This window comes from Bufo gargarizans, chromosome 7 (assembly GCF_014858855.1).
Source record: "Bufo gargarizans isolate SCDJY-AF-19 chromosome 7, ASM1485885v1, whole genome shotgun sequence".
Lineage (NCBI taxonomy): Eukaryota > Metazoa > Chordata > Amphibia > Anura > Bufonidae > Bufo > Bufo gargarizans.
In genome coordinates this window covers 2,544,844-2,689,022 of record NC_058086.1, presented here as the reverse complement: position 1 = coordinate 2,689,022, position 144,179 = coordinate 2,544,844, and the positions used below count along the sequence as shown (strand labels likewise).

Below are 144,179 nucleotides of genomic sequence, written 5' to 3'. Positions count from 1 at the left end.
AGAAACAGATAATCCCCCTGAAAATACTAGTACCATGCACATAGTGCCCCTTCAATAATTATTGGCACACAGTGTCCTAAAAACATAACTGTGCCCAGCAATAGTGTCCCTCAAATTTATAGTACTGTAAACATTGTGTCCTCCAAAAATAATTGTGCTAAGCTGATACTGTGCCAGGGTGCCTACCATTGTAATAGTCCTCCCAAAAGTCCTACTAATAGTAATAATTCTCTGCGAGAGTGCACTACGTGGTAACAGTGCACCCAATAGTAATAATGTCCCTCATTTTGCCCCAGAAGTAATAATGCCCCCATTGTACCCCAAGTAGTAATAATTATGTATGCCAGTACAAAACATGACTCCTTATAGTGTTTGCCAGTAAAATAAATCCCCTTGCAATGTGTGGTAGTACAAAAATGCTCCCTTATAATGTGTGCCAGTAAAAAAAAAAAAAACCTTTTAGTGCCCCATGTAGAACAAATGTACCCATAGTCGCCACCTTAGAATATATGTTAGTACAAAAATACTCCCTTACAATGTGCACTGAGTACCAAAAATGGCCCCTTATGTGCCAGTAGAAAAAATTCTCCCTTATAACGTGTGTCAGTACAGAAAACGATCCCCTTTTAGTGCCACCAGTACAACAAATGTCCACATAGTGCCCCCCTTATAATGTGTGCCAGTACAAAAATGCTCCTTTTTACAGCTGCAATGTCCCCATAGTGCTTCTCCAGTTACAAAATAACCCCCCACCCCATTGCGGTGCAACAGCATGCTGCCATATAAAAATAATAAACTCAAATACTTACCCCCATTCTGCTGTCAGTGAATCAGTGCAAGACATGGAACTCTTCTGGTCTGTGCCCTGAGCTCTATGCAGCCCGGCTAAGGCAGTGTGGTAATGAGGACACAGGTCTCTGATAGGCTACAGGAACTAGGACTAAAGCCTATTAGAGGAAACGGTAAGCCAGGGAGACAATCGTTCCTGTGCCCCGTTGCTGCATTCAACTGTATTGCAGTTGAATATGTAGAGATGAGCGTTTCCACAATGGAAGCGCCCATGGCCCTTGCACTGCCACCCTCTTGCCCCTACCTGGTGCTGCCTGAGGCAAGCGCCCCATCTTGCCTCATTGGCCCCCCTGGCCATATCTGTGGAAAACAATTTTCATTTTGCACAGTCCCCTATTCACTAATTTCTGAAAAACACACGTGGGGTCAAAATGCTCACCCCACCCTTTAATATCTTGGGGGTGTAGTTTCCAAAATGGAGTCAGTTATAGGAGGTTTCCACTGTATGGGTACTTTAGGGGCTGTGCAAATCTGATGTAGCACACAAAAACCATTCCAGCAATGTCCATGCTCCAAAAGCCAAATGGCACTGCTTCCCTTCTGATCCCTGCCGTGTGCCCAGCAGCTTACATCCACATTTATGGCATTTCTGCACCCAGGAGAATCCACCTATCAGCGTGAGTCCCAGATGGTGCCCGCTGAGCACAGCATACTGGGCACTGAAATGCAATATCTCTGGAAAACCTGCAATTGTCACAGTCCGCAGCGTATTAATTTCTGCAAAATGTCTATAGCATGAAAATGCTAACTCCACCCATAATAAATAGCTTGATGGGTGGAGTTTTCCAAAATATTTTCACTTCTCAGGGTTCCATTTATTATTTCACCCCAGAGCCACAATATGGGCCTCAATACACATGGTGCTCTTTTACTCCTGAGTCCTGTTGTGTCCAGGCAGAAGATTAGGGCCATATGTAGGGCATTTATAAAGCCAGCATCTTTTGCGGCCCTATTGAAATGAATGGGTCTGTACCCGTTCCGCAATATCGAGGAACTGATGCGGATACATTCCTACGGTCTTCTGAATGAGCCCTTAGTCTGAATTCACATCTCCGTTAGGAGATCCGGCACAGAGCAGCCTGACAGATCCTCTACTTCACCGCCAGATCCCCATTGACTGCAATGAGGTTGGGTGGGGATCTGTCCGTTTCCAGCATAAATGCTGGGTTATGGCCAGACAACGATTCTTTGTCTGGCCAACAGCCGCCATGTGCTCCTGATCAGACTGCTGGACATTGGTAGACAGGGCCAAAGCAATAGTACTATAGATGATACAAACATGCCAGTAAGGCCATATGCACACGACAGTTCCGTTTTTTGCGGTTCGCAAATTGCGGCTCCACAAAACACGGAAGCTGCCTGTGTGCCTTCCGCAATTTGCGGAACGGAACAGGCGGCCCATTGTAGAAATGCCTATTAGAACATGTTATTTTTTTTTTTGCCGAGCCACGGAACAGAGCAACGGATGCGGACAGCACACAGAGTTTTGTCTGCATCTTTTGCGGCCCCATTGAAGTGAATGGGTCCTCACCCAAACCGCAAAAACTGCGTCTCGGATGCGGACCAGAACAACGATCGTGTGCATGAGGCCTAAGTCAGCACTAGTTTTTAATGCACCATTTTGGGGTACATGTAACTAATTGATCAACTTCTTGGCGACCTCGGCTGTACATGTATGGCGGAAGTCGCCTCTATAACCCTTTCAGCCCCGGAGGGTTTAAATTTTTTTTTTCATTTTAGTTTTTCTGTCCCTGCCTTTCTGGGGCGATAATTTTTTTATTTTGCTGTTTACATAGATGAATATGGGCTGTTTTTTTTTTGAGGGACAAGTTGCACTTTTTAATTCCACCCTTTTATATTGCATATGATGTAGTGGGGGGCTGGGAAAAAATTAGAATGGGGTGAAAACTGGAAAACAAAAACGCAATTCTACAACAGTCTTATGGGTTTTGTTTTTACTGCTTTCCCTATACGGTATAACTGACCTGCTATTTTCATTCTCCAGGTCGGTACAATTATGGCAATACCACATATGTGTAGTTTTTCTTGCATTTTAATACATTTTTTTCTTTTCAGCGACATATTCTGGCCCCCTATAACTTTTTTTGTAGTTATGTATACAGAACTGTGTGCGGGCTCATTTTTGCAGTTCCCATAGGGAATCATAACAACAATCATCAGATTGCTTCTGTCATACACTCCAGTGCATAAGCTGGAGTGTATGAGAGTTACAATGCCACACAATGCATCCAGTTCCCCAGATCCTCTCTGGGGGAACCCTGAGCACACCTGGACGCGCATGCTTCTGGGTTTCAGCACATTCAGATACCTCAGTTACTTTTGACCGCGGCATCTGAAGGCATTACTGTGGGTGTCTGCTGCATGAAACTGCAGGCACCTGACAGCTATGGCACCAGCTGGGTGCCATGTTTAAAATCCTGGCAGTGCCATACTGTACATGTACAGCGCAGATGGGGAGGGAGTTAAATACGGTGCCCTCTTGCACTGTTACAATATAGTAATAGCCCGAGGCCTCAAATAGGCTTTGGTAGCATTTACTAGAATATATCAATACAGGCCATTTAATGATTGCCAGTTTTAGTCACCCAGTGTGATTTCAAAAAAGTAAAAAAAAAAAGTTTTTAAAAATATATAAAAAAAAAAAGTTCAAATCACCCCCCCTTTCCCCAAAATCTGAAATACATAACCAATAAAAAAAAAAAAAAACACATCATGAGCATTGCCGAGTGCAAAAACACCTGTACTATTAGAATATTAGGACATTTATCCCATACGGTAAATGGCATAATGGAAGAAAAATAAAAAAATTGCTAATTCGACTTTTTTTGTCACTTCACCTCCCCCAAAAATGTAATAAAAAGTGATTTAAAAAAAATCACACACACTTCAAATGGTCTCACTGAAAAGTACCGTACAGATCGCCCCACAAAATATGAGCCCTCATACAGCTCTGTACACAAAACTACAAAAAAAAGTTTAAGGGGTCAAAAAATGTCGATGAAAAGAAAAAATACATTTTTTTCAAGGTTTTTATATATATATTCAGTATTGAAACACAGGAAAAACAATACAAGTGTGTTTTCATTGTAATTATACTGACTTGGAGAATAATGGTAAGAGGTTAAATTTACTGCATAGGGAACGCCATAAAAAAAAAAACGATTCCACCCCATTTGGATTTTTTTCCAGCTCCCACTACATCATATGCAGTATTAAATAGTGCCATTAGAAAGTACAACTTGTCTCACAAAAAATAAGCCCTTGCAAGGCTATGTGAATAGAAAAAAAAAAAGTTATGGCTCTGGGAAGGTGGGGAGCGGAAAAAATGGAAAATCGCAAGGTTCACTAAGGATTAACCTTTATTGTGTGGGATACATTACCTGATACAGTGCTTCATACCCCTTAAAGTTTTCCCACATTTTTTCCTGTTACACCCACAAACTTAAAGGGATTCTGTCACCTCCCCTCAGCCAAAAAACGATTTAAAAGCAGCCATGCAGCACAGCTTACCTGGATTAAGCTGTGCTGTTTAATCTTGAAATCCGTCCAGCAGTTACTTTAAAAAACGACTTTGATCAATAAGGAAATGCGTCCTGAAGGTGCCCAGAGGGGCGTTTTTTTCTTCCTAGTGAGCCCAGTACCGCCCCTCTTTCAGTGCCCAGCCCGCCTTCCTTGTATTTTCTAACTGCCGCCCCCAGCCTGCCACAGCCTCTCCTGCCTCTCCTCCCCCTCCCTCACGCCGAACGAAGTCTCGCACAGGCGCAGTACCCACTGAGGGCTGCGCCTGTGCGATCATCAGGAGACTGAGGGCGGCAGCTTCATCTTCGTCACTGGGCATGCGCCGAGCCCAGTGACGTCCGATGCTTGCTCTTCCCTGCTGACTGAGGGAAGAGCGAGCATCGGACGTCACTGGGCTCGGCGCATGCCCAGTGACGAAGATGAAGCTGCCGCCCTCAGTCTCCTGATGATCGCACAGGCGCAGCCCTCAGTGGGTACTGCGCCTGTGCGAGACTTCGTTCGGCGTGAGGGAGGGGGAGGAGAGGCAGGAGAGGCTGTGGCAGGCTGGGGGCGGCAGTTAGAAAATACAAGGAAGGCGGGCTGGGCACTGAAAGAGGGGCGGTACTGGGCTCACTAGGAAGAAAAAAACGCCCCTCTGGGCACCTTCAGGACGCATTTCCTTATTGATCAAAGTCGTTTTTTAAAGTAACTGCTGGACGGATTTCAAGATTAAACAGCACAGCTTAATCCAGGTAAGCTGTGCTGCATGGCTGCTTTTAAATCGTTTTTTGGCTGAGGGGAGGTGACAGAATCCCTTTAAATGTGTTTTATTGGAATTTTATGTGATAGACCAACGCAAAGTAGCAGTGTGAAGTGAAAAGAAAACAGGGTTTTCTAAATGTTTAATAAATATAAATCTGGAAAGTCTGGCCTGCATTTGTATTCCTGTGTCAATACTTTGTATGATTCGAGCAGACGTGGTTGGTCGGCACTCCTATTCGTTATTGATGGTGCTCAGTGGCAGATACGTTTTACGAAATCAGACAGAGTAAACCACGGCACTCAATTGAAAGATACAAAAGTGAGAATTTTTATTCCATCCAAAGATTAACATGGAGCCATTGGCCAACGTTTCGATCTATCCTAGACCTTGTTTACGGCCATGTTGTCAGGCTGCCGAAAATTGCATGGAAGATGGTGTGTCAGACAATGGGGGCATATCCTAGCGATATGCCCCATTGTATGTGATGGGAATACCACTTTAAGTCTTTTGCAGCCTCTAACAGGTTTTCCTCCAGGATAGCCCTGTATTTAGCTTCATACATCTTCTCATGCACTCTGACCATTTTCCCTGTCCCTTCTGAAGAAAATCCCCACAGCATCATACTGCCACCACCATGTTTCACAGTGGGGATGGTGTGTTCAGGGTGATGTGCAGTGTTCGTTTTCCACCAAACATAGCGTTTTGTATTTATGTCAAAAAGTTTAACTTTGATCTTATCTGCCCAGAGCACCTTCTTTCACATGGTTGTGTTGGGCCCATCTACCGACGTTCTATTGTTATGTAGTGCAGTGTATTGTGTTGTCAGTAGTAAACTGCCAGGCAATCTGGCATGCACTGACGGCAGACCTTGGGGCCTTCATCAGGTCCCTGTCTGCCATGATAAAACATTGGCACTGAGCAATTGCATTCACAGCAGTTCCCATAGGTAACAGAGGTAGCCTACTCCCTCTGAAATTACTTAGATCCCACAGTCTCTATTGACCGGGGCATCTGAGGGGTAAAACAGATGGGGTAGGTGCGTCTGCCAGACCGTTAAGGTGATGCCACACTGGGAGCCCAGCAGAACTACACAGGAAGCATGTGCAGCGCTTAGACTAGGTGAGCGATGGTGAACCTTTAACAGACCGAGTGCTCAAACTGCAACCCATACCCACTTATTTAATGTGCCAACACAGCAATTTAACCTGAATACTACAGTCCAGTATAGTATATATTGCATGTACTTTATCATTTAGCTATAATAGCCTGTCTGTATTCAGTGCGCTGCCTGTGCCGTTCATAGTGCGCTGCCTGTGCTGATGAATGGCAGGAAAAGTATAAGGCATATTAGTATGCCATAGACTTTCTCCAGGATGCAGGTGCCCACAGAGAGGGTTCTGAGTGCCGCCTCTGGCACCCGTGTCATAGGTTCGCCACCACTGGACTAGGCCATCGTAAAAAAAGGTAGCATGGCCTATATTATATATATATATTATATATCCCTCTTTGCAAGACCCTGCTGTACTGTCGTTATAATGCCACGCCTGGTAATACAGCACATCATGGCTGCTGTTGGCCTGCTGTGTGTATAATACCGCCTGGCCCCCCCTAACTTTTTCTATGACCATTCTGGCTGACATACCAGCGCACAGGGGCCTTTTTGCATTAACATGGCAGGCCGCTGGCAGCACTCCTAAGCTGTCATTATCATACACAGTGTCCAAAAAAGCCTAAAGATACAGCATGCTATATTTGAAAAATGGCCACCTAAGTAACAAAAACGACAGTAGCAAAAAACAAACATAACCTTCAGCTAACATCTGGAGCAGGTGCAAAAAATGCCACTAAAAAGCAAAAATGCAGAAAAACTCCAGGAAAAAATTCTGTGTGAACCCATTTATACAGCCCCCATAAAGGCCAGAAAAGAATGTGCGTATGTATTGCAGGGTCCCTCCCTCAGAAACTACAGGACAGGTCCAAATTCCAGTAATGAAATGCTTTTTTCTCACACGTACAGGATTCTAAGATTCACTAAACACAACTGACAATAGAAGATCATGTAGAATAAAGCAAAGATATAAACGTGACAGAATTCCAGGAGGTCAGGCCATCAATGGCCCCCATTCTCCTCGCAGTGCTTTAGCTAGGCATTCACTGCAGCCTGGCACATTGTTATTCAGGCTGTGACTTTAATGGGGCAGCCCTGTGGAACTCCACCTCCCTCTCGTCCTCCTGTCACAGACGTCACCGCTGAGGGGTGTGCAGGAGAATTTAGATGCAAAATAACAAGGAAGATTTGGATCTAGGAGAACGGTGCCCTTTAAGTGTCTCTGGAAGGTGAGGACTAGGGCGGACATACATACAGTGCTCATATCTGTTTTGGGAGGAGGAGACCTGAATGAGCTGAGCCTGTCATCTGGAAGTGGGGGAAGACAAGGTAAGAAGGACCCTTTAAAGCCATCATATGTTCTTATCATCCCAGTTAGCAGTGGTATGCAAAGGGTGTCAAGATATGTAGCAATGGAGGGATCATTCATTCCTGTGCCGTTTTCTCCCATGTAGCGTGCATGCAGGGTTATTGTATTTACACTGCCAGTGCTATTTCATGTAAATCTCTTTTTCCAACCACTGAATTATCATAAACATTTTTGCAATCATGTCAAAGATATATTTTGCTGATATTTGTGCATGTCGTATGTATCGGAATCCCATCTGTATGACACCCACTGCCCGCAATGAAACATCCTCCGACATGATCACATATGTCCAAAAATGGAATATTTGGAAAACATGGCCATTCCCAAATGCCCCCGTCTTATACTGTGGTCTTTACATTTGCAGTGCAGTGTATGGTTAGCTACACACAGGAGCTAGTCATAAAATAGCAGGACTCCTGGAGATAAATGAAGATCCACCACAGCAATATGACAAGACTGTAACATGTTGTTTATCAGGCTAAACACACCCTAAAATAAAGGGCTTTAGCAAATATACGTCAATCATTCTAAAAAAAATAGTAATTGCTCAGTCCATAGACCCATGGAGACTGGGACAGGTTTGTTCTGCCTTCTGAAAGAAGATTTTGTTTCTTCCTGCAGGCCACATAAGGGTGGATGTCTTCATGTGTCTCAATCCCAGCAGATCAGAGGCTCCTTGCAGCCGTGTTGCCTTTTTAGCTGCCTTGTGTGGCTCTGGAAAATACTGTTGGTTCACTATAGCTCTTGTATACCTCCTATATAAAATATATATTCTTCATTGAAATGTAGCATGCACCTGCTGAAATGAGGCACAAAGAAGATCTAGACATCTGTACAATAGGGCGTTAAATACAGTATAATCTGGTGACAAATCCTTACAATAAAACCCCCAGGGACAGTCCTAATAATCAAAGCAGGCAGCCTGTTCCAGAGCGGCTCTTAACAATACTTATTAAATGGCTGGCAGTTTATCCGGTGCCCAGCACAGATAATGGCTTGGTCCTGCCGAATGGAGAGGTGTAAACAGAACTCAGAGGGAACAAGTGACTCATTTCTAAAATGAACCAAATCACAGGCCTAAGCAATAATATAGGGCAAATATTGTAATCCAGGTCTAAGCAATACTGTAGGGTCTATGCTGTAATCCAGACCTAAGAAATAATATAGGCTCTATGCAGTAATCCAGGGCTAAGCAATAATATAGGGCAGTGGTGCCCAACCATTTTTCGTCTGAGGGCCGGATTAGACTTGGTATAACTTTTGTGGGCCGGATCCAGGTAGCTTTGCCAGAAAGAAATGCAAACGCTGTGAGGGGGCACGTGTGAGCATTACTACTGTAAAGAGGGCACTTATCTGGCATAACTACTGTGAGGGGGCACATATCAGGGCATAACTACTGTCAGGGGGCACATATCAGGGCATAACTACTGTGAGCAGGACACATATCAGGGCATAACTACTGTGAAGAGGGCACATATCTGGGCATAACTACTGTGAGGGGGCACATATCTGGGCATAACTACTGTGAGGGGGCACATATCAGGGCATAACTACTGTAAGGGGGCACATATCAGGGTATAACTACTGCGAGGAGGGCACATATCAGGGCATAACCACTGTGAAGAGGGCACATATCAGGGCATAACTACTGTGAGGGGGCACGAGTGAACATTACTACTGTGAAGAGGGCACATATCTTGGCATTATTACTGTGAGGGGACATGTGTGAGCATTATGTCTGTGAAGAGGGCACATATCTTGGCATTATTACTGTGAGGGGGCATGTGATGTATACATGTGTGTAATCTATGTAGTGCAGTATCACTGATCACACACTGCACTACATACATTACACACATGTATACATCACATACTGCGCTGTCACCTTCTTCAGCAGGTCTACCTTGATGTCTGGTCTTTAGGCTTCAGTCAGATCCTCCACCGCCATGCTTGCGCCATGTGCCCAACACCACCAGGAGCTGGCCCCTCCTCCTTTCATCTCCCGCCGGCTTCTCCTACAGCAGGGTGCTCTATCGCTCCAGTGCCTGCCCAATCTTACCAATCAGGGGCGTAGCTAGAAATGACTGGGCCCCATAGCAAAAAAATGTATGGGCCCCCCCTCCCGGATCTCCCAACCCCACATCGGACCTCCTACCCTTCCAGAGCTCCTACCCCAACATCCCCACACCCCTCCCTAGATCTCCCTCAGTGTCATCCACAGATCTCCCCTCAGTGTCATCCACAGATCCCCACTCAGTGTCATCCACAGATCCCCACTCAGTGTCATCCACAGATCCCCCTCAGTGTCATCCACAGATCCCCTTCAGTGTCATCCTCAGATCCCCCCTCAGTGTCATCCACAGATCCTCCCCCTCAGCGTCATCCACAGATCCCCCTCAGTGTCATCCACAAACCCCCCTCAGTGTAATCCACAGACCCCCCCCTCAGTGTCATCCACAGATTCCCCCCTCAGTGTCATCCACAGATCCCCCCCTCAGTGTCATCCACAGATCCCCCCCTCAGTGTCATCCACAGATCCTCCCCTCAGTGCCATCCACAGATCCCCCCTCGGTGTCATCCACAGACCCCCCCCCCCTCGGTGTCATCCACAGACCCCCCCCCCCCTCGGTGTCATCCACAGGTAACCCCCTCAGTGTCATCCACAGATCCCCCCCTCAGTGTCATCCACAGATCCCCCCCCTCAGTGTCATCCACAGATCCCCCCCTCAGTGTCATCCACAGATAACCCCCCCTCAGTGTCATCCACAGATAACCCCCCTCAGTGTCATCCACAGATAACCCCCCCTCAGTGTCATCCACAGATAACCCCCCCTCAGTGTCATCCACAGATAACCCCCCCTCAGTGTCATCCACAGATAACCCCCCCTCAGTGTCATCCACAGATACACCCCCCTCAGTGTCATCCACAGATACACCCCCTCTCAGTGTCATCAACAGATATCCCCCCTCAGTGTCATCCACAGATATCCCCCCCTCAGTTTCATTCACAGATATCCCCCCCTCAGTGTCATCCACAGATATCCCCCTTCAGTGTCATCCACAGATATCCCCCCTCAGTGTCATCCACAGATACACCCCCCCCTCAGTGTCATCCAAAGATACACCCCCTTCAGTGTCATCCACAGATATCCCCCCCTCAGTGTCATCCACAGATATCCCCCCTCAGTGTCATCCACAGATATCCCCCCTCAGTGTCATCCACAGATATCCCCCCCTCAGTGTCATCCACAGATATCCCCCCCTCAGTGTCATCCACAGATATCCCCCCCTCAGTGTCATCCACAGATATCCCCCCTCAGTGTCACCCAGAGATATCCCCCCTCAGTGTCATCCACAGATATCCCCCCTCAGTGTCATCCACAGATATCCCCCCCACCCAGAGCCGCTTCCTAGCTAATTTATTCACTGCACTTGCCTCTGTGAAATTGAAGAGAAGCGCCGTAATTTCGCACAGGCGCACTGGCAGAGGCCAGGAAGACGGTGCATGCGCACTTCGATGCCTCTGCCAGTGCGCCCGTACGAGATTACGGCGCTTCTCTTCAATTTCACAAAGGCAAGTGCAGTGAATAAATTAGCTAGGAGGCGGCGCTGGGCGGGGAGGTTGCAGGCACAGGCAGCATCGCTTTGCTGCCAGTGCCGTTCGCAGCGCACCCTGCACTGATAAAGTACATTCACTGTGCGGGCCGCATGACACGGCTTCGCTGGCCGCATTTAGCCTGCGGGCCGTAGGTTGGGCATCACTGATATAGGGTATATGCTGTAATCCAGGCCTAAACAATAATATAGAGTATATGCAGTAATCTAAACCTAAACAATGATGTAGAGTCTTTGATGTAATCCAGGCCAAAGCAATAATATAGGGTCTATAGAGTAATCCAGGTGTAATCAATAATATAGGGTCTATGCTGTAATCCAGTCCTAAGCAATAATATAGGGTCTAGGATGTAAACCAGTCCTAAGCAATAACAGGGTCTATGCAGTAACCCAAGCCTAAGCAATAATATAGGGTCTATGTAGTTATCACGCCTAAGCAATAATATAGGGTCTATGGAGCAATCCAGGCCTAAAGAATAATATAGGGTTAATGCAGTAACACAGACCTAAGCAATATTATGTAGTCTGTGCTGTAATCCAGGGCTAATAAATAATATAGGATCAATGCAGTAATCCAGGCCTAAGCAATAATATAGGGTATATGCTGTAATCCAGGCCTAAGCATTAATATAGGGTATATGCAGTAATTCAGGCCTAAGCAATAATATAAGGTCTATGCTGTAATCCGCGCCTAATCAATAATATAGGGCAGTGATGGCGAACCTGTTCGAGACCGGGTGCCCAAACTGCAGCCCAAAACCCACTTATTTATCGCAAAGTGCCAACACGGCAATTTATCCTGAATACTCCAGTCCAGTATAGTATATTTTCCTTGTACTTTATCATTTAAGTATAATGACCTGCCTACATTCAAGGTGCTGTCCGTGCTGTTCATAGCGCGCCCAGCGCTGATGAATGGCTGGTAAAGTCTAGGGCATATTGGTACACCACAGACTTTTTCCAGGGTGCAGGTGCCCACAGAGAGGGCTCTGAGTGCCGCCTCTAGCACACGTGCCATAGGTTCGCCATCACTGATATAGGGTCTGATATGTAATCCATGCCTAAACAATAATATAGGGTCTATGTTGTCATCCAGGCCTAAGAATAATACAGGGTCTATGTTGTCATCCAGACCTATGCAATACTATAGGGTCTATGTAATGTAGGAAGGTACAAAGGGTCGTCATTGATGGTAGGTATGTGTCACCGAGGTTTCTGGCCTCGGTGAAGTAAGAGTCGGCATTTTCATGTGTCAGCGACAGCTAATGCTGATTGACACTTTGCTATTTAGTATGGTTGTACTGTAAATAGCTGATCCGGGATGGCTTTTACTGGGAGCAGTCAAAGTGCTGGGTGGGTGACTACTCCCCACGTTCCAGGCCGGGTCTTGTCAGGCTTATAAAAAACAGCCAGCACTGTCAGGTGGGGTGTATTTCCTCCCTCTGACAGTGGAGCTCTGGAGATCTCTGTGCTGAGGTCTGAAGACCGTGTGTCAGGCGAACAGACCGCCTTAAAACCTGCAAGTGGACTTTCTGAGGCTGTGCATTTAGCCGGGTGTGAACTGACACCCAGGATACCAGGTGAACTTTATTTAGTTTTTCTGTGTGTGAACAAGCACCAAGCCTGAAAAGTGACTGTTGTGTTATAAGTGTGAATAAACACTGAAGAGTGATTTACAACCTAGTCCTCTATACTGCGTCCGCTAACCTGCCGACCAGAGCGAATCCCCACAGTAGTAATCTATTCCTAAACAATAATATAGGGTCCAATGCTGACATCCAAGCCTACAAAATAACATGGGGTCTATGCTTTAACCCCACATGACGTACTATTACGTTATGGAAGCCACTGCATTCCCGCAATTTGGCGTAATAGTCTGTCATGGTGATCAGGCGGGCACCGGAGCGGTGCATGCCCGATCACTGCAGAGGCCTGGCAGTCCCTGGTAGACGAGCCTCTGCTGTTTCCGCCTGCATCGCTGTGAAAGCCAATGTCAGCGGATTAACCCCTTCTATGCTGTGGTCTGCGCTGACCGTGACATAGAAGTAGTTTGTGTCGGGTGAGGGAGTGCATCGAGTCCCCATGCTGCTGTGGTGGGGACTCGATGTGTCAGAATGCAGCTCGATGCTGTGCAGAGGATGCCCAATTCCTTGCACGGCATCGGGACCTGCTTTCTACGGGTGCCTAGGAGATCCAGCCTAAGGCTGGGTCTCCTAGGCAACCGGTTAGTGTACTACTCACTGTAGTACACAAACAGGCAATGCATTACAATACAGATATATTGTAATGCATTACAGAGGGGATCAGACCCCCAAAAGTGAACATCAGAAATAAAGTAAAGAAAATAAAGTAAAAAAAAATGTTCTTAATAAAATTTATAAAGTTTTTAAGTAAAAAAAGAAAAAAATGCCCCTTTCCCCTTATTTTATAATAAAAAACTGAAAACCCCCCCACACATATTAGGTATCTCCGCGTCCGTAATGACCGACTCTATAAATATATCACATGATCCACCCTGTCCGATAAACACCATAAAAAAATAAAAACTGTGCTAAAGTGAAATACATAAAAAAAATATATATATACATATTAGGTATCGCCACATCCGTAACAAACAGCTCTATAATAATATCACATGACCTAACCCGTGAACACCTTAAAAAATAAAAATGAAACCTGTGTAAAAAAAAGCCATTTTTGTCACCTTACATCACAAAAATTGCAACAGCAAGCGATCAAAAAGTTGTATTCCCCAAAATAGTACCAATCAAACCGTCACCTCATCCCGCAAAAAATGATACTCTACCTAAGACAATCGGTCAAAAAATAAAAAAGCTATCACTCTCAGACAATGGAGAAACTAAAATATGATACATTTTTTTGCTTCAAAACTGCTATTATTGTGCTAAAGTGAAATAAATAAACAAGTAGACATATTAGGTATCTTCGCGTCTGTAACAACTTGCTCTATAAAAATATCACATGACCTAACCCCTCAGATGAACACCGTAAAAAAAAAAAAAAAACTGTAAAAAAAGAGCCACCTTACATCACAAAAATTGCAACACCAAGCGATCAAAAACTCATATACCCCCAAAATAGTCACCTCATATAGTCAATAGTCACCTCATCCCGCAAAAAATTAGACCTTACCTAAGACAATCGGTCAAAAAATAAATAAAAATAAAAAAGCTGTGGCTCTCAGACTATGGAGACACTAAAACATAATTATTGTGTAAAACTTTAATAAATAAGAAATAGTAGATATATGAGGTATTGCCACGTCTGTAACGATCTGCTCTTTAAAAAAAAGTCACATGACTTAGACTCTGTAAAATTAAATAAATAAAAACTGCATCAAAACAACCAATTTTTTGGTCACCTTGCCCCATAAAGTGTAATAATGAATGATCAAAAAATTATATGTACCCAAAAATGGTACCAATAAAAACGTCAACTCTTCCTGCAAAAAAACGAGCCCCTGCACAAGATGATCGGCAGGAAAATAATAAAAAAAATAGGGTGTTCAGAAAATGGAGACACAATTTTTTTTCTAAAGTGCTTTATTATGTAAAACTGAAACAAACATAGAAAGTAGGCATATTTGATATCAATGCATTCGTAACAAGCTGCTATATAAAAATAGCACATGATCTACCCTGTCAGATGAATTTTGTAAAACATACAAAATAAAACCGGTGCCAGAACATCCATTTTTTGGTTACCTTGCATCACAAAAAAATAATATAGAGCAATTAAAAATCATAAGAACCCCAAAATAGTACCAATAAAACTGGCACCATATCCCGTAGTTTCCAAAATGTGGTCCCTTTTCTGAGTTTCTACTGTAAGGGTGCATCAGGGGGGCTTTAAATGGGACATGGCATCGAAAAACCAGTATGGTGTTCCTTTCCTTCTGCACCCTGCCGTGTGGCCATACAGCAGTTCACGACCACATGTGGGGTGGGGTGTTTCTGCAAACCGCAGAATCAGGGTAATACATATTGAGTTTTGTTTGGCTGTTAACCCTTGCTTTGTTACTGGAAAAAATAGATTAAAATGTAAAATCTGCCAAAAACGTGAAATTCTGAAATTTAATCTCCATTTTCCATTAATTCTTGTGGAACACCTAAAGGGTTAACAACGTTAGCAAAATCAGTTTTGAATACCTTGAGGGGTGTAGTTTCTAAAATAGGGTAATGTTTTGGGTGGTTTCTATTATTTAAGGCCCTCAAAGTGACTTCAGACCTGAACTGGTCCTTAAAAAGTGGGGTTTGGACATTTTCTTAAAAATTTCAAGTTTTTTGTTTCTAAACTTCTAAGCCTTCTAACATCCACAAAAAATAAAATGTAATTTTCAAAATGATCCAAACATTAAGTACACATATGGGAAATGTAAAGTACTAAATAATCTATGAAGTATCACTATCTATTATAAAAGTTGAGAAATTGAAATTTGGGATTTTCTTCACAAATAAAGGTGAAATATATTGACTCAGATTTATGACTATCATAAAGTACAATGTGTCACGAGAAAACAGTCTCAGGCTACTTTCACACTAGCGTTCAGGTGTCCGCTTGTGAGTTCCGTTTGAAGGCTCTCACAAGCGGCCCCGAACGCATCCCTCCAGCACTAATGCATTCTGAGTGGACGCGGATCCGCTCAGAATGCATCAGTCTGGCAGCGTTCAGCCTCCGCTCCGCTCAGCAGGCGGACACCCGAACGGTGCTTGCAGCGTTCGGGTGTCCGCCTGGCCGTGCGGAGGCGTGCGGATCCGTCCAGACTTACAATGTAAGTCAATGGGGACGGATCCGTTTGAAGATGACACACTATGGCTCAATCTTCAAACGGATCCGTCCCCCATTGACTTTACATTGAAAGTCTGGTCGGATCCGCTCAGGCTACTTTCACACTTAGAAATTTTTTAACAATATAATGCAGACGGATCCATACTGAACGGAGCCACCGTCTGCATTATATGAGCGGATCCGTCTCAGACGGATCCGCTCTGAACGCAAGTGTGAAAGTAGCCTCAGAATGGCTTGGATAAGTAAAAGTGTTCTAAAGCTATTACCACACAAAGTGACACATGTCAGATTTGCAAAAAATGGCCTGGGCAGAAGAGCGAAAACTGGTCCGGGGTAGAAGGGGTTAAACCAGATCAAAGCATTAATATAGAGTCTATGATGTCATTCAGGCCCAAGCAATAATATAGGGTCTGTGTTGTAATAAAAAAAGCATGCCCCTCTTTTATATATTTTGGTTTAGCCATTTCTGTCTCATAGACTACTGTTCTGAAAGAACACTGTATAAAAATGTGGCACAGCCATATTCATTTTAAAGGAGTTTTCCCCCAAAGAAATCTACAGTTTTCAAACCAGCACCTGGTTCTTAACACTTTTGGAATTGCATGTAATTAAAAATTTTGCATAGCCACTGAGTTCTAGCTTTCTGTATAGCGGCACATGCTGTTTGCTTTTTCTTAGTTCTTTGTCCTGCTCACTGAAATGGACGCACATGCTCAGTTTTATCCTTCAACTGCCTCCTGAGCTGTGATAGGGAGAGCTGAGACACGCCCCTTAGCTGCATCAGAAAGGACACGCCTCCTGAGCTATCAGCTTGATATAAATCTCGCAGAGCAATGAATGATGCAATGAGAGATCTCTGGATCCATGTGAGGTACAGGGCTGGTTCTAGCTTTGATAGAAAGAGAAGGGCATGTACTACATGATGTCTGATTTTCCTTTTTTTAATTAGTCATGGGATAACCCCTGTAATGCTCTGCACTATGTTTGAAGGACAGATGATTAACATAATTAGCTTGCTATTTACAATTTGACTAAAACACTTGCAGTGCTGAGTATAGTGCCCACTAGATAATAGGTATATCCCCTGCATGATGATATGTAGAACATATGTTGATGATATATAGTGCTCATACACAAATCCTAGGATTTAAACAAAAATGAGTGATTATAGCACAAGCTTTATGCCATCAGGTCACTGATCATCCGGTGCAGTAAAACCACTTGGCTAATAATATATACAGTTTGTCCCTCTCATGCAATCAAAATAATGTTACCTATAAAGGCATGTACTGTAGAGTATCTGGCACCAGAATTGTGTGAGGTGGGGCACCATGGATTGAACTTGTTTTTCTAGCACATCTCACAGACACTGCACAAATTGAGGTCTGGGGAATTTGGAGGCCACCTTCAACTCGTTGTCACGTTCTCCTCCAGCTTGCCTAAATAAACAACATTCACGCTTGGCTATCCAGATTATTAATCAGACCAGGTCATCTTCTTCCATTGCTACATGATCCATTTCTAATGCTCATGTGTCCATAGTAGTCGTACATGGAAAACTGTGGTCCATTCTGTGTTCGGGCACCTATAGGCAACATTCACTTTTTTATTGACTGCAGTAGTCTTTCTGTGGGAGCAGACGAGACAGGCTAGTCTTTGCTCCTCATACACATCGTGACCCTGTTGTCGGTTCACTGATTGTCTTTCCAACCCTTTTGGTAGGCACTAACCACTGCATACCAGGAACACTGGACGGAACCTGCCATTGTGGAGATGCTCTGGCTCAGTTATCTAGCCATCATAAGTTGGCCTTGTCAATGTCACTCAGATCATTACATTTGCCCATTTTTCCTGTTTTTAACACATCATCCTCAAGAACTGACTTTTCAGTTGCTGCCTAATATATTCAACCTCTTGACAGATGCCATTGTAACAAGATAACTAATAGTGGGGCTGATCTGTATCTGCACATAGTTCTTTCTGACTTAAAGGGGTTGTCTCACTACAGCAAGTGGCATTTATCATGTAGAGAAAGGTAATACAATCCCCTTACTAATGTATTATTATCCATATTGCTTCCTTTGCTGGCACGATTCATTTTTTCATTACATTATACACTGCTTGTTTCCATGGTTACGACCACCCTGCAATCCATCAGCAGTAGCCATGCTTGCACACTGTAGAAAAAAGTGATGGCCAGTCTGGTGGCTGGTACTGTGGGAGCTCTCATAGGCTGGTGCTCTTTTCTATAGTGTGCAAACACGACCACCGCTAATGGATTGCAGGGTGGTCGTAACGATGGATACAAGCAGTATATGATGTGATAGAAAAATGAATCCAGCCAGCAAAGAAAGCGATATGGATAATAACAATACATTAGTAAGTGGCTTTTATTAACTTTCTCTACATGATTAATGCCATTTGCGGGTTTAGATAGTCTGATGGAACGCTTACTTCCCAACAGTCAGCTGCCCGCTCAGTGAAGAAGACGGATGCATTTACATGCAGTGATCTCCTTCACAGTATGAGGACGAGGGATCGCTATTGCGATCCCTTGTCTTCATAGAGAATCATGGTTTGTGAGCAGCAGATCGCTGTTTAGACCATACGATCTGCTGCCCAGAAGTCATGATCGGTGGTGCCTCAGAAAGGGCCCATACAGGACGAGGACTAAAAGATTTTATCGTCAGGGCCCCCTTAACAGTACTATAAAATTATATTATATACAGAGACACTGTAGGAAACGGATGGAACATCTTCCGGGCCTTGTCTGAGAAAGCAATCTTGATTTGTCAAGGGTAGTGGCGCATTCATTTCTAGTCAGCCCCTTTAGAGAATGCAGGGACATTTTTTAACTCTCCCTGCCTCCATCGCTGTATACACACTTTCAATGATCAAGAAGCTGCCTTTTCCTGCTTCGATCCTAGTCACCATATGATTGCTAGGGGCCATGTATGTGCACAAGCTGCTTGGTCTTAGCAGACCCAGATCAGCTCTGCATCAAGGTTCAGTAGCCTTATTACAACGTCAAAGCACTGACTTCATGACTCGGGGATTCCAGTTATACACCCCTTTGACTCCTGCTACTACAATGACATCAGGTTAGGACAAAATACTATCTAAGCAAAAAAGCTTTATGGTTAATTTTAAGAAAACTAAATTAAAACTGTGTAATGTGCCGAGCAGCAATGTGCCATATGCTGCATAAGCACAATCTGGTGACCAATTCCCTTTAAGTGCACTGAGGGTAGGCCCAAGCCACTCTGTGCACCCTTGCTCCTCCTACTTCCTCTGCCAACCCTTCCCTCTCCTTCTTGATTGACTATGGGAAACTGGAATTATATTATTGGAGTTTTTAAATAATTTTTGACTCTCGGATCTCACAAAGGATGCTTGTAGCATTTTGAAGAGCAAACACTATTGCAAAATAACCGGCATGTGAGAACTTGCCTAAGATCTGCAGCTTATGTGTTCACACATCTGCCTTTTATGTATAAGCCACAGTGTGATATGTGCATTGCCAGAAGGTATTGACAGTATGCAAATAAAACCTGCAAGACCTCTGTGTATGTACAAAGGCATACATTTAAAGGGGTTGTCCGGACTACAGATATTGATGACCTATCCTTAGGGCAAATCATCAGTATTAGATCAGTGGTCATAGCACTCCCAGGGTCCCCTCCAGTCAGCTGTTTGAAGGGGCTGCGATGCTCCTGCAATGTTTATGGTGCGCTGTCTACTTTGTAGTGGCGGTGCAGTGTAATTGCAGCATTTAAGTTAATGGACACGTCCTGAGGATAGAGCATCAATATCTGTAGCTCGGACAGCCCCTTTAAAACTTAAAGGAGTTGTTAAAGATTTTTATTTTAATTCCATTCCCCGCTATAAGCCAGCATGCCAGTACTGTGTGAAGTGTGAAGAAAGTCATACTTACCTGCTCCTCCGCTCTGGTTAGGCTCTGTGGCTCCAAGAGTCTCTTCAATGGACTTCCAGTTCCTGTCCAGAGACCGGAAGTCCAATAAAGAGAGCCACAGAGCTGAAACAGACTGGGAGCAGGTGGATTTCTTAACAGGTATCACTAAAAGTTTAGGAAAACCCTTTTAAAGTTTTTTGCAAGATTTTTTAAAACTTGACACAGAACAGGGGCTGCATATGATTAATAAAAGGACACTTAAATGTCCCACCATTGGTCTCTGCCACTCTGATTGCACTGGGCCTGCAGTGGCCATTTATTGTTCATGTAAGATTGGTTCATGTGATGTCATTGCTGACGTACCAGCAGGGCCCAGCGAGACTGGGACTGAAGCAGAACATTTAAAGGGGAGTACTTTTTGATTTTATTTTATTCAGCAATGTGCTTTTTTGCTTTTTTTATTTTATTTCTGAAAACTCCTTTAATTCTATATATGTGCACATACATGAAGACGTTCTTTCCCAATCGTTGCCTGCTCATAGCTGTATTTACATGCAGCAATCATTACTGCTTATGTTTGTTATCATGTTTGTCCCTATAAAGTCTTTTCCTGTTTTTGTGTAACCTGCAGGGAGCACCCGCACAGGCAGGAGGGTGTGTGTAGGGTGGTGAGTGGAGCATGCAGCATCATCCCCTGCGGATGGCTGCTTTAAGTGTCCGAGGTGTGAGGGTAGAGCATTGATGGTATTCTTCCGTCTCTACCCTGTGCTACAAATTGGCAGCAAAATCACAATGTCAGTTGTCTGTTTACATCATATTACATGCAGTAAGATTATGTGGATCAAGGGTTATTTATACTGGTATACTAAGGTTACAGACTGCTAAAGGTCATGCTTGAAATTTATCACAACCAGAGAGAAACTGGAACATCACAAGCAAATGCAAGATACTTGGATGGTACCCCGATAAGGATATATTGTATGTCTGGCCCATGAGATGTGAATTACCAGAGACTGTAGGATACCTTAAGAATTTGCAGCAGAGTGCCAACTACACCACATCTTCATGTCTGTTTTTTTTGTGTCATGAGTGTTTCTAGTGGGTGAGGCGCAAAAGAAAAGTTTGTGCATCCCTGGATGGAAAGTTTGTGCATCCCTGGATGGAAAGATGTCTCACCTTCAGTCTAAGAACTATAAAGGATTAAAGGTGGTTTTCTCGGATGAGGACAAGAATGGTCGAGCTTTGGCGTTTTTGTCCAGAACTGAAACGCCTCAGACTGTGGTCCCTCACATTACTTGTGTAGATGGGTCTCGGGTAGTTAGACCGGGAGAGATCTGTGAGCGTTCCCAGATAGATAGGAGTTATTTGGATGGCCCTGTGGATAAGCAGTAAGCCGGATTGGACTAATGCACACTGGCGCAATAATATGCACTGACTGGGTCAGGTGTAAATGATAGTTAAGAGTTTTTGTTCGTGACGCCAATTGCAGCGTACGCAGGTTACAGTCTCAGGGCCCATTAAGGTGTTGCAACTCACGTACCAGGTGAGGAATGCCAGAGTGGGGTAATGTCTCTGTGTAGTAGGTATAGTGTCAACGGTGTCTCCTACCTGGGTACGGCTGGACTCCTGGATCCTGGCTCACTTGCAATAAATGAGTGTTGCTAGTAGGAGTAATTGAGGAATGAATCAGATCCAGACTTGAAATATAATTCAACTTGTCTTTACTGAAGGCAGCATAAATCCATATGAGATACAGCATTAGTCTTTTAGGTCCCAGCAGGTATTTGGCAATGTATGGCAGGGATCAATATCAATATCAATATCTCTCTCTGCAGGATTAGTCATCTGCTTATGGGTCTGTAATATGTGGCAGGAATCTATCTTCTGCTTTATCTATCTTCTGCTTGGTATGGGACTGACTAGCTGAGGAGGAATTTGGCTTTTCCTGGTCTCTGGATGGTTACTCACAATTATGCTCACAGGGAATGGCCAGGCATCTGAGAAGCTCTGACAGACGTTCTTCAGAACCTCCTGCTTGAGGTTCTTTTGTTTTGCTTTCGTTTTGTCATCTCGTTTCCCTCTATCAGCTGTCATCCAGTTGCACTGATTGCATCCCTTTAAATCCCCTCCCATACTGCATCACTTTGCGGTTTATACAACTTCCTGGAGTGTGTGCATGCTAGATGCTACAACTGATGCTTCTACAGATAAGTCTGTTCATTTATTTGTGTTTTCCTGTTTGCTTGATCCTGGGTGACCCTGACTCCCTCCGTATTAAGTGTAGGGAGCAAGTGGTCGTGTCCCTTCACTATTATAGGGTGTTCAGGTGTCATACAGTCGAGGCACGAGGGCATGCAATTATCTATCATAGAGATCTTTGCATGGGCTGAGAAGTCAGGGAGAGTGCTAGGGCTTTTACAGGGCTCACCCTTATGTTCCTTAGTTTGGGATCAAATCAGTCAGATCTTCGTTTGTTGTCTTCTAGTTTTCTGCAACACCATCCGTGACAATGGCTCTTCTTGGAGGACTGGAGGTGGCTGCTTGCTTGTCAACCAGTTGAGGCTGAAGGGCTCAGACTGGGAATGGAGATCTTTGGCCTCAGCCGAGGTATGATCCTGGGTTGGGATCCCTAGAACTGGGAGCTCCTACCAACACAGCCTTCCCCTAGCAGGGGTAGCTGGTACACTAAACTTAACTTCCTTTCCTCCCCATGATACAGGATATGAGCCAGCCCACTTCTGCTCATAGATGGGGAGCTAAACTGGAATAAACTATTCCAGTTTAGAAACACTGAACTGTCTAAGGCCTTGCTAAACATTGCTGCGACCTGCTGGTGTACATAGAAAACTACAGCAAATACATGATACAGGCCTAGAAAATGCACATTATGAAGGATGCAATGTTAAATTATACAAGATGACAATATCCATACACTTAACAGGCTGTAGCGGGGTAAAAGAGTTTTGTAACATAACTCTGGGATGTTACAGATGTAGGGGAAGCTAAAGTGGCAATTAAGAGCATGTCGGTTGGGAAATTGCCTGGTCCGGACGGCTTTCCGTTAAAGTGGTACAAGCTAGACATAGATCTGCACTGTGCATGACTGGTCAAGCTTTTTGAAAATGCTTTTGAGGCCGATAGGCTGCTCTCATCTTTTATGGAAGCGACTATCGTGGTAATTAACAAACCGGGGAAGCCCCCGGACCAGTGCAGCTCTTATAGACCGATTTTCTCTTCTAAACACGGATACCAAAATTTTAGCTAAGATTTTGGCCAAACGCCTCAGAGAAGTCTTATTATCGATTATAGACCCAGACCAATCTGGCTTCATGCCATGCAAGACAACTGATATCAACCTTAGGCTACTTTCACACTAGCGTTCGATCGGATCCGTTCTGAACGGATCCGATCATAATAATGCAGACGGAGGCTCCGTTCAGAACGGATCTGTCTGCATTATATTGGCAAAAAAAAGCTAAGTGTGAAATTAGCCTGAGCTTGAGCCATATTGTGGCATCTTCAAACGGATCCGTCCCCATTGACTTACATTGTAAGTCTGAACGGATCCGCACGCCTCCGCACGGCCAGGCGGACACCCGAACGCTGCAAGCAGCGTTCAGGTGTCCGCCTGCTGAGCGGAGCGGAGGCTGAACGCCGCCAGACTGATGCAGTCTGAGTGGATCCGCATCCATTCAGACTGCATCAGGGCTGGACGGAAGCGTTCGGGTCCGCTCGTGAGCCCCTTCAAACGGAGCTCACGAGCGGACAGCCGAACGCTAGTGTGAAACTAGCCTTAGGAGGTGGTTTACTAATTTAAAGGTCAGACACGATAATGCAGGGGGGCGAGCGTTGGCTTCTCTCGATAATGAGAAAGCCTTCGACTTTCTGGAGTGGCATTTTATTTGAAAGACGCTACACTGCTTGCGTTTCCCCCGGTCTTTTATCAGATGGGTCCAATTTCTGCACCAGACCCCCAGGGCCCGAGTAATGGTAAATGGTTGTCTGTCCCGACCTTTTAGTCTACATAGAGGCACCAGGCAGGGCTGCCCTTTCTCGCCGCTGTTGTTTGCCCTCATTATGGAACCTCTTACCCAACTGATTAATAATAGTTTACTGATAGAGGGATGGATGATAGCAGGAATACAAGAAAAATTATTGCTATATGCGGACGATATGTTAGTGTACTTGGCGGACACCGGCCCTTCTCTGGAGGCACTTCTGGACACGGTAGATGGGTATGGGAGATATTCGGACCTCCAGGTAAACTGGGATAAGTCTAGTTTGTGCTTAGTGGATGTGGAGGATAGTTCAGATATATCCGCCCTTGAAAGTGGTGGAACGTTTTCCTTACTTGGGAATTCAAATTTATAGGGACCCGAGGCAGTTTTATCAGCTGAACATAATACCTACAATGGAATACATTGCGCATAAAATAGAAGCGCGGGAGAACCTACCTTTGACCTTGGTGGGTAGAATAGATATTGTCAAAATGGTACTGTTGCCGAAGCTTCTCTATATGTACAGGGTGGCTCCAGTTAAAATTCCTAAGTCGCACTTCGAATCCCCTAGCCCTTCCTGTGGAAACACCAATCCCCTAGATTGGCTAGGACAGCCCTAAAAGCTCTGTATACACAAGGGGGATTGCGAATGCCAGACGTGTATGTTTATTATATCGCAACTCAGCTGATGTATGCGACTTGGTGGATCAGAGCGGATGCAAACAACCCAGCGGTGGTCCTTGAAGCAGCACTAGTGGGCTCATATGAGGCTCTGGCAAATATGGTATATAGAGGGGGAGGAGCCCTGTACTGCACTGAAACCATGACTAATGTGATTGCGGCATGGATGCGGTTTGTGGAGACACATTGAGGACCCTAATGGGGAGACTTGGTCTTCATATATGCCCCTGTGGCACAATAAGCACCTCCGAGAGCTCCTTCTGTTGTCAGGGTTTGAATTTTGGCCTAAAAAAGGGGTTAAATATCTGACACAACTCTTCCATGGGGGGGGGGGTATTCTGCTCTTTTGAAAGCCTCAAGAGTGAGTTCAAACTACCTTGAACATGCTTTTCTCGTTACCTCCAGCTGAGACATGCCTGTGAGACCCAGTTCAAATCCTTATCTATAAAACTTGTATGTGGCCCCCTAGAGTCTATTGCCAGGCAGCTGCATCCACATAAACCAATTTCTTCCTTTTATGAGGAGATTGTGAAGATGCAGGACTCTCCGCTCCAGCATTCGTTTGGGTGCTGGACTGAGGATATCCCTGAATTGGAGGTGTCTCATCTGGAGGAAATACGTTCGGTATGGCGGTCATCGGTTATAAGCGCCCGTGACCAGCTTATCCAAATCAAGTGGATACATAGAGTATACCTGACCCCAGTGCGCTTGTACTACATGCGTCAAATACCTAATCCTTCATGCTCGCACTGCGGGGAACTAAGAGGGTCCCTATACCATATGGCATACGGATGTCATCCGTTTTTTTGCGGGTCCGCAGACTGCAAAACACATATGGTCGTGTGCATTTAGCCTAAGGCTAAATGCACACAAACGTTGTTTATTTCCATGTACGTTCCGTTTTTTTTTGTGGATAGGATGCGGACCCATTCATTTCAATGGGTCCGCAAAAAATGCGCACAGCACGCCGTGTGTGTGTTCCGTCCGTTCCGTAGCCCCGCAAAAAAAATAGAACATGTCCTATTATTGTCCGTTTTGCGGACAAGGATAGGCATTGTTACAATGGATCCGCAAAGAAAACGGATGACATCCGTATTCCATCCTTTTTTTGGGGGGCGGATCCATTGTAACAATGCCTAAAACGGACAAGAATAGGACATGTTCTATAATTTTTTTTGCGAGGCTACGGAACGGAAATGAATGGATCCGCATCTTATCCGCAATAAGAATGGAACTGACACAGAAGCAAAATAACTTCTTGTGCATGAGGCCATATAATAATAAATTATGGCTAGTATAGCTAGATCTGTCCTGACCTCGAAGAAATCTCAGGGCGGCCTGATATAGCCCTATACTCTCAGGCCACACATCTCAGACACCTAGCCTCCTGGACTACCTTAAATTCCTTCAATAAATGGACAGAAATAGAGAGGCTTTGATCTGGGGACGTCCGGCGGACATAACACCCCAGGACATAACACTCTCAATGACATTCACTAGAAACCTATGGCTGACCTGTAGGATTAAATTCGGCCTCTCTACATTAAACTCCTCTCTTACACCGTTTTTGCTTACACTGCATTAGATAATAGTAGCGAATCATATATGGCTAACCCCTGGGTCAGGAGCAGACTCCTCAGTCTTCATGATTTACGTAATCTCCAAACAAACCGCCTTTTATCCTTTGCAGATTTACAAACTAAATAGCTGCTATACGGTGTTGCTTGTTATGCCATACAAATGTAAGAAAGGCAGATTGAATTTGCCGCAAGGACCCCGCCGGTACTCTAACTGAGAGCGTTTCAAGTAAGTAAAGCAATTTGGGTAAGATCGACATCTTAATTGCTGCTATGCGGCCCAGTAAGGATATATGTAGGGGTCTCCTCTTATTAAGGAGAGTATTTATAGTAGCTATGACCGGCGGGAAGTTTGCACCATATAAAGCAGGATAAGTAAGGGGTGATATGGACTCCCAAGTACTTAAGAGAGTGGTTTTGCCAGGAGTATTTATACGAGTGTTGTAAGGCTAAGAGGGTCTGTGGGGGTATATTTAAGGGTAATGCTTCCGTTTTTGTATTATTTATTTTATAACCTGATCTTCCAACTTTTTGGACGTTCAAAGAGGGACACTTATGGTTCAATGTGTGAAAGATCCATTTTATCTGCCTATCTATACACTTCAATCGTTTTTTCGTACAAAATAGTACAAAATTATATAATTATAAACATTTCTAAAATTCAAATTGCATCAATAATCAAATAGGCAGGCTCTAATATGCACATAGGAACCGGCCAAACACTTTCTGGATCAATATTGTAATTGCAATAATGAAAATCTATACCACAGATCAAAATGAAGATAAAAGAAAGACAGGAGGCAGCGCCTCATGTGTGGTGTATATTGTCCTGATGAAGGGGGCTCTCCGCCCCTGAAACGCGTCAACTGTAAATAAAAAGTATTGTGTTACCAATACTTACCTGTTTCCGACTGTTTTCTTCTTCTTCACAGATCAAAATGAGGGACATTTAGGCCTCTTTCACACGGGCGTCATGTTTTTTGCCCGGATAAGAGGCGGTTGCGTTGCGGGAAAATGCACAATTTTTCTGCGCGAGTGCAAAACATTGTAATGCGTTTTGCACTTTCGTGAGAAAAATCGCGCATGTTTGGTACCCAAACCCGAACTTCTTCACAGAAGTTCGGGCTTGGGATTGATGTTCTGAAGATTGTATTATTTTCCCTTATAACATGGTTATAAGGGAAAATAATAGCATTCTGAATACAGAATGCATAGTATAATAGTGCTGGAAGGGTTAAAAAAATAAAAAATTTAACTCACCTTATCCTCTTGATCGCGTAGTTCCCGGTTCCCGGGCTAAAGGACCTGTGGTGATGTCAGATCACATGCTCCATCACCATGGTGATGGACCATGTGATTGGAGCATGTGATCTGACATCACCACAGGTCCTTTAGCCCACAGCTAAAGAAGAGACCGACCGGAAACTACGCGATCAAGAGGATAAGGTGAGTTAACTTTTTTATTTTTTTAACCCTTCCAGCACTATTATACTATGCATTCTGTATTCAGAATGCTATTATTTTCCCTTATAACCATGTTATAAGGGAAAATAATACAGTGAATAGACTGTCACCTAGCAACCATGCGTGAAAATCGCACCGCATCCACACTTGCTTGCGGATGCTTGCGATTTTCACGGAACCTCATTCATTTCTATGGGGCCTGCGTTACGTGAAAAACGCAGAATATAGAGCATGCTGCGATTTTCACGCAACGCATAAGTGATGCGTGAAAATCACAGCTCATGTGAACAGCCCCATAGAAATGAATGGGTCAGGATTCAATGCTGGTGCAATGCGTTCAACTCACGCATCGCACCCGCGTGGAAAACTCATCCGTGTGAAAGGGGCCTTATGGGGCAGAGGGACTTGGGTCAAAAATAAGGACTGTCCCTCCAAAAGAGGGATATTTGGAAGGATTACATTGAGTGTATATGTTCTCCCCACGTTTTCTCAGAGTACTCAGGTTTTCACAAAAAAACATACTAGTCTGTTAATTTGGAATTTAGAATGTGAGCCCCAGTGGGGACAGGTACCAAAGTGAGGGATATCTGTGTGTAGGTACCATATAAATTACTGAAAAGGGTAATAATATAAATAATAAAAGTAATACATGTCTATACAGTAATCTAGAACACTGATAGGACCACATTAACAGAATTCACTGTAAATGAAAATTATCACAATATTTCATGCAAGCTCTTCCAGCTTCAGTTTTTTCACGGACATTGGAAAAATGTCTCCAATTTTTAACATACTGATCAGGTATTTAGATAGTTGGCAAGCCCACCAGTATGTGATTTTCAGTATGTTTCCATTGTTGCAATCAGAATTTAAAACTGTGTCTGGTAGTGTGTTGATTGTTTCTTAGAAATGTATTGTTTATATGATAGTTATCAGAGATATGGTGATCACCCAGCAGAAGTCTGGTCACCTAGCCAAAACCTTTGCATAGGCTTCCACATAACCTAAAAACAGGTTTTGCTCATCTCACTGTTTCTTGAGAACTCCAGCTACATCTAGGATGTTTATATCTAAATAATACTAGAGTTTCTAGTAACGTTATTTGTCATTCCTTCTCAATGTTCTTTTTTGTTGCAGCAACAGAAGAGTAGACCTTACTTCATCTAAAAAGGTGCAAATATGTCTTCTGACCCCACCACGCCAACCCATCCACTTCAGTCCCCAAAGTCACCGATAGGTCCTTCCTACCCATTCCACAGAGAAGGTAGCCGACTCTGGGAGAGGAGTCACCTTTTTCTAGGAGAACTGCCGAGCCCTCTTCCAACTAAGAGAACTCGTACATATTCAGCGTATGTATTATACAACATAAATACTGCCGTGATGTACAGCTGTAATGATTTTGTATATGTGGCTTCCATTTAGTAAAGTTCAGAAATCCAGAATAGTGAAAATTGGGAAGGCATTTTAACAGGAAATTACACATTTGTAGTGTATTTGTCTATGCACATAGTAGAGTACTTTCATGGTGAAAAATCCAGGGCCTTCTCTATGGAAGTCAGTTTCTAATAACCCTGTGCTGGTGCTTGATGCACCTAAGTTATGTAGCGGTGCCAGCGTCTACATAACTTAGGCACATCCACTGCCGGCGTACAACAGCCTTAAATCTATACCAGCTCTCTTTCTGGCATAAATTACGATCATTTTCTACGCCAGAAACTGGCATACAAAACAATAAATGAGAGGGGCCTTCTGGCCCACCCTCTTGCCCGCCCATGCCATGCCTCCTTTTTTAGAACAGGCGTATATGGAAGGGGAAGGAGGCACAGATTTTGCAGCAAATCATCTTTCCGACAAAATCTATGCCAAAAAGTGGTGTATATTTGGTCATAAATGACCCCCTATGTCTGTAATACATAACTGACATTTCCTTGTTACAGCAGGGATCACAGAAACTGATTCTGGCCATTTTACCTCCTAGATATGTATATTATATAAGAGCAACATGCCGAGAGGCGGCCAAAATAAAACTAAGACATGTTGTAGTCTGGGGGCATGCGTGCACTAGCGGCAGCACGGATCCGACAGGCTGTTCACCCGCTGGATCAGCCTGCCGGAGTTCCTTGCCGCTAGTGTGAAAGTAGCCTAAGGCTATTTTCACACTGACGTTTTGGCTTTCCGTTTGTGAGATCCGTTCAGGGCTCTCACAAGCGGTCCAAAACGGATCAGTTTTGCCCTAAGGATCCGCTCAGAATGCATCAGTTTGCCTCCGTTCAGTCTCCATTCCGCTCTGGAGGCGGACACCAATATGCTGCCTGCAGCGTTTTGCTGTCCACTTGACGAAACTGAGCCAAACGGATCCGTCCTGGCACACAATGTAAGTCAATGGGGACGGATCCGTTTTGTCTGACACAATCTGGCACAATAGAAAACGGATCCGTCTCCCCTTGAATTTCAATGTATTACTGTAAAGGATCCGCCCAAAACGTGAGATGTGTACATTGTATAAGAGTGGTTCCCCAAAAATCTGTAAAGAAAAACACTGCATCCCGAAGAACTAAAATAGACCAAGTCCTTATAGGATTGACAGAGAAATCCAGTTAAAAATGATCTGAGATGTGAAGATGTGAGATCAAATTGGTGGTCTGTGACCTCTGACCACCACCGATTTGTTTTTTGTTTTTTTCCAGAAGTAGCAGGAAATGTTCTGCTTTTATATAGAACTGCAGCACAAGATCTCAACAAAAGGGAAAACAAAAGTAAAGCTGCAAAACTGCATCATGTTCTAAAAATGTGTGAATAGAAATCGTTTATCAAAGCAACAACATAAGGACACCCATGTGCACGCACCCTACATTTTTTAATAAAAATATTCCATGTACAGAAGGCTGTCCCTCCTCTAGGCTGCTACTAGCTTCCAAAGATATTGTGAAATCATTTCATAATGCTGATGTACCAATAACATGTGAAGACATGCGAGCACAAATGTTTCTGTATTTGACAAGGAAGGAAAGTATAATTTTACCAGCTCAGCAAACTACAGGTCACATGTGCAGGTTGTTTATTTCAAAGGTCAGATTTTGCTGATATTTGGTTTAAAGGGGTTTTCCGTGCTCCAGATATTGACAAAGTGCTCTCAGGATAGGTCATAGATGCCAGATCGGTGGGGGCCTGACACCCGGCACCCCCACGATCAGCTGTTCACAGAAGATGCCAGAACTAAACTGAGAACACAGCCAGTGTTCTGTCAGAAAACCTTAACTAGTCAGATTGCCTTAACCCACTAGACTTCCGGGGGTGTGCGCCTCCGCGCAAGCGCAGTACCAGGACATGGGTAAGTTAAAATTACAGTGAGCGTTGACTCATAGACACGTGCACGGACACCGCACGTTCACCCAACCACGCGTGCACTCTCAGGGGTAAGGAGATCTGATGGTCTTTTGTCTTGTTAAATCTCCTTACCCTCACACTGTGCATGCGCAGATTGTAAAATCTCCTTACCCTCACACTGCGCATGTGCAGATTGTAAAATCTCCTTACCCTCACACTGTGCATGCGCAGATTGTAGAGTCTCCTTACCCTCACTACACAACGCTCTTCAGAATTATTGCCAGCTGGCTTCAATCCGCGTGTGCACAGTGTGAGGGTAAGGAGATTTAACAAGACAAAATACTGTCAGGTCTCCTTACCCCTGAGAGCGCACGCTTTCTTGGGTGCGCCGCGCGTCCATGAGTCAACGCTCACTGTAATTTTACCTTACCCATCCCCTGGTACTTCGCTTGCGCGGAGGCACTGTGCCGTCGTACTGCGCTTGCGCGGAGGCACACGCCCTGGCACACCCCCGGAAGTCACGTGGGGTAAGGGAACCTGACAATTTAAGGTTTTCTGACAGAAGAACGGAAGCACAGCGCCATTCTCAGACTAGTGACAATGTCAGCTTACTGCAGCTCCGCTCCCGTTTATTTGAGGTGCAGTCACTGCACAGTCATTACATAGTGAGTGAAGTGTTAATTCCGGCACCTTCTGTGAACAGCTGTTTGGTAGACGTGTCCGGTGTTGGATCTGAAATAGATGGTCTTATTTAAAAGTATGTCATCAGTTTCTGGAGCTCGGAAAACCTATTTAAAAGGACCCTGTCACCTCTACTCTGCTGCCATTGCTGAGGGCAACATAGTGTAGTGACAGACCCAATGAATTGGGCGGGCTGTCACTTCTGGCCTGGCAGTCAGTACATATAGAGGACTGACAGCGCGAACCTCGGAGCTTGTGCCAGCACTGAGTGGGAGAGGAGTCTGATGATTATATTTAAACAATTTGTAGATAGAAAAGTGTATATGTAATTGTTGAGTTTGTACTTTAGACATACACTACTCACAAAATGTTAGGAATATTTGGCTTGTGGGGGAAGTTTCAGGATGAACCTAATATGCACTCTAACCTTTACAGGTGAACTTAATGTGACCTTGTCGAACCCTGTGCTGGCGCTTGATGCTCCTAGGTTATATAGAGGTGCCGGCCTCTACATAACTTAGGCGCATCCACTGCTGGCGTACAACAGCCTTAAGTCTACGCCAGCTCTCTTGCTGGTGTAGATTTAGACAATTTTTTACGCCAAAAACTGTCGTACAAAATGATAAATGAGACGGGCCTGCTGGACCGCCCATGCCATGCCTTTTTTAAAACTGGCATATGTGGTGTGGAAGGGGAAGAAGGCGCTGATTATGCTGCAAATCTTCACAACAGCCTGCCAGAGTTCCTTGCCGCTTGTGTGAAAGTAGCCTTAGATGAAAAAATTATTGCTCACAAGGGTTTCGCATCACACAGGTTTGAAAGGGAATGGGCGCAGTGGATCAACCCACCCATCGCCTGACGAGTTGATATATGCAGCCTCTGTACACAAAAGTCATATACTAACGAGCCAATATGTTCGCGCTGTTGGATGTCTAGGATGTACATCTCATAGTCTTGGTCTGCAATACAAGCTCTGCCGCTTTCTTTTCTTTTCTTATTTTCTACTTTTTGGTTTCTCCTCATGTTCACTTTGTTAAACATTGCCACTGGAATGTACTAATATTACAGCAGACTGTCCTACAGATATATTCATTGGAGTGTATACCACTATCTTGCTCCTGAGATAATTGCACGCTATTGTAACACGTCCCGTTGCACGGGTATTATGTATGATTCCTTTGACCAATGTTTTCTTTGGATTTATGACAAAACTCTTCAATAAAGATATATTGAAAGTAAAGTAGCCTTAGATGTGTACATTGTATAAGAGTGGTTCCCAAAAAACTGTAAAGAAAAACACTGCATCCTGAAGAACTAAAATAGACCAAGTCCTTATGTGCTTGACAGAGAAATCCAGTTAAAAATGATCTGATATTTGAAGATGTGAGATCAAATTGGTGGTCTGTGACCTCTGACCACCACCAATTTTTATATTTTTTTTATTTACTGCTATTTGTGGCTGCATGTCCAACTGTTCAATGTTTCAGTATTTTTTGCACAACCTGCTGTTCTCTAACAAGTAGCTTAAAGGGAACCTGTCACCAGGATTTTGTGTATAGAGCTACCCATGTCCTCAGCTCTATACACAAAATCCTGGTGACAGCTTCCCTTTAACGGCAAAATTCACAACAGGTGTTTGATCCATGAATCACCAAATTTTCTGGTTCAGTTAGAATTGGTATTTAAACAGTCCTCCTCATCATGCTGTTCACATTTTGACATCATGAGACCAAGATGACACCTAACAATTGATCAACAGTACCTCGCCATTGCAAGGCTTCAAGCAGGATGTTCTCAGATGGAAGTCGCCACTGAGCTTAGAGTGTCATCAGGAGGTTACAACAGAGATACAGAGAGATTGAAAGAGTCACAGAAAGGCATAGGAATTGACATCCTTTGGTCACATCCCACACTGATGACTGCTTCATTGTGAATAATGCCCTGCAGAACTGGATGGGGAGGTGAGAGATACCCAAGTGTCGCATCAGACCCTTCAAAACCGTTTACATCTGCTGGTCTGCCTGCTAGATGACATGCAAGGGTACCTGACCATAGGCATCTTCATCTTGCATGGACCAGGGAGCATCTACACTGGACAAGGGACCAGTGGCCCTCAGTGCTGTTCACTGCTGAATGTCAAATCACGCTGAGCAGAAATGATGGCCGCCAACAATGTTGGAGACGTCAAGGGGAGTGCTAAGCATCAGCCACTGTTGTCACTAGACAAGCTTTTGGTGGTGGGTGGTGTTACAGTGTAGGCAGGTGTATCTAGTCAATACAGAACTTCCCTACACTTTGTGAATGGTACAGTGACAAGCCCATACTACATGAATAACATCATTAACCCAGTCATTGTCCCTCTACATGAACAACACAGGCCTAATTTCATCTTGATGAACAACAATGCGCCAGCTTATCGAGGTCGCATCATTAGGGAACGGCTGCTGGAGACTGGGGTACCTCAAATGGAGTGGCCTGCACTTTCTCCAGACCTGAATCCCACTGAAAACCTATGGGATCAGCTCAGTTGCCGTGTAGAGGCTCGTAACTCTGTTCCTCAGAACCTCAATGACGTGAGGGCCGCCCTTCAAGAAGAGTGGAATCCCATGCCTCAGCAGACAATAAGTCGACTTGTGAACAGCATGAGATGTTGTTTTCAAGCTGTAATTGATACTCAAGGCCACATGGCATTGAGACATTGACATTTTCTGTGGGGGTATACCCACCACTGTTGTTGGCTTTTGTTTCAATAAATTGTTTGAGATGAGGAAATCACCATTGCTGCTTCTACTTAAATGCCCTACTTTACCGTAGCATGAACTTTTAATGTTTTCCAATTTTACCTGAATAGCCAAATATCCCAAACTTTTTTTGAGTAGTGTATGCTATTAGAGGGACAATGTTCAACCTACATATTTATGTTCCTATTAGCACTGCAAGAGCATCTGCAGGACCAATCTACAAGGGTGTTTGCAAGCAGTTCTCTCGTTCCCAGGGTCATGGGTTCATCACTCCTGAAAATGGAACAGAAGACATATATGTACACATTTCTGAGTAAGTGCTCTTTACTGTATCATAATAATTTTAAAAAGTAGTTTGATAATTTACTGTATGCATTTTTGCTGGGAATTGCCTTTAGCAACGGATCACATGCGGAGGAATTGCTCCCCCGGTTATAAACATGCCACAGTGTTTGGGGTTTTTGAGCATTTCCTCCCATTTAGGCCACTTTAGATAATCACTACCCTAAAAAAAATACATGTACTGTAGAATGTCTTGAAAGGAGGTCCCTGACAATTCAAAGGGAATCTGCCACCTCCAGTATCAGTTTCAGAGTACACTACCATGTAGGGCATGTATACCAATACATAACCATAGACTAAGATAACTGTTAAAGGGAGTCTGTCACCACATTTTAGCATGTTAGACCGTTAAAATAGGGTTATGTGATCCAGCCAGAACATAAAAACGGTACCTTTGTGGTAGAAAACGGACTTTTCAATTTGCAGAAAACAAACTTATAAGATTATCTTCTGAGCCCTCTCAAGTGCCCAGGGCGGTCTCTCAATCCTCGGAGCCCCAGGCAGGCACCTCCTAAACGGCTGATAACTCCGCCCTCCGTGCGCCTCTGCCCGCCCGTTTACTCCCCTCCCCTGTCCCTTTCCACTGCGGCTGTGCGGTAAAATCGTAGCGGGCGCATGCGCAATAGGTATTGCGATGCCCTGCCAGGAGCGGGCATCGCATTGCGCATGCGACCGCTACGATTTGTACCGCACTGCCGCAGTGGAAAGGGACAGGGGAGGGGAGTAAACGGGCGGGCAGAGGCGCACGGAGGGCGGAGTTATCAGCCGTTTAGGAGGTGCCTGCCTGGGGCTCCGAGGATTGAGAGACCGCCCTGGGCACTTGAGAGGGCTCAGAAGATAATCTTATAAGTTCGTTTTCTGCAAATTGAAAAGTCCGTTTTCTACCACAAAGGTACCGTTTTTATGTTCTGGCTGGATCACATAACCCTATTTTAACGGTCTAACATGCTAAAATGTGGTGACAGACTCCCTTTAAGTGGCTCACCCGAGAACCTCGTATGGATTAGGTGCACTCCTCTGGGTACACCCACCTCCAAACAGTGATAAATTCATAAAAAGGAGGGGCACTCAATTATTTGAGAACTGTGGGCAGCAAATTCAATGATATAGTTTAATCATGAAAGGACACCTCATATGCATAAAATCGCATCAAAGTAAACCATACACATAAAATTGCATCAAGTAAATCACAGATTAAAATCACACAAAATAAAATCACTTAGGATAAAACCATGCGGCTGGATAATATAATAGTAGGAGAGGATAACGCTAGAATGCTCTGGTATGAGCCACACAATAGCGTATCTCGTTGATGTAAGCCTCAAATTGGACTTACAATAGAATGACTAATGTCAATGTTTCTAATTAATATCCCAATAGGCTATGACGGCATCAGTTATGACCAAGATAGTCCTATAAGAAGGCAGTCACTTCTATGTTGAAATATGTCCATCTAATGTAGCTGGATGGATTCCCAAATTGGCTATAAACTGGCGATGTGGAAATATAATTAGATGAGTACGTTACCACTGCGCTGTGAACTTTCAGCTTCTTGCTTCTCCTACCGCCCGGACACCTTTACTGCCTCCCGTGTGGTCTCGCGGTCGTAGCGCGGCGTCCCACGTGACCTGGCGGCATCTTCACGTGACTGATTAGTCTCCACGTGATCTACATAAGTTACGTCGGAAATAGTCAGCTGTGCGTTCCAAATATGCGCAATGCGTTCCACCAGAGGGCTTTAGTCCGGATCTTAGTAGACGTCTTTAGAATCCAATGACACCGCTAATAATGTGGGTGCTTGCTGAAACCTCAGGGCCAGACGCGTTTCAGGGTACCTCCCCTTCCTCAGTGGCAGTATCAGCAAATGATGAATTCACGTTTTTTATGCCATAATTGGTCAGAGAAGGATGATGGGATATGGGTATTTCTCAAACTCTGGCCTGGAATAATGATTGCCATATATGGACTACCATAATATCTGTAGTGCGTATTCTATATTCATAATATATTTGACCATGTAGTAAATACCTATATAGATACATGTTGATTAAAACATCTATTAAATAAAGTGGCAATATGAGAGTGATCCTCTCATATTGCCACTTTATTTTGCCCCCGCGGGCATGCGGGGTTCATACAGCCAGTGTCCATGTTTTGCCGATCCGTGGTTTGCGGTCCACAAAACAGACACGGTCGTGTGAATGGACCCTAGTATTAAGAAATGCTTCTATTTACTGTTAAGCAAATGTTTTTGGTGCACCTAGAGTTCTCTCCATCATCGCTACCAGCTCTGAAATCTCAGCGTCTGTCATTCATACCAGAGAATGTCATTCTGGACAGTGTTATAAGAAATGATTGTGCACCAAGTGGGGTGGTCCTGTCCAAGGTGCTCTGAAAACTGGATTTGTCTAAAAATTGAAAGAATCACTTGTCAGCATTGGAGAATTGAATTTTCACAAGAAATGTCATGTTATATTTTGGGCATGTAGCCTACATGGCAGTATGCTTACTTTGAAACCAAAACTTTCCACTAATCATCAGAATATTGTTATATTGCATACGTCTTCTGCCTTCTGCACTTCAATTCAATGGAGCTGAATTGCAGTTTTGTGCATACCACCCGGTCAAGAGAGGTATTATGCAAAGAAAGTGCTGAAGGGGCCTGAGCCTCAAATTAATGCAAAATATGTCAGTGTCCCCTCCAATAATGTAAGTGATGGCATATATAAGATAACATCATGTCATTACAAACAAGCTTCAAACAGTAATAAGGGCATCTCAATTCATCAAAAACCCCTACAGAATTGTCCCCAAGGGAACAAATTATGATACCCAGAAGTAGTATATACTAGAGTATAAAGTTTTATTAAGAATAAAAGCAAACAAGCATAATTAGAAAGATATAATAGAGTCAGAAAAAAAATCTGACAATGGTAAGGGTAACCATAATTGTAATCCCGAGTACAAGTGACATACCCTCCAGTAAGATGTACCACATGTCCCAGGTGGAATACAAAACACAATTGTGGTCGGGGCCACCAGGTACGTACCTGACCCTAACCTAGGGAACCTAACCCTAAGCGGTCAGAGTTGTGCCGCAACCGCGTCGTGGAGGGACGCCTGAAAGAGGGCATCCCCTTTGAGAGTAACAGAAAAAGGGGGTCGGGTGGGAGGGAGAACTTCGTACGTCGTACACATGTGGGAGGGTGCTGACGGCTGATATAGGCGGCCAAGCCCCTCCCACAAACACAGGCCAATGAATCGGCCTTACACTTGTGGTCGGGGCCACCAGGTACGTACCTGACCCTAACCTAGGGAACCTAACCCTAAGCGGTCAGAGTTGTGCCGCAACCGCGTCGTGGAGGGACGCCTGAAAGAGGGCAAGAGACATACTGATAGGCAAAGTATTTTATTGTGGCGAAATTACAAAGCCAGGTTCTGAAACGCTGTTGACATTTCGGTATCGGGGTGAGGTATGTATCGGGTGAAACATGCCGAGTGCCAACGCCCTAACTTCTGAATTACGTGTGCAGGTACCTGATTCATGGAGGCTGCAGATGCAGCGCCTATGCGGAATGAATGTCCCGAGATAGCGGAGGGGTCACCACCCAGGCTGGCCACCAGTGATCTGACATGGGACACGAACTGATGGGTGGTGAGTGGAACCACCCCGAAGGGTAACAGTGGGCTGTTAGGCCCAGACCCCGACAAGGCGGACCGTAGCTGACGGAGCACCGTGACGGGGCACCACTGGTGTGAAGTGGGATAGAAGGACACCGGGACCGGGGGGCCCACCTGGGAGGTCTTGGACGTCCTGAGCAGTAACGTGAACCCCTCGGAGTTCTGGACCAGCTGGCTGACCGTGAGGAACTTACTGTTGCCGGAAGAGCAGGTGAACTCTCCGGGCCTCAGAAAGCCGTAGAAGGCTAAATAGATGGCAGATTTGAGTACCAAGCTGGGCAAAACCCCGAACGGATTACTGTCCAGGATGTCGGATAGATTGCGGAAGAGGGGCCCGGTGACCCCTTGCCTGCTGCCTCGGCCTTGAGGCCCGCATTTGCTTAAGCCCTTGAGTGCTGCCTTAACAGCCTGCATGGTGAAAAGTGATGGTTGATCGGGATGACTGACGGAGAAAAAATGTTGTACTCCCGCTAGGTATGACCTGACTGTACTGTGAGAGAGCTTGTGCACTGAGTGGCAGTAGCCAATAAACGCCAGGATGTAATCTGGAAAACTGGATTCCCCCTGAGGATGCTCCCCTTGGAACCTGCAGAACATCTTCCACCCGGTGTGATATGCTCGGGTCGTGTTGGGCGAGAGAGAATCGCGAATCAGAGCATGGGCCGTCTCAAGGTGGTCGGCTATGTTAACATTAAGGACTCGTGAGGAGGAGCGGTGGCGCCTGTCGCATCTGCCTCTGGCATGATCTGAAAGAAACGGTAAAAGTTAGCCCTGGATAAGGCGTCGGCAGCCAGGTTTTGCTCACCTGGTACATGTGCGCTATGGACGTGGAAATGGTGGTATAGGGACAGCTGAACTAACCGCCTAAGGAAACCCATGACGTGGCTTGACTTTGACGATCCACTATTTAGGATGTCTACGACGGCTGCGTTATCCGTCACGAACAGGACGGACTGGTTCGCCCAGAGACTGCCCCATATGTGAGCAGCTACCACGATGGGGTACAGCTCAAACAGTGCCGAGGAGTGGAGGAACCCTGGGATTAGTACCGCCTCAGCCGGCCATCTGTCTGCAACCCAGTGCGTGCCAAAAACAGCGGCAAACCCTGTGCCGGCGGCCGCGTCCGAGAAAACTAAGGGGGACTGGCACGACAGCTTGGGGACGAATAGGGACACCCCGTTCCACTGGTCCAGGAAATGATCCCACATACGGAGATCCGCTAAGGCCTGGCTGTCCAGACGCACTGGGCTGTCCTGTTCTGGGGCGGTGCTAAGGAGCGCCAGCAGGCGGGATACAAACGTTCTGCCTTGCGGAATGATGCGCATGGCAAAATTCAGCATACCCAGTAGCGACTGAAGGTCAGTCTTAGTGACCACCGACGTGGCTGAAAACCTGTGAATCACTTCTCGGACTCTCGTTAGCTTGTCCGAGGGTAACCTGGCTAACATGCGTTGGGAGTCCAACTCGATGCCCAAAAAAGTGATCACGGTGGACGGGCCCTCTACTTTTTTGGAAGAAACAGGTACCCCCAACTGGGAAAAACACCTCAGTAGCTTCCCCAGCCCCAGAGGAGCAGCCCCTGGGCCCTCAATCAATAGGAAGTCGTCCAGATAATGGATGACGAACTCACAGCGCACCTTGTGTACCAGAACCCAGTGGAGGGCTTGGGCCAGCTGATCGAAGAGCCAGGGGCTGCTCTTGGAACCAAAGGTGAGTTTCGTGGCAAAGTAATACAGGCCTCGCCACCTGATACCGTGCCATTGCCAGAGTGCTGGCATAATGGGGAGCAGTTTGAAAGCGTCCGATATATCTGCTTTGGACAATGCGGACCCGGGACCTGTCTGCATGATGATGGCGATGGCTTGGTCTATGGAAGCATACCTCATGCCCACTTCTTCTGAAGGAATGAGGGAATTGAGACTGGGAACCTGTGAACCATGTGGGGCAGACAAGTCAATGATGAGTCTCTCCTTCTTACTGAACTTGCCTGTGACGACTCCTACGGGACTGACTCTCCACCGTTGAAATGGGGGTGCTTCAAAAGGACCGATTAAGAACCCTTTAGCTAACTCGGCTTCTATGAGTGTGTCTACTGAGCCAGGATTCCTTTCGGCTGACTGAAGGTTCCCGCACTCATGCGTGACCTCGGGGGTCGTGATTAACCCTGTGTGGAACCCTTCATGGAACCCTGACACCAGGAACTGCACGAATCCTGGGTTGTGATGACCTTGCAACATTGCTTGTAGACGATTAGTATCGACCACGCTCATATAATTTTTCACCGACTTTAATGAACAAGCTACTCGGGGGTGAGCCCTGAAGCAGTTGGTACAGATATGCAACAAGCGGCACTGGCCGAAATGACAAGACGCGTAATTAAAATTGTTGCATATCTGTGCCCTACCTAACTGGACAATGGGTCGTCCTAGTTTGTCTACTGAATTGGGGGGCCTGAAGATGTCGAGTGGTCCTGCTGAAGAGCTGGAGGGGTATGACGTCGTGGCGGCTGCCGACTTATGGCACCACTCTACTGAGTGGAAGATAGACTGACAAGCCGAACAGGAGGGAGCCTTCAGGCCTGCAAAGTGTCTGCAGAACAACTCAGTGTCCAGGACGGACCAGTCTGTGACATGTTGAAACTGGGACAGGGCTGCGGCCGCTTTGGCTGAGAATGAACAGTGGTAATCGTAGAACGCATTACCACCATACCTATGTCCCAACTCAGTGACCCTAAAGAGGTATAGGTCTAGCTCCTCCCTCCTGTCCGGCCTGGCAGTACAGATGACGTCCCTGAAAAGGCTGAAAGCCATGACGAACTCTGGAATGTTCAGTTTGCGATTGAGCCGGTGGTCGCGGCTTCTCAGCACCACCGAGACTTCCCCGCAGGCTATGACCTTGTTGTCGGAAAGGTCCCTGGAGGCTATCAGTAGCGAAGCGAGGTTGATGTCCCTACCCTCAAGGATGTCCTTCCTGATGTTGATGGGGACAAAGTGAGACGGAGCCACGTTGGGGACTGGCTGGGCAGTGCGGATGTCTACTGCCGCCGAGGTGGAGGCGACCGGAGGCTCGGGTGAAGAAACTGACACTGCCGAGTTGTGAGCCTCGACTGACTCGAGTCTAGCCTGTATGGACGTGACGGCCGAAGTCAAGTTGTTCAGCATGAGGTGTAATTGGGCCAGCGATGCCTGTATCGTGGCTGCGGGGGGATCACCGCCGCTGGGCACCAGGGAATCTTTCCATAACCGGTATAGCTCTGCTTTCCTAGCTGACGCCGGGAAAGGAACACCCCGTCTCGTCAGCTCCGCCATCAGCTTGGGGATAGTCCAAGCACGGAGGGATAACGTGCTGCCCCCTTCGGACGTCCCTGCAGCATTCTCATCCACTGATGCTTCCATGATATCAGATGCGTGCGACATCACAGCTGTGGAGAAAATAATGCAAGGTGACCGGCTACCCTGGGCGACCACCAAGTGCGTGAGGCTGTTTGACAACGTGGTAGAAAAAGGTGCACTGTCCCTGTGAAGCACGCACCCTAACCCCTGACGGCCGTGGAAGAGTGGCCAGGAACCGCCACCTGAAGGTACATGCCAGGACCTGACTTTACTTACCAACTGAGGAACACTGTTCTGAACCCCACGGATGTTTTTAAATGGAAAAGGAAACCTGGACGTAAAAGAGTGCATGAGACCTTTCCCTTGCTAGTGATCAATGCCTCCCGTCCACTGACGTGAGCCCCCGCTACCTTGTTCGTGAGAACTCGGTGAATCCTAGACTGGCTTCTCTTGTGTGTATGTTTGAGAAAAATATAAAAATTTTCTTCTTGCTCTGACCTGGGAAACAAGCAGCACAGAAAACAAATCAATACGTGGGGTACAAACTGACGGAGCGCGAGCTGTGGGCAGTGGATTTGAACAACGGATGGGGATGGCGTTGATTGAGTTTTTTTTTTTTTTTTTTTCTCTGGCCCCCCCCCGACTCTGTCTGTCGTATGTGGTGGACCCCTACCTACCTAAGCAGCACGGCGGCCCGTGCCAGACTTTAGTGTGTGTGTGTGGCGCTGGCCATTGCATCCCCCACCATGTTCCACTGTACCGCGTGGGGAGCGCGGAGCTCCCTGACACAGAGGACCAAGCGGGGGGATACTTGTGAGCAACAGCTCGCGCCTCACCCTACACTATTTTTTTTTTTTTTTTTTTTTCGCCACGTGGAGAGTGACGCGTGTCCCTGGCAGGGTGCGCAGTGCAGGGGCGCCCTCCGTTCGAGGGCTGACCCGTCCGCCGGCTGGGCACACCTGCCACGTGGGGAGCTGCTCCGCCCTCAGGCCTGGATCGGCGCAGGGAGGACCCCCAGTGGTGAGGGCCTACCCCTGCCGATAATGAAAATGCCGCGTGGGGGGCCTCGCCGGTCCCTGGCGGAGCGCCCAGTGCGAGGGTGCCCTCCTGCCATCTGTGGGCCGACCCTCCGCCGGCTGAGCGCGCCCGCCGCGTGGGGAACCGGCTTAGCCCCCTGGCATAACTGGAACAGGGGGGGGGGGGGTTCTGGACATGGCGCCGCCTTCCCCCCTGTTCTCCTGAACATCGAGCCACGTGGGAGGCCCACCGCTCCCTGGTGGATTGCCCAGTGCGGTGGTGCCCCCCTGAGTCCGGAGGGCCGACCCACCGTCGGCTGGGCAAATCCACCGCGTGGGGACACGGTGGTGCCCCCTGGCTTAGACAGAGGCTGGGGGGGGGGGGTGGCAGGGGCGCTACCCCTCAACTGGGGGGCGGGCCCCGCCGCTGGATGCCACGCCCACACCACGTGGGGGAGCGGGGCAGCGCCGGCGACATGTAGCGTGAGCCGCGCCTGTGAAGGTGAGCAGAAGCGGCGGAGGAGGGAGGCGCGGTCTGCCGCTGTGCTCCACCACCTCCATGACACGAGCGGGAGTGGGGACACGAGCGGGAGCGGGACGGGGGGCGAAGTGTTCCGGAGCGCGGGACCCGCTTACCAACCGGGCCGACCGCACAACCGGACGTCCGCTTACCTGGCCTGTTCGGCAGGACTGACAGGTACAACGCACGCTCCGGGATCCTGAACTTCGTACGTCGTACACATGTGGGAGGGTGCTGACGGCTGATATAGGCGGCCAAGCCCCTCCCACAAACACAGGCCAATGAATCGGCCTTACACGTGTCTCACCAGGCTCCAAAATAAACACTATGGGGGTCATTTACTATTCTGAAATATGCCTAAATTAGGCGCATTTCAGGTGTAGATGGTGGCGCAACGGTTAGTTGTTTTAGGGGTAGAAAATGGTCTAAATGTAAGACAGCTCTGAAGCTGGCTTACATTTTTAACTGGCACTGGATAATTACTTCGGTGGAACCACCGCCTGCAATGGGCCTTTATTAAGACCGGCGTCTAAAACGCAGGTATTAATAAATGTGCCCCTATCTAACAATATAAAAACATCCTACAAGTAGAACCCACCTAAAGACCTGATCGGAGGTTATGTGTCCAGGGGTGTGCATTGCGTTCACACCAGCTTCATCAGGAGGTAACTAATGGTCAAAATCCACCACATTATAAGGGAAAAAAGGTGCCACAGGCACTCACCCTGATGTGTTGTATAAATGGCGCGTCCAACTGGGTGATGTGTGCCGTGTCATAATAAGATGCGCCAGCCATGATAAGGGAGGGCCCACCGACTGACGCGCCAATCGATGCTCCCACATGATACCGCTCCGCAGCGCACGGCAGTGACGTGCACAACAACCTTGATAGGCGTACCAGCTGCCGTTGCCATAGTGCCAGTAAATACTAACACCGATCATACTCTATACAAAACCGAATGCACCCTGAATGATAGTTATAGCAATTACAAGATGACAATACATCTTACAAGACGAGCGACAATGCATATTTTCCTAAACAATATACAATAAATATCTATTAGCGTATAGCTTTTCTGCATGTTTGTAATACCCCCTATTTAACCTGATGAAGGGGAACTAACTATCCCCGAAACGCATTGTTTTAATGTACACATACACTTGTCTCAAATAAAGAAGGAATTTTTATTTGATGATCACGACCGCCTCCATTAGTGTTCTTGCGCCTAAGCAGATCCTCTTTTCCGCTACTAGCTTAATATCATGTCATGGGTTAGATTAAATTTACATATAATATATGTTAAAGGGGTTGTCCGGGTTCAGAGCTGAACCCGGACATATCCCTATTTTCACCTAGGCAGGCCCCCTGACTTGAGCATCGGAGCATTTCATGCTCCGATGCTCTTCTTTGCCCTGCGCTAAATTGGGCAGGGCAAAGGCATTTTTTGGAGTTTCGAGGACATACCAGGCTCTCCGTGGGGCTGCCAGGCAGAGGCCTCTGCCCAACACTGATGGGCAGGCTTTAGCGCTGCCCTAGCCTGTAAAACGACTAGGGCAGCACTAAAGCCAGCCCATCAGAGCTGGTGACTGCTGGACAGAAGCCTCTGCCCGGCAGTGTGTTATTGTAAATAAAAGAGCCCTTGCCCTGTGCAATCCAGCGCAGGGCAAGGGAGCGCATTAGAGCATGACATGCTCCGATGCTAACATCAGGAGGGCTGCCTGGGTGAAATTATGGGTATGTTTGGGTTCAGCTCTGAACCTGGACAACCCCTTTAGATATAGGAGCTAACCATATATGGAAAAAAGTAAATAAATAAAATTGCGTTCGGTGTGTTGCTTTTTTTCGTCCAGATTGTATACCTATTGCTTGTGTTTTTCATGTGCATGAAAAACATCTGAAGAAGAACAATCTACATCCCCCAGCAAACATCAATGGAAAACACATTGCATCCGGATACCTTCCGTTTTTCACACAAGCCTCTTTCACTTCTATGGAGCCAGGTCTGCGTGAAAAATGCACAATATAGAATATGCTGAACGCAGAGATGATGTATAAAAAAGTATGCTCGTGTGCGCAGACCCACTGAAATGAATGGGTCAGGATTCAGTCTGCATACTAGGCATTCGCTGCATGTATCGCATCTGGACGGAAAATTTGACATCTGACTTTTTTCAGCCTAAGTACCTATGTAATATGGATTCCTTAGATGGTATAGTACATATAATTGGATGGCTGAAAAACCTCTTTTCATAAGACACCTCCAAAATTAATTTTCCAGCAACTGTTTATTTTTCAGTAACTGAAGCGGTTGTCTCAATTTATTCCTTCAGTGCTGCAGGCCTGGACTTTTGGCGCTCTAGGTGGCAGCGCCAGCTAGTCTTAAAGGCAGAAAAGGCAACATGCAGTGCTAGGATGCTGTGATGTGCACGCGTTCCTGAGTCTGCTAATGATTCAATAGCAGCCTTGGCCGGCTCAGTGGAACAACAGCAGTGTATGAGGCGGCTGGGGAGGGAGCCACTGTGCCTGCTCGTGACTCTATGCGCACCAGCTCCTGCAATCCCAGCCACCAGAAAAGCCAGCTTTTTTTTTTTTTATATATAATCTTTATTAAGGTTTTACATATATAATGCGGTATTAACAGCACATTAGAATAATCCATGCATTAAGTCAATTTTTATACAAGCATTTTGGACAAATAGGGTTGAATATCCCTCGGAGAATCACATAGAGATTAAAATTACCATAAACAAAAGGCCAGCTTTTTTATGTTAGTATGCAATCACTGCCACTGCTGCTGAAACCGTAACCCCTAGAGAAAAGCAGTGCATAAAGAGCAGCAAAATTCAATGATGCAAGGACAGGAGCCATTACTAAAAACAAAGGTAATTTAGTAAGTTACTTATATTACCATTTTACGCATAAATAATAATGTCACATGCTGAGGTGAGACAACCGCTTCTAAGTGTAACTGTAACTTATACTGATAACTGTACTGCTATAAAAACCAGGGTTTTGATCAAAGTGCCAGATGCTGTAACCCTATCAATCATTAGAACAAAGTCCATGCACTGTCCCCTCAAACTGTGTTCACTGATCTTGTGAATTTTAGACCAGCACAAAATAGTTATATAAAGAAAAAAAACTTGCATTATGGACGCACTTTGGTGTTTTTTTTTTTATATAAAATGCTGTGGGATTGGAATTATATTTTGTGGAAATTAATTATCTTACTACTATTTCTTACTTATTACAGCATTGAGGGGGAATATGTACCTGTGGAAGGAGATGAGGTAACATACAAGATGTGCCCGATCCCACCCAAGAACCAGAAATTGCAAGCTGTGGAAGTTATCCTGACTCACCTTTCTCCTCACACAAAGCATGAGACCTGGTCAGGGCAGATAATCAGCTCCTAAAATGTATCAAAGCCTTCCATAAGTGGTGAGGACCAAAAAGAGACATAAAACTGCCATATTTACCCAGTTCTGCGCCTTCAAGAGTCATACCAGATCTTCAGGAAAGATTGACCCAGTCATGCTGGGATATTTTTCTTTATTAATGAAGATGGCGACTAAAGACTGGTTCAAGCTGTCCCTAAGATCTGTAGTTAATTCCCAGGCTCCTCACTTGTACTAATGTCATTGAGTTTAATTTCAACCAATATACTATCAGGGTCCTACTGATTCTCAGCATCTTCTCAGTCAATAGTAGTAGGACATCTGTTTTTCACTCTTCTGGTCATTTCATGTGACCTATTCATTTGCCATTTTCGTCATTCATGGAAGTGTAAGATAACTGAGTTTTCACTCTATCTACAAGCCAGACTTTTCTCACATTGTAGGGGGTTCTATGCTTTTATAAGAGCTTTCAATGGTTCTTGGGACTTCAGGTTTTAAAACCATAACAATGGCTGCATTTCTTCATTCTGAATCATCAGTCATAATTGCTATGTTAACATTTGTATTTTACCATTTTGTAATGCCTCACTGTAACCATAATCACCACCACATGTTAATTTTTGGGTTTCATATACAGCACACTTGACTATGTTGGTGGGGGGTAAACTGAATATATATTCTTAGCTGACGTGAATATCACCTGCTTTCAGATTTCAGAATATTCCTGTCGGCTTTAATGCTGTTGAAAGTATATCATTGTGATTTTTTTTATATGTATATCTTTGTGTGTGAGTGCCTTAATTCTTGTAGTATTGTACACTGTTTTGTATTGTAAACCCCAATTATTTTTTCCTCTTTTCTTATTTTCAGTTTATAATACAGTTTATAATACATTTGGTCTCGCTTAATGAGAGGTTTGTATGTGTTCATCAATGATGTAACTTGTCCACCACTGTCAGCACCATAGTGCAGTTCTTATAGCATCCAAAAGAGAAAAAAATCCAGCTTCTACAAATGAGATCCTTTATTCCATAAAGTCAAAAAATGTTTTCCAGACACAGGATAAAAGTACACGGTCTACATGTTTTGGACGCTCATATTACGGTCTTTACTCATGACAAGTGCACATAGTAGAGATCACTCCATATGAACCTACACACCTCCCCCTCAGGAGGAGAGGCAGGTAATGTGGCTCACCTGGAGCGAAAATTTAGACTATCACCAACAGTTAACCCTTAAAATAACAAACATCTAAGATAGAGATGCCCTAAAAAAAGAAAAAACATAGATATATGGCATATACATACTGACATAAATGGCAGGAAGGATAGGTGACATCAATATTGTAGGATTAAATCTGATCTCCTATTCAATCCTTTCGGGACACAGGTGCTGAGCTCATACATCCAGAAAACTTCTCTGTTAAAAAGTTTTTTCTTATGGTCTCCTCCCCTTATTGGTGCGGTTACCCTTTCAATTCCCTGTACATAGAGACCTGACGCATTGCCTTGGTGCGTTACCGCAAAGTGTGTACTAACTGCTGAGACATTTCTTGTCTTGTAGTGCGGTGTGTCAGGGATGTGTTTACGCACTCTTGTTTTTATTGCACTAGATGTGCATCCCACAGATTGTAAGTTGCATATTGTACATGTGATAAGGTAAATAGCAAACTGAGCTTATTTTGTAAGTATTTCCATTAGCTGTGGAATTGTATGTGGTGCTCACCTGCTTATGATTACGTTATGTCCACATCTATCATTTCCAATGGTTTTAAGCCAGCTGGGTTTTGTAGTAGGACGGTCATAAAAAAGGCTTGGGCTCAATATTTGACCTAGGTTGTGTGCCCTACGGGCAACACATCTGATGCCATCAGATACTATTCCACTCCAATCTTTGTCAAAGTTGAGCAATGATAAATGACTTTTTATAATTTTGCAAATATCTGTGTATTCTTTGCTAAACTGTGTGACAAAAGTAACTTGGTTATGTTTGGAATAATGTGTATTCTGCCTCTGTTTTGATGGTTCCCCAGAGAAAACCAGAGAGCGTCTATCCAAAAGACGGGTCTGATCAAGTGCCCTCTGTACAGACTGTGCAGTATATTTCCTGCGACAAAGTCTCTTCTTCTTCTTTTATGTATTTTGCCTCAGATACAAAAGTATCGGTGCTTGAGCAATTTCGCCTTGCTCTAAATAATTCACCTTTGGGTATATTCTCTCTGATATGTGGGGGGGTGACACGATGTCGCAAGGAGCATAGTATACCCAACTGTCTCCTTTCTCAGTACTAACCTTCGCATTAACTTCATTGCCTGTTTATGTGAGATCAAGAAAGGAGATAGTACTTGCGTCAGAATGCAAACTCAATGAAAGGGAACTGCAGCAACTGTTCAGGTAGTCCTTAAAGGGTTTCTACCACTTAGGTGTCACATATTTAGCTGTCAGACACGAGCGATCCGCTAGTGTCTGCTCTGGCCAACCATCCTAATATAATTGCTTTTGGGGCGGTGGTTTGGCTAAAAAAACTACTTTTATTAATATGCTAATGAGCCTCTAGGTGCTATGGGGGCGTCATTAGCACCTAGAGGCTCCGTCTACCTTCAGAAACTGCCGCCGCCCAGCGCGTCCCTCCAGCCCGCCCATCTCCTCCTGAATGCGATCCTCCTTGTGAGCGCCTGTATTCGGCGCATGCGCAGTAAATGTCTGACAGTTTCCCTGCTCAGACATCTCCACTGCGCCTGTTCCTCGGAGCACTATGGCGTCATCGCGCAGGCGCAGTGGAGATGTCTGAGCAAGGAAGCGGTCAGACATTCACTGCGCATGCGCAGAATACATACGCTCACAAGGAGGATCGCATTCAGGAGGAGATAGGCGGGCTGGAGGGACGCGCTCGGCGGCGGCAGTTTCTGAAGGTAGACGGAGCCTCTAGGTGCTAATGACGCCCCCATAGCACCTAGAGGCTCATTAGCATATTAATAAAAGTAGTTTTTTTAGCCAAACCACCGCCCCAAAAGCAATTATATTAGGATGGTTGGCCAGAGCAGACACTAGCGGATCGCTCGTGTCTGACAGCTAAATATGTGACACCTAAGTGGTAGAAACCCTTTAAAGCTAGATATATATTGAGCATCGTCTGACCAAACAAATAACAAGTCATCGATATACAGTGGGATGCTAAAGTTTGGGCAACCTTGTTAATCGTCATGATTTTCCTGTATAAATCGTTGGTTGTTACGATAAAAAATGTCAGTTAAATATATCATATAGGAGACACACACAGTGATATTTGTGAAGTGAAATGAAGTTTATTGGATTTACAGAAAGTGTGCTATAAGTGTTTAAACAAAATTAGTCAGGTGCATAAATTTGGGCACTGTTGTCATTTTATTGATTCCAAAACCTTTAGAACTAATGATTGGAACTCAAATTGGCTTGGTAAGCTCAGTGACCCCTGACCTACATACACAGGTGAATCCAATTATGAGAAAGAGTATTTAAGGGGGTCAATTGTAAGTTTCCCTCCTCTTTTAATTTTCTCTGAAGAGTAGCAACATGGGGGTCTCAAAACAACCCTCAAATGACCTGAAGACAAAGATTGTTCACCATCATGGTTTAGGGGAAGGATACAGAAAGCCGTCTCAGAGATTTCAGCTGTCTGTTTCCACAGTTAGGAACATATTGAGGAAATGGAAGACCACAGGCTCAGTTCAAGTTAAGGCTCGAAGTGGCAGACCAAGAAAAATCTTGGATAGACATAAGCGACGAATGGTGAGAACAGTCAAAGTCAACCTACAGACCAGCACCAAAGACCTACAACATCATCCTGCTGCAGATGGAGTCACTGTGCATCGTTCAACCATTCGGCACACTTTGCACAAGGAGATGCTGTATGCGAGAGTGATGCAGAGGAAACCTTTTCTCTGCCCACAGCACAAAAAGTGCCGCTTGAGGTGGGCTAAAGCACATTTGGACAAGCCAGCTTCATTTTGGAATAAGGTGCTGTGGGCTGATTAAACTAAAATTGAGTTATTTGGCCATAACAAGGGGCGTTATGCATGGAGGAAAAAGAACACAGCATTCCAAGAAAAACACCTGCTACCTACAGTAAAATATGGTGGTGGTTCCATCATGCTGTGGGGCTGTGTGGCCAGTGCAGGGACTGGGAATCTTGTCAAAGTTGAGGGACGCATGGATTCTACTCAGTATCAGCAGATTCTGGAGACCAATGTCCAGGAATCAGTGACAAAGTTGAAGCTGCGCCGGGGCTGGATCTTTCAACAAGATAACGACCCTAAACACTGCTCAAAATCCACTAAGGCATTTACTGTATGCAGAGGAACAAGTGCAATGTTCTGGAATGGCCATCTTAGTCCTCAGACCTGAATATAATTGAAAATCTGTGGTGTGACTTAAAGAGAGCTGTCCATGCTCGGAAGCATCAAATATTCTCAAATATCACTGTGTGTGTCTCCTATATGATATATTTAACTGACATTTTTTATCGTAACAACCAACGATTTATACAAGAAAATCATGACGATTAATAAGGTTGCCCAAACTTTCGCATCCCACTGTATCTCCCGAACCATTTTATGGCATGGAAAAAAGGATTGAGATCAGTATACAGGAATTGTTTTTCCCACCATGCCATATAAATGTTCGCAATAAATGGAGAGAATTTCGCCCCCATCGACACTCCGGTGATCTGTTAAACATGAAATAGTTCTGTTTCATAAGGAAATATACCAAGTATACTGTAAGACTCTATTAGTATCCTTGATATAACCCGAGATGGATGAAATCAAGGGTTGTAGAGAGGAGTCCACCCACTCACCAAAGCGCTCTGAATAGGCACCTATGACGGCAACAATAGGTCTCATGGGTGGGGGGAATCCCTTCTTATGCACTTTAGGTAAAGCATGAAAGATGGCAGTATATATGCATATAATCAATCTCTTTTTGAGACAGAATACCAAGAGAAAACCCTTTTTGTAGTATTTGTGATAGAAATTTCTGATATGTAGGGAGGGGGTCACAAGCCAGTGGATGATAGGTGGTGGTATCCTCCAACATTAAGAACACTTGCATTTTATACACCTGGCAATCTAATAGCATGACAGCCCCCCCGTTATCAGCCCTTCTTACTACTAAGTCCGATCTTTGAGTTCATTTAGTGCACGGATTTCATTTGCATTCATATTATTAGTGCACATTTATAAATTCCTTTTTTTAGAAGGGTTATAGGTATTTTTCTTTTTCAGTGCAGTGAGATCTTTTTGAATTATATCCTGGAATTTATCCAGTGCCGGAGACCTAGACTGCACAGGGTAAAGTCTTTATTGGTTACTCTGAAATTGGCTGATGAATTAACGCATCCCTCAGATCTCTGTTCACATTGTAGATGTTGAAGACAAGAGATATGGGGGAGATCATTAAAGTCCATGGAGTGATGTATCTCATCCTGGTTACGTTTACTTTCTTGTGGCTGTTCTTTAATAGTTTTATCTGTTATCCCTTTTCTTATTTTCTTTAAAATACATTTGGTCTCGCTGTATGTGTTCCTCAATGATGTAACTTGTCCGCCACCGTCAGTACCATAATGCAGTTGTTATAGCAGGTTTATTCCATAGCAGGTTACCACTTGCTGATTTATATCAAGAAGAGCTGAAAAAGTCCAGTTACACATGTCTCCTGTTTATAATACAGCCGGTAATATTCAGTATCCCGTCATAAAACATTTTCTTTACTGCACCAGTTGGCCCTGAGATAACATTATTGATAGCCTATCCTCAAGATATGTAATCAACCGTGATCAGTATCTGAGCAGCTACAAAATGTAGGGTAGCTCCAAGCTGGACCCTTGCCAGCCTGCTGTTTTAAGGGGGCATGGCAGTTGGCCAAGCACTGTGCCCTCTTTATTGCTTACATTGCTCTTTACACCTGTGTGCCATACGTTTAGTAACGACTGCGCTGGGTATGGCAGCTTTGTCCCTTTCACTGAACTAATATAGATGGCTTATTGCTTATCCTAAGGATAGGCCATCAATATTTTAACCCTGGAAAAAACTCTTTAAATATGATTTAGTTGTTCACGGTCTGATTCAATTTGAATAAAACAGTATTCGTCACATAGATTTTTAGATATTTTTGTAAATGCTTACAAAGTACTTAATTCCATCAAACATCGTATCACCAGCATTTCAGTAGTAAGATAATAAATGCATGCCTCACTTGCCATGTCTTCCTCAGGGGAATGGTATGTTTTCCTTGAAGATGTTATCACTTGAACTTTGTTTGCAAAAGTATGAAGAGTTATGTACATGAGTGGGAAGAAAGAAGCTTTCACTTTTCTTGTGAGCAAAGAGTCAAAACCCTCTACATATACAATAAAAGCAGCAGGTGCTCATATGCTGGCCTTGGCCTTCTTCCATGTAGAGACATGAAACGGTTGCATGTTGTAGAGATCCAGATATTTTCCTTTCCGCACTTTTATTAACTTGCATGACTAGTTCTATTGTAATCAATGTTTCCGTTAAAGGTGATTACCCATAAATAAATTGAGACCATTTTTACTGAAAAAAACAACAGCTTAGGAAATCAGGACTAGCTTATAGACTGTAAAGACAAAATGCAGTATAAAAAGAGGGTGTAATAAAGATGCAGAGATAATAGGACACAATATAAAGAGACAATGCTGTCAGAAGAAAGCATAATACAAAATAAATGAATATAACATTTTAAAAATAAATGAAAATATATGCAATAGTAACACGTACTACTTTGCTATGTTTTAAGAATTTTTTTTTTTAAACCTGTACATTTCTCCTACAGCAGAGTCGCTTTTTGCTAATTCCAGGATACAAGTAAGCAGTTAAATGTACCAAGGGAGGGCCCAAGTCACCCTGTGCACCCTTGCCGATCCTGCTTTCTCTACCAGCATCTCTCTCTGCTTTTTGTATAGTACTCTCTGACCCCATGAATCAAGAATGAGATTCCCTCTAAAGCGTTTTAAACTTAATACACCATATTATGAAGCAGAATATAATGAGAAATATAACTAATTTCCTCCAAAATTTCAAACGGGTATTTGTCCTCCTTTAAAGTCAATGTTAATAATACTGTCAGATTTGACGGCAGGAATAGCACTGTCTGTCAATGCTATTCCTGATATTAAAATGACCAAAATCACCATGTTACCCCAATTATGCCTCCTATTCAGAATAGGACCCAGGCTTCTGAGAGCCACAGCCCCATGTTACCCCAACACACCCCATCCTAAGTCAATGGCATTGTTGGGGTCTGCTGTATGACAGACCCGGCTCAGTGTTATAACACTGAGCCTTGCCTATCATACATCAGATCCCCAAAATGCCATTGACTTAGGATGGGGTGTGTTGGGGTAACATGGGGTTGTGGCTCTCAGAAGCCTGGGTCCTATTCTGAATAGTAGGAGGCATGCAGGAGACTCTTTACTCATTTTATGGTTGCTTTGGCCACTGTACCATGCAGTACGCTCCCTTCGTTTCTCTTCACTTGTGATGTCAAATCAGTAGAGAGGATATAGTTATAGTGACACTTTAAGGACGGAGACATATCACATAACATTTAGGTCGCATTTGTAAGAATTTTGACAGATACGTTTTGGATGTTTTTTTAGTTTGTAGAAAAAGAATCAGATGCTTGTTGGTAGTTGCTAGAAGAATATGCATTTTGGGTCATTTTGTGATATTTGCACCTATGGCGAACTGCCAGCATGCTGAAGGTGTGGGTTCTAGGGCATTTTTAACTGCAGGCTTTGGTGGACTATAAACTCCTGTGCAAAGAAAGTATTGGGTGCAAACTGTTTTAGAATTTTCTGTGGCATAAACCTCAAATAGTGCACCCCAAAAAATTATAAAAAAACTCCATCCATTTAAACATGCAGCAAAAATGCCAGAATAACTGCATGGCAGAACTTAAAACTGCATGTTTTTTAAAATATTATTCATTTTATATGTGTTATCTAGAGATGAAAAAATGTCATATTTTGAAAAGGTAAAATGCGTCATGGATTCCATTACCACGGACCATAACGCAATTCTATGACGGAATGCATAACGGAATGCCTTTAGAGTCTTTTCCGTCATAATAGAAGTCTATGGGCTGCAAAACAGATCCGTTCCGTTTCCGTTATGTAGGGGAGTCCTCTCCTGCATAACGGAAACAGGACGGGTCCGTTTTGCAGCCCATAGACTTCTATTATGATGAAATGAATAACGGAATGCCTCTAAAGGCATTCCGTTATGCATTCCGTCATAGAATTGCGTTATGGTCCGTGGTAATGGAATCCATAATGCAATTCACCTTTTACCAACAAAAAAGTGTGAACGAATTTCATAAGCGGAAATTCGCTCATCTCTAGTGTTATCCATGCATTGCATAGATAGATGGTACATACTGTATACACTGCATGTGACAGGGCTTTCACATTTTTCCCTTTATTCACTGTTATTACTGTAATTTAAATAAATATACCTGGAGCAGAATGGATATGATGTACAGTATAAGTAGATTTTTATTTTAGGGAGGTTTAGAGATGTATGCCAGTTCAAAAGATGAAAACATAATACTGAATTTTTCTATTTTTTCATACAGACAAACTTTGATTTAAAACATAAAAAAAATGTAAAAACTGGTTAAAGTGGACCTGTCACCCCCTCCTGATATGTCTGTTTTAGTCTACGAAATAATTAAATGGGTTTTCCAGGATTTTGATACTGATGGCCTATCCTCATGATAGGTAATCATTATCAGATCCATGGGGGTCCAACTCCTGGCAACCCTGCTAATCAGCTGTTTGATTTGAAGAGGCCTCTCCCTAGGCTGGTGACATGTAGCTTAGGCGCAGCTCATTCAAGTGAACGGACCTGTGGGCTGCATTACCAAGCATAGCCGCTATTCAATGTATGATGCTGTGCTTGGAGTGCTGTGAGGAGGATGCAGTGCTCAGCAGGCCTCCGCGGCCTCTTCCAATAGCTGATCGGTGGTAGGTGCCAGGATTTTGACCCCCCACCGATCAAATATTGATGACCTATCCTGAGACTTCAGATCACTTGCTGAAGGCTCCATCTGTTACCATTGGCTTCAATTCTGTAGGACAGGAATACCAGACCTGCGGCCCTCCAGCTGTTGCAAAACTGCAACTCCCAGCATACCCAGACAGCCTACAGCTGGACATGATGGGAGTTGCAGTTTTACAACAGCTGGAGGGCCGCAGGTTGAGCATCCCTGCTGTAGGATGTACTCAACAACACAGCCATCTCCCATGGGGTAGCCCAAGAATAAGAATTGACAAAAATTGAAGAAAAGACTCGCCAATACAAGCCATTTATATTGGTATAGAATGCATATGCAGTTTCTGTTGCAGCAAAAGTTGCCTTTATGTCATGTGGGATTTTTAAATCACCACCATGAAGCACAAATTACAAAATCTTATATAAAATATAGTATATTACAAATTTAAATTCCTAAAATAAAAATGACCGTACATTTGATTATAATTATTATTGGCTAGCGAAGTGAACTGATAAGACAAGAGAAAACTACTACATTTAGTAAAGTATAATGCCACATTTCTGAAAATGCTGCAGTCCTTTTGCCTAGGAATGGGCGGGAGGGGGGGGGGGGGGGTGCGGGAAATACAGGGTACATTCACATTCGTGGAATGCATTCGTAATAAAAGTGCACTAGTTCCTAACACACAGTTAAAACAGACATTATGTATTCTGAAAATGTTCATACATATCATTGTCATTTCATAATTAACTATAGACATTTAAAAGACAGTTCACTGAGAAGTAACCGGCTATGATTTAGGTAATATGCTTTCCGGTTACTCACATTTTTGTAGACTTTGTAGACAGTTTCAGCTAATATTAAAGTTACACATGGATAGAGATTGAAATCCTGTAGCAGATATCATCTGGATTATCAGTTTATCTGGATTTTTGCTTCACTGTCAGGCGTGTATTTGCGTTTTTCTTTATGGGAGTGTGTGTATCAGTAAATTTGGGTGAAAGCAGACTCTTTACATTTTACACAACCCAGTCATTGATCTATGCCTTTGGTTAGTATGAGAAAAACATCATGTTCCAATGGATACTTTGTAGGACTGATATCAGGTCCAACCTTCTTGCACGTGATGTGTGGGTCCTTATACACAGGCAGATACTCTGCCCTGTAACAAGCACACACTCGTTACCTGTCAATGCACTGTATGGGAACAATTATTAACATTCATTGTCTACACAGGTAGATGTGCTGCCAACAAACTAACAGTTTGATGCTTGCACAATCAGGTCTAGATTTACAAGGGGCAATGATCGGGAAAGAGCATTCGCAGAAACGTTTGTCTAGCCAACAACTGGCCTGTGTAAAAGGACTCTTGGGGTACAACCACACGGCACGTCATGTCACAGTCATGATGTGGTTTTGGAACCCATGCAGCTGACCACATGTGGTTACCAGATGTATGATCATGCTTTTAGGGGGCGTTTTTATCCCCGATCGTTTATATACAGTTGTTTAAACAGTTAGGAATTTTTTTGTAGTTCTTTAGCATTCTGATTAACTTCAAATAGTGATACATTTGGCGAATTAGGTTGAACATATGCCGCAAGTAGCTGATCAACTGTATAACCCATGCGGTCAGCAGCAGGACATGTTTTACTGCAAGTAAATCAGGTGTAGTCATCACAACTTTGAAAGTGTCAGGTCTTTCTCAGAAACCTATTTCCCCAGATTTCTATTCTATTTGGAAATGAGATGGTGAGGTTCCTAACGTGCCCTGTGGTCAAAGATATTCTGATCTTCATGTCATTGCACAATAAGGTCACTTTATAATGAAAAAAGAAAACTGCTTGTATGAAGGTTTATTCATTAGAGCATTGGTATTATTTCCGTAATTTAGTTATTTTACTTTTCTTTGCACTGATGTTGATGCATTGTTAGAGATATCAAGGACTGAACTACCATTACTCAACAGTAAGAGCAGCAATGTTTGGTTTTCCTATCCATAGCTGGGATATTCATTCTGAAGGGACAACCAATATGACTGCACTTTCTGAAGTAAAAATAAATAAATATATATATATATATATATATATATATATTGAAATATTGAAATATTGAAATATTTAGGATTGAAAAGAAGCAAAAAGAGAATATCAAACTGGCTATCACTTTCACGTCTTCTTTTCTACTATATGGCCACTTTTACATTTTCAGGCGCATTCATAATGATTCACTTTTGTCAGTATATGATTGCTTTGTAGGTCACAAAAGTAAAATGAACTGTCCTATCCTCTCATTCATGTACTGATGACACATGCTAATGCCTATCTCTTTGTTGCAAGGAATTGTTATATACATCAGTTGGCATCTAAACTCATGTCTGTCTGTTTTACTGTTCATGTGTTGGCAATAAATAAAAATGCAATAAAACAAAACTCGTTTTTTTGGGATTATTGGCACACACTTGACATTATGGTAAAAGCATAAAGAAAAAGTGGAGGTAAGTGGAGAAGTCGATCATACTAGCCAGAGTATCACCTTCATTTTTAAAAGGGCTGATGAAAAATGAGCTTTGGAATATGACTGGTTGCTATGGACAACTGCTCCACTTTTCTCTGCTTCAGTTTATATAAATGGCATGAATAGCATTGTCTTACTTCAGTGATTTGTAATTTTTGATTTATTGTGTACGGTGGTGTAACTGGACTCTTGTAACCCCCCCCCCATTATTAAACCCAAACTATTTACGGTGTTCACGTCCCTGTCTGAAAGGCTCATAGAGAGTGAAGATAGCACGCAGCTGTGATGTGTCTCGGGTCTCCCTCTCCCGCCGGGTCTTGACTTGGTCACACACCCTGCCACCACAATTGTTGCGCCTCTGACTATGTATGTAAAATGAAACCATAGCAATTTAAAGGACATTAAAATAGTAGAACACTTCCACGATATTATCTTCCTTGATCTTATTCTATCTCGTATAGCAATTCAAGGATTGAAAAAGGGTAAATATGGACCTTTGGATGTGGACCACCCGAGGCATAAAGTCAGTAAAGGTTATGATAGGCCCGGAGAATATATTATCCTTCTCCCACATCCATGACACATACCAAATCCCCCACAAAGAATTTTATAAATTCCTGCAGATCAGATCCTTCCTGGGGAGGTGAGAGAAAACCTCACTACAAATTCCCAAGATAGCAAAAAGATATCTACATGACAGGTTCCCCAAAAGAGGAGGTATCTCCCTCTTCTACAACATCCTTACCCAAGGAAAGGAATGGACTAAACCGCCCCCTTGATAAGATGGGAAACGGATCTCAACCAATCCTTCTCAGAGGATCAATGGCAGGCGGCCTTCCGTATCGCCAACACTGCTTTACGGTGTGTGGCGCACCAAGAGGCGATCTTCAAAACTAGCCTCAGATGGTATTAAACCCTTACCAGATTACATAGGATGTTCCCTTCCTCACATCCTGAATGCTGGAGAGGCTGCGGGACAGAGGATCTCTTCTTCACACACTTTGGTCATGCCCTAAGATCTCCCAGTTCTGGAACAACGCTCAAAATCTCACAACGAATCTTATTCCCATCAGCCTTGCATTAACGCAGGAGTTAGCACTTCTATTTATAGGACTGGACACTTTAGGGCACCAGTATGGAACGATAGTCACTCATATACTAATGGCAACCAAACTGGTTATCACTAGACATTGGAAAAGCCCCTGCACCCCTACTATACACAAAGTGATTGCCCTGGTAAACTCCACCTGCATAAACGAAAAGATGCTCCATACCCAACAACCTTCCATGATAAAATTCCATGCATTATGGTCAGTGTGGACCTCTAGTAGATGGTATAGGATATAACTTACCTGTAGCTAAGTCTCTAACCTAACAGCCCCCATGGCGACAGCTTGCATGCCAGTACTCACATATGTCTACTTCTACAAGGTATATGTCATCCATTTGGACACCCGTTCATTCGGTGTTTATGTTTAGTTGTACCTTTGTTTTGTGTCATATACGAACTTAAGAGTACCCATACTATGGGTATGGTTCATTCATATTTACAATTAGATGTATGCATCATCACTTATTTCTGTAATGTTGGTAAACGGTAACTTTATTCAGGGTATTATCTATTCAAGTTGATGTATTTAGATGATGTATTACTACAAACACTGTTAAAGAATTGTAATCACTTTATTTGAAACTAATAAAAATGTTGTGGAAAAACAGAAAAAGGGTTAATATATATGAGCCACTGATATTCATTTTGTTTTGCAAACCCTCACTCCAGTGTTCACATCTCCAGCTAGGAACAGACTGCTGTATTTCACTGTATCTGGTGTAGCCAGATACCACCATGCACCCCATTTCCAGCATACATTCCAGCTTTTGGAAAGACAAAAAATACTTTGTAGAGTATTTTTTGTCCAGTTGAAAGCCGGCATCAGAGTGCTGGAGTTCTCATTGCACATGTGAACCAGGCCTTACAGTGATATACTATGAAACAGAACATTTAGGGTAAACAGTAAAAAGTGCTGCAACACTTCTGTAAAAACTGCTACCATGCAGCAGCACAACAAAGCAACCTTATTCAGATAGGTCTTTACACTAAGGCCTGTATTAGTGCTCACATTACTGTAGCAATCAGCAATTCTATCCTTCTAAACTTTCGTCAATGCATATATTACACACAATGACTATAGCTCATGGAAGTGGACTTTTGGGGAAGTGTTAGGTGTGACAAAGGTGTATAGTATCATCAAAAACGTGTGTTTAGAGGTTTTAGACCACCTACTATATCATCTACTGTGCCACCTACAGTACCACCTCCCAAAGGTACGATCTCCACTTCTTCGCTATTCATTCATTCACGTACTTCCGGTTTACAGTAGCCAGATATGCGCTTGAGGAATGACATTATCAGTAAAAATCAAATGATTTTGCGTTGGAAAGGATCACACAGTGCGAAGATCTATCTTTTGTGAACAATATTACAATCTTTCATTTGATTCTCGCAACGTCTAACACAGGCTTAAGGCTGGTTCACACGGGCGTTGCGGGAAAAGGTGTGCGTGAGAAAAATCGGCATGTTTGGTACCCAAACCCGAACTTCTTCACAGAAGTTCAGGTTTGGGATCGGGGTTCTGTATTCTTTTCCCTTATAGCATGGTTATAAGGGAAAATAATAGCATTCTGAATACAGAATGCATAGTAAAATAGCGCTGGAGGGGTTAAAAATAATAATAATATTTAACTCACCTTAATCCACTTGCTCGCACAGCCGGCATCGCTTCTGTCTCTTTCTTTTGCTAATTGCAGTCAAAGGACCTGTGGTGACGTCACTCCGGGCATCACATGGTCCGTCACATGATCTTTTACCATGGTGATGGATCATGTGATGACCGGAGTGACGTCACCACAGGTCCTTTGACTGCAATCAGCAAAGAAAGAGACAGAAAAGATGCCGGCTGCGCGAGCAAGTGGATTAAGGTGAGTTAAATTATTTTATAATTTTTTTTAACCCCTCCAGCGCTATTGTACTATGCATTCTGTATTCAGAATGCTATTATTTTCCCTTATAACCATGTTATAAGGGAAAATAATAAAATAATCGGGTCTCCATCCCGATCGTCTCCTAGCAACCGTGCGTGAAAATTGCACCGCATCCGTACTTGCTTGCGGATGCTTGTGATTTTCACGCAGCCCCATTCACTTCTATGGGGCCTGCGTTGCGTGGAAAACGCACAAAGAGGAGCATGCTGCGATTTTCACGCAACGCACAAGTGATGCGTGAAAATCACCGCTCATGTGCACAGCCCCATAGAAATGAATGGGTCAGGATTCAGTGCGAGTGCAATGCGTTCAACTCACGCATTGCACCCGCGCGGAATACTTGCCAGTGTGAAAGGGGCGTAAGGCTACACAGATAAGGACACAATCAAGATGATGGCAGCCAACATGTCTGAAGCACAACACAAAATGCATTAGATGTGATGAAGAGGTGATTAACATCCATAACAGGGAATCCCCCTTTAAATAATGTTAATATTTTGATTGTTGTGATGTCATTTTTTTTCTGTTTTCTTTGACATTGTAGAAAATAACGGAATTGCTATAATGGAAAACAAAATGGGACACTTTGAAAGGCATTCTGTTTTCATCCGTCCTAATAGAGTTGAATAGACAAAACAAATCCCTGGAAACCAATATTTTGTTTCCGGGTTTAGTTGTTTTATTTATTTTTTGCCTATTCAACTCTATTAGGACAGATTAAAACGGAATGCCTTTTAAAGTGTTCAGTTTGGCTTTCCATTATAGCAATTCCGTTATTTTCCATTTTAATCACATTTGAATGGAATGCTATAACGGAAAGGGAAACGCTGATGTGAATCCCCAGAGGAGTAACATTGGCTGACAATGTGAGAAAAAAATTACATTAAATTGAAAAAGAAATCATTTTATTGATTCACAGTACAGAATAAAGTGACATCTATTAAAAAGTATTTTTAGCAGCATTTAAACACAATATAAAATATAGTCCCATCGTCACACAGGCTTTACACATATACATTTACAAGCTCTCTTTACAGGCATCTCCTGAATATATCTCTTCACAGTGGGGTGCACAACATTTTCTGGTCCGAGGGCCAAATTGTCATACTGAACAACTCCCAAGAGCCACAGTGAAGCATAAAGGAGTATTTTTTCATCGAACACATTTATAGCATATGAAAAGTGCCGATTCCTCTTCCAGGACTCCCAATCGGCACTCTGTGGAGAAGGGAAGGCCAGATGTCTACTTTATATACTTTCTGGAGTGCCAAACAGGGCTCACGGGATCCCATTCTCCTGATATATAGGGCACCCAGCATAGCTCGTCAGTGAATCCTGCTCCTGAGCTATGTGGCACCCCGCTACATGTGAGCAGCCACATACAGACATGCATTTCTGTATCTAGATGGTTGGTATCACAGGCCGCATATGGCCCCTGGTTTACAGACGGACAAGCTGTCATGGTCTCCTGGTTGGATGTTACAGCTGTCACTCAGAGCAGAGGGGAGGGGCTGTAAAGCAGCTCAATACAGAGAACAGAGTGCACTTCACAGTGAAACGCCGCCTCCATTGCAGGAGCATATTTTGGCAGAAAAAAAAAACATAATACTCACCCTACCCTGATGATAAAAGTTTTACCAAAGGTATCTTTGTACTTCTCTCTTCAGCCCCTGCCTACTGCCATCAGCGGTTTAGCACGGGCAGAATACTGACAGACTCCCTTTAAAAGCCATTTATTGAGTTTACTTGCATAAAGCAACAATATCCACTACAGCTTACTATAAAACTGTAAAACAGTAGATACAGCCACAGTGATCATGCTGGAAATAATGGTTTCCACATTAATGTATGCTCATTCTTCGTTTGGCATTTTATTGGTGTTCGTTACCCAGGCTAAGTAATGAGTCGGAGATATTGGTTTTATTTACCACCATTACTAGCACAGAAGCAGAACTAGACAAATCCATAGAAAATCACACTGCCCTTGGCTTTCTTCTTATTCTTCAATAGGCTTTGGTTAATTTACAGCACTGTAATCAGAATCCCACTTGCTGTAACAAACTGCTGCAAATGTGTACAGGATAAGGGCTCATGCACACTAACGTATGTTTTTTCAGGGTCAATTCCGTGTTTTTTTCAGCCTATATGCGGAACCATTCACTTCAATGGAACCACAAAAAAACGAAATTACCCCATGTGCATTCCATGTCCGTATGTCCACATGGCCGTTCCGCAAAATAATATAACCTGTCCTTTGATTGTCTGCATTATGGACAAGGATAGGACCGTTCTATTAGGGGTCTGCCTTTCCGTTCCATTCCGCAAAATGCTGAATGCACACGGCTGGCATCTGTGTTTTACAGATCCGCAATTTGCGGAGTGCTAAACACCCAACGGTCGTGTGCGTGAGCCCTTAGAAAAACCTGTCTGCTGTCTTGCAAAAACAATGCCACATCCAAGGTAGTGCATGGTTGGGTGGTATTGTAACTCCGCTCCATTCACTTAATATATTCCAATACAGAATTGGCAGCAATTTGGTGGAACGTTACAGCAACTATAGTACTTCCAAGCTGTCCATAGCAGAAATAAACCATTACATGCACTGAATACCAGCAGCAGAGCGGTTATTACTGATGCCGTTCTAGTCATATGTTACATACAAAAGAAATAAGAGAAAATCAGAGTACAGACATGATCATTTTCATTTAGTGCACCACAAGGTATCTAAAAACAAATGCTAAACTGCACAATTGTTCAAATCTTCTTTGGAGGCACAATTTGGAGCCTCTATTGCAGATAATGTAAAAATGGCAGATCATCATTTTGTCTGGTAAAATTACAGACGCCATGACAGAAACCCCAAAAATCCTATTATAGTCAATGGACTCTCATGGGCATGGCTAATGATCATATGATGGATCCCTCTCTGGCTTGCATTCCATTTTTCTATTCCTGCGATGTATCAAATACGGATTTGCCCACACAGATGAGAACAAAGACGAATACAGTGTCATAACAAAAGCAGATTCTTGTACTGAATTGATGTTTTACTTTGCTCACAACTTTATGAAGGAGTTTATATACACTTCATATTTTGATTCTGAATGTACTGTATTAGTTTTTGACATTTTTGACCCTATTCAAAATATATCATGGTTATTCTGGGCAAAGCAGAAGATGCAGTTTTATGCAAACTGTATGAATTCACTACGACCCCCAATAATTTACTTCTTCTTCACAACCGCTAGTTTGATGTACAGATCTCAGCAACATGACGCAAGTCTGAGTATCTCTCCTTTTGGCACTCAGGCAGTCCGGAATCTCTCTTGTTATAAGTTGTTACAACTGTTTTGCACCATGTTTAATGCTATACCGTAAAGGAATGGCCTGCTTGATCAGCAAAGAGATGTTATACTGGGTAGATTGTAAAATTAAGGTGTAGTGTGTTTAAAGAGCATCTGTCAGCATGATCAACCTTATTAAATCATGCATATTGCCTGGTAGGGGTGGTCATGCTGAGTAAAATAATATATTTATTTTCTCTATAGGATTAATAGTTGCAGAGATATACTGTATTAATTTATATATTTAATCAAATTTCCCATTTGGAGCACCAAGGAGCTGGCCATAGTGCTAGAAGCACTGCTAGCACAATGCGCTATGCCAGGCATGTCCAAACTGCGGCCCTCCAGCTGTTGCAAAACTACAACTCCCAGCATGCCTGGATAGCTTACAGTAGTTGTAGTTTTGCAACAGCTGGAGGGCCACAGTTTGGACATGCCTGCTCTATGCTCTCTGAGTTTGATCTTCTGCTGCTTTCAAAGCTCAGAAAGAAGCACCTAATTCACTGCGCAACCGCTAAGGCTACTTTCACACTAGCGTTCGGGGCTCCGCTTGTGAGTGCCGTTTGAAGGCTCTCACAAGCGGCCCGAACGCATCCGTACTGCCCTAATGCATTCTGAGTGGATGCGGATCCGCTCAGAATGCATCAGTCTGGCAGCGTTTGGCCTCCGCTCCGCTCAGCATTCGGGTGTCCGTCTGGCCGTGCGGAGGCAAACGGATCCATCCAGACTTACAATGTAAGTCAATGGGGACGGATCCGTTTGAAGTTGACACACTATGGCTCATTTTCAAACGGATCTGTCCCCCATTGACTTTCAATGTAAAGTCTGGACGGATCCGTCTGAGCAACTTTCACACTTAGAATTTTTTCTAAACTATAATGCAGACGGATCCGTTCTGAACGGATCCCATCGTCTTCATTATAGGAGCGGATCCGTCTGTGCAGACACCAGACGGATCCGCTCTGAACGCAAGTGTGAAAGTAGCCTAAGTTACTTGGCCTCGGAACTGGCACGAAAACACAGGGCTAGATGAGATGTTTAGCCCTGTCAATCAAAGGGGAGAGGGAGTACAGAATGTACTGGGGCATTGCGTTACAGTGCTCCAAGTGGTATGACCAGCACCTTGGTGCTCCATATAGATAATTTACATAAATATCAAAATGGATATATCTCTGCAGAAAAAAGAAAATATATTATTTTACTTAGTATGATCAACCCTACCAGGCAATACGCCAGTTTTTTTTTAGAGTTGATCATGCTGAAAGATGCTCATAAAGGGGCTCAGTAAACACATATACATTCAAGTAAAATAAGTAATTGCAGTATACATTTTTATAAACTTACTGCAAAATTACAGCGCATTTAGTGCTTCAGAATTTTTTTTTTTAACGTTGTAGCCTTCTGCTAAAATAAACAAAATCAAGATTTCCTCCATCAATCTGCACTCAATATCTCATTTTGATAAGGTGAAAACGGAATTTTAGAATATTTGCTAATTTATTAAAAAGGAAAAAAAATTTTTTGCATGGACATAAGTATTCAGACCCTTTTCTATAAAACTTGAAATTTCGCTTTGAGGGTCTCCATTTTCCCTTTGATCTTTGAGATGTTTCTACACATTGATTGGAGTCCACCTGTGGTAAATGCAGTTGATAAAACAGAACTCTTCCTAGAGCTGGACGCCACACCAAACAAAGTAATTGTGGGGAAAAGGGCCTTGGTAAGAGATATGACCAAGGAGGAATTCCAAAGATCCTTTGTGCAGATGGGAGAACCTTTAAGAAGGTCAACCATCAATGCAACACTTCACCAATTTTGGCTTTATGGCAGAAAGGCCAGAAAGAAGCCCCTCCTCAGTACAATATACATGAAAACCCACCTTTGGGTGGAGTTTGCAAAAAAATTAAAATTATTACCAAACAGAGTCTCAGACTGTGAGACACAAGATTCTCTGGTCTGATGAAACCATGATTTAACTTTTTGGCCTCATTTCTAAGTGTTCTGGTTGGGGGGGAAAAAACAGGCATTGCGGTATGGTGGTGGTAGCATCATGCCGTGGGGGTGTTTCTCAGTAAATGGGACAGGGAGACTGGTCAGTGTTGAGGGAAAGCTGAATGGATCAAGGTACAGAGAATACCTTCCAACAAGACAATGACCTTAAACACACATCCAAGGCAACACAGGAGTGGCTTAGGGACAACTCTCGGAATGTCCTTGCGTGGCTTAGCCAGAGCCCTTACTACAACACAATCGAATATCTCTGAAGAGGCCTGAAAATGGATGTCCACCATCCAACCTGACAGAGCTTGAGAGGCTCTGCAGAGAAGAATGGCATAAAATAGTGTGGCATCATATCCAAGAAGATTAGAGGCTGTAATCGCTACCAAAGGTGCTTCAATTCAGTACTGAGTAAAGGTTCTGAATACTTATGTCAATGCATTATTTTCGTTTATTCCTTTTAATTAAATTAGCTAAGATTTCTAACATTTTGTTTTCACTTTCCTATTATAGGGTATTGAGTGCAGAACGATGGAGAAAAGTGTGAACTTTTTTTTTTATATTAGCACAAAGCCACAACATAACAAAATGTAAAGAAAGTGAAGGAGTCAGAAGACTTTCCGAATGAATTGTATATTGAGTTGTATGTTAGAATGAGGTAATAGAAACGCTCACATACAATATCACACTTTCTCTTCTCCCTGCAGGAATGGAAGCAGGATCAAATTCAATATAAAGTCTATGGGCCCGTCCCCTACATTATAAAGTACAGGGTGGTCCACGAAAAAGTAGCCCAACTCCAATAACTCCAAATCAAATCGCCTAATAGTAAATCTGCCTTAGTTGTCCATAGCAACCAACCAGAGCTCAGCTTTAATTTTTTTTCAGAACCCTGAAAGCTGATCTCTGATTGGTTGCTATGGGCAACTAAGACAGATTTATTATTTGGCAATTTCATTTGGAGACATTGGAGGCGGGCACATTTTTTGTGGGCCACCCTGTATATTCTGTCCCCTACAAAGAGAAGAGTGAGATATGCAAGTGCTTATCTCTCCTCATTCTAGCAATCAGCGTTCAGACACCCACCAATCAGAACCTTTGAGATGTAATATGCATCTATAACAGGGGTCGGCAACCGCCGGGACTCCAGCTGTTTTGCAACTACAATTCCCAGCATGCATACTTGCTCTGCTCTACTAAGAACTCTCATAGAAATGAATAGAGCATGCTGGGAATTGTAGTTTCACAATAGCTGGAGTGACGAATGTTGCTGACCCCTGATCTATAACATATCAAAAGTTTTATAAAAACTTAGTGACCCCTTAAAGATACCAACAAATATGAAGGTTACACATGCAGAATATTTGTGCACATGTGGCTTGAGTGTTACAACAAAACACCAGTTAGTACACCACACAACAAGACCATAATGGTAGATGAGATGACATCCAATTTGTCATGTAAACAATTATATTTATCCCTAATATTTAGCATTTGGGTAAATGTTTCAGAGAAATGTCATTAATATGTCATTTCATTATTATTCTCATCTTCAGCAGTTGTAATAGCGAAGCATCTTGTGTATTATCCTGGCTTGTTCTCTAATGAAATACTGAACATTCTGGAGACCATGCTTGATCCAGCCAATGCATGTGCAGCTGAAAACGTCTCTAGAATTCCTCCATGGTCACATTTCTATCAGTACCTACAGAAGAAAAAGCTCTGATCTCTGGCCAACCACAATGGTCCCACTTCTCTAGTATTTAAAGATTAGTCACTAGTCTAATTCCACTAAAACTATGGAACCAGATTTAAAGTTCATTGTTTCTTTCTGAAAAGAAGAGTTGCCGGCACCTCCGCAGAGTGTCCTCAGGTGATACAACCGTATGTCCGATTGTCCTTGGATCAGTATAGATCTCATAGTCATTACCACCCTGTTAAATAAATAATTGTTCGGTATTAGAAACCATTATATTGGCTTTAATAAATAAAAAGAGCGTCAACTGTAATGTTTTATGACCATATTGATCCTTCTCCTCCCCTCTCCTCCCCTCTCTATTGACTTCTATGGGCAGCGACGTTAAAAGGATTTTTCAGAGTACAGACTTCTGTGTACAGATAGATGACAATTAATTACTCTTACCAATAATTTGATTTCCCATAGCCTTCACAACGGCACTGATATATCTGTAAAGAATAAATCAAGGCAACTGGGCTTACTGTAGATTTCTTGAAAACGTTTCACTCGTTTTCAAGAAATCTACAGTACGTCCAGTTGCCTTGATTTATTCTTTACAGATATATACCATGACCTGGATAAATGAGAACCTTCACAGACAAAGGCACTGATAGGAGCTCGAGCCTGCCTCCCAGGGACAGAAAACAACAGTGGAAGCCAAAATAAAAAGACACCTCCTCCAACCTACACCTCCTCCAACCTACTCCAGTTAATAACAGAGAACCGAAGATAACTTATAACAAAATAATATCGTATAAATAAACTCTGAATAGGACCCACAACTACAGTATATATGTGAAAAGTCTATACAGTGGGATGCGAAAGTTTGGGCAACCTTGTTAATCGTCATGATTTTCCTGTATAAATCGTTGGTTGTTGCGATAAAAAATGTCAGTTAAATATATCATATAGGAGACACACACAGTGATATTTGAGAAGTGAAATGAAGTTTATTGGATTTACAGATAGTGTGCTATAATTGTTTAAACACAATTAGGCAGGTGCATAAATTTGGGCACTGTTGTCATTTTATTGATTCCAAAACATTTAGAACTAATTATTGGAACTCAAATTGGCTTGGTAAGCTCAGTGACCCCTGACCTACATACACAGGTGAATCCAATTATGAGAGAGTATTTAAGGGGGTCAATTGTAAATTTCCCTCCTCTTTTAATTTTCTCTGAAGAGTAGCAACATGGGGGTCTCAAAACAACCCTCAAATGACCTAAAGACAAAGATTGTTCACCCTCATGGTTTAGGGGAAGGATACAGAAAGCTGTCTCAGAGATTTCAGCTGTCTGTTTCCACAGTTAGGAACATATTGAGGAAATGGAAGACCATAGGCTCAGTTCAATTTAAGGCTCGAAGTGGCAGACCAAGAAAAATCTCAGATAGACAGAAGCGACGAATAGTGAGAACAGTCAGAGTCAACCCACAGACCAGCACCAAAGACCTACAACATCATCTTGCTGCAGATGGAGTCACTGTGCATCGTTCAACCATACGGCGCACTTTACACAAGGAGATGCTGTATGCGAGAGTGATGCAGAGGAAGCCTTTTCTCCGCCCACAGCACAAAAAGTGCCGCTTGAGGTGGGCTAAAGCACATTTGGACAAGCCAGCTTCATTTTGGAATAAGGTGCTGTGGACTGATGAAACTAAAATTGAGTTATTTGGCCATAACAAGGGGCGTTATGCATGGAGGAAAAAAGAACACAGCATTCCAAGAAAAACACCTGATACCTACAGTAAAATATGGTGGTGGTTCCATCATGCTGTGGGGCTGTGTGGCCAGTGCAGGGACTGGGAATCTTGTCAAAGTTGAGGGACGCATGGATTCCCCTCAGTATCAGCAGATTCTGGAGACCAATGTCCAGGAATCAGTGACAAAGCTGAAGCTGCTCCGGGGCTGGATCTTTCAACAAGATAACGACCCTAAACACTGCTCAAAATCCACTAAGGCATTTATGCAGAGGAACAAGTACAACGTTCTGGAATGGCCATCTCAGTCCCCAGACCTGAATATAATTGAAAATCTGTGGTGTGACTTAAAGAGAGCTGTCCATGCTCGGAAGCCATCAAAGCTGAATGAACTAAAGATGTTTTGTAAAGAGGAATGGTCCAAAATACCTTCAACCAGAATCCAGACTCTCATTGGAACCTACAGGAAGCGTTTAGAGGCTGTAATTTCTGCAAAAGGAGGATCTACTAAATATTGATTTCAATTCTTTTTTGTGGTGCCCAAATTTATGCACCTGCCTAATTTTGTTTAAACAATTATAGCACACTATCTGTAAATCCAATAAACTTAATTTCACTTCTCAAATATCACTGTGTGTGTCTCCTATATGATATATTTAACTGACATTTTTTATCGTAACAACCAAACAATTTATACAGGAAAATCATGACGATTAACAATGTTGCCCAAACTTTCGCATCCCACTGTATATACAAAGGAACATTTTTTTTTATTTTTTTTTTGGGGGGGACCCCAGTGCCGTTATGGATGCTACAGGAAATCAAATTAGCAGTAAGAGTAATTGTCATCTTTCCCTAACGCCTCCACACTGGCACTGATAGGAGATTTTCAGAAAAGAGATTGTTAGGGAGGGACTACAGCTGAAAGGACTTTTTGTCCATAAGCCAAATCCTGGTTAGCCATAACATCAAGTTTATAATGCCTAAAGAATTTCATGGGGTTGGACTATGTGGCAGCCCTACATATCTGATCCACAGAAGCAGATCCCCTTTCGGCCCAAGAGGTAGACAGAGCCCTAGTGGAATGGGCCTTCATCCCTAACATTTTTCTCTTTATAACACAGGACGATGGTATGTTTTATCCATCTGGCTATTGAAGCCTTAGAGGCTCCAAGACCTCTTTTTTTGTCTTGAAACTGGACAAGGAGATGATCAGACTTTCTAAAGGAATCTATAGCCTCAAGATACTGTAGAAGAGAACGCCTGACGTCTAGATGATGAAACATTCTTTCCTGATCTGGAGCTGGAGAAGCGCAAAAGGATGGTAAAACTATTTTGGCAATGAAACCTCAAGAAGACTTTCGGAAAGAAAGCAGGGGAGAGTCTAAGAATTACCCTATCATACAAAACAATGAGGTAAGGCTGCTTACAGGAAAGGGCCTGGATCTCCCCCACCTTCCTAGCAGTGGTTATAGCGATAAGAAAGGTGTTTTTTAGCGTTAACAATCTTAGGGATATCTCTGAAACGGGCTCAAAGGGCATAGACCTTAGAGCAGAGAGGACCAGTTTTAAATCCTAGGGAGGATTTTTAACAAAAAAGGAAGGATACAGCCTGCTTGCGCCTTTCAAGAATCTCCCAACTAGGGGGATTTCTGCCACCCTGATGTCCAAAAAAGCACTAAGGGCTGACACTTGAACTTTTAGTCCCCTTTCACACAAGCAAGTTTTCCGTGCGGGTGCAATGCGTGACATGAACACATTGCACCCGCACTGAATCCGGACCCATTCATTTCAATGTGTCTGTGTACATGAGCTTTGCATCAGTTCTGCGTTGCATTAAAAAAACACCGCATGTTCTATATTCTGCATTTTTCCCACAGCCCTGGCTCCATAGAAGTGAATGGGGCTTCAGTGAAAAACGCATTGCATCCGCAAGCAAGTTTTCACTGATGGTTGCTAGGAGATGTTGTTTGTAAACATTCTTTTTTTTATCACGCGTGTGAAAAACGCATCAAAATGCATTGCACCCGCACGTAAAAAACTGATCAATTGAACGCAATCGCAGACAAAACTGACAGAACTTGCTTGCAAAATGGTGCGAGTTTCACTGAACGCACCCGGAGCCAATCCGTCACGCTTGTGTGAAAGAGGCCTTAGGCTCCTTTCACAAGGGCGAGTATTCCGCGCGGTTGCAATGCGTGAGATGAACGCATTGCACCTGGACTGAATCCTGACCCATTAATTTAAAATGGGGCTGTGTACATGAGCAATGTTTTTCACGCATCATTTCTGCATTACGTGAAAATTGCAGCATGTTCTATATTCAGTGTTTTTCATGCAACGCATGCCCCATAGAAGTGAATGGGGCTGCGTGAAAAACGCATTGCATCCGGATGCACTGCGTTCCGTTGTGTTTGAAATGCAAGTAACTTAGCAACAGTGAAGGGATTTAAGACAGGAAGTTCAGTTCTCACTGTCTGTCAGGACCGACGAAGCCTTTCTTGGCAAAACGCGCGTCGAGGTGCAGCTCTGGTCACGGACCTGGGGATCCAGCATATCATGGGTAACTTATGTTTTGTTTCATGCATGGCTAGTTTGTTATTTTAGTGTTACTGCTTACACATAGCATACTTGCTTCGCCCCCACTTGTGATACAACTTGGTCATCTGCATTCATCTGACGGTCATTTATTGTCACCCAAGGTGGGCAAGTTTGCTATGTGTGACCATACTGACTCTATATGCATGCAGCACACATATGTCTATAGGTCACTTTGGGGCGAACTTACAGCTCTCCCATCTTTATGCGGCGTGATACCCAGTGTTTGTGACCCCTTTTCCCTGTTAGTCGGGTATATGTGAGGGTGGTTGCTCATGGTCCCGCTACACAGGGCATCCCACCCCCCTTTGCCTTGTGCCTTTGTGTCATATTTATTGTAATTGAATTGTGTCTCAATAAACTACATATATATTTTATATGTGTGTTCTCTTATTTTCTATGGGGTTACTGTTTTTTTTTCCCATTGGTTGGCTCAGTGTTAACAAGTTGTACCTGCACTCACTCATTCTATCCAATCAGTCCAGCCATGTTTAGGTGTGCAGGCACACACCCCCAACTTGTTAACTACCCCTCTGTACCCTTTTAAAACAGAAGGCTAATAGCAAATCATTCATAAGTTCGACTTTATAATTAATAAAGGAATGGCACAACATTGAGCCATAACAATAGATGTTCCAGAAATGTTATTACATGGTCAATACATGAAGTAATTAAATTACACGTCAGGAGTGTTGATCGGTCATGTTTAAAATAGTATTATGTAAAGAACGTATTTTGATGATGATAGTAATATAATAAAAAACTGAAGGGCTGGAGGGCAGCAGGTTGAGCATCCCTGGTTTAGGACATATTGGTATGTTCATATATTAATGTGTACAGTCGTGGCCAAAAGTTTTGAGAATTACATAAATATTGGAAATTGGAAAAGTTGCTGCTCAAGTTTTTATAATCGCAATTTGCATATACTCCAGAATGTTATGAAGAGTGATCAGATGAATTGCATAGTCCTTCTTTGCCATTAAAATTAACTTAATCCCCAAAAAACCTTTCCACTGCATTTCATTGCTGTCATTAAAGGACCTAACTGAGATCATTTCAGTAATCGTCTTGTTAACTCAGGTGAGAATGTTGATGAGCACAAGGCTGGAGATCATTATATCAGGCTGATTGGGTCAAAATGGCAGACTTGACCTGTTAAAAGGAGGGTGATGCTTGAAATCATTGTTCTTCCGTTGTTAACCATGGTGAACTGCAAAGAAATGCGTGCAGCCATCATCGCATTGCATAAAAATGGCTTCACAGGCAAGGATATTGTGGCTACTAAGATTGCACCTCAATTAACAATTTATAGGATCATCAAGAACTTCAAGGAAAGAGGTTCAATTCTTGTTAAGAAGGCTTCAGGGCGTCCAAAAAAGTCCAGCAAGTGCCAGGATTGTCTCCTAAAGAGGATTCAGCTGCGGGATCGGAGTGCCACCAGTGCAGAGCTTGCTCAGGAATGGCAGCAGGCAGGTGTGAGCACATCTGCACGCACAGTGAGGCAAAGACTTTTGGAAAATGGCCTGGTGTCAGGAAGGGCAGCAAAGAAGCCACTTCTCTCCAAAAAAAACATCAGGGACAGATTGATCTTCTGCAGAAAATATGGTGAATTGACTGCTGAGGATTGGGGCAAAGTCATATTCTCCGATGAAGCCTCTTTCGGATTGTTTGGGGCATCAGGAAAAAGGCTTGTCCGGAGAAGAAAAGGTGAGCGCTACCATCAGTCCTGTGTCATGCCAACAGTAAAGCATCCTGAGACATTCATGTGTGGGGTTGCTTCTCATCCAAGGGAGTGGGCTCACTCACAATTTTGCCCAAAAACACAGCCATGAATAAAGAATGGTACCAAAACACCCCCCAACAGCAACTTCTTCCAACAATCCAACAACAGTATGGTGAAGAACAATGCATTTTCCAGCATGACGGCGGCCCCTCTGGTTCTAGGGTTGCCATGGTTGTCCAAACATAATCCTGTCATTGATTGGCAAGTGAGACAGATCAAGGGCTGGAGTGATTTCTGTATGGACAACTGTCTCGTCACATCTCTTGCTAGGATATCCACTAAGATGTTGCCCCCGTTTCTCTCTGATTTCTCTGACGTGTTCGCTGAGGGTGTGGATCAGGAGTTGCCCCCTCATAGAGAATATGATTGCCCTGTCAATCTGATTCCCGGAGCTAAATTGCCAAAGTCTCGGTTGTATAACCTGTCTGAACCTGAAAGAGTTGCTATGCGAAAGTATACTACTGAGAGTTTGGCAAAGGGACACATCAGACCATCTAAGTCACCTATGGTGGCAGGGTTCTTTTTTGTAAAGAAAAAAGATGGGACATTGAGACCGTGTCTAGATTTCCGAGAGTTGAATCGCATCACTATCCATGATCCTTATGCCCTGATCCCAAATTGTTTCAACCAGATTGTTGGAGCTAAGGTGTTTTCTAAATTAAACCTAAGGGGGCAAATAATCTGGTCAGGATCAAGGAAGGGAATGAATGGAAGACTGTGTTTAATACCCCAGAGGGTCATTTTGAGAACTTGGTCATGCCTTTTGGTTTGACCAATGCCCCGGCAGTATTACAACATTTAATCAATGACATTTGTCATCATTTGGTCGGAAGGTTTGTTGTCGTATACCTGGATGACATATTGATTTATTCGCCCGACATGGAGAGTCATCAGGATCATTTGATACAAGTCTTGTTGATCCTCCGGGAGAATAGGTTATATGCCAAGATAGAAAAATGTGTGTTTGCTGTTCAAGAGATTCCTTTTCTGGGTTACCAGCTCTCCACTTCGGGCTTTCGCATGGATCCTGAAAAAGTCAGTGCGGTCTTGGAATGGGATCTGAATCAGAAAGCGCTTATGAGGTTTTTGGGGTTTACCAATTACTCCAGAAAATGTATCTTGAATTATTCCACTGTTGTCAAACCTCTGACTGATATGACTAAGAAAGGGGGTGGATTTCACTGTCTGGTCGGAAGAGGCGTTACATGCTTTTTCCACTATAAAGAAATGTTTTTCTTTTGCTCCCATTTTGGTGCAGCCTGATGTGTCTCAGCCATTTATTGTTGAGGTGGACGCATCAGAAGTGGGAGTTGGTGCAGTTCTGTCGCAGGGTCCTTCTCCTGGCAAATGGCGCCCTTGTGCTTTTTTTTTCAAAAAAACTCTCTTCTGCCAAGAGAAATTATGAAGTTGGCCTTTGAGGAATGGAGTCATTGGTTAGAAGGAGCGATTCATCATATTACTGTATTTACCAATCATAAAAATCTGGCCTACCTGGAGTCGGCTAAACGTTTGAACCCAAGACAGACAAGGTGGTCTTTGTTTTTTACCAGATTTAATATCATTGTCACTTTTTGCCCTGGGGTCAAGAATGTCAAGGCAGATGCCTTGTCGCGTAGCTTCCCAGGAGGGGATGGGGGGTGATACTGTGGATCCTGGTCTGATTTTGGCTGATGGGGGGGTTGTATCTGCCCTCTATCCTGAACTGGAGGCGGAGTTGTTAGAAGTTCAGGGAGAGGCACCTGATTCCGGTCCCCCAGGGAAGTTGTTTGTTCCTTCTGAGCTTCGTCACAAGGTGTTTAAGGAATATCATAATACTGTCCTTGCTGGACACCCTGGGAGCAGATCCACTGTTGATCTTATTTCTCTGAGATTCTGGTGGCCGGGTTTACGTAAGAGTGTTGAGGGCTATGTGGCAGCTTGTGAGACCTGTGCACATGCCAAGGTGACTCATACTTGGCCCTTGGGATCTCTTCTTCCTTTGTCCATCCCATCCCGTACCTGGATGCACTTTTCCATGGACTTCATCACCGATTTGCCCAGTTCTCTGATGATGGTGATTTTGGTGGTGGTCGACCGCTTCAGTAAGATGGCACAAATTATTAAATTTTCTGGTTTACCCAATGCCAAAACTCTGCCTCGGACATTTGTTGATAACATTGTGAAATTACATGGCATTCCCTATGATGTGGTGTCTAATAGAGGGACTCAATTTGTTTCCAGATTCTGGAAGGCTTTCTGTACTCGCCTGGGGATTCGTTTATCCTTCTCTTCGGCTTTTCACCCTCAGTCGAATGGACAAACTGAACGCACTAAAAGTTGTTGACTCTCGTGTACTTCGGGGTTCCCTTCAATACCTCTTTCATTGGAAGGGTTATGGTCCGGAGGAGAGAATGTGGGTCCCAGCAACAGATGTGAATGCCAGTCGGCTGCTGAGGGCCTTTCACAGAGCCCACCCTGATAAAGTTGGTCCTGGATGCCCAGAGGTCACCCGTAGAAGGGGGGGTACTGTCACCGCCGGCCCAGGGAGAGATCTTAGAAGTTCAGATAGACAGAAGACTCAGGAGTCGATCTGACAGATCTCTATTGTTTTCATTGTTGCTGACAGGTTTCCGCCCCTTCGCAGGTGATGCTTATTATCAGTCAGGTGGTACCTTTATACGTTCCGCCTTTCACTGGTTTCCCTGCGGCTAATAGTTCTTCTGAGGAGTGCTCTGCTTGTGTGGTGATTCTCCTGTTCCAGTTGCTTCTCAAGCTAAGTCCTTTCCCTTTTCTTGTTGTGTCTGTCCTGACTAGGCCTCAGGGAGACACTGGCTCCTTCAGGTTGGAAGGAGCCGGTTGCCTGTTTCCCTCTTCCCTAAGCTCAGGGTTTAGTGCAGTGTGTCAGTAGTCTTAGGTTCCCGTGCATGTGCATTTCTACCTTTGAGACTTGCACATGTGGTTAGCAGTTTAGGGAGAGAGTCAGGGTTTGCTAGGAGGTGACCTCTTTATACCCTAGGCTTGGGGTCTAGTTTGTAGTTGTTTTGTTGTTGTTCCCTTTGGTTGCCTTTTCTTCCCCGTACTACTCGTGACAGGGCCTGAGCCCAATTCACAGAGGATATTGTCGATGTTAAGAGTCCTAGCAAGCGCATGACGTCTCTTATCGATACTGTCTTTCTGGAACAGAAGATTCTTACCCAAGCTACCAGGTTTATCTGCTTCTCTTGTGGTAAAAAGGAAGATAGATGGTGGGTGTCCAGGAGTACACCTAGAAATTATTTCTGTTGACTTGGAATTAGTCTTAACTTCTCCTGGTTGACAGAAACCCTGGCTTCCTTAGGGTGGGTTTTCGCAATTCTGAGATAGTCCAGGAGACGAGAATAGGAATCTGCAGTGATTAGAAGGTGGTCCAGATAGGGGACCACCATTATTCCTTTTAGCTGAAAGTAGCCCACTACATGTGCCATAATCTTTGTGAACAGACATGGCGCAATGGAGAGGCCGAAAGGTAAAGCCCGATATTGGAAATTACAGAGCTCTCCCTTTATGTAGACAGCGAACCTGAGATATTTTTGACTCTCGCTGTGAATAGAAACATGATAATATGCATCTGCTAGATCGAATGTTAGCATATAATAATCCTGAAAGAGGAGATTTACTGCTGATTTTATTGATTCCATTTAGAATTTTTTGTAAATGACCAGGTGATTTAGATTCTTCAGATTGAAGATTGTTCTGAACTTTCCTAAGAAATAGGGGACAGTAGACCGCCTGACCCCGCTGGGCTATCGAAACTTCTGAAACGACCCGTTGACTCTAGGGCCTCTTGTTTGAGAGGATCTGAAAAAAACTTGTTTATAAGGAATCTTGCGGGTGGCAAGGAACAGAATTCTATTTTTTGACCAGATCTTATTTGTTTTAGGACCCAGGGGGAGGCTCCTATAGAATCCTAAGCTTGGCTGAACATTGAAAGCCTGCCCCCTGCTAGACTTCTGGCATCACTGGGACTTCTTGGAAGAGGAGTCTGGATTGAATAAGAAACCCCTACTCCAGCCTCTCGAAGATTGCCATTTACCTGAAGGCTCCTCCTTTTTTTTTTTTTTGTCAGTTTAAACCTGTTTTAGGAACGAAGATTCTTTCTTTGTTGGAAAAAACGAGATTCAGAAGGAAACCCCTTTTTTCTGTCTGAGGCTTTATCCAAAATATTGTCTAATGCGGATTCAAATAATCTATCCCCCTCAAAGGGAGCAGCATAAAGGCGACTCTTTGAGCCTGCATCCCCTGACCAGGATCCATATGGCCCTATGGGTGACGTTCGATAGAGCTGTAGACCTGGCTGAGAGTCTCACCAGATCTGCTTCAAAACCAGGGGAGAGGATATAATTTTCTCCCCGGGAGGGGGGGGGGGGGGGGGGGTACCAGCTGCTAAGTGACTTTCCATCTGTTTGATCAAGACAGAAAGGGACCTAGCAGGTGGCTGCGATAGCTGGTCTGAACATAGCCGATCCTGTCTCCCAAGATTGTTTAAGAAGACTCTAAAATTTTAGAGGATTTTTGGAAATTTTAGCTATCAGGGCATCAATCTAATCCTGGGGGTTCTTTCCCATGTTTCACAATTGGAATCTACAAACAGATATTTTCATTTGAAGGCTTTTGAAATAACAGGTCTTTTCTCTGGGTCTTTCCATTCACTAGATATATTATCTTGAATAGGAAATACCTGTCTTCTCTTTTCACCCAAACCCTGAAACATTTGGTCAGGGATAGATAAGGTTTCTTTTGTGTCTTTTAATTTCATAGTTGCCTGAATAGTTTTTAAAAGAAAATCTGTATCCTCCGGGGAACATAAAGGATGGCCGGTGCCGTCATCTGAGGAATCAGAGTCACTAGAGAAAAGTGGACATAACTTTTTTTACTAGAATGGGGGAGACCCTTTCTGCACATCACACATTTCTTTTTTGTTGGTTCACCATCAGAGGATTTTGCAGAATATGAATATGAGAATATATAGATTATATTAGAACTAGACCCACACCAGCACCCAGGTGGTGATCATTGGCCTTGCATGGATCAGCAGGTCTGCGTGGGGCGTCAGCATTAGTGGAGGACATCTTTGCAGGGATCAGAAGGTCTGGATCCTTGCCACAGCATTTCTTCCCAGGGAAAGCAGAGCCAAATTTGAACTCAGTGCCCTGCTCCTATTGGCTCTGCCCCCACGCCAGCTCTGAGCATACGCTGCACTTCCTCCTTGCCAAGCCCCATCTGGCCGGCTGACCTGCATGACGTCAGCCAAAGCCGGAAGTGCGCCGGGGAGGGGCAGTGTGGCGCATCACAGGAATCCTCCTGCCCACATAGGATTCCTCCTACACTACGCGCTAGGCGTCGATCCCCTCTACACAGAGGTAGAAACATAGAAACATAGAATGCGTTGGCAGATAAGATCCATTTGGCCCATCTAGTCTGCCCAATATACTGAATACTATGGATAGCCAATGGCCCTATCTTATATGAAGGATGGCCTTATGCCTATCCCATGCATGTTTAAACTCCTCCACTGTATTTGCAGCTACCACTTATGCAGGAAGGCTATTCCATGCATCCACTACTCTCTCAGTAAAGTAATACTTCCTGATATTACTTTTAAACCTTTGCCCCTCTAATTTAAAACTATGTCCTCTTGTAGCAGTTTTTCTTCTTTTAAATATTCTCTCCTCTTTTACCTTGATAGGTAGGTACAGCCCTGGATGCCCAACGCAGGACTTACTCCTAGGGACAGAGTGCCGGTATGGAGGCGTTAGGGAAATTATCAGTCAATTGTGAGGGAGTGATCAGTTCAAGAGGAGGTAAATTTGAGGGACAGGAGGAGAGGAGCCTGGTAAATGGAGATTAATAAAATATAACATTTTTTATCTTCTCTTATACAATAGATTTATGTAAACAATAGTTACTCTTTAAAGGGGTTTTACAAAGTATTCCTTATCCACAGGATAGGGGATAAATGTCTAATCAGGGGGCATCTGACCAATGAGGTATTGGCCAATCATGAGAACGAAGGACCCGCTTTTTCCTTGTGTGCTGCTCCTCCATTCAGCTCTATGGGGCTGAAGGAGATAGCTGTGCACCTTTAATTGGCTATCTTTAGCAGTTCCCATTGTATTAAATGAACAGTAAACACAAATATGTGTCTGCTGATCAATTCAAACAGGAGCACAGGCCCCTGTTCTCATGATAGTGGGGGCCCCAGTACTAAACCACTGCCGATCCAACACTCATCTTCTTTTCTGTGGATAGGGGATAAGTTGTCTTAATGGGACAACCCCTTTAAGGTAACGTGTGTGTTTATGACACTGCTATTTGTGAAGTTTGCCTTTTCCCAAACAAAATAAAAAGGAATTTAACGTCACCGGTGAAGTCTCGTTGCCAAAGAAGTGAATTCTTAGAAACCGTTCCTCCTCCAGAATGTCCAGACAATAACGTTTGTCCCAGCCTTCTGGAAAAATATCAAAGCTGATCATCCCACCTAGGAAAATAGGAGATTAATATATAAGTTCGGCCATGTTGAAGAGAGGGGGAAGTTTAGATGATAATTAACATTAGTGAGGTTTAGTTAGCGCATCATAAGCACAAAGCCTAACATCATGGTGAAATGCCTTGTGATGATAAGGGTACATTTACATGACCATCTGGCAGCATTTTATTTAGTTTTTTAACAGCCGTCACATGACATTTTCAGAACCATTGAAGTCTATGGGGCCTTTCCTTTGGCAGTTTTTCAACGTCCTGTTTTTGGCTGATGAGCAGACAGATCCCACAGCACCTGGCTGTTAAAAAACAAACACACTATGACAAAAAAATACTCACCTCACCTCAGGTATGCGTGGGCTCTTGTTCCACATTGGACTTTCAGTACCAAGAATTCAAATGATCACGCTGAGAGCTTCAGTTCCCATTGCCTCAAGTGCAGAGCAAGTGTTCCTATGTTTGCCTGTGGTGAGGTGAGTTTTTTATTTTATTTGTCGGCACTACCGGGGGTAGGGACATTATTAGTACTGGGGGCACTTTGGGGGGCATAATATCTACTGAGGGCACTTTTGGGTGGGCAAATCCTTCTGCACCGCTCACACAGCAACTTTCCACTGTTGTGTCAATGTACCCTAAGGGTACCTAGACAAAGTAAATTTTTCCTGGTGTTTTTTTATTGCATGTTTTTATTTTGCCACCTGCATTTTTTGCAGTATTTTTTCATGGCCATTTATTGAAAACAATGGCCCAGATTAAATAATGTGTATGCGCCTAAAAAGTGGCACAAATTGGAGCCAATTTTTCCATCAATAATATTTTTTATTGTCAAAGAGGCAAATGAAGTGAAAACAATTACAGTGTGGACGCAGCCACACAGAATACGAGACACATGTTACAAAACAATGTAGAGTGGTCGCAGCCACTAATTAGGTTAAACTGAATTTTTTTTTTTATTATAACAAGTCCTACGGCACCTGCCCGGATGCTGCCAACGTAGAACCGCGACATTAAGGAAATATGAAAAAGAAAATAAGACAAAGAAAGCGAACAAAGAAAAAAAAGAAGAGATTAAGGAAATAAGAAATTGGAGCCAATTTTGAGCAACTAGGGTTTCTACTCTGTTCTCCGACTTGGTTGAAAAGGCACGGAACTATTTGGGAAGGGACAGAGCTTTGTGGGAAAGGGGTGAGGCCTAAGATACGCTTCTTTGTGCCAAAATTGCTAGACAATTCCAGCTTAAAATTCGATCACAAACTAAGCCAACCAAAAGTGTATATCCAGATGTATCATCTAGCCTGAGCCCTGCAATTCATCTGGTGCAGGTCTAGACAGCCTGTCAAGTTTATGTCATCAACAGGATTAGTAAATCTGAGCCAATCTGTTTGACCACTAACGGTTTTTAATGGTACTTTTTCCTCCATGGAGAAGTTATCAAAATACCAGCCTCCTGCTCTTTTGAAAAAAAAAAAAAACACAGCAAAAATTTGTGTGCACAAAACGCAAAACAAAATGGTGCCAAAAAAAAAAAAAAAAAACACCAAAAGCCTATGAGTAAACCCATCTTTAGTCCCTATGCACATAACAGTATTTTTGGTCCATATTCGATCCGCATTTTTTGAAAATCTGATGCAGACTCATCCATTTTAATGGTGCCGCAAAAAATGTGGACAACACATCCATAGTTCTGTTCAACCCTCCAACAAAACAGCAGAACATGTGATATTTTTTGTCAGTTTTGCATACTAGAATAGGCATTTTTAACATAGTAGGGGATGTGCAGAACAGGAAATTGTGGAATGCACACAGACTGTATCTGTGTTTTGCAGGTCTGTGATTTGCGGACCACAAAACAGATATGGTCATGTGAATGAGGCCTTAATGTCAGAGTTGGTACCATTTAAAGAGAAAGGGCAGAAGTTTTTTTTTTAAAGAATGGGGAAGAAAGATGATTAACAGAAAAGATTATTAAAATAATCTGAATTATAGAACTAATAGGCTGAAGTTCTAATCTGAAAAAAGAATATAATTTCAGTTCAGTTATATCATTTGACATAGCCTCTGAGGCTCTGCAGGTCTTTAGTGATAATAAACACTATGGCTACCTCACCTGCACATGTTGCGGATTACGCACGTTTTTTCCATGCTGATTCTCAAGCAGAAAAACCACAACATAATACTGTACCAGTAAAGTGTATGGATTAGACACATCTTATGTACGCTTTGCTTTTTCATTCTGTGCATATATGTGTGTAAATATATGTGTGTAAATATATGGGTGTAAATATATGGGCGCAAATATATGGGTGTAAATAAAGGTGCACATTATTTAGTGGGATTGTCTAACCAGAGACAAGCCCTTTCAAAATGCAGCTGATCACCCTTGGTCCTACCAAACAGCTCTTTGCCAGAGGAAGCGGCAGAAAGTGTAAAATTGCATGGAGGATATTCAGGTGACTGGCTATCCATGTAAATCAAGAACAGCTAGAGTTCCTACAGAGCGTTTCCCAATTACGGCAAAGGTTCCTAGCCACCCCATTAATCCATGTACAATGTTTGGTAACGGTTGTAAATATATAATAAAATAACTACCATTAGTTAACAGGTAAAATACAATTACAATAGAAAGGAGAGACAAAATAGAAGTGAATGTGCTGTGTTGCAAAATTAATAAAACATTTACATCACCTTTGGTAAATCGTAAGCCTTTCCCTGCAAATTCTCTCTGTAGAGCAGCCACAAACTTCTCCCGGATTTTTTCTTTCTGCAAACAATGAGTCAGTGATCAGAGACCATGTTGGTTGCCTTGCCCAACGACAGGTTAAACCTGCTTGTAGTTCTATAATCTTCTACTAAAGTGCATATACTCAATTAAAGGGGTATTCTTATCTCATAAAGTGAAAGGATATGCTATCAATTTGTGATTGGCAGGGGAGTAACTTCTTAGACTCTGCACCAATCCTGATAATAACGGGGCCAGCAGCACTGGTTTACAAATTAGACCCCCTCTGATGACAAAGTGATGGTATATCCTGGAAGTATGGCATCAATTCTGAGATGGGAATACCTCTTTAAAGAGGACCTTTCACTAGTTTAAAAACTAAAAACTAACTATATCAGTGGGCAGAGCGGCGCCCAGGGGTCCCCCTGCACTTACTAGTAAGCCTATACTGGGCGAACGGAGCGGCACCCAGACATACTAGTAAGTGCAGGGGGACCCCTGGGCGCCGCTCTGCCCACTGATATAGTTAGTTTTTAGTTTTTAAACTAGTGAAAGGTCCTCTTTAAATATGCACTCTATTCAGCATAAAAATGTAATAGAAGACACCATGTCTATGTACCCAGTGTAATTACCAGGTTCTGAAAAATCCTGGCAGCAAAGGATAAAAATGCCATGTGATAAGATATTTATAACAAAATGTAAAATGCCAGATTTGATCCAGAAATATAAATTTCATATTGCTTCAGGTATAAGCATACTAATAAGCATACGAAAGGTACCCTAAATTAGTGTACTCAGGGCCGTCTTTAATATTGATTGGACCCTGGGCAAAAATTTACTTGGGCCCCCTGGATCCCGCCTTCCCACACCTTAGCAGGCAATCACGCCCTCCACCACAACACACACAAAAAAATCCACACATCTAGTAGAGTCCAGTGAATGACTGTAAATACTTCCAGTTCTGAAGACTCCAGCGGCTCAGGATCAGTGCTCTGGGCTGGAAGTGGGCACCGCTCTGCAGGAAGGAGACCAGGGCTCGGCTCACCCTAGTGTTACAGTGCACCCCAGCACCCCACAGTATGCAGTATAGCACCCTATAGTATACAGCACCACACAGTATACAGTTTAGCACCCCACACTATACAGTACCCCACAGTATATAGTAGAGCAGTATAGCAGCCCACAGTATACAGCACCTCACGGTATACAACAGGTCACTGTATACAGCACCCCAAACTATACACGATACAGCCCCCCACACTATACAGTACAACAGTATAGCACTCCCCCCCACTATACAGGCCCCCACACACTATACAGGCCCCCCACAGTATATAGCCCACCACACAGTATACAGGCCCCCACACAGTATACAGGCCACCCCCCCCCCCCCACAGTATACAGCCCACCACACAATATACAGCCCATTACACAATATATAGCCCACCACACAATATACAGCCCACCACACAGTATACAGCACCCCACTATACAGTAGTTTACAGTATATTAACATAACAGCCCCTGTCACCTTTTTCTGATGTAATCTTTACACAAAAAAAGCTCCACAGTTAACTTCTGCAATACTCAGTAGGACCTGTGATGACCTCATAGCCATGTGACCAGTAATTGCTAGGTTACTGGTCACATGGTAATGATGTCATTAAGGTCCTAGAGCAAAACTCATTAAGGTCCTAGAATTAAGATCATTAACACAGTATGATCATGATGCCTGTGTAGCCGACAGCCTGACACCCGGGGCAGTAGCTAGCAGGGCTCAAGAGGCAGCTGCCTTGGGCCCCCCAGGAGCAACTGGGCCCAGGGCAGCTGCCCCTTTTGCCCCTTGGTAAAGACGGCCCTGAGTGTACTATAATGGATGACAATAATGACTCCTTGTGATATAGAATCAACAGCAGAGGTTAACCTAGGCAGATCCTTAACATTTATCTATTGAATATTTCTGTTAAAAATCCTATTATTTAGATTCATCACCTACTTTATCCACTTCAGAGAATTCAATCCTCTCCTCCTTACTGCAGCTACGGCCAATGGGAGAAATATTCAGCATTCCATTGCGAAATTCAATGAATGTTCCCCTGCAGATCGACAAGCATAATGGTAGAATATAACACATCTGTATTTATATAGCACCAACATACTCTGCAGCGCTTTACAATTCAGAGAGAATGTGGACAAAACAAAATCAGACAGGGTAACAAACTACTTAGCATTTCAAACAAGAGGAGTGAGGACTATGATCACAAGAGCTGACAATCTATGCAGACCTAACGCTTGCTTTGTACAATGGTTGTTCTTAATTACCGTTTCTTGGGCAGCTTGAGCATAGCAATGTAGATGAGACAGAAATTAATGAGATCTTGTAGCAGTTCCTCTCCAAGGTGATTTTGGATGGCCTGAGTAAAAAAAGGTTAGGTCAGAGTGTTATGCACAAACATGCCATATTGCAGTGATATGGTGTATTACTGTCACGGATGGTGTAGCAGAAAACAAGAAGTTACAAATAAGGATCCGACTGGCTTGATCCAAAACTAAGGAACAAAAGGGTAAGCCCCTCCCGGAAAACAACGTAACAGAGCACCCGCCTTCACATTCTTAACCCCAGGGCGGAACGTGACAACAAAATTAAACCTTGAAAAGAACAAAGACCATCTGGCCTGTCTCGGGTTCAGACGCTTTGCTGACTCCAAGTAGGCCAGATTCTTATGGTCGGTAAACACTGTAATAGGGTGTCTGGCTCCCTCTAGCCAATGGCACCATTCCTCAAAAGCTAACTTGATGGCCAACAATTCCCTATCTCCCACATCGTAATTTCTCTCTGCGGAGGAGAGTTTCTTCGAGAAAAAGGCACACGGTCGGCAGGAGAGGGACCCTGAGACAAGACCGCACCCACACCCACCTCAGAAGCGTCCACCTCAACTATGAAGGGCAGAGAGATATCAGGTTGTACCAAGATGGGAGCGGAAGCAAAACTCTCCTTGATACTAGAAAAGGCCTTACGCGCCTCTACCGACCAGGAGGAAAAAATCTACCCCCTTTCTAGTCATATTAGTGAGTGGTTTAACAACAGAGGAATAATTCATAATAAACTTCCTGTAATAATTGGCAAAACCCCAAAAACGCATCAGCGCCTTCTGATTCTCAGGAAGCTCCCACTCACGCACAGCGCGGACCTTCTCAGGGTCCATGTGAAAACCAGAAGAGGAGAGAAGAAACCCCAGAAATTGAATTTCTGGAACCGCAAACACACGTTTTTCCAGTTTAGCGTACAAAATGTCATCTAGATACACTAGTACAAATTTCCCCATTAAATGATAAAAAATGCTGTTCACAAAATGCTTAAAGACGGCTGGAGCATTTATCAAACCAAAAGGCATAACCAAATTCTCAAAATGGCCCTCAGGGGTATTGAAGGCCGTCTTCCATTCGTCTCCTTCTCTTACCCTGACCAGGTTGTATGCCCCTCTTAAATCCAACTTGGAAAAAACTTTAGCCCCAACAATCTGGTTAAACAGGTCTGGGATCAGAGGAAGCGGATAAGGGTCATGATAGGGGTAGGCGATATGGCCTAAAATCTATATTGCAATATAATTTTAAGCATGTGCGATATGCGATATATATTGCGATATATTGTTTTCTATATTGGGGGGGGGGTGTTTAAATTTTATTTTTTATTTTTTTTACTTTTTATTTATTAACTATTGGCCTCCTTAAGGGCTAGAACCCTTGTCATATTCACCCTAATAGAGCTCTATTAGGGTGAACAGGACTTTGCACTCTCCCTGCTGCCCTGTGCATAGTGCACACAACAGCAGGGAGCTGACCATGGCGCCAGCCTCTCATGTGCTCCCCCAGCCTCTTATCTGCCCCCCCAGCCTCTGATCTGCCCCCCCCAGCCTCTGATCTGCCCCCCCAGCCTCTGATCTGCCCCCCAGCCTCTGATCTGCCCCCCCAGCCTCTGATCTGCCCCCCAGCCTCTGATCTGCCCCCCCAGCCTCTGATCTGCCCCCCTTCCCCAGCCTCTGATCTTCTCCCCAGCCTCTGATCTGCCCCCCTTCCCCAGCCTCTGATCTTCTCCCCAGCCTCTGATCTGTCCCCCTTCCCCAGCCTCTGATCTTCTCCCCCAGCCTCTGATCTTCCCCCCTTCCCCAGCCTCTGATCTTCTCCCCCAGCCTCTGATATGTCCCCTCTGGTAACGCAAACCCCCCCTCCCTCCCTCCCCAGTTTTAATCATTGGTGGCAGTGGCCACAGGGTCCCCCTCCTCCCCCCCATCATTGGTGGCAGTTGGCAGTTCCGATCGGAGCCCCAGCAGTGTAATGCTGGGGCTCCGATCGGTTACCATGGCAGCCAGGAGTCAAGCTACTGAAGTCCTGGCTGCCATGGTATGTTAGTGAGCAGAGAGCAGCGCATTATACTCACGTGCGCTGTGGCCGCCGGTCGCTCCTTCTTCTCATAGGTCTGTGCGGCGCATTGCTAATGCTGTAAGCATTAGCAATCCGCCGCACAGACAGAAGAAGGAGCGACCGGCGGCCACAGCGCACGTGAGTATAATGCGCTGCTCTCTGCTCACTAACATACCATGGCAGCCAGGACTTCAGTAGCGTGACTCCTGGCTGCCATGGTAACCGATCGGAGCCCCAGCATTACACTGCTGGGGCTCCGATCGGAACTGCAAACTGCCACCAATGATGGGGGGGGGGGAGGGGGACCCTGTGGGATATGGCCGGCACATTCATTGGTAGCGCAGTGGCCACAGTCCCTCCCCTCCTCCTCCTACTCTGGCCTCGTTGGTCTTCAGCGGCAGCCGCGCACAGTGGGGAGGGAGAGACTCCCTCCTCCTCCCCCCTCCTCCCTCCGCTGTGACGGCCGGCTCAGGAGAAAATGGTGCGCGCGATCATATCGCGGTCCGGCGATATAGGCGATATGGCAAAAATCCATATCGTGGCCCAAATTCATATCGCATATCGCCTATATCGCCCACCCCTAGGTCATGAATTGTGATACTGTTCAGCTCTCTGAAATCCAGACATGGTCTTAAAGAACCATCTTTTTTTTCAACAAAGAAAAAAACTGCGGCAACAGGTGACTTTGAGGGTAGTATGTGTCCCTTTCTCAGGCTTTCAGAGATATAAGCACGCATAGCGACCCTTTCAGGTTGGGAGAGATTATATAAACGAGATTTAGGTAGCTTGGCGCCTGGGATGAGATTAATAGGGCAATCGTACTCCCTGTGAGGGGGAAACTCCTGAACACCACTCTCAGAAAACACATCCGAAAATTCAGAGAGAAAAAATGGTACAGTCTTAGAAACCTCTGAAACAGATGTTGTGAGGCAATTCTCTCTGCAAAAGTCACTCCAACCATTTATTTGCCTCGCTTGCCAATCAATGGTGGGGTTGTTTAGTGAGCCAGGGTAGCCCCAACACTAGAGGAGTAGGCAACCCGCTTAGGACGAACCATGACACATCCTCAACATGAGTATTACTCACAATCAAACGGATATTGTGAACTATGCCCTTTAACGATTTCTGAGAAAGTGGAGTGGAATCAATAGCAAAAACAGGTATATCCTTTCCCAAAGTGCATACCTGGAAACCATGTGTTATAGCAAATTGATTATCGATAAAAATGACAGCTGCTCCACTATCTACAAAAATCTCACAAAAAATGTTCTTGCTCTTTAGCGCCACCCTGGCAGGTAGGACAAAACGGGAACTACAAGCAAACGGAAAACCTTGAATTTCCGCATCAACCTTGCCAATAGTAACAGATGGAACGTTTTTAGAGGATTTTTTTCTTTTTGTTTCTTTATTACTCTCAAAAAACTGCCTGAATCTCCTAGAGGGACAAACATTTGCCAAATGATTTATACCTCCTCAACAGACACAAACCCTCCTCTGAGAGCTGAATCTTCTATTGTCAGAGGCAAGCAAACCCAGCTGCATCGGCTCCTGCTCAGAGGGGATTGAGAGAGACCGAGACCCCTGTGCACTGAATGAGACCGCCGCACTGTCCTTGGACTGAGTATGACAGAAAGGAGTGATCTCTCCTCTCTCTCTAAGACGCCTGTCTATGAACGGCCCGAGACACGGCGGACTCGAAGGAGGTAGGTCTCTCATGAAAGGCAAATGCATCTTTCAATACCTCTGAAAGACCATGGCAAAATTGACTTCGGAGTGCAGCATCATTCCAACCAGTATAGCTGCCCATCTCCGAAATTTTGAACAGTATATCTCTGCGGACTGTTTACCCTGGCATAAAAGACGCAGATTAGATTCAGCCAGAGCAATACGATCTGTATCATCATATATCTGACCCAGGGCTACAAAAAATTAATCCACTGATCGGAGGGGCCGTGCCCCACCGGCAGCGAAAAGGCCCAAGACTGAGCGTTATCCCTTAGCAGTGAGATGATGATCCCCACCCTCTGCTCCTCATCACCAGAGGAATGGGGAAGTAGGTGAAAATGGAGTTTGCAAGCCTCTCTAAAACAAACAAAATTCTCACTACCCCCAGAAAGGGTATCGAGATCTTAGGCTCAGAACAAACTCCATGAACACAAGCAGAACCGGTCACCTGAAACTGATATACAGTTTTACGGAGCTCTGCGACCTCCAGTGAAAGACCCTGCAGGTCCGTAAAGGCTAAAACTGGATCCATGCTTTAAGACGGTTTTGGCGGTTTATAATGTCACAGATGGTGTAACAGAAAACAAGAAGTTACAAATAAGGATCCGACTGGCTTGATCCAAAACTAAGGAACAAAAGGGTGACCCCTATTAAAGCCCTGAAGCTCTCCCTGTCTTCTCAGCCCATACATATATCTCAGTGATAGAAGGTTGCATGTCCACGTACCTAGACTGAATGACACCTGCAAACCCTATAATAGTGAGGGGACACGACCACCAGCTCCCTGCACTTAATACGGGGGGAGTCAGGGTCACCTAGAACCAAGCCAACAGGAAAACAACAAATACAGACATAGACTTATCTGAAAACCCAGCTGTAGCAACTTCTAGCAGAGAACACAATCCAGGATGTAATATAAACCGCAAGGTGAGGCAGTATGGGGAGGAGATATATAGGGAGGCAATCACTGCTAATAGATGACAGCTGGGAGAGGGAGGAGAGATGTCAAAACGAAAGCAAAACAAAAGAAGATCATGCAGGAGGTACTGAAGAACGTCTATCAGAACTTCTCAAAGATCTGGTGGTGACATGGATTCATTGGAGGCCATTTTGGCATCATAAAGATATAAAACAAAAGGGGCCCAGCATGTATGTGGGACCTACACTTCCTGAATTTCATGGTCGCTGTTATGGCACCCAACAGGTGAGTTTAGTGTTAGGACCCGTCTTACAGAGATCAACTTGGCGTGCAGCAGACAGGCTCAAATAATTTTGTACAAAATGTATTTCCTAAGCATCTCTAATTTATTAGCATAGCATTTGCAATACAATATACCTTTGTACTTTATTTGGTTTGTAGAGTGCTGTTTCATTATGTGTTGTTCTGGCAGGCACATAAATGTTATATCAGAGGCACATTCATTAAACTGGGAACCCAAATCAAAAAAGAACGGGCGGCAGTGTTAACTGGCCTCATATCCAGAATACACAATCTAGAACAACTATACAAATCAACACTGAACAAACACCTGGGAGCTGAATTGACACAATTAAGGGAGTAGGTCCGATCTTTATGTATGTCTAAGGCGAAAGCAACCTTAGTTAAATGCTGCAGACACTATTATGAGCACGGGAACAAACCCAGAAGGACCCTAGTGAGGGCGTTGCGTAAGACTAGGATACACTCCTATGTACCATTTCTTGCGGATAGGTCTGGTCAACGAGTAACCTTGCCCCCAAAATATAGCTGAAGCCTTTAGATCGTACTATCACTTTTTATATAACTTACAATCCCTCACGGCTCAGAACTCTGCAGCCCATGTCCAATCTATTTGTACATATCTGTCATATTCGGGCTTAGGCCACCTATCGGCGGAAGCAATCACTGCTCTAGAATCTCCCCTATCTGCAGCTGAATTAACCTTAGTCATCAAGGATTCCCAAACGGGCAAAGCCCCCGGCACGGATGGCCTGCCCTTAACATATTATAAAACCTTCATCAACATTCTGTCTTCACAGTTTCTGACTGCATTTAACTCTTTCACCTCAACTCGCACCTCACCTCCCGATACACTCCGGGCCAACATCACAGTCATTCCCAAGGAAGGAAAGGACCCATCTCAATGTCAAAGCTACCGACCCTCATAAATGTGGATTTAAAACTATTCTCCAAGATTCTAGCTACCCGCTTCATTCTACACATGCAACAACTCATACACTTGATCAGACTGGTTTCATGCCCTTGAGGGAAGCCCAAGACAACACTACTAAGGCTATAAATATGATATACCATGTGATTACATCTAAAATTCCCATGTTTTTTCTTTCTATCGATGCCAACAAAGCGTTTGACAGGGTTGACTGGGCCTTCATGTTTGAAACACTGGGGCATATAGGGTTGGGGAAGGCAATGATGGCCCGCATTCACAACTTATAGTTGAACCCCACATCATCAGTCAAGGTGAATGGCCAGTTTTCAGTGCCTTTCTCGATGATAAATGGTACCAGACAAGGGTTCTCCCTATCCCCCTTGATATTTATTCTTTGTATAGAACCACTACTAGGTCACATAAGAGCTAATCTGGCATAACTGGGATACAGATTCAGGGAATCCAGCATAAAGTAGCCGCATACGCAGATGACCTCCTTTTCTTTCTTACTAGTCCCCGCATATCACTACCAAATCTTTTGAAATAACTTAAATACCATTCAAATTTATCTAATTTTAAGATAAACTTCCAAAAATCGGAAGCACTAAACATTATGCTTCCACCGAGACTATCCATGGAGATGGCGGATAACTTTCCATTTAAATGGACCAGATCCTCACTTAAATACTTAAGTATACAATTAACCCCAAACCTATCCGACCTATACTCAGCAAACTACCCCCCTCCCCTCTTATACAGGCAATAAAAACGGACTTAGACCGCTGGAACAAAGGTATCTTCACCTGGTTTGGACGGATCTCCATTTTCAAAATGAATATCCTCCCCAGAAAATTATATTTCTTACAAACTAAGCCCATACATATTCCCAGATTATTTTTTCATACTTTATTATCCATCCTTACACGCTTTATTAGGGCAGGGAAAACCCCACAAATAGCCGTTTAGTTCTATTCCGACCCAAACTTTATGGAGGTATAAGTTTGCCGGATTTAATTTCCTATCACCGAGCCACACACCTACTTAGAGTAGTAGACTAGTGTCGTCATCAGTTGACTATATAATGGATAACAGTAGAGCAATCCTTTTTACCTACTCCGCTGGCCACAACCCCCTGGTTGAGATACCAAATACCATTGGCGGCACGCACTCACCCCACCATAGGACTGACACTTCTGTCAGTTTCATCTATCCTTGAACTACCAGACATTTCTCCGTCTCCCTCACCGATGTTCCCGATTTGGGTAACTCCATGTTCCCTCTGGGGTTAGAGCAAGGTTCATTCCGGAGGCTGATGAAGGCCAATAGGTGTAGAGCACATCACTTTATTACATCCAACTCCTGGCCCCTTTCGCAGTCACTCACTGACACCTCAGACCCATTAGGTCTGTCGAGTTGGCTATCCCAACAACTACAACACTTTTTCGCATTGCTACCTCCAGTCGCTACGTACAAAAGAGACAGAACTGATTTTAAACAAATCTGTGAGGCGAGGGGGATAATTAGACATGCACTGTCTCAACTATATGGCCTACTCATCTCACCATCTAACCAACCTACTCCTTCCTACAAACTCAATTGGAAAAGAGACCAGGGTTTTAGCTTTTCACTGGAACAGAAAGAATGTATGTACACATTTACACATAGGACCTCCATAGCCAGCAATATCCAGGAAACAGGGTTTAAGGTCCTCTCCAGATGGTACAGAGTACCTTCCAAGCTGCATTCCCTTTTCCCTACAGTTTCCCCACTATGTTGGCGCTGCAGGAGAACTAGAAGGTTTGTTTTTTGGGAGTGTCTGGTGCTAGCCGACTTTTGGAGTGAGGTATGGCGCATCATGTCTAAATTTACCTGTTATGCTCTTTCTAAGACACCTGCATTCTTTCTGCTCCATCATAGCGAGATCCCTGTATCTATATACAAGAGGTCGATGACAGCATCTTTGAGAGGTACAGATACTAAATTCTATAGAACATGGTGACACTGGATCACATTTCAAAGCTCCCAGGAATTTAAACTGTTGTTGACAACATATACATTATATTTTTGGTTACTGTATAACATAATGGAAAACCTAAATAAAGAATTTATAAAAAGAAAACTAAGATTCCGACGTAAAAAAAAAATTGTAATATAGATAATACATTCAGACTTCTCACACCTACATGAGATGATCTGGATGGAGATGTGGAGGGACTCAGATAAATTGTATGCAGACACATATGTAAATTTCACCATTCTGGATAATGCCAGTAATACTTAAAATAATTTATGTTATAATCTTACCTGTCTCGATAGGAGCTGGCCATCTTTGTATTGAACAGTCCCATTCTCAGCAAATACGTAATCAAATTTATGAATTACTACATGGGGAGACACAAGATGCAAATAATCAGTAATGATGCGTGAGTTCGTTAGAAACCTTGTGTATACATGGACAATGCATGGTGTTTGAATCCTTTACTGTATCTAGGATTATTTTGAACATCATTCATAGTTTATATATAGATAATGGTTCAAGTAACATTGCAAATACTTGAATTATCTTGCGCCAGTCGGCATTACAGACTGTGCTAAACTCCAGAGCTACATTCATAATTCTGCTGATAGTTACTGGAGATAGGCAGTAAGCTTGTTGACAGACACTTCTAGCTTAGCTGATTACTGGTGTAAAGGTGACACGGAATTCAAATCATCAGAATAAACTTGGAGACAACAAGGGATAATGGGAAATATCAGACTTGTAAATGAAGCTTTGGACAGTTTGTAACTCAGAATCAGTGGAAGATATGTAAGACATAGTGTCGAAGTGGTTTTATCCGGATCAGGATATTGATTGCTTTTCCTGTGGATAGGCTATCTATATCAGGTTGGTGGGGGTCCAACTCTCGACACCCCATTCGAGGTTGCAGCACTCTGACCATCTATCTACAGGCTGTACAGAACTAAGCTGCAGTTCTCTGCACCACAACTCCTCTACCTCACTAATTCTCTGCATCCCCACTACTAAGCAGACTAAGGCCCCATTCACAAGACCTTATTTTTGGTCCACATCCGATCTGCATATTTTTACGGATTGGATGCGGACCCATCCATAGGATGGCACAAACTTGGTGACATGCTCCCTTTTAGGCTACTTTCACACTAGCGTTCGATCGGATCCGTTCTGAACGGATCCGATCATATTAATGCAGACGGAGGCTCCGTTCAGTACGGATCCGTCTGCATTAATAACTTAGAAAAAATTCTAAGTGTGAAAGTAGCCTGAGCGGATCCGTTCAGACTTTCAATGTAAAGTCAATGGGGGACGGATCCGCTTGAAGATTGAACCATATGGTGACATCTTCAAGCAGATCCGTTCCCATTGACTTACATTGTAAGTCTGAACGGATCCGCTCGCCTCCGCACGGCCAGGCGGACAGCTGAACGCTGCAAGCAGCGTTCAGCTGTCCGCCTGTCCGTGCGGAGGCGAGCGGAGGCTGAACGCCGCCAGACTGATGCAGTCTGAGCGGATCCGCTCCATTCAGACTGCATCAGGGCTGGACGGAGGCGTTCGGGTCCGCTCGTGAGCTCCTTCAAACGGAGCTCACGAACGGACCTATGAACGCTAGTGTGAAAGTAGCCTAAGCGATACTCCAGTTATGTATTTTCCTCTTTATTATACACCCCTTATTTCTGTACATGGTAAGTTATACACACTAAGTGTATGGTCATACATGGGCAATCTTACATCTGAATGGGCAATACATGGTCATACATGGGCAATCTTACATTTGAATGGGGTTGTTTCTGGGCGGTTGTGCATTTGTAGATGGAATTCTGCAAACCCAATTCAGATTAATGATTATTCAAGTGCAGCAGAAATACCTTCAACAAAGCATGCTATGTGACTGTATGTAAGTAGTCACGACCATTAGCATGGATAATGACTGTAGAACACTTTTGGACCAAAGTATAACGCTGGCCATACATGAGATAGCTTGGCTTGCCCAAACATGTATATGTAGTGAATGGGAGAGGGGGAGAGCCACTGTCAGAGAAGATATCTCCCAACTAACAAAAACTCAGGCAGATATCCAATCCTAATCTCCCCTGACATGAGCCATAGTGGGAACAGTCGGGAGGCCAATACACAATAGATGGCAATAGATGGTCAGCTGTACCCGCGAAAGTCATTAGGTTCAGCCAATACACATCTAATCTGTATGGCCAGCTTTAGGCTAGTTTCAGACAAGCATGTTCATTTCAGGAAATACTGCATGCTCCTTGTGTCAGACTCAGAGTTATTTCCCAGCATGAACACTGCTCCTCTGTAGTGAACTTTTAACATTATAATGACTTATGATGTTGTGAATTCCAGTCTCACGGCTGATCCACTAAACTGTTACTACATAATATGGTGACTACAGTTCAGTAGATCAGCTGTGAGACTGAAATTCACAACATCCTATATTATTTTATAATGTAATGAGTTCACTTCACAGGAGCAGCGTTCAAGCCGGGAAATACCTTTCACACACAGAGAGTGTCTTCCGGGAATGAATACACTCGTCAGAAACTAGCCTTAGGGTACTTTCACACTTGCGTTTTTGGATTCCGGCAGGCAATTCTGTCTCCGGCACTGCCTGCCGGATCCGGAAATCCGTATGCAAACGGATAGCATTTGTAGACTGATCCAGATGCGGATCCGTCTCACAAATGCATTGCAATACTGAATCAGTCTCTCCGGTGTCATCCGGAAAAACGTTTTTCCGGAACACTTGGTGCCGGATGCACTAATGCATTTAAATGGAAAATAATGCCGGATTCAGAAATTCTGGCAAGTATTCCGGAATTTTGGACTGAGAAAATGCCGCAACATGCGACTGAGAAAATACCGTAAGAGTGACTAATACCGTAAGAGTGACTAAACTGAAGACATCCTGATGCATACTAAACGCTCTCTATTCAGAATGCATTAGGATAAAAATGATCTTTTTTTTTTCCGGTATTGAGCCCCTAGGGCGGAACTCAATACCGGAAAACTTTAACGCTAGTGTGAAAGTACCCTTAATTGGTGAAATTCGGAAACATACAGTATCTCACAAAAGTGAGTCCAACTCTCACATTTTGGAAAATATTTTATTATATCTTTTCATGGGACAACACTGAAGATATGACACTTTGATACAATGTAAAGTAGTCAGTGTACAGCTTGTATAAATGGTGTGCCCTCAAAATAACTCAACACACAGCCGCTAATGTCTAAACTGCTGGCAACAAAAGTGAGTACACCCCTAAGTGAAAATGGCCAAATTGTGCCCAATTAGCTATTTTCCCTCCCCAGTGTCATGTGACTTATTAGTGTTACAAGGTCTTAGGTGTGAATGAGAAGCAGGTATGTTAAATTTGGTGTTATCGCTCTCACACTCTCATACTGGTCACTGGAAGTTCAGCATGGCATCTCATAGAAAAGAACTCTCTGAGCATCTGGAAAAAAGAATTAAAAAACAGCATATTCCAAATTGTCAATCCTACTGTGAGTGCTGCAGGTTTCGGGTGTGGTGAGTCCTGTTCACACCAAGTTTCAATTTCCAAAGTAAAATAGAAACCGTGCTATTCCCAACAAATGCAAGTCCGACAACTCCAGAAGATGTCGATACTCCACAATGCAACCAATCAGTCGTAACCAGCGCATCAAATTATACTTCCACCCGTCACGCCTGTAAGTTGTTAGATAGAGGAGCAAGGGATAGAGAAGCACCGCAGTAGATTTTCTAAAGATACATGAAAGATACAAACATATCAAGTTTTTAGACCGGTCTCCCATCTAGCGCCCGACCCAGGTTTTATCTTCGGTTCGTCAGGGCACGCCCCTTCTAAAGATGATGCACAAGAAAGCCCGCAAACAGTTTGCTGAAGACAAGAAGACTACGTACATAGATTACTGGAACCATGTCCTGTGGTCTGATGAGAACAAGATACATTTATTTGTATTGAGGGAACCATGAATGCCAATATGTACTGTGACATACTGAAGCAGAGCATAATCCCCTCCCTTCAGAACCTGGGCCGCAGAGTAGTATTCCAACATGATAACAAACCAAAACACACCTCCAAGATGACCACTGCTTTTGCTAAAGAATCTGAGAGTAAAGGTGCTGGACTGGCCAAGCATGTCTCCAGACCTAAACCCTACTGAGCATCTGTTGGGCATCCTCAAAGAGAAGGTGGAAGAGCGCAAGGTCTCTACCATCCACCAGCTCCGTGATGTTGTCATGGAGAAGTGGAAGAGGATTCCAGTAGCCACCTGTGAAGCTCTAGTGAACTCCATGCCCAAGAGAGTTAAGGCAGTGCTGGAAACTAATGGTGGCCACACAAAATATTGACACTTTGGGCACAATTTGGGCATTTTCACTGAGGGGTGTACTCACTTTTGTTGCCAGCAGTTTAAACATTAATAGCTGTGTGTTGAGTTATTTTAAGGGCACACCAAATTTACATTGTTATACAAGCTGTACACTGACTACTTTCCATTGTATCAAAGTGTCCTATTTTCAGTGAAAATATATAATAATATATTTGCAAAAATGTGAGATACTATTGGTCAGGGATGCAACAATTGTCTGTTTTTTAGCTATAATGTTTGCATTACCCTCATCTCCATCTCCAAGCTGCTCTGCAATCTTTGAATAATCGGATCCACCCACCACACCAATCTTTACCCTCTGCCGGAGCTCCTGTAAAAACAGATCCACCTCAGGGTCCACTTTCTGTTAGAGAAAAGAAATCAATATTTTGTAAATGTTATCCCTTATAGTCCCAAAAAAGCAGTTATAAATAAGAATTCAATATTTAGTCCCTTTCTGATACAGATAATTATTCAATATTTTCCTGATATATCTTCTTGGATAAATAAGAAAACCTTAAGAAGGAGATTTTGATAATGCCAGCACTTCAATAATGGATGAGCCAAGCTGAAGACAGAATGTATTTGTCAAAGTGATACAAATAGTATTTCAGAAGATGCAAAGTGTAAGTCCACAAGTAGCTGACTTTTTCCACTGCAAATTTGCTGAAAATCTACTACTACATGCAAATATGCATGTACCAGCGTATATTCACATGTACTGTTTTATCCTTAATAGAACTTCAAAAATGTTTGTATAAAATTACACACACAAAAAAAAAAAATGTAAATACACATGTAAAAAATGTCATAAAACACTCCAAGAAAATCTCCAAGAAAAAAGAACACTGGGGCAAATTTACAAACTCTGTAAATGGCTTAAACTTTGACAGGCTGTCTAGACCTGATTTAATACAGTGCCACAGGCTGGATAATAAGGGTATGGCTACATGGCATATGTCGCGTGACACAAAAGGGTATGGGTACGGCTACAGGGAAACATGTTGAGTAACAGCTGCGGAGTGACAGTTGCAAAAAAAAATCCAACTTCAAGTTTTTTGCGACTGTCAGTACACAGTCGCACAATGTCAGTACATGAACTGTCACGATGTAGCCGTACCCTATATGTGACGCAGGGATAGACACTTTTTGCTGACTCTAAACCAACTCCCCATTAGGATAAACTTCAGTACTCCAGAAGCTTGCAAATCCATGATATATTTATTGTGCTTATTTTCAAGACAAAACAGCGAGTGCGACACTTTGGTCACGAAATGACCTTTCTCAAACACTACAAATAAGTAAAGTACAAAGAGTTAACATATGTATCTTTACAGTCTCATAAGTCAGATATAAATATGTATCTAATAGAAAAAGGGACAACATATATTGAATATAGTTATAGAGGCCAGTATTTTTTTCTGATATAATGCCAGAAGAGGCTTATGGACAATGCAAAATTCAGTATAAAGAATAGTATATACAAAGATATACTAACAGACCTCCACACTGGACAAGCAAAGGATAGGTGAATGCGAGGTTTCAAAATTAGAAGTTTCATAATAAAAAGTAAATCTATAAATCTAATATAAAAAGAAGATAGTAAATCCCTGTGAAATATAATGAGGTTGTATCAATGGCGGTACATAAAGTACTACATATGTACCAATTGCCACTGGTGATATACTGGCCTACACTACTAAATACATGAAAATAGAGGCAGCACTCTAAAGTAAAGTGAAATAGTGCACTAGTTTATTCACCCCACACAACGTTTCAAGCCAGCACAATGAGGTCTTTGCCTACATAACTATATTCAGGATATGTTGTCTCAGTTCCGCTTTTGTATTAGATACAAATTCATATCTGACTTATGAGACTATAAAGGTACACATGTTAACTCTTTGTTGTTTACTTATTTGTAGTGCTTGAGAAATGTCATTTATGCTGTTTTGCCTTGAAAAAAAGCACCATGAACTTATCATGGATTTGCAAGATCCTGGAGTACTAAAGTACTGAAGTTGTTGTGACATAAGGGGAGCAGGTCACTGCTGCAGCCAATCACATGTCCCCCCATCCACATATGTTGATTTCAGCAGTGTAGGAAAGAAAGAGCCAGCCCAGGAGCAACATAGACCGAACCCAGCAGCCGTGCCCAGGTTGGTATGATCACCACCGCAGGTTGGTCACTCTGGTCTGTATTAGTCTTGGATAGCCCTTTTATTGTATACTATTGGGCTGGGAATCCTACTTACAGTACCCAACAGAACACAGAGTGCCACAAAACCTATTACACTTCTATACTAACTATCAGTTGGCTTACCTTGTTATAAAATCTTACACCAGAAGTGTGGCACAAAACGGTGCATCTTAGGCCATGCCTCCTTTCCAATGAAGCCCTGCCCCTTAAAACAAAGCCCCACCCCTTTTTATGGAGTGGAAAAAAAGTGGAGAAACCCTAGTTGCTCCAAATTGCCCCACTTTTTAAGCAGATCCTAGGTACAGACACATTAGTAAACCTGGGCCATTGTGTAAAGCAATACACAATTTTTTTTGAATTTTCGCATTTTTACACCACTCATTCCAGTTTTCAAATGTACGTGGAAAAGTTGGTATGCTTGTCTATGTTAATAAGTTTCACTCCAGATTTATGACTGGGGCTTCTTAAAAATTCACAAAAAAAAGTCCCAAAGCCACCTCAGCAGGGGAGTGGTGCAGAAAACTGGTGTAGCATTTCTGGATAAAAGTGTTAGGTTTAAAGATAAATTTGATACAAAATACACCAAAGCAGACTGAAGGAAAACTAGTACCCTAAATTCTCCCCTATGTGCCTCAATAGTAACAAACAGCAAACACATCGGCCCAGATTTACTCATCCTGAAGATGGAGCAAGCTTAGATAGGCAGTCTAGGCCTGCACCAGATTTATCACAATGGCTCAGGCTGGATGATAAATCCGGTGAGGAATAGACACTTTTCACTGACTCTTACTTTTAGACCAATTTTTACACCAGAATTGCACTGAAAGTTTGGCGCAAAATGGCCCATTTTAGACCCCACCGCCTCTTGTGAAGTTCCACTCACTTTCTGTTAAGCCCCACTTCAAAACCCTAGATGCGCCAAATTGCGCCACTTTTTTTAGACAGATTAGCAAACCTGGGCCATTTTGTGTAGTGTATTCCTGCAGTATTGCAGTCATATACTTTCTTTCATGTGTTCCTGTATGTTATATGACATGACCACTCCTTCGCAAGATGATCCTAGGTTGATACCAAGGTTCTGCACTTAGACGTAGAGTTCAGGCTTGTAAACAGTTAACTGCTCATTTGCATATGGATTAAAAGTACATTGTCTCCTGATTAAAGCAGCGGATCACTAAGTGAGAGGTATCATTGCATTCAGCTAAGCTAGCCTTGCAAATCATTGGGGGTCATTTATGAAAAAAATTTACGCCAGGTTTTGGTGTTAAAAATAGTCGGAAACCCCTTTGTTGCAACTTTTTTTTTTTACTCCCACGCAACAATATTTTGTCACACTGGCTTTTTATGCCATCCTTGCTGATTGGGAGTGGCGAGGGTGTGGTGGGGGCCAGTCCGGGCCCTGACTTTGTAACACCCCAGAGTTGTGTTACGAAGCTCTTTTACACCGCTACAACCTGTTAAGAGCATCTACATTGTCATCTTGTGTAATTTTTATATACTATTCTCACAAATGTGCATTATGAGGCTACTTTCACATTTGCGTTCGGGGCTCCGCTTGTGAGTTCCGTTTAAAGGCTCTCACAAGCGGCCCCGAACGGATCCGTCCAGCCCTAATGCATTCTGAGTGGATGCGGATCCGCTCAGAATGCATCACTATGGCTCCGTCTGTCCTCCGCTCCGCTCAGCAGGCGGACACCTGAACTTGCAGCGTTCGTGTGTCCGCCTGGCCGTGCGGAGGCAAACGGATCCGTCCAGACTTGCAATGTACAGTACAGACCAAAAGTTTGGACACACCTTCTCATTCAAAGAGTTTTCTTTATTTTCATGACAATGAAAATTGTAGATTCACACTGAAGGCATCAAAACTATGAATTAACACATGTGGAATTATATACTTATAAAAAAAGTATGAAACAACTAAAAAAAATTGTCATATTCTAGGTTCTTCAAAGTAGCCACCTTTTGCTTTGATTACTGCTTTGCACACTCTTGGCATTCTCTTGATGAGCTTCAAGAGGTAGTCACCTGAAATGGTTTTCACTTTACAGGTGTGCCCTGTCAGGTTTAATAAGTGGGATTTCTTGCCTTATAAATTGAATTGGGACCATCAGTTGCGTTGTGGAGAAGTCACGTGGATACACAGCTGATAGTCCTACTGAATAGACTGTTAGAATTTGTATTATGGCAAGAAAAAAACAGCTAAGTAAAGAAAAACGAGTGGCCATCATTACTTTAAGAAATGAAGGTCAGTCAGTCCGAAAAATTGGGAAAACATTGAAAGTGTTCCCAAGTGCAGTCACAAAAACCATCAAGCGCTACAAAGAAACTGGCTCACATGCGGACCACCCCAGGAAAGGAAGACCAAGAGCCACCTCTGCTGCGGAGGATAAGTTCATCCGTGTCACCAGCCTCAGAAATCGCAGGTTAACAGCAGCTCAGATTAGAGACCAGGTCAATTCCACACAGAGTTCTAGCAGCAGACACATCTCTAGAACAACTGTTAAGAGGAGACTGTGTGAATCAGGCCTTCATGGTAGAATATCTGCTAGGAAACCACTGCTAAGGATAGACAACAAGCAGAAGAGACTTGTTTGGGCTAAAGAACACAAGGAATGGACATTAGACCAGTGAAAATCTGTGCTTTGGTCTGATGAGTCCAAATTTGAGATCTTTGGTTCCAACCACTGTGTCTTTGTGCGACGCAGAAAAGGTGAACGGATGGACTCTACATGCCTGGTTCCCACCGTGAAGCATGGAGGAGGAGGTGTGATGGTGTGGGGGTGCTTTGCTGGTGACACTGTTGGGGATTTATTCAAAATTTAAGGCATACTGAACCAGCATGGCTACCACAGCATCTTGCAGTGGCATGCTATTTCATCCGGTTTGCGTTTAGTTGGACCATTGTTTATTTTTCAACAGGACAATGACCCCAAACACACCTCCAGGCTGTATAAGGGCTATTTGACCATGAAGGAGAGTGATGGGGTCCTGCGCCAGATGACCTGGCCTCCACAGTCACCGGACCTGAACCCAATCGAGATAGTTTGGGGTGAGCTGGACCGCAGAGTGAAGGCAAAAGGGCCAACAAGTGCTAAGCATCTCTGGGAACTCCTTCAAGACTGTTGGAAGACCATTTCAGGTGCCTACCTCTTGAAGCTCATCAAGAGAATGCCATAAGTGTGCAAAGCAGTAATCAAAGCAAAAGGTGGCTACTTTGAAGAACCTAGAATATGACATATTTTTTTAGTTGTTTCATACTTTTTTTGATAAGTATATAATTCCACATGTGTTAATTCATAGTTTTGATGCCTTCAGTGTGAATCCACAATTTTCATAGTCATGAAAATAAAGAAAACTCTTTGAATGAGAAGGTGTGTCCAAACTTTTGGTCTGTACTGTAAGTCAATGGGGGCGGATCCGTTTGAAGTTGACACAATATGGCTCAATTTTCAAACTGATCCGTCCCCCATTGACTTTCAATGTAAAGTCTGGACGGATCCGTCTGCAGCTACTTTCACACTTAGAATTTTTTTTTACAATATAATGCAGATGGATCCGTTCTGAACGGATCCATCATCTGCATTATATGAGCGGATCCGTCTCAGACGGAGCCACTCTGAACGCAAATGTAAAAGTAGACTAAGCATTGTAAATGTATATTGCTGTAATTTCCATGTGCACCATCAGGTGGCAGCAATGTTAGCAGGGACTTAGCTACAGTTTAGTGTTTCTGAACTGGAATAGTACATTCCAGTTCAGCTCCCCCTTCTTTTAGCAGAAATGGGCTGCGCCCATATCCTGCCTCATGGGTGGGGAAGGAAGTTAAGTTAGTGTGCCAGCCACCCCGGCTAGGGGAAGGCTGTGCGTGTAGGAGCTCCCAGATATAGGGATCTAAGCCAGGATCTTGTCTCGGCTGAGACATTGATCATCATCCCCAGCCTGGGCCTTGCAGCCTCAGCTGGAAGAAAGAAAGCAGCCACCTCCAGTTACAGGAAGAAGCATACCCTGAGACAATAACTGTGAGTACCGTCCAGAGACCCCAGGAGAAGCCAAATTCCTCCTCAGCAAGTCAGTCCCCAAACAGCAGAAGATAGATAGTGCAGAAGATAAATTCCTGCCACATTACAGAGCAACAAGCAGACGTCCCTTTCCTGCAAAAAGCTCCAGGCACTGTCACGGAAGGTGTACAGGAAACAAGACAATGCAAAAATGAATATATGACTCACTGGATCCAAAACTAAGGAACAAAAGGGAGACCCCTGCATAAGACCTGGCACTCTCCCTGACTCTGCTCAGCCTATGCAAACACCCCAATGGTGGATGATCGCATATCCACGAACCTCGGCTATATAACACCTGAACACCCTACAATAGTGAGGGGACACGACCACCGGCTCCCTACACTAGACACGGAGGGAGTCAGGGTCACCTGGGATCCAGCAAACATAAAATCACAAATGAATGTACACTTATCTTGTAGAAGACTGGGAAATGGATCAGCATGCACACACACTCCAGGAAGTTGTATAAACCGCACACTCGTGCATTATGGGAAGGAATTTAAAGGGAAGCAATCAGTCCAACTACAAGACAGCTGAGAGAGGCTAACGAGATGAGGAACCAAAACAAAGAAGCTCAAGGAGGAGGTTCTGAAAAGCATCTGTCAGAGCTTCTCAGATGTCTGGTTGTGACAGTACCCCTCCCTCTACGAGTGGACTCCGGACACTCAGAGCCCACCTTCTCAGGATGGGACCTATGGAAAGCCCTGATGAGACGAGTGGCCTTAATGTCCGTCACTGGGACCCACATCCTCTCCTCAGGACCATAACCCTCCCAATGAACGAGGTACTGGAGAGAACCGCGGACAACATGAGAATCCACAATCCTAGAGACCTGAAATTCAAGATTACCATCAACCATAATCGGAGGAGAAGGCAAAGGCGAGGGTACAATGGGTTGAACATAAGGTTTTAATAAGGACTTATGAAAAACATTATGGATCTTCCAAGTCTGAGGAAGATCAAGACGGTAGGCAACAGGATTGATGACAGACAGGATTTTGTAAGGCCCAATAAACTTAGGACCCAACTTCCAGGAGGGAACCTTCAATTTGATATTCTTGGTAGACAACCACACCAGATCACCAACATTCAGGTCCGGACCAGGCACATGTCTCTTATCTGCCACACGCTTATATCTCTCACTCATGCTCTTTAGATTATCCTGAATCTTTTGCCAAATCGATGACAAAGATGAGGAGAATCTGTCCTCATCAGGTAAACCAGAAGACCCCTCTCCCGAGAATGTCCCAAACTGCGGATGAAACCCATATGCACCAAAAAATTGTGACTTATCAGAGGACTCCTGACGACGGTTATTTAAAGCAAACTCGGCAAGGGACAAAAAAGAACACCGATCCTCCTGATTCTCCTCCACAAAACAGCGCAGATATGTCTCCAGATTCTGATTGACGTGTTCTGTCTGGCCATTCGAAAGCAGAAGAGAATGACAACCGAACCCCCAAGCGAGAACAGAAAGCTTTCCAGAACCTGGAAACAAACTGCGTGCCCCTATCAGAGACTATGTCTGAAGGAATACCATGCAATTTGACAATGTGATCAATAAATGCCTGCGCCAGTGTCTTAGCATTGGGCAAACCAGGAAAAGGGATAAAATGCACCATTTTGCTAAAACGGTCCACCACCACCAGAATCACAGTCTTCCCCGAGGAACGAGGCAGGTCCGTAATGAAGTCCATGGACAGATGTGTCCAAGGACGGGAAGGAATGGGTAAGGGAAGGAGAGGACCTGATGGCCGTGAATGAGGGACTTTGGCATGAGCGCAAGTTTCGCAGGCTGCCACAAAACCCTCAACCGACTTACGAAGCGCAGGCCACCAGAATCTCCGAGCGATGAGATCCACTGTGGCTCTTCTCCCCGGGTGCCCAGCAAGGACCGTATCGTGGTGTTCCTTAAAAATCTTGTGTCTTAAAGCGAGAGGCACAAACAACCTCCCAGGAGGACAAAGATCAGGAGCCTCTGACTGGGCTGCCTGCACCTCTGCCTCCAATTCAGGAAAAAGAGCAGAGACTACCACACCTTCAGCCAAAATGGGACCCGGGTCTTCAAAATTCCCACCTCCAGGAAAACAACGTGACAGGGCATCTGCCTTCACATTCTTAACCCCAGGGCGGAATGTGACAACAAAATTAAACCTTGAAAAGAACAAAGACCATCTGGCCTGTCTCGGGTTCAGACGCTTGGCTGACTCCAAGTAGGCCAGATTTTTATGGTCAGTAAACATGGTAATAGGGTGTCTGGCTCCCTCTAGCCAATGGCGCCATTCCTCAAAAGCCAACTTGATGGCCAACAATTCCCTATCTCCCACATCGTAATTTCTCTTTGCGGAGGAGAGTTTCTTCGAGAAAAAGGCACACGGTCGCCATTTGGCAGGAGAGGAACCCTGAGACAAGACCGAACCCACACCCACCTCAGAAGCATCAACCTCACCTCTAACTCAAGGGTAGAGAAATATCGGGTTGTACCAAGATGGGAGCGGAAGCAAAACTCTCCTTGATATTAGAAAAGGCCTTACGTGCCTCTACTGACCAGGAAGAAAAATCTACCCCCTTTCTGGTCATATCAGTGAGTGGTTTAACAATAGAGGAATAATTCAAAATAAACTTCCTGTAATAATTGGCAAAGCCCAAAAAACGCATCAGCGCCTTCTGATTCTCAGGAAGCTCCCACTCAAGCACAGCGCGGACCTTCTCGGGGTCCATGCGAAAACCAGAAGCGGAGAGAAGAAACCCCAGAAATTGAATTTCTGGAACTGCAAACACACATTTTTCCAGTTTCGCGTATAATTTATTCTCCCGCAGGATGAGCAAGACCTGACGTAAGTGATCCTTATGAGTTTTGAAATCAGGAGAAAAAATCTAAATGTCATCCAAATACACTAATACAAATTTTCCCATTAAATGATAAAAAATGCTGTTCACGAAATGCTGAAAAACGGCTGGGGCATTCATCAAACTAAAAGGCATAACCAAATTCTCAAAATGGCCCTCAGGGGTATTGAAGGCCGTCTTCCATTCATCTCCTTCTCTGACCCTGACCAGGTTGTATGCCCCTCTTAGATCTAATTTGGAAAAGACTTTAGCCCCAACAATCTGGTTTAACAGGTCCGGGATCAGAGGAAGCGGATAAGGGTCACGAATGGTGATACTGTTCAGCTCCCTGAAATCCAGACAAGGTCTTAAAGAACCATCTTTTTTCTTAACAAAGAAAAAACCAGCGGCAACAGGTGACTTCGAGGGTCGTATGTGTCCTTTTCTCAGACTCTCAGAGATATAAGCACGCATAGCGACCCTTTCAGGTTGGGAAAGATTGTATAAACGAGATTTAGGCAGCTTGGCGCCTGGGATGAGATTTTTTTTTGTATAATTGTCTTTTTATTGAAAAAAAGGTACATTACTAAAAGCATACATGTACAATTTCTCATACGACCGTAAGACAATCAGACATTCCAAATGAGAAAGCAACAAGATTGACAATACCGATACAGCATCAAAATGCAGTCCAAATCAAATCCGGACAAGTAACACCTCATCCTAAGAAAACCCGGAAACCGGGAAAAAGAATCATACATTCTGATATGATATCAAGTAGTATAGTAGAACAGATAAAAGACAAGACAAGACACGAGAGGAAAGACAACAGAAAAGGGGAAGAGGATCTTAGGCTACTTTCACACTAGCGTTCGATCGGATCCGTTCTGAACGGATCCGATCATAATAATGCAGACGGAGGCTCCGTTCAGAACGGATCCGTCTGCATTATTTTGGCATATAAAAGCTAAGTGTGAAAATAGCCTCGGACGGATCCGTCCAGACTTTCAATGTAAAGTCAATGGGGGACGGATCCGCTTGAAGATTGAGCCATATTGTGGCATCTTCAAACGGATCCGTCCCCATTGACTTACATTGTAAGTCTGGACGGATCCGCACGCCTCCGCACGGCCAGGCGGACACCCGAACGCTGCAAGCAGCGTTCAGCTGTCCGCCTGTCCGTGTGGAGGCGAGTGGAGCGGAGGCTGAACGCCGCCAGACTGATGCAGTCTGAGCGGATCCGCATCCATTCAGACTGCATCAGGGCTGGACGGAAGCGTTCGGGTCCGCTCGTGAGCCCCTTCAAACGGAGCTCACGAGCGGACAGCCGAACGCTAGTGTGAAAGTAGCCTTAGTCGCTCATATCCAGGAAAATATCCCAAGGCTGCCAGACAGTAATAAATTTATCTACTGTGTTATTAATAACCGCTGTTAAGTACTCCATCCGCTGTTAAGTACTCCATCCTCCTGACCTATTAAACAGCTCCAATTTAGTAGGTATGTCCCGCCTCTTCCAGAACTTAGCGACAAGGCGTCTTGCCGCCGACAGAAGATGGAGCACCAAAGAAAGCACTGGCTTCTTCAGTGTCATTGGGGGCATGTTCAATAAAAACATATATGGATCCAGTGAGAAGGTAATATTAAAAATCTGTAGTAGAAGGTGTTGAACTTCCTTCCACAATGGAAAAATAGCTGGGCAATCCCAGAAGATGTGGAACAGAGACCCTATACCAGAGTCACACCTCCAGCAATTGCCAGAAACAGTGGGGTTCAAGTGCCTAAGCATCTGAGGAGTATGATACCAAAACATTAATATTTTATATAAATTTTCCCTAAAGGTCACACAAGTGGATGACAATGCGGCCCTACGCCAGATAAGTTGCCATTCACTTGGTGAGATGTCTTTTTCAAGGTATCTCTCCCATTTGGACATGTATGCATGTCGTAAGACCTGGGGTGCTTCCGGAGTAGAGAGGAGGACATAAATATCTGATATAAGCCCCTTAGTAGAGGTCGAGAGTTTACATAGTTTTTCAAACTGTGTTGGAGTAGATACCTTTGTGTTTCGAAACATAGAATTAAGCAGACATTTTATTTGCAAATGCTGCCATCTAGAGGACTGGGATGAGATTAATAGGGCAATCGTACTCCCTGTGCGGGGGCAAATCCTGAACTCCACTCTCAGAGAAGACATCCGAAAATTCTGAGAGAAAAGGTGGTACAGTCTTAGTAGAAACCTCAGAAACAGATGTCGTGAGGCAATTCTCTCTGCAAAAGTCACTCCAACCATTTATTTGCCTCGCTTGCCAATCAATGGTGGGGTTATGTTTAGTGAGCCAGGGTAGCCCCAACACAAGAGGAGTAGGTAATCCGCTAAGGACGAAACATGACACATCCTCAACATGAGCATCACTCACAATTAAACGAATATTGTGAACTATGCCCTTTAATGATTTCTGAGAAAGTGGAGCGGAATCAATAGCAAAAACAGGAATATCCTTTCCCAAAGTACATACCTGGAAACCATGAGTTATCGCAAAATGATTATCAATGAGATTGACAGCTGCTCCACTATCTACAAAAATCTCACAAAAAATGTTCTTGCTCTCTAGCGCCACCCTGGAAGGCAGGAAAAAACGGGAACTACAAGCAAACTGAAAACCTTCAATTTCCGCCTCAACCCTGCCAATAGTAACAGATGGAACATTTTTAAAAGATTTTTTCCTTTTTGTTTCTTTATTATTCCCAGAAAACTGCCTGAATCTCCTAGAGGGACAAACATTTGCCAAATGATTTATACCTCCACAACAAAAACAAACCTTCCCATGCGGGCTGACTCTTCTATTGTCAGAGGCAATCAACCCCAGCTGCATGGGTTCCTGCTCAGAAGGGGCTGACAGCGACTGAGACCCCTGCGCACAGAATGAGACCGCTGCACTGTCCTGGGACTGAGTATGACAGGAAGGAGAGATCTCTCCTCTCTCTCTAAGACGCCTGTCAATACGAACGGCCTGAGACATAGCAGCGTCCAAGGAGATAGGCCTCTCATGAAAGGCAAATGCATCTTTCAATCCCTCTGAAAGACCATGACAAAATTGACTTCGGAGTGCAGCATCATTCCAACCAGTATCAGCTGCCCATCTCCGAAATTCTGAGCAGTATATCTCTGCGGATTGTTTACCCTGGCATAACAGACGTAGTCTAGACTCAGCCAAAGCAACACGATCCGGATCATCATATATCTGACCCAGGGCTAAAAAGAATTCATCCACTGAAAGGAGGGGCCGTGCCCCCTCTGGCAGCGAAAAGGCCCACGACTGAGCGTTACCCCTGAGCAGCGATATAATGATCCCCACCCTCCGTTCCTCATCACCAGAGGAATGGGGAAAAAGGCGAAAATGGAGTTTGCAAGCCTCTCTGAAACGCACAAAATTCTCACTACCCCCGGAGAACGTATCCGGGAGCGAGTTCTCAGGCTCAGAGCAAACTCCATGAGCGTAAGCTGAACCGGTCACTAGAAACTGAGAAAGAGTCTTACGGAGATCAGCCACCTCCAATGAAAGACCCTGGAAGCGTTCAGTCAAAAGTGAAACCGGATCCATGCTTGAGACGGTTTTGGCGGTTTATAATGTCACGGAAGGTGTACAGGAAACAAGACAATGCAAAAATGAATATATCACTCACTGGATCCAAAACTAAGGAACAAAAGGGAGACCCCTGCATAAGACCTGGCACTCTCCCTGACTCTGCAAACACCCCAATGGTGGATGATCGCATATCCACGAACCTCGACTATATAACACCTGAACACCCTACAATAGTGAGGGGACACGACCACCGGCTCAGATGTCTGGTTGTGACAGGCACATGATAGAGCAGAAGATAGATTCCTGCCACACATTGCCAATACCTGCTGGGACTTCAGACTAATGCTGTATCTCACTTGGATGAAAGCTGCATCTAGTAAAGACAAGTTTGAACTTTATTCCAAGTCTGGATCTGCAAGTTCCTCAATAACTCCTACTAGCACCACACTCATTTTATTGCAAGTGAGCCAGGATCCAGGAGTCCAGCCGTACCCAGGTAGGAGAAACCGTTGACACTATACCTACTGCTACCATACAGAGACATTACACCACTCTGGCATTCCTAACCTGGTACGTGAGTTACAACACCTTAAAGGGCCCTGTGTTAGTACCCTGCGCACGCTGCAATTGGCATCACAAACAAGACTATAGACTATCACTTACACCTGACCCAGCCATTTCATATTATTGGCGTCAGAGTGCATACCCCAATCCGGCTCTGTTGCAACTTCAGCCCCAACAAATTTACTAACTATTACGAACAGAAGGAGGCGTGAAAACTACTCGAGTCAGGGGCTACAGTAGTTTTCACCTTAGGCGCACAGACTACCGGAGGTAAACCTAATTTATGACAGCGCAGAGCGGAAACATTGTGCCTGGTTTTAAGATTGGAGTTAAAAGTTGATCTTGGGTGTGGCACCTGTCTGGTTATTACATGTGGACCATGTGTGAAGTATAGATCTGCAGTTATATGCAAACATCAGTACAAAACACACATTTCGTAATAGTGGTTAAATAGTTACTTTAAAACTTGTACGACTGCTTGGTGTCTGTATATATAGTAAACATATGAGTATGTGAGACTGCCTGCAGCAGATAACACCAGGAATAACAAAAACAAAGTAATGAACAGTCCAAAGGTTCACTGTGCGCAAAGGTGAGCAGAGCCGTCCTTGTCACAGAGCCGGTCAGTGTATAGACCAGGGACAAAGGTGAGCAGAGCCGTCCTTGTCACAGAGCTGGTCAGTGTATAGACCAGGGACAAAGGTGAGCGGAGCCGTCCTTGTCACAGAGCCGGTCAGTGTATAGACCAGGGACAAAGGTGAGCAGAGCCGTCCTTGTCACAGAGCCGGTCAGTGTATAGACCAGGGACAAAGGTGAGCAGAGCTGTCCTTGTCACAGAGCCGGTCAGTGTATAGACCAGGGACAAAGGTGAGCAGAGCTGTCCTTGTCACAGAGCCGGTCAGTGTATAGACCAGGGACAAAGGTGAGCAGAGCTGTCCTTGTCACAGAGCCGGTCAGTGTATAGACCAGGGACAAAGGTGAGCAGAGCCGTCCTTGTCACAGAGCCGGTCAGTGTATAGACCAGGGACAAAGGTGAGCAGAGCGGTCCTTGTCAAATAGCCGGTCAGTGTATAGACCTGGGACAAAGGTGAGCAGAGCCGTCCTTGTCACAGAGCTGGTCAGTGTATAGACCAGGGACAAAGGTGAGCAGAGCCGTCCTTGTCACAGAGCCGGTCAGTGTATAGACCAGGGACAAAAGTGAGCAGAGCCGTGCTTGTCAAATAGCCGGTCAGTGTATAGACCAGGGACAAAGGTGAGCAGAGCTGTCCTTGTCAAATAGCTGGTCAGTGTATAGACCAGGGACAAAGGTGAGTGGAGCCGTCCTTGTCACAGAGCCGGTCAGTGTATAGACCAGAGACAAAGGTGAGTGGAGCCGTCCTTGTCACAGAGCCGGTCAGTGTATAGACCAGGGACAAAGGTGAGCAGACCCGTCCTTGTCACAGAGACGGTCAGTGTATAGACCAAAGACAAAGGTGAGCAGAGCCGTCCTTGTCACAGAGCCAGTCAGTGTATAGACCAGGGACAAAGAAGAGCAGAGCCGTCCTTGTCACAGAGCCGGTCAGTGTATAGACCAGGGACAAAAGTGAGCAGAGCCGTGCTTGTCAAATAGCCGGTCAGTGTATAGACCAGGGACAAAGGTGAGCAGAGCTGTCCTTGTCAAATAGCTGGTCAGTGTATAGACCAGGGACAAAGGTGAGTGGAGCCGTCCTTGTCACAGAGCCGGTCAGTGTATAGACCAGGGACAAAGGTGAGTGGAGCCGTCCTTGTCACAGAGCCGGTCAGTGTATAGACCAGGGACAAAGGTGAGCAGACCCGTCCTTGTCACAGAGACGGTCAGTGTATAGACCAAAGACAAAGGTGAGCAGAGCCGTCCTTGTCACAGAGCCAGTCAGTGTATAGACCAGGGACAAAGAAGAGCAGAGCCGTCCTTGTCACAGAGCCGGTCAGTGTATAGACCAGGGACAAAGAAGAGCAGAGCCGTCCTTGTCACAGAGCTGGTCAGTGTATAGACCAGGGACAAAGGTGAGCAGAGGCGTCCTTGTCACAGAGCCGGTCAGTGTATAGACCAGGGAGAAAGGTGAGCAGACCCGTCCTTGTCACAGAGCCGGTCAGTGTATAGACCAGGGACAAAGAAGAGCAGAGCCACCCTTGTCACAGAGCCGGTCAGTGTATAGACCAGGGACAAAGGTGAGCAGACCCGTCCTTGTCACAGAGCCGGTCAGTGTATAGACCAGGGACAAAGAAGAGCAGAGCCGTCCTTGTCACAGAGCCGGTCAGTGTATAGACCAGGGACAAAGAAGAGCAGAGCCACCCTTGTCACAGAGATGGTCAGTGTATAGACCAGGGACAAAGATGAGCAGAGCCGTCCTTGTCACAGAGCCGGTCAGTGTATAGACCAAGGAAAAAGGTGAGCAGAAGCGTCCTTGTCACAGAGCCGGTCAGTGTATAGACCAGGGACAAAGGTGAGCAGACCCGTCCTTGTCACAGAGCCGGTCAGTGTATAGACCAAGGACAAAGGTGAGCGGAGCCGTCCTTGTCACAGAGCCGGTCAGTGTATACACCAAGGACAAAGGTGAGCGGAGCCGTCCTTGTCACAGAGTCGGCCAGTGTATAGACCAGGGACAAAGGTGAGCAGACCCGTCCTTGTCACAGAGCCGGTCAGTGTATAGACCAAGGACAAAGGTGAGCGGAGCCGTCCTTGTCACAGAGCTGGTCAGTGTATAGACCAAGGAAAAAGGTGAGCAGAGCCATCCTTGTCACAGAGCCGGTCAGTGTATAGACCAGGGACAAAGGTGAGCAGAGCTGTCCTTGTCACAGAGCCGGTCAGTGTATAGACCAAGGACAAAGGTGAGCGGAGCCGTCCTTGTCACAGAGCCAGTCAGTGTATAGACCAGGGACAAAGGTGAGCAGAGCCGTCCTTGTCACAGAGCCGGTCAGTGTATAGACCAAGGACAAAGGTGAGCGGAGCCGTCCTTGTCACAGAGCCAGTCAGTGTATAGACCAGGGACAAAGGTGAGCAGAGCCATCCTTGTCACAGAGTCGGTCAGTGTATAGACCAGGGACACCTGTTTTTTTCACCTTTGTGTTTTTGCTGTGTTTTTCTTTTTTGCACCATTAAAGCTTTTTTATGATAACTGGTGCAAATGTGCATCACTAATGATCGAACATGCTTCTGTAGAAAAGAACAGAAGAATGCAGCTAAGCCCTAATATGAATACATGAGTGTATTGACTGGTTAATCCAAATAATGTAACTTTTTTTGGGGAGATGGAATGCTTAAAATAGTATGTCTGATTTGCTTTGATGGAACACGCCTAGCGCTTGTTCTTTTTGGTGTCATGTTTAACAAAAAAAGGTTCTACGAGATGACTTTTTCGCTACCTGTCCCATCATATGTTTCATATTGTTCACTCTCTTTATGCAAATGTCATATGAAGATGGTAACCCATCAGATTGCTTCACCCTTGATGATTAAATAAAGAATAAAAAAATAAAAAAAGAATACATGAGTGTAGGACTCTGAGTGGGGCTCAATTCCTTACTCTTCATGGTATTCCAGGCACAGTGCCATACACCGTATAGTGGCTGTGCTTAGTTTTGAAGCTAAGCCTCATTCACATGAGTGAGATTGAGCCGCAGAAAGGCCATGTGACTGATCGGCATGATGCCACAGGTCGAGGAAGAGGTGGCAACATTGCATGAGTGCCACAGCTGCTTCCGAAAACTGACTGGTGAGGGTGCTAGATGTCAGACCCACATCGATTAATACTTAACCTGAGGACTGTATGCAAACTGATGTAATGGATCTTTTTTTTTTTGGCTGGATCTGTCATAATATTGACATACTTTTGCAGCAGTTTTTGGAACTGAATGAGTTGCTCTAAAAAAAATAAAGCTGACTTTATGAATGAATGAAAATGGGCTGTAAAAGATGCCTTAAAAGGGCTGTCTGAGATCTGGTTGCACTGATATTTAGAGAAAACAGCTTGTTTTAGCTATACTGAAAACTGATGGCTTATTTAATTATTTGAACAACGGGTAGATCAGTGATATACAGACAGACAGCTGTTTTTAAATTGATTTTAATGTATAAAAAGCTAGCATGTGTAATAAAGATAGAGGGAAAGCCCAGCACTGTTCATATTATTTTACAGTCCCCAATGCTAGGGGCAGTCATGCAGAATATCAGCTTGTAATTACACATGAAAGTCTGTGAGCCATAATAGGAAAAGGTCTGATATATAACTGTTACATCTGCTTAATGATGCTGTGAGCTATGCTATCAGTCGCCATGTTTGACTAGGGATTACGCTTATGAGGCAGTGATTTACATGGTTAAACACCCACAATACTAGTTAATGGTAAAAGCAGACAACCACAGGACAAGTGTTTGTAGCTATGTTCTCTTGTGTCATTTCCAAGATGGACTTTCATGATTAAAGGGGTTCTCTCACTTCAGTAAGTAGCATTTATCATGTAGAGAAAGTTATTACAAGCCACTTACTAATGTATTGCTATTATCCATATTGCTCAATGCTTCCTTTGCTGGCTGGATTCATTTTTCCATCACATTATACACTGCTCGTTTCCATGGTTACAGACCACCCTGCAATCAAGCAGTGGTGGTCGTGTTTGCACACTATTGGAAAAAGCGTCAGCCTCTCTGGTGGCCGGGACCATGGGAGCGCACATAGGCTAGTGCTTTTTCCTATATTGTGCAAGCACAACCACCACTGATGGATTGCAGGGTGGCCTGTAACCACGGAAACGAGCAGTGTATAATGTGATGGAAAAATGAATCCACTACATGAGAAATGCCACTTACTGAAGTGAGACAACCCCTTTAAGAAATATATTACCCACCATAAAACTACTTAGGGATTTAATTCTCAGTTTTCTACACTTTTCAGCCATTCCTGAGACGATGATGTTATTTGTTGTCTGCTATAGCAGAAGTGATGATTGTTAAATGGGTTTTCTGACCCCTGAAATGCACCCCCATGTGCCTTGGCACCTCACGCACAAAGTACTTACCTCGCTCCCCAGCACCCACGCTGCTCCTGGTCCCTGCATGGCTGCCGCTGCTTCTCCCCATGTGCGGATAAAAACATCCAGTGTCGGATGGAGCAGCCTCCCTAGTGTCACCCGTCGCTGCCTGCCATTGGCTGCCCCCTTCCTCCGACACCGGATATTTTTATCCGGGCACGGGGAGAAGCAGCGGCAACCGTGCAGGGATCAGGAGAGGTGCGGGTGACAGGGAGCGAGGTAAATACATTGTGTGTAAGAGGCCCAGGCATATGGGGGAGCATTTCAGGGGTCGGATAACCCCTTTAATGCTAACTATTGCCTTTAGCTACGGCTATGGGGGCACTGTGAATACAACTGTTATGAGGGTACTTTGGCCACCATATGAGTTGTCCTGATACAGAACATCATAAAGCACACACCAGCTAAAACAGGACTCGTACTCAAGAAGAGTTGGCCAATCAGTTATTAACATGGGCGTCCCTCTCCCTTTTCAAGAAAAGTTCTGTAGCAGCTGAGATGTGTATTATAAGGAATAACAGGCATCCTCCCTACAACTCATTAAGAATATGATCAACTATGCCAGGCATGCTCAACCTGCGGCCCTCCAGCCGTTGTAAAACTACAACTCCCACAATGCCCTGCTGTAGACTGATAGCTGTAGGCTGTTCAGGCACGTTGGGAGTTGTAGTTTTGCAACAGCTGGAGGGCCGCAGGTTGAGCATGCCTGAACTATGCGGTATGAGATCTGGAGAAATATTCCTAGGATGTTGAGTAGTAGAGATAGGGCAGCAGCCGGTGTCCCATTATGAATCCCATCATCTTTTGGTCTTGTGTAGGCATCTAATAACAAAATTGGATGGAACCAGTGCTAAAAAGTACCCCCCCCCCCCCATGTCCTAGCACTAAATAAATATTTTACCACCTGCTGGATGGATATTACATGATGTCTCCTCTGATGTAGACATTCTCTTTCCTCTTTTCTACTTAGCCATGACTTTTTGGACGGTCAAAGAGGGACACTTATGTGTTACTATGTGAAATGTCTACTCTTCCTGCATATTTATATATTTTAATAGCTTTTTTTTTTTTATACCATAGCGCAAATATTATCTGAATATAAAGATTTCTAAAATCAAAATTACATCAAATAAGGAAATAACATGCACGGTGGGCTTTAATATACAGTGGATATAAAAAGTCTACACACCCCTGTTAAAATGTCAGGTTTCTGTGCTGTAAATGTGACCTATAAATGGTACCACTCAATTGAAAAACAAACTGAAATCTTTTAGGTGGAGGGAAGAAAAACAAAAATAATACGGTTGCATAAGTATGCACACCCTCTTATAACTGGGGATATAGCTGTGTTCAGAATTAAGCAATCACAATCAAAATCATGTTAAATAGGAGTCAGCATACACCTGCCATCATTTAAAGTGCCTCTGATTAATAAAGTGCGGCTGCTCTAGTTGGTCTTTTCTGAAATGTTCTTAGTTGCATCCCACAGCAAAAGCCATGGTTCACAGAGAGCTTCCAAAGCATCAGAGGGATCTCATTGTTAGAAGGTATCAGTCACGAGAAGGGTACAAAAAAATTTCCAAGGCATTAGATATACCATACCATGGAACACAGTGATGACAGTTATCATCAAGTGGAGAAAATATGGCACAACAGTGACATTACCAAGAACTGGACGTCCCTCCAAAATTGATGAAAGACGAGAAGAAACTGGTCTGGGAGGCTACCAAGAGGCCTACAGCAACATTAAAGGAGCTACAGGAATATCTGGCAAGTACTGGCTGAGTGGTACATGTGACAACAATCTCCTGTATTCTTCATATGTCTGAGCTATGGGGTAGAGTGGCAAGATGAAAGCCTTTTCTTACAAAGAAAAACATCCAGGCCAGGCCACATTTTGCAAAAACACATCTGAAGTCTCCCAAAAGCATGTGCGAAAATGTGTTATGGTCTGATGAAACCAAGGTTGAACTTTTTGGCCATAAATCCAAAAGATATATTTGGTGCAAAAACGACACTGCACATCACCAAAAGAACACCATACCCACAGTGAAGCATGGTGGTGGCAGCATCATGCTTTGGGGCTGTTTTTCTTCAGCTGGAACTGGGGCCTTAGTTAAGATAGAGGGGATTATGAACAGTTCCAAATACCAGTCAATATTGGTACAAAACCTTCAGGCGTCTGCTAGAAAGCTGAAGGGGAACTTCATCTTTCAGCATGACAATGACCCAAAGCATATATCCAAATCAACGAAGGAATGGATTCACCAGAAGAAGATTAAAGTTTTGGAATGGCCCAGCCAGAGCCCAGACCTGAATCAGATTGAAAATCTGTGGGGTGATCTGAAGAGGGCTGTGCACAGGAGACGCCGTCGCAATCTGACAGATTTTGAGTGTTTTTGCAAAGAAGAGTGGGAAAATCTTGGTAAGTCAAAATGTGCCATGCTGATAGGCTCATGCCCCAAAAGACTGAGTGCTGTAATTAAATCAAAAGGTGCTTCAACAAAGTATTAGTTTAAGGGTGTGCACACTTATCCAGCCATATTATTTTATTTTTATATTTTTTCTTCCCTCCACCTAAAAGATTTCCGTTTGTTTTTTAATTGAGTTGTACAGTTTGTAGGTCACATTAAAGGTGGAAAAAGTTCTGAAATGATTTATCTTTGTCTAATTTTTTACATCACAGAAACCTGACATTTTAACAGGGGTGTGTAGACTTTTTATATCCACTGTAGGCAGGGCTTTTTTTCCCTGGCCACACCCCTACCCACCCCTAGGACATCCCCCTAAAACCGCCCCTTTAGAGAACAGGGATGCAAGTAAAATTTGGGGGGTCACGCGCTGCAGGACGGTATTGCACACCGAAGTGACTGAACTCATGCCCGCGCAGCCCACAAGTAGAAGAACAATTACAAGAGGGGTGGGGAATAGCCAAATAAAAAAATATTTTGAACCAAAAGGTGTGCTTTTGGTGGGTTTTGAACTAATGGTGGTCTGTGGATGGCACTGTTATGGGGGCTCTGTGGATGGCACTGTTATGGGGGCTCTGTGGATGGCACTGTTATGGGGGCTCTGTGGATGGCACTGTTATGGGGGCTCTGTGGATGGCACTGTTATGGGGGCTCTGTGGATGGCACTGTTGTGGGGATCTGTGGATGACACTGTTGTGGGGATCTGTGGATGACACTGTTGTGGGGGGATCTGTGGGTGACACATATATAGCACCTTATGCTATATATGTGTCATCCATAGATCCCCCCATAACAGTGTCCGTCCCTGTGAGGTAATGATCCCCAATACAAGGTCTGGGGGCCGGCATCTGGTGTTGTAATGGAAGCGGGGCCCAGTGCAGTCACTGTATTCTATTACAACGGGCCCCGCTCACTGAAATATTGAGGCATTAATGTAGGCAATAAGCATTTTAAACAAGAGAAATCCTCTGCGATCCTCTCCCTCTCTGTACTCACAAACTCCCGTAGCAGGCAGGCCGGGCGGCAGCGCAACTCACTGACGTCACGCGCCTGCTCCTCAAACTTTATGAATGAAGCAGGCGGAGCAGGCGCGTGACGTCAGTGAGTTACGCTGCCGTCCGGCCTGCCTGCTACTGAGTTTGTGAGTACAGAAAGGATCGCATAGGATTTCTCTTGTTCACATATCTTAACTTAGTACTGGGTTAGTTTGCAGCGGCGGGTGGACGCCCATGGAAGGGGGGGCAAGTTCGAGAAAATAGGTGGTGGAACGTCGTTCCAGGGCGTTCCGCCAGAAATAAAGGCCTGACTGTAGATACGAACCAGGGATGAACATTCTGGATCAATATTGTAAATGTAATATTGCAAAACTATACCTCAGATCAAAAAGAGGGACATTTAAGGAGCAAAGAGGGACTTGGGTCAAAAAGAGTGACTGTCCCTCCAAAAGAGGGACACGTGGGAGCTATGCATGCCGAATTCTGCCAGCCACATCTCATCGTTGCAGAGTTTTCCACAGAAGCATCTTGGGTTCCTTACGTTTCTATCATCCTCCCCAGCTTGGTGTCCCAACAGTGTTATCCTGCTCCTACTCCCAATACTGTGTCCACTGTGCTCCTCCATGCACGCAATTAATATACTGCAGAGATAATAGTGCCATACAGATAGTCCCCCCCCCAATAGTAATATAAAAGTCCCACCCTAATTATTAATTCTCTTCTAGAGTGCCCTCATTAGTAATATCCTCTACAAAGCCCCCAATAATCGTTATGCTTCCCAAGAGTGTCCTGTTAGTAGCAGTGTACTCTATAGTGTGCCCAATAATAATGCCCAATATAGTGCACCCAGTAGTAATAAGGCTAATTTGTAGTGACCCTAGTATTAATAAGAGCCCCAGTAATATTAAGACCAATGGGATTAAGATTCCTCTATAGTGACCCAGTAGTTATGCCCCCCTATATTGACCCAGTCATTATAATGCCCCCTGTAGTGCCACAGTAGGCATAATGCTCTCCTTTAGTGTCCCCTTAGTTAAAATGTCCCTTTATAATGCCCAGTAGTTAAAATGTCCCCAGTAGCTGTAATGCTGCTTATAGTGCCCCCAGTAGTTAAAAAGCCCCACTGCTATTCCCACAATAGGTAGAATGGCCCACTGTAGTGCCCCAGTAGTTAAAATACCCCTGACCCCTATAGCGTCCCAGTGAAAAACAACGTAACAAAATCAAATAAGCACCTCACTGCGGCTCCCCACTACCCCCTCCGATGGCAGCAAACAAGCCTATTCCGGCCTGAATTCCCACACAGGCGGTCGTGATGACATCACCGTGCAGCCTATGCCGCTCATGCTTCCTCTAATAGGCTTCACATCTAGTGACCTGTGGCCTTTTAGAGTGAACAGCGGGGTGTCTTGAGGACGGTGATACAGCTGAATGCACTGCCATGGTCATGATGTTCAGGACAATGGGCAAAACATCTGGGGCTAGTGACATCACTGCTGCTATGGATAAGTATTAAAGGGGTAGTCTCATTTCCTATATTGATAGGATAGGTTATTGGTATCAGATCGGCGGGGGTCCAACTCAGTGCGAGCAATGTTCATATGAGCACTACATTCTCTTCACTTTTTACCTGCTCACTACCGACATTGCAGCGCCGCGCAGGTGTAATTGCAGTTCATCCGTCCCTTTTCACTTCAGTGGGAAGGAGCAGATAGAGTATAACTGCAGTTACCCCTGCTTGCCACTGTAATGTCGATGGCGAGCAGGTAAACAGTGAAGAGCAGGCAGCGAGCACTGCATTCTCTTCATACAGCTGATCTGAGCATAGGACATCAATATATGAGATGGGATTACCTCTTTAAACGTTTCAGGATTCTAACAATAAGCTTCAGGGCTGATGGACAATTTAAAAAGGAGAATAAATGGTGCAGGAATTTTTTTTTAACTTGCCTAGCGAGTCAAGGTAAATAAATGAAATCAAGTATACCATTTTGATCAATTTGGCACCGACGGTCAAGAAGAAAAAGGACTTTTGGCTTCACAATATCAGGCCTCATTCAGATGGGTATGAAGGCACAGTTTTTGTATTAAAGCCACAAGTCCAGTCGACAGGAGGTCTAATAAGCCAAGCTAACAGGTTCGTAGATGGCTATACTGTTGTTAATTGAAATTGATCAGTCTAGCTGGGACTTGCAGCCGGTACATCAGAGTTTGGGAAATGCATTTCCCTGCACATAAAGCACATAACGATGCTTAGAGAATAACTTAGCATTTTGAGTCTGTCTCCTTGTTAATATAATTCACAAGTACAGTTCTTCATCTTCAGATGATAACTCTGTAAAACGTTCATTAGAAATGTGAATAAGATGCTGAAAACATATTACATGTGTGCAGAGGATTTCATTACAATGTGTTACGTCTTTCTAACGTATACTTTTATGTATGTTATAGTAATATCTATCTGTTCAACACATACCTCTCGTGCAGGGGTTAAAGTCCCATCCACATCAAAAAGACACAGAATGTCTCTCTGCTTTTGGCTCCTTGTACTTGCCATTGCCTCTCCATCTGTTGAAGCCCTCTGCTGTGCAATGAATGGAAATAGGAAGGGTGTGTTGGAGGCTGGTTCAGGAGGATGGGAGGTGTGGTGTCCTGGACGGCCAATTATAGGGCAGCCTCATAGTCAGATGGTAGTGGTAAACAAGATCCTGATCACGTAGCTCGGACTTCTTCCTATAGCATGTTAGAATAATACCAAAGCCAAGTAGGTCAAAGGTCCCCGAGCAGAGAGGACTGTGACTTTTCACCTACTGTAGGCAAAAACATCAGCCAAACAGGACAGATTGTCTTTACCGATCGCACAGTGGCACAGAAAGAATACACAGTGTGCTGCTGAGCAATAGCCTCAATAACCTTGCACAGAACACATACCTAGCTAAAACATCTGTAAATCTATAGTATAATATAAATATTATATAAAATTTTCTTTTTTTATAGTATAATATATATATATTCCTGTGCAAATGCAGGTTGGAAATATGCTGCAAAGTAAGAATTCTTTCAAAAATAGATGTAGATGTTTATTTTTAGCAATTAACAAGATGCAAGGTGAATGAACAAAAGAGAAATCTAAATCAAATGAATATTTGGTGGCACCACCCTGTGCCTTTAAAACAGCATCGGTTCTTCTAGATACATTTGAAAACAGTTTTGAAAGAACTGGGCAGGGAGGTTGTTCCAGATATCTTGGAGACCTAACCACAGATCTTCTGTGGATGTAGGCTTATTCAAATGTATTTAACGCATTTATTCTGCAGCACTTCACGGACATTAGCATCACTCTGTCCCCATTGAGACTCACAATCTAAGTTCTCTATCAGTTAGTCTTTGGAGTGTGAGAGGAAACCCACACAAACATGGTGAGAACATACAAACTCAATGCAGATGTCCTTTTGCAGATGTTGAGATCAGGGCTCTTCATATATCAGTTCTTCTTTAGGCCTCTTGCACATGGCCATGGTGCGGCCGTTCCGTGCATTGGGGACCGCAATTTGTGGTCCGCAATGCACAGGCCCCATCCGTGTGGCAGCCGCGACGGATCCAGATCCATTCAACTTGAATGGGTCCATGATCTGTCCGGATCGTAAAAAAAAACAGAACAAGTTCTATTTTTTTGCGGTGCGTAGGCATTGACAGAAACACCACGGCAGCACTCCATAGTGCCTCTGTTCCGCTCCGCAGCTCCGGATCACGGGTCACGGCTGGCAGTGGTCGTGTACATGAGGCCTTACGCTGAAGATAATTTTTTATGACATGTCTGTATGTTTGGAGTCGTTACCCTGCTGCAGATTAACATTCGAGCCGATCAGACACCTCCCTAATGGTATTTCATGATGGTTATGTATTTGCCTGTAATTCTAAGCATTGAGGACACCATTAATCTTGACCAAATCCAAATTTGCCAAAAATGCTTCCCCAAACTTGCAAGAACCTCCGCCATACTTCACTGTGGCCTGCAGACACTCATTATGTACTGCAGAGGTGTAGCTAGGCTCTCCAGCACCCAGGGCAAGGATTCAGCATTGCGCCCCCCACCCAAGGCCCCCCCCCTGCACTTGACACTCAGATTTACATAACGGAGGATATGATTATGGTGATAGAGCAAAAAGAATAATCACATAAGGAAGGGATGGTCCCTGTGAAATCCCCAGGGGGTGCAGTAATGGCTATCCCAATGTATAACAGGGTAATCTTGTGCCTGTCACAGTACTAATGACCACGTTGTGCCTTCTTTACAGAAGAAATGCCCACATTGTGCCTTCTTTACAGAAGAAATGCCCACATTGTGCCCTCTCACTGGAATTTTGCCCACACTATGTCCCCTCACAATATCTTTTCCCACCTTTGTGCCCCTTCACAGTAGTTATGTCCTCCTTGTGCCCCCTCATTGCTGTTATGCCCTCCTTGTGCCCCCTCTCTGTGGTTATATCCTTATTGTGTCTCCCTTGGGCCAAATAACCATCTGTTTCCATAATGATCGGCACATACCGCATCTCCAGCAGTGGCAGCACGACACGCTCCCGCACACACATGGCACCGCTGGCTGTGCAGGAGGCTGGTTCCCGGGCTTTCACGGCCTGCGGGGGAGCGTCAGTGATCCGCTAAAAGGTGAAGCAGGGAGCAGACAGCTATGATCTGAAGCTCGATTTGCTGAAGCCTAGTCATAACGTACTGTGTGGCGGGAACCCTCTCTGTGCCATAGAAAGAGAAACTGGATGTACTACCATCATGCAAGTCAATGAAATGTTTCGCAGCACCAGAAGAATAAATGACAAATGTTCTGAGATGCGTGTTTTAATTTTTCTGGTCGCACACCCAATATATCTCAAATCGCATATGAAGCAATGAATGGCATAAACATGCAAATTAGTTCATCTGAAACTATTAATGCTTTGTCTTGTAAAACTTCCTCGTTTAGATGTATATTTGCATACATTACAGCGGCCTCCTCCACAGGAAGAAATCCCTTTCGGAATAGCCACACCTTATTACACTGTACATACACACATTATTCACAACCCGTTTGCTGTCTTTCTGGTGTTCTGTGCATGAGATACTGCAGATAGAAATCAATCCATCCACTCAGCCTCAGAGAACCAATACCAGCAATGGTGGGAGGAAAGCAATTTTTGTGCACCTTGGGGGGACCTTGAAATACAGGTGTAAGGCTAATTTCATATCTGCGTCTTGGATTTCCGCTTCTGAGATCCGTAATAGGATCTCAAAAGGGGTCCAAAACGGATCAGTTTTGCCCTAATGCATTCTGAATGGAAAAGGAACCGCTCAGAATGCATCAGTTTGCTTCCGTTCCATCAGCATTGCATTTTGGAGGTGGACACCAAAACGTTGCTTAACAGGATGTGTGACACAAATGTACTCGTTTTCTTTCTGGGAGGGAACTCCCAGACTAACCCCCTCCTGCGTCAAACAGTACAATGCCATACATAAAAGTGTAGTTGAATTAGAGTTCTACCTACCATATGTGGAGTCATTATTAAGCAGTGAAAAGACCACAGAAATGCCAAGAATCACTATAGCCCTTCCCTTGTTGGCCTGTTGCACCACAATATGGGGGTGATTTTTAATGTCTATTACAGCTGAATATTGGATTTTAGATTATTTCCAGTGTCAGAGCGGCAGGCAGATAAGGGGACGGAAACACTTGCAGACAGCAACTTTAAATCCTGTTCAACTGCATACTGAAAATCATCCAACACTTCCACCATAGATTTCAGAGGGTAAAAAGTGGGTTTAGTAGCCTTGGGTTTATCTCTAGAAGTGACTGTTGGAGTAACTTCCTCATTTTCAACACTTACAGTAGATGCAAATCCTGTAGGGAACATAATGCAACCTGCTCATTAAACATCAAACCTGTGAAAATACAGGGTGTACTCCTCTTTCAGTACAGGGGAGGCAGGAGCACCGCCAGTATTCTCAGTGGTATCATCCAAAAATGGCGTTTGACTGTTAGCAGTCCTCTGATATGTCCTCAATGTCCGATAGCTGCGGGTCCCACCTCTGGGACCCGCAGCTATCTTTAGAACTGAGCCCTATCTTTAGAACTGAGAAGTGAAGGAGAGTGTACAGCAGAACTTTTCATAGTCCAGCAGATCCCTCTGATATTTATTCTTTTTTATTTGTGTAATTGATGTCTCTAACATAGCAATATTTCCTTTAACCCTCTCTTAGGCCTCATGCACATGAACGTGTGGCAGCCGTTCCATGCATTGGGGATGTCGGGGTTCTAGTTGAAGTTTTCTTTATGAGCGCTCGGAGAGCTGACACAAGCACACTGCTGAATACAATTCTCTCTCTGATTTATTTCACACAAGCATACATTTTCATAACACTACAGATACAGTAAGCATAGATAAATCAGGCACACCACCAAAGGGGTCGAAAGCGAAACTAATGATTTGATTGGTTATTTATAAAAGGCAATACTTCCGCACCATATTAACAGAATTCTAGTAATTAAGAAGTGTCTGCAGCATCTTATCTCAAAGTTAGTATTCATTAGCAGTGCATCCTGAACTCAGAAGGAACATAACTCTCTCTTGTATGTCTAATTATGATAAGGGGGAAGGCGTGGCCAACTGCCGATGTGAGCGCACGTATCTGAGCGCTGCTACGACTCCCGTACAGAATCCTTATCCATCCTAAGCCACATTGCCACATAGCCGAGTTATGGGTCCCAGCAAAGCTCAAGCGGCCGCGGACTGGTTCAAAGAATATGCCAGGCAGGAGGTCCAACATGGCGCCGTGAACACCGTGACCCTATGTGCCTCTGTGACCCGCGGCCAAGCTGCAATGCAGGTGGAATCTTCTGGCCCAGAGGAGCCTATCCTCACCCCGAAAGAAGCCCATGACCAACTCCTGGCAGCTATCTCTTTATGCCAAACCTCCCTTACCGGGAAAATAGATGAGGTGAGGGTAGATCTGGGCCTACTGAGGCACGATGTTCAGCAGCTGAGGGGGAGAGTTAACCAAACGGAAGATCGGGTGTCTGCCTTAGAAGATATTACCCGTCCCATGCCTACTAAACTACAAGATGTGGAGAGGGCTGTACAGCTCTGGAAACAGAAGTGCGATGATCTGGAGAATAGATCCAGACGGAATAATTTCAGAATACTGGGCTTACCGGAGAGGGCGGAAGGCCTAGATCCTGCAGCATTTATAGAAAAATGGCTTAAAATTGTGTTCCCAGATGCCGCTTTCTCTGCAGCTTATGCGGTGGAGAGGGCCCACCGAGTGCCTGCCAGACCACCGCCCCCGGGAGCACCACCGAGACCTCTCCTGGCACGTATGTTAAATTGGAGGGACAGAGATCTAATACTCAGCCAAGCCAGAAACAAACATGGCATCACATATGAGAATTCTAACATCTCGCTCTTTCCGGATTTCTCCTCAGAGCTTTAGAAAAAAGGAGCCACCTTTCTATCCATGAAAAGGCGTTTATGGGAGCTGGACCTGCAGTACTCCATAGCATATCTTGCCCGCCTACAAGTTGTGGATGGCGGGAAAACAATCTTCTTCACAGATCCCAAGGAAGCAGATAAGTGGCTATCCAGAAGACTGGGACATAGACCCCCCCCGCTGACTAATATAGGATCCCTGAACCCCTCCTGTTTCTAATACTCTTGAGACCACCAAGGAAAGGAATCAAAACACTCACTTGTTTCTTTATGATGAGGACCTTTGGTATTGTATAGATGACTAATATAGGATCCCTGAACCCCTCCTGTTTCTAATACTCTTGAGACCGCCAAGGAAAGGAATCAAAACACTCACTTGTTTCTTTATGATGAGGACCTTTGGTATTGTATAATGTCTCCTGCCTCAGACCAGTCGTTGTTATTACCCGTGCTCATTTACATGGGCCCTTTTATTCCCTTCTCCAGCATAACCTTTGGTCCGCTTACTATTTTTGCTGATTGTTTAATATGAGGTAATGGGACACTAAGCAGTTACCTGCATCTGTATAACACCTTAATACACTATGCAGGTCCCCAACCTTAAGGCCACGCAATATATTGGCGACCTGTTTAACCAGAATGTTCACAAATGGTTTTGTTTGTTTCAGGTTATGTTGTTTTTTTGGGGGGATATGGCATTATAGCTTTCTAGGGAGACTGTGGAAACTGTGGGATACACAAAAAGAGGCAGTGATACAGATGTCGATAAATGTGTTCGAAGGGAATACTCCTAACCAGGATCCCCACATACAAAAATGGCCGCCATGAAAGTAATGTCCTGGAATGTGAGAGGCTTGGGAGGCCATAGAAAGAGAATAGCGGTGTTTTCCCATATTCGTAGACATAATCCACATATCCTTGGTTTACAAGAGACGCACCTAACAACTGATACGGGAGGTAGACTCAAAAAGCCTTGGACTCAATGGTGTGTAAACGCATATGGGAACTCATATTCAAGAGGGGTTGCACTGTTAGTACATCAGTTAGATGGGAATTGCAGCAACTTGTTACAGACCCAGAAGGGAAATATATATTTGTATTTGCGTATATTAACGACACCCCATATGTAGTGATTAATATATATATAACCCACCGCCAGCTGGTGGCCACCTGACTGTCTAGGGAGGGTGGACAGGGACTGGTGGTCCCCCCCCCCCCCATTTTTTTCCCTCTTCCCCCCCTTTTTAAGCCCCTGGGGAGGGGGGGGTCTGCCCCCTTGTGATTTAAGGGTTTAAGGGGTATAGGAAGGGGTTAATGGCTGTTCCCGGGATAAGGAGGAGACGGGGCTAGCGGTTTACTTAAGCCCGGTTCCCGCCTTCCTCTTCCTCTTTGAGCGGAAGCGTGGTGCCCCACCCTCCCTCCCTTTTGGCTAGCAGCGGTATAGTTGATATTTGGTTGTTTTTGGTGTTACCTTGGTCGTTCCATTTTATGGGAATGTTACTACCCGGTTATTATATTAAGTCACAGCTGGCGGCAGTTTGAGACAACGGAGAGGTATCGGAGGAAATGAGCGGAACTGCCTGCTGGGAGTTCAGCGGCTGGCAGATCGCACGGTTCAAAGGTTTTATGGTTGCCGTTAAAATTATCAGCTGTGGCCGATTACCACCCAACAAAATAAAAGTGTTGAAAGGAAGAACGGTGTCTGTGTCATTATGTAAAGTAGTTGGTGGTGTTTGTTAATGGGCCAGAAATAGGGTGGTTATTTACTCCCTCCCTTTCCCCTGGGTTATCCCTAGTTGTACCAACAGTCTAATATTGCAGTGCTGGCGGGTTTCGTAGCCCAATAACACTAGAATGATCTGTATGGGAGATTTTAACATGGTAATGAACAATGAACTGGACAGGTATCATAATGCATCAGGCAGACGTAGCCCGCAAACCACATGTACTGCACTTTCTAGAATGGAGACTGAGATGGGCTGGCTAGATATGTGGAGGGAGAGGAACCCTCTGGAAGAGGTATACTCATGTTTTACCCCATCTAGAAGTGCATTGACCAGGATTGACTATATCCTGGGTAATACTCTTATCTTTACTGACTTAGAGGATATATGTTATGACCCGCGTGGAGTTTCTGACCATGCCCCAGTGTTGGCATCGGTGATACTGACTGATGGCCTTACAAGAGGCCATAAGTTATGCATTCATCCATTCTGGTTGAAACTTATGACCAACAATGATAGAGTACCGGACCAACTTAAAATGTTTTTTGAATGCACGATGGGATCCCCAATGAATCCCTAATCTGGGAGACGCTTAAAGCTTATCTAAGAGGGCGCCTTAAATCCTCTATATCGTATATTAAAAGAGACACCCAGAGGAAGGAAGAAGAACTACATGACAAATGTAAGGAAGCAGAGAGGGCTTTTACCAGTAACCCCACAGACAGCAATAGGCAGGAATGGATGTGTTTGGGTAGTCTATATATGATGCACCTAAAAGAAAAAAGTGATCAAAAACTGTTCTTTCTTAAGCAACAAGCATTTGAAGTAGGTAACCAGGCGGGTAAGCTATTAGCCCATGTGGTCCGTGTTAACAACGCGGCATCGCCGATACTTTGCATACAGAACGCAGGGGGCATGGTTTTAGAAACACTATCTGCGATACAAAAAAGATTTCAGGAGTTTTACCAGGATCTATACAGATCTGAGGCACATTACACGGCTCAATAAATGAAAACCTACATGCATGAGGTGGCGTGCCCGCGGTTAAGTGTTCAGGATAGGGAACTCTTAGAAGAGGATATTACGCTAGAAGAAATACAGCAGGCCATTCGGGAGTTTAAACCAGGGAAAGCACCAGGCCCAGACGGCATCCCTATAAAGGTCTATATTAAATATATAGGTATACTAGGGCCCCAATTGGAAAAAATGTTCAAGACAGCCCTACAACAAGATTGCTTGCTGGAATCGCTATATGATAAAAGCCCTTTAGAGTGCGGCTCTTACAGGCCGATATCATTACTGAACCTAGATTATAAAATTCTCACTAAAGTCCTATCCAATAGACTGAATAGAGTTATGACAACCATAGTGCATAAAGATCAGACTGGCTTCATTACCAGTCGATCGACATCCAACAATATCAGAAGGGCGCAAGTAGTATCGCAAATCTGGGTGGCTAAGAATGAAAAATGGGCCCCTGCTTCATTTGACACGGCCAAAGCATTCGACTCAGTTGAGTGGCCATACCTATTTGAAGTACTACACTGCTTTGGTTTTGGACCAGTGTTCATAAAATGGATTCACATGACCTATAAGAAGCTCTGGGCAAACATTCTCGTGAATGGCTCTTAGAACAGTTTGCACTGAATAGAGGAACATGACAGGGCTGCCCCTTTTATTTGCAGTAGCTATAGAACACTTAGCACTTAGGATACGCCAAGATGCGATATACAGAGGAGTTGCCATGGGTGGGAGAGGACAGAGTGGGATTATACATACGCTGATGACTTGATTCTATTTATGAAAGATGTAGAGACCACTCTCCCATGGGCAATAGAACTAATAGAATATTTTGGCCACTATTCGGGTTTACATATAAATTGGACCAAATCAGCGTTAATGCCCCTTTGGACACATGACTGGCCACATACATATTGTAATCTCCCAGTAGTAGACCAGTTTAAATATTTAGGTATCGTCATCACAAGAGATTCCTCCAAATCATTTACAATGAATATAGCACCTCTAGAGGTGTTATTTGCAGAAAAATGTTGTGCATGGAAAACCCTTTCCTTATCAAATATGGGACGAGTAAATCTCATTAAAATGGTTCTATTACCTAAGTGCCTGTACCTACTGGAACATGCTAGCACACCTATACTTAGGAGCTTCTTTGATCGTTTACATTCTATGATGGAAACCTTCATTTGGGGGAAGGCTAGGCGGAAATTAGAAATTCATACCTTGCAGAGAACTAAAATATAGGGAGGAGCCCTTTAACTGATTTCTTCTTATATTTTTTAGCAGGTCAACTTCGGTACCCAATACACTGGGTGTCGCAATCCCCATTGCCTGGTGCGGAACACTATCTGCAGGAATACTTACAATTACACTCTTTATGGCCGATACTGGAAAGCATACAAATATTTACAAGGAAGGCTTTACCCCTGCATAGACTGGGGCATCAGGTATGGAAGGGGGCGAAGCTACAATCCTATAATGATTTTGTTTGAAATCTCTTTTTATTGAGCAGAGAAACAAAGATCATCGGATAATACAAGCGCAATAAAGCGAGCATCACATCACAATCATGTTCAAGTACAAAGCATCAAAGGCATCGCCTAACAATACAAGCTAGGATGCGATCACCGCTTGTCTAGGGCTAAAAGGCCCTGAAAGCGATCGATGTTACAGAACACATAAACATCAGGAACGTTAGGGAAAAAACAGGGCCCAAACGTTGTGTCAACCCTAAGTATCGTGCAAATTGCTCACATCAGTAGTAAAGGCATGACCTTCTATAATGTCTAAGATATGATATAAACAAATACTGGCTGTGTATCCCCAGGGCAGGTTTCTATAACGGGCTAGACAGAGATCGGGCGGGAGGCGAATGAAAAAAATGACCATCTGCTACAAATCATCTTCAGAGTCCCATAGCTGGGAGTTGAGGAGATCTGTTCTATATTTTAACCAAGGTTGCCATATCTGCAGAAACCTGTCTCTGCTGTGGTACGTCCACCCTATCAATTCCTCCATCTGGCACATCTGGTGGACCCTATCCCGCCACATCCCCAATGATGGTGGATCAATTGATCTCCATTTTACTGGGATCAAAAGCTTTGCGGCCATGATCAGGTGTGTGGCTAAGTTGTTTTTCCCCGGACGAAAGTCTGGAGTAGGCAACCAGAGCAAAATCAGCTGGGCTGAGAGTTTCAGTGTCGTCGTGCAGATGACATTAATGGCAGATTCAACACCTTCCCAGAAAGGCTTGATGGCCGGGCAGGTCCACCAGATGTGCGAAAGGGAGCCAGTGCCAGCATTGCACCTCCAGCAAAGATTCGTGGAAAGGATCCCGATTTTAAAACATGAAACATCCCTCTAGTTAGCTCACTCTCGACCTTGAGTCCGTCCCCTGCCCTCCCAGGCATCCACAATTTGTGGAAAGACTCCTTACCTAACAGTGCCAGCTCTAGGTCTATATGCATATAGTTCGTCTCTCGCCTGGCCAATCTCAGCCATCTCTCTAAGCCGATAGCCTGTATATAGGTCGATAGATCAGGTAATGAGATACCCCCAGTTCTCCTTCTGCGGGAAAGGAGGCGGAAGGACATCCTTGGACGGCCCTTGTCCCATAAATATTTGCTCATGGCAGACTGCAATTTGTTAATGAAGCTAGCTGGAATGGTAATGGGAAGGGTTCTTAAGGTATACATAATCAGCGGCAATATATAAGTGGTAAGAACATTTTTCCTGCCTAACCAGGTAAGGAAAGGAGAGCTACTTTTAGAAAGAACAGAGGTGACCTTGGAAAGCAATGGAGGGAAGTTAAGTCTAAACATCAGCTTGGGATCCATCGGTATCATTACCCCTAGGTACTTGATTGCTTGAGCAGGCCATTTAAACGGCGTGAGGGCTTTGACTCTATTACGCAAAGCAGCCGGGAGGGAAACACCGAGGGCCTCCGACTTATCAAAATTAATTTTAAAATTAGATATAACCCCGAAGGATTCAAAGGTCTGCATAACCTCCGGCAGAGCCTCTTCAGGATTAGTCATCAGAAGCAGCAAATCATCCGCGAAAGCGGCCATCTTGTGGGTGCAATTGCCAATTTTCACTCCTTCGATCAAGGGGGATTGTCTAAACTTAAGCAGGAGCGTCTCTAGAGTGAGCACAAATAAAGTAGGGGACAGGGGGCATCCCTGGCGCGTGCCATTTCTAATTTGGAAGGCGTCTGATAGGGTGCCGTTAACCATCACTCTCGCCGATGGAGCAGAGTATAAAGTATATATGGCCCTAATGAAGCTCTCTGGAAAACCAAAGGCACTCAGCACCTTATTCATATAGGCCCAGCTGACCCTATCGAACGCCTTCTCCGCATCCGTGCCTAACAGCACAAGAGGGGCTCCAACCTTAACCGAATGAGTGATTGCGTGTACTACCCTGCTGACATTATGTCTACCCTCTCTTCCCGCCACGAATCCCACTTGTTCTTCGCCCACAAGCCCAGGGAGCAGTCTAGACATCCTGCTGTTAAGCAACTTGGCCCACCACTTCAAGTCAGTATTCAGTAGTGAGATTGGCCTATAGCTACTGCATACCTCCTTGTCCTTTCCTTCCTTATGGATGATCGTTATGTGTGCCTCCTGGGCTTGTGGGGTCAGAGAGCCACCTGTAAGGAGGAGATTGCATGCATCGACAAAATGCGGGGTTAGAATACCTTTATACTTCTTATAATAAGAAATCGGGAACCCATCAGGCCCGGGGCTTTTACCCGTAGGGATAGACATAAGGACCTTATCTGCCTCTTCTACTGTAACTGGTTGTAGCAGCTGATGTACTTCCTCTGATGAGAGTCTCGGGATATCAATGGACTTGAGAAAAGCCGATGTACGTCCCTCAATTTGTTGAGCATTAAGGGGTGCCGGGAGATTATACAAATTCGAATAGAAGGAGCAGAACTCCTGAGCAATCGCCGGAGTGTTGATAAGTCGGAGGCCCGAGGGTGACTTAATAGCTTGGATAAAAGATCTATTTCTTTGACCCTTAATAAGGCTAGATACCAACTTGGAACCTCTATTACCGTGGAGATATTGCTTAAAGCGCAATGTCCGCAACGCCCCCGCTGCTCTAATGTTCAGGAGGTCAGTGACCTTGTGTCTCAAGCACTTCAGTGACAATAGAATTTCTTCCGTCCTAGTCTTTTTGTGGAGGGTTTCAAGCGTAGAGATCTGCTGTAGAAGGGAATCTAATTGTTTCTGCCTACGTTTTTTGGCGCTGGATCCCAAGCTGATGAGCTCCCCTCTGACTACCACCTTATGAGCTTCCCAAAGTGATGTTCCACTAGTGAGATTCCTGGTATTCTCTTGAAAATAATTCTTGAGACATTGCTCAACTGCCTTCCGATGGGACTCCTCCTCCAGGAGCGTCTCATTCAACCTCCAGACCCAGGATCTCGGAGGTAGGGCGAAAATCCTCACCCCCACACTCACAGGCGCATGGTCAGAAATGACTATATTCCCTATCTTCGCCTCAGAAACCGAGGACAGTAGATGGTTTGCAACAAAGATATAGTCCAGTCGCTGGTATGAATTATGCGTCCGTGAGTGGAAGGTGTAGTCTTTTTCCTCAGGGTGAAGGAGGCGCCAGACATCCGAGACCCCCAAGTCCCTGAGAGCCATAAGCAGTTTCCTCAACTGTCTTCTTGAGGTAGTTCGACCCATGGAGGACGAGTCCATCAGAGGATCAAGTGTAAGGTTGAGGTCCCCACCTACGATAAGGAATCCCTCTCTAAACGTTTTCAGAGTCTCCAGGGTGCGTAGCAGCCAAGTGATCTGTCCACTATTTGGAGCATACAAATTCACAAAAGTGTATTTGGCGTTAACTATTTTACCCTTTAAAAATAAAAAGCGACCATCAGGGTCTGCTAGTTTGGCCTCTAAAGAGAAAGGGACTTTTTGACCTAGGGCTATAGAGACACCTCTGGCGGCCGAGGAGTAGGATGCATGGTGCCATACTACAAAATGCTTGTTAACTGTTTTTGGGATATGTAAGTGCCTAAAATGGGTTTCCTGCAGGAAAACTAGGTCTGCTCCTTCTTTCCTGAGCAAATGATAGACCTGGCTCCTTTTCTGTGGGGTGTTCATACCGTTCACATTAAAAGACAATATCTTTAGGTCAGTCATTATACACAATAGTTAACCTGAGCATTAGCTGCCAATGACCAGAAGAGGGCGACACAGGGCAACAAGTGAAACAAAACACACAAGAACAAAACATATGTAATGGAGGCAGTTATTAAGTATGTAATAACAGCCTGAGGGGTTATAAACCCCGACTAGGGGGGGAATTAGTGTGTAAACACCCTAAGCCAGGCCTCACACACTAAGCCCAAAGAAGAAAAGAGATAATAGGCATGCGCATGTAATCAACAATATAAGGATACGGTAGATACATCATTCGCATTAGGATAACACGCAGTGTCAGTGTCATAAGAGCAAACAGAAGCAGGGGAAGGAGCCCTGCGGGCTATCAGCCATGAGCGACCAACCAGCAGACAATGGAATATCTGCGGCGGCCGGTAAGTAGAGCACAAAGTGAAACAAAAAGAGAGATGGCAACGGAAGGGGGAGTAGAGGTATAAGGGAGAGAGTGGAAAAAATTAAAGTGGAGCAGACATATATTAGATAAAGTGGGTTGGGGAGACAGACAATAGAGGCTACGGAAAATCATTTAGGCGTTCAACATAGAACCTGGGTCTTATAGGGCTGGAACAAGAAGTTCACTGAGATTTCCTTCATGGAGAGTTCAGAGAACCCAAGACGGGTGGAACCCGACTAAGAGATTCTTTTCTTCGGAGATTTCTTCTTTTGCGCCAGGCGCCAATCCTCCGCCTGCGGTAAGTTCGGAAGATCTAACGTCGGGTTACAAGGGAGCCATGACTGAATGTCCAGTGCTGCTGATCCCAACGCCTCCCAAACAGGCAGCAAGTCCTCCGGGAGCCTGACCGTGTATTGCTTCCCTCCTATGGTGGTACTGAGGCCGAAAGGGAACAGCCATCGCACCGGTAGCTTCCTCTCCCTCAGAAGCGCGGTTAAAGGGCGCAAGTTTCTGCGCTTGGCTAGAGTGCTCGCCGCCAGGTCCTGAAATAATTGCACTTTGTGACCATCCAAAGAGGGGTCTCCCTTCTCCCGAGCCGCTCTCAGGACAGCTGCAGTATCTAGAAAGTTCATTAGGGCACAAACAACGTCTCTGGGTGGCTCTCCCGCCGCCGGCTTGGGCCTAAGAGCTCTATGTGCCCTTTCTATGACGATGGCGGCAGCTTGTTCTTCACCCACGAGGGAGGCAAACAGGGAACGCACCGCACCGGCCAAATCCTCAGCTGGAACCGCTTCAGGTATTCCTCTCAGGCGTACATTTTTCCTCCGCCCTCTGTTTTCCTGGTCTTCCAGGTTCAGGAAAGCTGTGTTAATCATTTTTGACATATTTGTCAGGTGATTGTGAACTCCCGCTTCTCTCTGCACTAGCAGGTCCTGGCTTTCTTCCAGGCTTTCTACCCTGTGGCCGAGCTGCTGAAATTCGGCTTTGATATCCGACAACTCCTTCATGACCGGGCTAAGTGCCTGCGTCAGCGATTGCTGGAGGAAGCTTCTAGTTAAGGGCAGGGAGTCCGGCTCACCTCTGCTGTAAACTTCAGCGTCAGAGCTGTCGGCTTCCGAGTCGGCTCCCTCCCGTTCTGAGAAGTTTCGCGCCTCCCGCGCCATCTTGCCTCCATCAGGGTGCGATGTGGCTCGCCTGTTGAGGAACTTGTTCAGATCCCCTTGGGTCTTTTTGGTCTTCGGAGTGGCCCCTGAGGCACCCTCCTTGTCTCTGAGGGTTTTCCCCATTCTAGTGTCCGTATCCGCTGATTAAATCAACAAAAGCTGGGCTAGCTGTGCGGAGCTCTGGTGAAGTCGACCTACACCATTGCTTGCTGGCTCCGCCCCTATAATGATTTTGCTGATGCGCTGCCCTTATGGGAGATTGCCATGTTCCTGCACTTAATGAACCATGACCGAGCAGTATCTTGGAGGGCATATGGGATATTAACACTAAGAGGTTTATATGAAAATGGAGTTTTGTACTCCTTTACCCAAATACAAGAAAAATTTGGAGTCCCTCAAACTATTCTTCAGATTCCTACAGATTAGACATGCCCTATTGGCACAATTTGGGAGCATTAATAAAACTATATCCTTACACCCACTAATAGGAATATTGAAGACACAGGGTCCTAGAGGTATTGTGTCCTCTCTATACACACATCTCATAAACACTAAAATGGCCCTGATTCCATTGAATATTGAAAGTAAATGGAAAAACAACATTCTGCAACTCACCGTAGAAGAATGGAATGAGGCCCTTGAAGCCCATACTAAGGTCTCACCCTCAATAAATAATAGGCTTATACAGCTGTTCGTATTACACAGAAGCTACCTCACTCCCACTAGGTTGCATAAAATGGGTAAACTCAACCACAACAGATGTCACAGATGTGCAGAATCTAATGCGGACTTTTGGCATATGATCTGGGACTGTAGTTATATTCAAGGCTTCTGGAGGGAAATGGTGTCTGCTCCTTTTCCCGTGTGTCCTAAGTTATGTCTCTTGGTTATTGTAGATGAGGAATCATGGACACACCACAGCAGAATATTTCTGAGGGAGACTTTATTTCTTGCCAGAAAGGCAATAGCAATCAGGTGGATGGCGGATAGACCGCCCACTGTAAATCAATGGAAGCTTTTGTGGGGGGAATGGTGGCAGCCAAAGATCTGCAACAGAGATTCCGTAGGAGAGGGTATCCCCAACATGTGCTCGCTAAGGCACATCAGCATTCATTAGCGGCTGACCGTAACACTTTACTGGTTCCACGGGTGAAAACAATGGAGGATGAGAAAATGCGTATTATCGCAACCTTTGATGATGCCCATGAATCAGTTCAAGCTATTCTTGCCCAATTTTGGGGAATTTTACAATCGGACCCAGATGTGGGTCATTTGGTGCGTGATGAGCCGAGCATTACATATCGCAGGGGGAGAAATCTGCGCGATAGGTTGGTGCACGGCTTATACCAATCCCCAGTGGCACCTACCTGGCTAGGGACTAGACCAATGGGCACTTTTAGTTGCAGCGGTTGCGTGGCATGTGGCGCCATTCAGACTGGGAACAGCTTTACCAGTACTGTCACGCAAAAGCAATACGCAATCATTTATCAACGACCCGAGGCATTGTGTACCTGGCAACCTGCAATTGCGGGATGCAGCATGTTGGAAACACGATCCGAGAATTCCGGAGACGGATTGGGGAGCACCTAAATGACATTCGAAAGGGTGCGGATACTCCCATTGCAAGGCACATTGCTTCTACTCATGATAATGACCTGGATTCTATTCATTTCCAGGGAATTGAAATAGTAAGGAGATCTGTGAGAGGTGGTGACCATGACAAAAGAATATTGCAGAACGAAGCACAATGGACCTTCGTTTACAGACAGTGCGTCCGAAGGGGTTCAATGATTTTATTTATTTTGCCTGCTTCATTTGATATGGTCCTAAGTGTACCTTATGTAATCAATTGTCTGGTGAATGTCCCATCTGGGGATTCCCCCTTTAAGCCATTAGCAGTAATATGTGGAGGGTTCCCATCGTGGGATCCCATCTTGGGATCCCCCTTTAAGCCATTAGCAGTAATATGTGGAGGGCTTACTGACTTCAGGATCCATATTTATCGCTCTTGGGATCCCCCTTTAAGCCATTGGTGGTAATATGTGGAGGGCTCCCATCTTGGGATCCCCCTTTAAGCCATTAGCAGTAATATGTGGAGGGCTTACTGACTTCAGGATCCATACTTATCCCTCTTGGGATCCCCCTTTAAGCCATTGGTGGTAATACGTGGAGGGCTCCCATCTTGGGATCCCCCTTTAAGCCATTAGCAGTAATATGTGGAGGGCTTACTGACGTCAGGATCCATACTTATCCCTCTTGGGATCCCCCTTTAAGCCATTAGCAGTAATATGTGGAGGGCTTACTGACTTCAGGATCCATATTTATCCCTCTTGGGATCCCCCTTTCAGCCATTAGTGGTAATATGTGGAGGGCTCCCATCTTGGGATCCCCCTTTAAGCCATTAGCAGTGATAGGTGGAGGGCTTACTGACTGCAGGATCCATACTTATCCCTCTTGGGATCCCTCTTTAAGCCATTGGTGGTAATATGTGGAGGGCTCCCATCTTGGGATCCCCCTTTAAGCCATTAGCAGTAATATGTGGAGGGCTTACTGACTTCAGGATCCATATTTATCGCTCTTGGGATCCCCCTTTAAGCCATTGGTGGTAATATGTGGAGGGCTCCCATCTTGGGATCCCCTTTAAGCCATTAGCAGTAATATGTGGAGGGCTTACTGACTTCAGGATCCATACTTATCCCTCTTGGGATCCCCTTTAAGCCATTGGTGGTAATACGTTGAGGGCTCCCATCTTGGGATCCCCCTTTAAGCCATTAGCAGTAATATGTGGAGGGCTTACTGACGTCAGGATCCATACTTATCCCTCTTGGGATCCCCCTTTAAGCCAGTAGCAGTAATATGTGGAGGGCTTACTGACTTCAGGATCCATATTTATCCCTCTTGGGATCCCCCTTTAAGCCATTGGTGGTAATATGTGGAGGGCTCACATCTTGGGATCCCCCTTTAAGCCATTAGCAGTGATAGGTGGAGGGCTTACTGACTGCAGGATCCATACTTATCCCTCTTGGGATCCCTCTTTAAGCCATTGGTGGTAATATGTGGAGGGCTCCCATCTTGGGATCCCCCTTTAAGCCATTAGCAGTAATATGTGGAGGGCTTACTGACTTCAGGATCCATACTTATCCCTCCTGGGATCCCCCTTTAAGCCATTAATGGTAATATGTGGAGGGCTCCCATCTTGGGATCCCCCTTTCAGCCATTAGCAGTAATATGTGGAGGGCTTATTGACTTCAGGATCCATACTTATCCTTCTCATCATCATTTTTTGTAGTCATATAAGCTTCTGACAGCCGTCCCCATTCTAGCTCCGATGCTGCCGCCTCCAGAACTGAGAGGGGCAGCTCTATGTGTTTGTCTGCTATATGTTGTGTGTCTAAGCACCGGATCCTGATGAAATACATAATAAGAAACGCGTCAAGCAAATAATGGGCATACTATAGATATACACAAACGCTAGCTGCTAGGTTCAAGGCGATGTGCCGTCCCAGGCACTGAATTATCTGTGAGAGGTGGAATTATTTGGGGCTGAATTAGGAGTAGCTGGAGACCTTGGAGTAGCTGTGCAGGCTGTGAATTTTACTGCAGACAGCACCCTGGCCCATGTCTCTCCTGGTTACAATTCCCCTCCCCCACCCCTCTCTTAGTGCTCGGTTTCTGTTGATTTACTTGTGGTAGCATCACATCAGAACTCTGGTGGATGCTCCACAATTGATAGGGGTCTATCTACCTTGTAAGCTTTTGTCCGGCGGATATGTTCACCCCATCTACCCCATACAAGTGAAAGGGGTGTAATATATGACTGGCCGGAGCTAGTGCCTTTTCTGGCATTTTTTTGCTATACAAGGCATAACCCCTATTGTGAATACTAGTCCCTTTAGGACATCACTCTCATTCTATATTTTAAGGTATACCAATAAAGTCTAACATTTTAAGTATACAACAATACAAACGTTCAGTAGTTCAGTGATCAGTATTTAGAAGTGAACGTAATCTAAACATATCTCAATCAGTGAATTGGGAATGGTGCTCCTCCTCGCTCACGATGTCTGCTGGCTCAATAGGGTGGGATTGACATCTCAATAGGATATATGAGTATTCCGGGTTATGGGGCAATTTATAATGTACGCTACAAGTAAGCTCACGAGATGTGTTGGCAGGTGACTAATTTGATCTGTACAATTGATATGCTGTATTATTGTATGTTACAGCGCCTCTGTCTCTATTGGGACAATTACTGGTGAATTCTATGCCATATCTGACTTGTTAAACTTCAATAAAACTAGTAAACATAAAATAAAATTATGATAAGGGGAGTGAGGGAGCTGCTTACCTTGGCCTTGTAGCTATCTATACACAGAAATGCCCTACATCCTGCCAGCTAGTTCATTAATTTTTCCACATATGCACAAGATGGAGGACATATTTATACAAAATGGATTCTCATACCTCACAGGGTTCGTGATCTGTCTGCAAAAAAATAGAATATGTTGTATTTTTTGCGGTGCGGAGGCACGGTAATAAACCCTACAGAAGCACTCCATGGTGCTTCCATTGGGTTCCGTGTCTTTGTTCCGCACTGCTCCTTCCAGATTGCAGACCCATCCAAATGATATCCATCCACACTGCTGGTGCCAGTATATTGCGGACCTGCTGTCTGAGGGCCACAATACGGGAACGGCTGTGTGAATGAGGCCTTAAAAGGAGGAAAACTGAGATATGTCAGAAAAGTTTCTGCAGCATCTTATCTCAAAGTTAGTATTCGTTAGCAGCGCATCCCGAACTCAGAAGGAACATAACTCTCTCTTGTATGTCAAATTATGATAAGGGGAGCAAGGGAGCTGCTTACCTTGGCCTTGTAGATATCTATACACAGAAACTCCCTACATCCTGCCAGCTGGTTCATTAATTTTTCCACATATGCACAAGATGGAGGACATGTTTATACAAAATGGATTCTCGTCCCTCACAATTTCCCCATTTTGAGATATCTTGGAACTGACATCTTAACCCAGAGGTACTTCAGGTGGGATAGGTGCAACTGCCAGCTGGAGGCCAGATTCCCTCTTATGTATTGATGCAGGTCACAAGACCTCTCAATAATCTTGGTAGTTTCTCCTTTGGGTACAGGATCTGTTGGAGCACATAAACATAAGCTTAATCACAGCATATACTACTATTATAATCAACACTACTTGCATTATTGTTTGTCTTGCCACCAGGGAGCCTCCACCCACCCTGCTATGGGGAGAGGGACTGCAGTGGAGTTATACTTTTGATCATTAGGCCCTGGTCTTCTTTGTGAGACAAATTGACAAAAGACATATGAATACATTTTTTTAAAGTCAAAGGGATTGCCAGATAAGGCATAGTTCTTGAACTCACGGGACTGTGAGTACAGATCCAACAGTCTTTCATTTTACTGTCAGTGCCATTGAGTCCTCTAAACAGCACCTGGTGGTGTCGGATAAGTACATTGTCCCAATTAACCTTCAGTTGTTGGTACTGTGCCGTTGTTCCCAGGATTAGGGTGGCCATCAGCAGGGGGATCCTCATCCTTGGGCATCAGAACTTTTTTGCAGTGAGAAGCGTGTATCCACTTAGGCTTTCCTTCAACCTTTACTGCTGTATGAGTAGTTAACAGGACTTGGAAAGGACCTTCAAATCTGGGATTCAGACCTTTCCCAACATGTCTTTTTATCACCACCCAGTCTCCTGGTTGCAGACTGTGTGTTCCTTCTACTGAATCTGGAAGGGAAGCAAACACTTGTTTATGGGTGTTCTCAAGCCTCTTTGTGAGGGCCTGCATGTAGCATGTTAGGCTATCATAGTTCATTTGCAACTGCTATGGAAAATACAATCCTAAAACCAATCCAAATCCAAACCTCCCCCCACCTCCAGTATTAAAATCACTGGTGGCGCAGTGCGCTCCCCCCAACCCCCCCCCCCCCCCAGTATTAAAATCATTAACCCCTCCTTTTCATTGGTGGCAGTGGCAGCTTCTGATCAGAGCCCCAGCAGTGTAATCCTGGGGCTCCAATCGGTTACCATGGCAGCCAGGACGCTACTGAAGCCCTGGCTGCCATGGGAATTTCCCTGCTGCTGTGTACTATGCACAGGGCAGCAGGGAGAGTGTGAAGTCCTATGCATCCTAATAGAGCTCTAATAGGGTGAATAGGACAAGGGATTAAAAGATCCCAGGTTCTAGTCCCTAAGGGGGGAAATAGTTATTAAATAAAAAGTAAAAAAAGAAAAGTTAAAAAAAAAAAATAAATATTAAGTATAAATCACCCCTTTCCCAATTTTACATGTAAAATATATAAACAATAAATAAATAAAACATATCACACATTGCCACATGCAAAAAGTTCAAACTATTAAAATATATATTTAAAAAAATCTATGTGGTGAACGCCATAACAGAATTTATTTTTTATTTTTTCAAAAATGAAAATGCACAGAATATCGGTATAAGTTATCAGCTATCGGTCTGAAAGTTCACAGGTTATCGGTATCGGCTCTAAAAAAAAATCTATATCGGTCGATCCCTAACTCCTACCTTAGGCAGTTGTATATAGTCTATCTGCAGTCTCTGGTATGGGTAAAGTTGCCTGGGGGGGTGCTTGCTTGGAGTTTTCACAACTTGACCGGCATTGTTCAATGCACAGACCATACATCCTTGTACAAACCGAGAGCTACTGTGAAAACCCTGAAGCAATCTACCCTGCATTAACCACACTTACCATGGCACTTTTTGATAGGTGAGTGTGCTCGTGGGCCTCCTGAGCCATAGCTGGGTATAGAGGGCGTGGTAGAGAAATTTTGTCCTTGCTTCTCCAAATTCCATGTTCATCAGGTGTGGCCCCTTGTTTTGCCCAAAGTTCTTTTTCCTCAAGAGGGGCTTGTTCGAGCCTTCTTTGAAATATACTTACAGAAATGTCCTCGGGTCTTAAGGCTCTCAACGGGATGGCTTCAGCATTTAGTGGCTGGAGTGCAGCTTGTTTGGCTGCCTTGTCTGCTCGATCATTGCCTTTTGCTTCCACCGTGGTAC

The 144,179-nt window shown here is 44.3% G+C and overlaps 2 protein-coding genes across 2 annotated transcripts; one reads left to right on the top strand and one right to left on the bottom strand.

Moving 5' to 3' along the window:
- The first annotated feature begins 7,397 nt into the window (after positions 1-7,397).
- CSDC2 (cold shock domain containing C2) lies at positions 7,398-46,745 on the top strand. The gene is made up of 4 exons (XM_044301690.1): positions 7,398-7,568; positions 28,803-29,014; positions 34,605-34,727; positions 46,560-46,745. The coding sequence occupies exons 2-4, from the start codon at positions 28,845-28,847 to the stop codon at positions 46,720-46,722; spliced, it is 456 nt and encodes a 151-aa protein (XP_044157625.1). The 5' UTR covers positions 7,398-7,568; positions 28,803-28,844; the 3' UTR covers positions 46,723-46,745.
- Positions 46,746-68,110: 21,365 nt separating this feature from the next.
- On the bottom strand, positions 68,111-122,751 carry PMM1 (phosphomannomutase 1). The gene is made up of 8 exons (XM_044302066.1): positions 122,628-122,751; positions 98,645-98,762; positions 94,297-94,373; positions 86,018-86,109; positions 85,692-85,791; positions 83,662-83,737; positions 80,859-80,974; positions 68,111-68,592 (listed from the first exon to the last, which is right to left on the bottom strand). The coding sequence occupies exons 1-8, from the start codon at positions 122,706-122,708 to the stop codon at positions 68,470-68,472; spliced, it is 783 nt and encodes a 260-aa protein (XP_044158001.1). The 5' UTR covers positions 122,709-122,751; the 3' UTR covers positions 68,111-68,469.
- Between the last annotated feature and the right edge of the window lie 21,428 nt (positions 122,752-144,179).

Coding starts and splice junctions, on each gene's coding strand:
- CSDC2 (XM_044301690.1), top strand. CDS start 28,845: ATGTCTTCTGACCCCACCACGCCAACCCATCCACTTCAGTCCCCAAAG. Junction 29,015..34,604: donor AGAACTCGTACATATTCAGC/GTATGTATTATA, acceptor TGTTCCTATTAG/CACTGCAAGAGCATCTGCAG. Junction 34,728..46,559: donor ATATATGTACACATTTCTGA/GTAAGTGCTCTT, acceptor TACTTATTACAG/CATTGAGGGGGAATATGTAC.
- PMM1 (XM_044302066.1), bottom strand. CDS start 122,708: ATGGCAAGTACAAGGAGCCAAAAGCAGAGAGACATTCTGTGTCTTTTT. Junction 80,975..83,661: donor AGGCTTACGATTTACCAAAG/GTGATGTAAATG, acceptor CTATTTTCCTAG/GTGGGATGATCAGCTTTGAT. Junction 68,593..80,858: donor TTGGCAACGAGACTTCACCG/GTGACGTTAAAT, acceptor TTTATTTAACAG/GGTGGTAATGACTATGAGAT.